Source organism: Apium graveolens, chromosome 9, assembly GCF_009905375.1.
Source record: "Apium graveolens cultivar Ventura chromosome 9, ASM990537v1, whole genome shotgun sequence".
Classification (NCBI taxonomy): Eukaryota; Viridiplantae; Streptophyta; class Magnoliopsida; order Apiales; family Apiaceae; genus Apium; species Apium graveolens.
The window spans coordinates 21,334,097-21,478,275 of NC_133655.1; the positions used below are offsets into that span (position 1 = coordinate 21,334,097).

Consider the following 144,179-nt stretch of genomic DNA (forward strand, 5'->3'; position numbering starts at 1 on the left):
TATATCCAACAAGGTTAAAACCAGATTCTTTAGGGTACCAAATACCTACATTTGGTGTTCCCTTAAGATATCTTAAGATTCGTTTAACAGCAATGAGATGAATATCTCTAGGATCCGCTTGGAACCTTGCACATAAACATGTAGCATACATAATATCTGGTCTACTTGCAGTAAGATAGAGTAACGAGCCAATCATACCTCTGTAGCTTGTGACATCTACCTTAATGGAGTTTTCACATGGTCCAAGCTTGACAGCTGTAGTTGATGGAGTCCTTGCTGATGCAGAATCCTCTAGATTATACTTTTTGAGGAGTTCCTTGAGATACTTGGATTGATAAATAAATGTTCCATCTAACCTTTGATTTACTTGTAATCCAAGAAAGAACTTCAGCTCTCCCATCATGCTCATTTCAAACTTGTTATGCATTAACTTAGCAAATCTCTTACAGAGATTATCATTAGTAGACCCAAATATTATATCATCCACATAGACTTGGACTAATATAGTATCATTCTTATGTTTTTTAGAAAAGAGAGTTTTGTCTATGACACCTCTAATAAAGCTATTTTCAATAAGAAATTCAGAGAGAGTGTCATACCATTTTCTTGGAGACTGTTTTAGCCCATAGATAGCCTTGAAAAGAAAGAAGACAAAATCCAAATGATATGGATCTTCAAAAACAGGAGGTTGCTCTACATATACCTCTTCATCCAGCTTTCCATTCAGAAAGGCGCTCTTGACATCCATTTGATAAACTTTAAAGTTTGAGAATGCTGTGAATGCCAGAAATATCCTGATGGCCTCAAGTCTAGCCACTGGAGCATAGGTTTCATCATAATCAATGCCTTCAGCTTGAGAATACCCTTTTGCTACCAGTCTTGCCTTGTTTCTTGTAACTACACCATCTTCATCTAGTTTATTCCTGAATACCCACCTAGTACCAACAGCTTTCTTGTGTGTAGGTCTAGGTACCAGTTTCCAGACTTGTTGACTTTCAAACTGATTGAGTTCATCTTGCATAGCAATCACCCAATCTGGATCAGTTAGTGCTTCTTCAATCTTCTTAGGTTCCATCTCAGAAAGAAATCCTGAGAACAGACACTCATTTTGAGTAGCACGTCTAGTTCTGACTCCAACATCTGGATCACCAATAATCAACTCAAAAGGGTGAGCTTTATTCCAGACTGTCTGTCTTGGAAGATTTGATCTTGATGATTCGCCTTGAAATTCATTGTGATGTTGTGTCCTACTAGATGATCCTTCAGCATCTCCCCCTGAGTTGTTGCCATGTTGACTTGAAGATTCTCCATCAGTAGCAGTGGTATCTCCATTGTTGCCAAAGTTTCCATCACTATTACCTTGAGTATCATTAAGATTAACAGGTTCTTCACCAGCAACAACCTCAGGTTCTTGACCATGTTCTGATTCTGAATCTGACATATCATCAAACTTCAGTTTCTCAGAAGGATCTTCAGTTTGGATACTAGGGAGTTTAGTGTCATCAAATGTAACATTGACACTTTTAGTTACTTTGTGTTGATCAATGATATACACTCTGTATGATCTTCTTCCATATCCCACAAAAATACCCTCATATGCCTTTGCCTCGAATTTACCACGACGCTCATCTCCATCCTTGAGCACGAAGCATCTAGCACCAAATACATGAAAGTATTTGATAGAAGGTTTTTGTTCATTTAAAATCTCATAAGGAGTTTTCATGAAGTCTTTGTTGATTAGAGTTCGATTCTGAGTATAACATGCAGTATTGACAGCTTCAGCCCAAAAGTACATTGGAAGACCTGATTCACTCAACATCGTTCTTGCAGCTTCAATCAATGTACGATTCTTCCTTTCTACCACTCCATTTTGCTTAGGGGTTCTAGGAGCTGAAAATTGTCTGGTAATCCCTTTGTCTGTACATAATCCATTGAGAAGTGAATTCTTGAATTCTGTTCCATTATCTGACCTTATTGCTCTAACAGGGACGTTAGAATCTAACTCAATCATTTTGATATGATCAATCACAACTTGTGGTGTTTCATCCTTAGAGTGAAGAAATAAAACCCACGTATACTTGGAATAGTCATCAACTATCACAAGACAGTAACACTTCTTTGACATCGAAAGGACATTAACTGGTCCAAATAAATCCATGTGCAATAATTGCAGAACACCAGTTATGGAAGATGTGTCAGTGCCTCTGTGACTTGCTTTCTTTGACTTTCCTTTCTGACAAGCCTCACATAGTCCTTCTGGAGAGAATTCCAGCTGAGGCAGACCTCTTACCAATTCTCTTTTTACAAGAGAATTCATTGTTTTGAAATTGAGATGAGAAAGTCTCTTGTGCCATAGCCAACTCTCATCTGACGATGCCTTTGCATAGAAACAATTGACTTCAGGATTGCTTCCAGAGTTCATGTCAGCTACGAACAGATTTCCTTTCTGAATTCCCATTAAGGAGGGTTTTTCACTTTTCTTGTGCAGAATCTGACACTTCAGCTTGTCGAATAAAACATTGTAGCCGTTGTCACAGAACTGACTAATGCTAAGCAGATTATGTTTAAGTCCTTGCACAACATACACATTTTCAATGATAACATTTCTAGCTAGCAAACAGCCATATCCCTCCGTTAAACCTTTGCTGTTATCTCCAAAGGTAACCACTGGGCCAGCTTTCTCAACCATATTTGATAGCAGGGCTCTATCTCCGGTCATATGTCTTGACGATCCGCTGTCAAGAATCCACACTACCGGTTGTACCTGTTTAATGCCCTGCAATACAAATGGATTAGACCTTCTTCGGAACCCAAGCTTGGCTGGGTCCAGCATACTTGTAAAATTGGCCTTTATCAGGCAAAACAACATTCTTAATTTTAATATTCTCAACGTTCTCAATGACTGAACATTTGACCTTGTGAACAGCCTTGACAAATTTCTGTTTAGGCTTAGGCACAAATGTCTCCTTTCTAGCTTTAGGAGGACTAGCAGTCTTAGACCTATCATTCTTTCTATTATTCACATGCTGACGAGGAGTAGTCTTATCATTAGAAACATGCTTACCATTAAAATAAGCAAACATCAGATTAAAAGCACAAGACATACAATCAGGAACACCACATGCTTTATGAGAAGGATTAACAATAGGCAACTTATGCATGGTAGACATGGCATTTGTGTTATCCAACTCATGTGTGTCTGAGTTAGTCTCAGTTGCTTTCACAACCTTGACTGGAACTTTTGACACACTTGACTTGGAGACAGCTTTCTCATTAGCATTATCTTCAGCACGGATTTCTTCTTGAATAATAAAAGAGGTCTCATCAAATGGTTCAGCAATTGATTCTTTATAGAGGGGTTCATCAACACCCTTAAGCACATGTGGTACTTCCCTGCCTTTAGCACAGACATGAGGAGGGGAGTTTATGCCTAATTTTCCAATAGCAGCATTGTAATCATAACCTATACCAGATGTTTGATTAACAGCTTGCTTATTGTAAAACTCTTTGGACTTCGAACAAGAATTAAAGTAAGCTTTAACCTTAGCCTCAAGACCGGTGATCTTGTCTTTGAGAATAGTTTCAAGTTGTCTATAACAGTCAACTCTATTCTCTAGAAAAGATACTTGTTCTTTTAATTTATCTTGATTAATGTGCACAAGTCTTAATTCATTGACCTCTTTCTCAAGGTCTTTGATTTGTTGATTTAACAATTCATTATCACGACGAGCACAATCTAAGGAACCTCCTAGATGATAAACTAATTCAGTATCAGTAAATTTTACCTCTTTTCTTGACGATGAGGTGTTTGCATCACTAGCCATAAGAGCAAGATTCCCAACTTCTTCATCTTCACTGTCAGTATCATCCCAGCTTCTTCCCTTTGCCAGGTAAGCCCTTTCAGATTTACTCTTTTGATTAGAATCGTAAGAGTTCTTCCTTGCTTATTTTGGCTTCCTGCATTCTGTGGCAAAGTGTCCCAACTCATTGCAGTTGAAGCATCGAATGGTGCTTCGATCAACCATCCCTGTTTTATACCCACCACTGCTGGTGTTAGAGGATGAAGATCCACCTTTCTGGAATCTGTTGTAGTTGGACTTGTACTTGAACTTGGGATTCCTTTTGAATCTGACATTTGAGAATCTCTTGACAATCAGGGCCATTGACTCATCCTCCAATTGCTCTAGTTCTTCCAAGAAATAATAATCATCTCCTGATTGATTTGTAGTAGGAGGATCAAATTCTGCTACTATCACATTATCTTCAACCTTGGAAGACTGTACCATTCTTTCTGACTGTTGAGATTGTTGTTGATATTGTGGTTGTTGTTGTTCTTCATCAGCTACTAGAGCAGTAGACGTGCTGACCACTCTTCCTTTCCCGTAAACTTCCTTCTGCTGAATCTGCTCCAACTCATAAGTCTTTAACACACCATAGAGCCTTTCCAAAGAAATCTCACTCAGATCTCTTGCTTCTCTTATGGCAGTGATTCTATGTTCGAGATGAGTTGGCAGTGTTAAAAGGAACTTTTTGTTGACCTCCCTGATGGAATAGTATTTACCATTAATGTTCAGGTTGTTGATCAATGCATTGTACCTCTCAAACACTTCAGTGATTCCTTCTCCTGGATTGGATTTAAAGTATTCATACTCAGAGGTTAGGATTTCTAGCTTGTTCTCCCTAACTTCCTCTGTGCCTTCATTAATAATCTCAATAGTTTCCCAGATATGTTTGGAATCTTTACAATTCATCACATGTCTATTCATCAAGGGATTAAGGGAATCTACTAAAATTAATTGAAGGCTAGCATCCAGGGAGGCTTCTTCTATTTCAGCAGGAGAGAAATCCTCAGGATCTTTCACATAAGTTCTCGCTTTGGTGATCACCACATCATTTTATATTACCTCTGGTTCAATAACCATAGGAATTTTTGGACCCTTCTTTAACACTTGCAAATATTTGGGATTAGCCACTTGTAAAAACAGTAGCATCTTCTTCTTCCACATAACATAATTTTCTTTATCGAAAAGTGGAATTTTAACGGTTCCAACTTTTTGTGTAGTCATTATGAATTTTTTGAGTGAATAAAAAAAAAATTCAAGAAGTGAAAGAAACACAAAAGTCTAGGATCTAGATTTGTACGTTAATCAGAAGACTCTGATACCAATTGTTAGGTCCCAATTTATTTGTAGAAGGGGGGGTTGAATGCAAACAATACCGTTTAATCGAATAAAATGCGGAATAAAAATGTGAAACAAAATTCAAGTTAAATAAAACTTTTATTAAACTTGAAAGGTGTTACAACTACGGTATCGGTTACAAGGGATTAATCTCAAATCAATTATTACAAATCTAGAATAAATTCGACATGAACTTTTTCTATTTTTGCAATTAAAAGATCAAATGCTAAATGCGATTTGAGATTAAGTTCTAGGGATTTTAATCCGCTAGATTGATACACAAGAACAAGATAAAGATTTCTAGTTGATTGGATTTAACTTTACAATCTAGAAATTTAATCTTGAAGAAAGCAGATGAAAAATGAAATGTTGTGACTTTGTTTTCTGCTGCTTTTTACTCTTGACTTGTGTGTTCTGTATGTTGATATCTTTTGAATGTCTTCTGCTGCTTTTATTTAATCCAACAGTCGAGTAGAATGTATTGGCATGACAATCTCTTTGAGCTGGCAAGACAATCAGAATGAACTAGCAAGACTTTCGGTATGACTATCAATTGTCATACCGATTGTCATAGTAGTTCAAAATCAGATTGTCTTACTGAATTAAAAATAGATTTTAATGTAATAAAAAATCTGTTAAGACAATCCTTTTGAGTTAGCATGACTTTCGGTATGACTATTGATTGTCATACCGATTATCATACTAATACAATCAGTTGTCTTTATGAATTAATAACAGATTTTAAATCAATCAAAAACCTGAAAAACCTTAATATTAATTCTGAATTAATTAATCAATTAATTCAATTAATAAGATAAATTAATCTTTGCAGATAGAATTTATTCTCTTAATTAAATTATATGACGTAATTAATTAATAGAGAATTAATACTAATCTTGAGCAGCATCCATTCTTCTGAATATCTTCTGAAAATCACTGAAATATATGAATCAATTCCACCACTTCACCGTTAACACTCGATGTACTGTCTGGTTCATGAGTGACTAACTTCCGTGATGTTTCTTCACGTCTTGACTTTGATTTTCTTCAGACTAAATCCTTGTAATTAATTGATACCCTGACGAGATCTCTGTCACTTGATTAAATCCATAATCTTGATTTATATCACTGAGGCTTGATCAATTTCTTGAGCTTCTTCCAGTGAATTAAGTCTTCAAGTCTGTAGATGAATAATGTTTCTTAACCCTTTGACAGATGTTACTTTGTGAGATCTCTCTGACGATAGATCCACTATTTACTTATTACATTCTTATTTGAGTTGAGTTAAATCCTCGAATAAACGAATAGGCTATGACATATGCCTTTCACACAATTTCAACTCCAATTCACAACCCAATCAACCTCCATCTAAACTACATTACAACGGCCCCAAATCAACTCAATATTAACATTTATACTTATGCCTAAGCTTGAATTTAACTATACTACATTCTTTTAACCAAAACAACAAGATTTACCATTCCATTTCAATACCACTTCAACCCAAACTCTAAACCACAAACATTAAGCTACAATATCACCATAATAATCAAAATCATCTTATTAAACATAGGAATCTAGGGTTTGGAGATGATATACCTTCCTTGAAGTGGTGGGAGTAGCTAGGAAGCCTTAAGAAGCTTTGAGAAGTCTTAGGAATGCTTGGATCTTAAAGGAAAACAAGAAAAATTCAAGTTAAAAACCTTGAAAACACTATTCATTGTCTTCTTCATTGATTTAATGAAGAAGATTGAGAAAGAATTGATGGCTTAAACTCATGATATAGCCCTAACTATGCATAAGGATGATTAGGGAATTAACTCACCAATTTAGGAAGCCTTGATCTTGGATTTTGAATTTTCTTGCCTTTGGAATAGTAAAAAGCCGAGAGCTAAAGAAGAAAATAATGCCTTGGTTTCTTTTTGTTTTGATGAAGAATGAATTATTTGGCTTGGTTGATTTGGTTTTGTTTTGTTTTTGGTTAATTACCAATTTAACCTTGATTTTGTGTGGTTAATAATCCACCACATCTCCTTCCTTCCCATGTCATGCCTATGTCATGTTGTGATGTCATCTTTCCCTCCTTGTCCTCTTCTCATTGGTTGGGTGACATCACTCTCTCTAATCCCTTTGATTAACTTCCTAATTGTTTGCCTAATGACCGCTGATCTGTTATACGGTTCGCTTAACTTTCATTTTCGTTTATCGTTTGAAGGATCATACCCGGGATCTTATTACTTAGGCTCCCTTAACCTTTCTCAATACATTATATTCCTTTTTATGATCCTCTATTATAATCCTTTAATTTAAATCCTTTTTATCCTGTTACCTTATACTCAATTCTCTCCGTATCTAGTGTATTTCCGGGAAAAACCAAAGTGTTCGGAATTGGATTCTGACGATCTTTACATACACTCATATACCATATAGAGTACTAATAAAATCTCAGAATATCCATAACAGAACCCCTACATAGTGTGGCATGAAAAGTTTTCTCATTCAGCTAAAACACTATTCACAAGGGTTACAAAAAGTTCAAAATTTTGGGGGTTATTACAGTCTTCCCTCCTTAAAAGGATTCCGTCCCGGAATCAAATAGAAAATAAATAGGGATAATCTCTTAGCATTGCACTTTCTAACTCTCGAGTAAATTTTCCCACATTGTGGTCCTACCACCAAACTCCGCCTAGTTTGATAACCCTTCTCCTAAGAACTTGTTCCTTTTCACTCTATAACCCTTCCTGGTTGCTCCATATAGGTTACATCTGGTTGCATGTCTATGCGCTCATATGCCCCTATTTATCTGGCATCCGAATTACACTTCCTTAACATTGATACGTGAAACACGTTATGACTTGCTACATGTTCTGGGGTAAGGCTAGCTCATATGCTAACTTCCCAATACTTCTTAATATATCCAAGGGTCCAACAATTGGTGGACTTAGCTTTCCTTTCTTTCCGAATCTCATTAATTCTTTTCAAGGGAATACTTTTAACAATACAAGGTTCCCTCCTTCCTATTCTTTGTCCTTTCATGTCAAATCGACATACTTCTTATGTCCTTCCTGGCTACTACCAGTCGTCCTCTGATTAGATCTATTATATCCCTGGTCCTTTGGACTACTGCGGGTCCGAGCATCTTGCGCTCTACAACTTCATCCTAATATAAGGGAGATCGACATTGTCTTTCCTCAAGGATCTCATAAGGCGATACCTCAATACTGACATATGATCTATTGTCGTAAGAAAACTCAACCCGTGTTAAGTGATCATTCCAATTTCTTTCAAGTCTATTGCACAGACTCTCATTATAGCTTTTAGCATTAGAGCTTTTGCTTCTCACTACCCATCCTTTTCCAGTTCGTAGTCGCTACTACCTTCCGTTCCTAATATTATACTAGTTATACTTTTGCTCGTTAGCGTTCTATAACCTTTTAATAACCATGTCAACCTTAGTATCACGAATGTGTTTCCATTCCGAATACTACCACAACTTTATTACTCCTTTTTCAGCTGTTTCTATTTCCCAAAGTCTGATCAATCATATAGAAGTAAAGGAATTTGTTGAGAGATCACTATGATCATGAACACTTGTTATATCGCATAGTTAGTACAGAAGGTGGCCAGCCTTTAGTACTTGACAAGCAATTAAACAATAGATGGTATCCTACTAGGCTTCTATCACACAGATAGATAGTCATTCGACAATACCTCCCCTTCTGGAAGGGTTGTTCTTCTCAGCTTACATGAAATGAAAAGAAGAGAAAAGAACGAACTGAAGAGAATTGTATATATGAAAAAAAAATATACTGCCACAAAATATCTGGCTTGGAACCTACCTCTGAATTATAGAGGTTTGTCATAGGAGAACAAATCATATACGTATATATTTCAACATCAAGTATTATCGCCTCGCATTTCACATGCTTAAATATTTTTGCTATTCCGTCCATCATTCTATGGACCCATGCTCTTCCTCGAGCTTATACACAATCACCTTTGAAACTCCTTTGATATCGAAAATCGAACCTGGGATCTCATTCTAGACATCATCGTTACTTGAATTCTATGCTTGCACTGTAACCTTCCTCGTATAATAATACGACTCTCTTTTGATAAGAAAGAATAAATATTCAATAGGTAGATACTCTACTTAATTAGTCTATCAATGATAACTTATACACTACCACGACCCGCTTAGTGGTACTCAATCTCAACATCCATTCCAATACAACTCTCACGGTTGTAACCAGCTCATTACTCGCAGAATCATTGCTGCATTACTATGGTCCACTACTGACCTACTGTCGTCATTCACGTTCCATGAAATCTTAATATCTAACCATACGGAGTCCATACATGTCGTATCAAATCCTTCTAAGGAGTTAACATAACCACCAATCACAATTCATGAAGAACACTCCAAACTCTGACGTACTTTCATGACATGAAGTAGATAAAATTGCAGAAGAGTTTCAATCAAAGTAACGATAGCAGGTTAATACCATTCTTAATCATATGCCTTCGATAGAAGACTTAACTCAAAGGTTCGTTTAGTCCTTTTGAAACATGGTCCAGGCTCATTCTCAAGATAGTACCTTCTAAGATAGATAGCCCGCTCATGGCGCTTACACGAATTAAACCTTTACCAACTACTATTACGGTTGGGTATTGCACAGTCATCAGAAGGAATGTCAATCTTCCAAACCATAATACAACCTTCATAGCTTTAACCATCATCACTGTATTCCTTTGGCACAAGCGCCTATAATTATCCTCTTACCTTTAAAGTGTCGGCCACCTCTTTGGCCTTTCCTGATAGTAAAATTTCCTTACAGTCAATGTCATTTTAACCACCTCCAAATAAATTTTCTACCTCATTTCAATCACAGCTTATGTGAAGATGTTTTCCTTAAAATCTGATGAGTAAAAAAAAATCACCATTTTTCCATAAGTTATTGCCTCAGTCTTTAGAGGTTAGTCACTGTCATGACTGAGTCTCAATCATAATTAGAACATCTTTTATCTTAAGTACTAATTGCCCTGAACAATTTCGACCATTACTGGTTCGATCCATACCTTCTCGTGGTTTAACACGTGCCCCACTTGGCATCATTATAATTACGTCATATTTCCTTTATCAACATTTCTATTCTTGAGAATTTTGAATATTACCTTTCTCCTTGTAAAACTCTTAAGGTTATCCTTAAATCCTTTATCAGGTACACCCTAGGCACAGGGCATATCAAGATACCATTTATTAATACCAGAATCATAGTCTATATACTTCTGAAAAATTTCTCCACTGATCCTTAAAGGTCGTTATTACCTTAATCCTTTCCAATTCATACTGTCAAAACTCATGATGTCCCTATTAAGGGTGAAATGCCAACCTTTATGCATTCCCCTAGGATTCGTTTTAAGTTACCGATGTTTTGTCCTTAATTCTACCTAAAAAAAAGTACATGCATCCTTCCATGGATAAATCAAGTCATATATCCCTGATAAGGGTGTCTTATTCAATCATTCCCACCTCGATAGTATATGCCTAATTTTCACAATAACATCTGTATTCAAGATGAGGTTAATCAATATGGCCTCCAAAAGATAACAATGGTTATCCGCTTTTCTTGCCTAATTTGGTAACGATAACAAGGATGTTCTGGAAGATATTGGTCGTGTTCAACGCGAACTTCTTCTTAATAATTCCTTATTTACCTTTGTTGTTTACCTCAACAGTCATCTCAATATTGGGATATCTTTCATACCTGGCGTCTCCCTTTCTGGGTATCATGCCACCGGTCTTACACTTTACATTCTTGAAGGTCCTTCCTTCATCCAATTTTCCTAATTTCTTACTTTCTTGTCTCTTCAGTCTATCTGCGTCTCATTATTTATCCTTCGAATTATCTCAAGGTTTCCTCGAATCCTCCCAACTTACAGGGGATAAAATATATGTATCTCTTATGCCCTCAACCATCAATTTTAACTCATGGTGAATCACCCTCATCCTGACGATTACATACTTTTCTATTTCTATTGCTACGAATCTTTAGGGTTTCCTCATACCCAACTTCCTTATCATTCCTCAAACTCTATTGCCTTTATATTCCTTTCCACTTTAGTTTCTTTTTTTTTATTTTCCTTTCTCTTATCATTATTTCATGAACCAACCCAACATAAGCATCGATTTCAAACATCCCGTCATTCTGGATTCGTGTCCTCAGAACGAATCTTGACAACTTTTACAACTTAGATTCATAATTCATCATACTCGTCTACCTTTGTTCTGTCTCTAAAGCTTTTACTCTATCTCTATAACCTTGGGAAGTACTTTCCTGAAAACAATTGACTGAACTTAAATCAGTTTATTATAATCTCTTGCTCCGTGCCTTCCTTGGTCTTTCACCAGCGGGTTGTCTCTCTCTTAGGAGGGTAAGTGATAAAAACAGTCTTTTGTGATTCGTCAATCATTTAGAATCTCAAATGATTCCTATATTTCCTTTAGTCAGGCTCTTGCCTCGACTAGGTCAGCTTGTTCCTTGGAACTCTGAGAGCTTAGCGACTTAGAGGTCCTGAAAGAATTTTACACCACATTGTTTCCTCAAGGTGGTGGTTGGGAATAAAATATAAGTTCTGTTTAGACAGGTCCATGAATTTCCGTATAGGAGTACCGTCTCGGGTCTCCTTATCTCGCTCGACTTTTGCTTTCTTAGTCTAAATATTTCTTCCTACTCCCCATAATTGGGGTCATCTTTTAATTTAAAATCTTCATTTTCCACTTTATTATATTTCGGGTTCTTTATATCTTAATTGCGACCTCCCTGATTATCACATTCAAGGTTTGCCCCTAAGTGTTAATAGAGCAATTAACAATGTGATTTTATCACAAACAAACTGATCTGAACTGAAATTAACGAATATATACATAACCATTTGTTCGAGGGTATAACAACTGAACATATTAAAGAGAATTACATCATTTGAACTTATCGCTCCTATCCCAAAAGTACTACCATAGATAGTCATCTCGTCATTAAAACTAATCATTCATAACTTAGGCTAATCCTCCAAAAGCGGTGCTACATCAAATTCTTGTCAGATTGCTCAGACTCTGCACACTATTATGGATCAAGAAATGCGGGCACGCATGACATCCCTAACCTGCTCCATTAAAGCGGTGATGAGGTCTAGGATAGTTGCAAGTAGAGCTGGATCAATCTGACCCTCAAGATGGCCTCTAGCTGTAACACGGGTGGTAGCCTCAATCCTTTCCATGCTATGAGCTAATCCTGCCGGAAGTATCCCACCCTCAATCCTCGGTGCAGTAAGTCGATCCAACAGATCACTCCTAACATTACGGGCCTCAGACAGGCCACCCAAAGTCATATGATAATTGGCGATAAGAGAAGCCTGAGTGGTAGCATCTAGCAGTCCATGGGGTACAGGTGGCGCAGACCCAGGAGATCCAAATGGATAACCAAGCACGATATCAGGTGACAATGGTGCAGGAGATAAAGGTGGCATTTCCTCAGTATGTGCTGGGCTCTGTACAAGGGAGGGAACAGGAATTGGTGGAACCTCATGGATGTCTACAGAAACCTCTGGAAGAGGGTCTGATACTGGTATAATTAGGGTCGTGGAAGGCCCCACTCCTTCTGCCCTCATTAACCTTTGTGCCCTTGGTAACTCTTCATCCTCTAGTGCCACCCTCGTGGCCATTCTTGCTCTAGTAGTCGCCCTGACTACGGTCATTAATTCCTCAGCGGTCCTCTCTTCATTCTCATCAGGATCCTCCATGAGATCCTCCTCAGCCACAATCCTTTCCGGAATAACATCCTCAACCGCAACATTCTCAATATGAATCTCATCCGGTCCCTCATTAGGGTACTCCATCGGATTCACAATTTGATCTCCAACTTGTAATAAAACATCCTCATGCTGATGCTCCTGAACCTCAGGGTTCGGTGCCCCGCTGCCCTATACGAGAACGAACTATGTTACTATCATGATATTGATAAGGGTTCCCGTAAGGGTTTTAACTGTCAGTACTACGTTAGGTAGCCCGACTATGAACTTGGCAAGAGTTCTTATTATCTTAGTGAACTTATTATCTTAACGTCACATCATCTCTGAGGTTTATAACGCTTAGCTCTGATACTATTTCTGTAACACCCCCAAATCCGGGGTCGGGGATCCGGGTTGTCACGAGTTCCATTTCCCTTAACAACACCCAATCTTAATAAATAATCAACTACTCTGTACTGTGACCCCACCATTAAACACACACACCACAAGTTATAGCCTCAGAGATGAATATCCAAAAAAATAATCACAAGTCGTTTTATTCCACAATTATATGCCAATGCACCTTAAACAGGTTTCTGAATAAATTTACATTTCTTTGCCATTATTACAATTCATAATATACATAAGTCTGGTACATTATTAGTTGAAAACTTAGCCTATTGGTAATTTCTACCTCAGCTACAACGACCTCAACGCTTCCAGAAAGCTGCGGAACGTTTCCTATCCGCTTGCGAATTGGGAGCTTGGTCCTGTTCATCTTATCTATCTGATGTTGTGTGATGAAAGAAGAATCAAGGGTGAGCAGCAAGCCCACCAAAATAATATGTATAATGATTAACAATATATGAGCCTTCTCATAGTACTCATGAAAGTCTTGGTCAAAAGAAATGAACCAAGTTTGATATCTTAATGCGATGAAGTCGCAAAATATTCAGTATATATACATATATACTTTTCAAAATCTTGGAAGTCCTCTTCCATGCATAATATACACAGAGTTCCAGTTTATAACTGTATAAAAATATCGTTGCAAGGTGATCTCATATATCTAACCTTGTCTCAACGTTTTTCTGAAAATCTTTGTCATGCATAAGATAATCATTTACTAGATATAAGTTTAAAAGATGAAGTTACAAGATACTCCAATATACTTATATCTTTTCCAAATACTACTTGAACTACCATTGTTCAAGTTATAATTAGTTTCAAAAGTTCATCATACTGATGAGACTACAAGATAAGACTTGAATAGATTCAATCTTTGAAATATTTTGAAGAAAATGAAGTTATGATATACTTCATTAACTCCCGATATATATATACACCTATATATATACATACATTTTCTGAAAACCTATGTCATGTAAAGTATGAACAGAATCGCAATATCCAATAAATTTGGAAAGAAAACAAATTTTGGCATAAACCTGATATCTTGCTGATCAGGCAAAGATACCAATAAGTAACCTTTTCTACTAGTAGATGGACGAATTCCCCACTGGTCATCACCCTGGTCACAATAGGACCTTATGCTGGACTGCCACTCAGCCACTTATGCATTTGATGGACTCCCACTGAGCCACTTACACTATCATGGACGCCCGCTGAGCCCATGTTGCGTATGCCGACTCAAATAGATGGACTTACTTTCCGAACGTTGGGTAAGTAATCAATTCATTTACCAAAACTGCAACCTTGTTGCGAATATAAAATACACCATAGAGCCGGATCCCCTAGATTTTTGAGCGAGTATTCAAGTCCCCTTAAAATGGAAGATCTTGAATTTGAAAACAAGTTTTGGGATCCGCTCTACCCTTTTTAAATTCATTTTGATGACTCGAAAACATTTTTAAGAATATTTGGAGTAATACTGATTTATTAAAATAAATCAGTCCCGATATGAAAGAAATATATGAATATTATTATTTAAATAATATTCCCATAAAGAATAATTGAGGTAGAAGTTGGAAAACTTATACATGAAATGAATAGCAAATAATCAAAGATATACTTATACGAAAGTAATATCTTTATTTGAATATCAAAAGTAAGTTTGATTATCGAACATTATTCTTAAATAAAATAAAGAATATTATTAAATAATAAGCGGAGTCATAATACCTCGAATGAATATTATAAATAATATTCATTAAATAAAATAAAGGAGTCAATACATCCTCAAATGACTATCCAATTAATAATCATTAAATAATATAAACTGAGTCATAAGCCCTCGAATGAATATTCGAAATAATATTCAATAATAAAATAAAGGAGTCATAAGTCCTCGGATGAATATTCGAAATAATATTCAATAATAAAATAAAGGAGTCATAAGTCCTCGGATGAATATTCGAAATAATATTCAATGAATAATATAAAGTTATCGAATAACCCTTATTCGATTAATAGTTTTGAAAACTATAACCATATATATATATAATTATATATATATATACATATATACAAAATCTACTCGGGATCCTCGACTCCCGGTTTTAGAAAATGTTTTCACCTTTTGGGTCCTTATAATAAGGGTATATGCAAAATACTGCTATCCTCTAGCATAGGTATTATCAACTGAACCAACAGATATATATGGCAAGAATACGAAACAGGCATGCATATGTACCATATAACATGCTACAATATATCGCAACATTTGCTAATTAACCAACATGCATCTACCGCAAGATAATGCATATACATATATACATCACAACAACAGTATAACGGGTAGAAAACTTGCCTGAGCGACTTGGGGTGATAAAAGGCTCGGGACGAGTCTGGTAACCTATAAACAACAAGTAAGTTGGAGTTAAACCAAAGTCACTTGTAAATCTATACTTTAACTAACTTAGACTCTAACGCTTGTTTTGCGCTTACTGATTCTCTTAAGTCACTCGAGTACCCTCGGCTCCACCATTTTTAATAAATTAACCATTACGAGTTTTAAGGCGATTCTTTCGCGAGTGGCTTACCAACTGCCTAACACACTTACCATAATTGTTTCATACATTAATTAACCCTTTTTGGTCTTTAACCTATGTTTCAAAGTAAGGCGAGGGGAAAAGTTTCGTTCGCGAAACGCCGTTACCTGAAACGGTCGTTTCTCCTAAACCGTGCATCGGAATCGAACGAACTACATATCAAAACGAAGCTCGTAACATGAGCTATCTAAACATGGCAATGGTCAAAATCTAGCAGGGGGTTCTCGGGTCCTAATGTTATGAACAAAAGCAGTCTAAAGTAAATCGGACATTACGACGACTATTTTTACGCGATTTCCCAATTTAAACCAATTCAAACAACCACAATTTCAACTCCAATTCACAACCCAATCAAACTCCATCTAAACTACATTACAACGGCCCCAAATCAACTCAATATTAACATTTATACTTATGCCTAAGCTTGAATTAACTATACTACATTCTTTTAACCAAAACAACAAGATTTACCATTCCATTTCAATACCACTTCAACCCAAACTCTAAACCACAAACATTAAGCTACAATATCACCATAATAATCAAAATCATCTTATTAAACATAGGAATCTAGGGTTTGAAGATGATATACCTTTCTTGAAGTGGTGGGAGTAGCTAGGAAGCCTTAAGAAGCTTTGAGAAGTCTTAGGAATGCTTGGATCTTAAAGGAAAACAAGAAAAATTCAAGTTAAAAACCTTGAAAACACTATTCATTGTCTTCTTCATTGATTTAATGAAGAAGATTGAGAAAGAATTGATGGCTTAAACTCATGATATAGCCCTAACTATGCATAAGGATGATTAGGGAATTAACTCACCAATTTAGGAAGCCTTGATCTTGGATTTTGAATTTTCTTGCCTTTGGAATAGTAAAAAGCCGAGAGCTAAAGAAGAAAATAATGCCTTGGTTTCTTTTTGTTTTGATGAAGAATGAATTATTTGGCTTGGTTGATTTGGTTTTGTTTTGTTTTTGGTTAATTACCAATTTAACCTTGATTTTGTGTGGTTAATAATCCACCACATCTCCTTCCTTCCCATGTCATGCCTATGTCATGTTGTGATGTCATCTTTCCCTCCTTGTCCTCTTCTCATTGGTTGGGTGACATCACTCTCTCTAATCCCTTTGATTAACTTCCTAATTGTTTGCCTAATGACCGCTGATCTGTTATACGGTTCGCTTAACTTTCGTTTTCGTTTATCGTTTGAAGGATCATACCCGGGATCTTATTACTTAGGCTCCCTTAACCTTTCTCAATACATTATATTCCTTTTTATGATCCTCTATTATAATCCTTTAATTTAAATCATTTTTATCCTGTTACCTTATACTCAATTCTCTCCGTATCTAGTGTATTTCCGGGAAAAACCAAAGTGTTCGGAATTGGATTCTGACGATCTTTACATACACTCATATACCATATAGAGTACTAATAAAATCTCAGAATATCCATAACAGAACCCCTACATAGTGTGGCATGAAAAGTTTTCTCATTCAGCTAAAACACTATTCACAAGGGTTACAAAAAGTTCAAAATTTTGGGGGTTATTACAAAGATCGTAGTAAGTAATGAGCCCACTGGAGGCAAGAAGCGAAAAACTGATCTGGAATATATCGCTAAGGACAAGTATCCTAGAACCGAGCAAAATCCTGATTCAACTTCCAAGAAGGGAGGACCTGAGCAAAAGTTCACCGAATACGCTAAGCTGAATGCTCCTAGAAGCCAGATCTTGATGGAAACCGAGAAAGATCGAGATATTCGTTGGCCTAAGCCCCTGAAGGCTGATCCTGCCAAGCTAGACAAAAGAAAATATTGCAGATTTCACAAAGATGTTGGTCACGACACCGATGAGTGTAGGCAGCTGAAAGATGAAATTGAGTTCTCCATTCGAAAAGGAAGATTGAACAAATACACTGGAGAAGGAGGGGACAGGAATAATAATGGAAGGAAGAACTTTGAGGATCGTAGTAGGGACCAAGACGATCAGGGGCGAAACCCCCAACCTAGAGGACCAGTTATAAACACCATTTATGGAGGGCCGAGACCTCGAGGGCCTGTGATAAACACGATCTTTGGGGGTCCAACTGCTGCTGGATTGTCCAAAAATTCCAGAAAGGCATATACTAGAGAGGTTATGCATATTGTTGGAGAAGCCCCAAAGAGGGCCAGAACAGAAGTAACATTGGCTTTTGATGATTCTGACCTAGAGGGTGTGAAGTTTCCTCATGACTACCCGCTGGTCATAACACCGGTAATAAAAAATAGCCCGGTCATGAGGGTCCTTATGGATAATGGTGCTTCTGTGGATATTTTGCTCCATGATACTTTTCTAAGGATGGGATATAACGACTCCCAGTTGACACCAACCGATATGCCAATATATGGATTTGCCGGAGTGGAATGTCCTGTGGAAGGGATAATCAAGTTGCCAACCACCATAGGTCAGGAACCAAGGCAGACAACGCAGATGTTGGACTTTGTGGTGGTAAAGGCTAGTTCCACTTATAATGCTATCATGGGGAGGATAGGGATACACGCCTTCAAGGCAGTCCCTTCTTCCTACCATTCAGCTATGAAGTTTCCCACCCGGAATGGGATTGGAGAGGAGAGAGGAGATCAAAAAATGGCTAGAAGCTGTTACGTGGCCTCTTTGAGGGCAGATGGAGTCGGGGGGCAGGTTCTTCCTATTGAAGATATGGATGTCCGAGAAAATGATGAGAAGAGAGGAAAGCCGGCAGAAGACTTGGTTTCAATTCCTTTAGACCCCGAGAATCCTGAGAGGATGACCTTCAGTGGAGCCACATTAGGGGAGCCCCTTAGAGGGAAGTTGGTAAAATTTTTGCAAGAAAATAGTGATGTGTTCGCATGTTCAGCAGCTGATATGCCAGGCATAGACCCGGAGCTGATTACTCACAAGCTAAACGTGGATCCAAGCAGGAAGACAATGAAACAAAAGAAAAGAAACTTTGCCCCGGAAAGACAAGAGGCTATAAAACAGGAAGTAGAAAAGCTCTTAGAGGATGGTTTCATTGAGGAGATTCAATTTCCGGAATGGTTAGCAAACCCTGTAATGGTGAAGAAGGCTAATGGAAAATGGAGGATGTGTATAGACTTCACTGACTTGAATGATGCATGCCCTAAAGACTGTTTCCCGTTGCCAAGGATTGATACTTTGATTGATGCCACTGCTGGGCATGAGATGCTGAGTTTCATGGATGGATTTAGCGGATACAATCAGATTAAGATGCACAAGGATGACGTTCCAAAGATATCATTCATCACTGACTTTGGTGTTTATTGTTATCTTTTTGGTCTTAAGAATGCAGGAGCCACCTATCAAAGGTTGGTAAATAAAATTTTTAAGGATCTTATTGGTAAGACTATGGAAGTCTATGTTGATGACATGTTAGTCAAAAGTCTAATAAAGACTGATCATATAACCCATTTGAGGGAAGTTTTTGAGGTCCTGAGGTACCACAAGATGATGTTGAATCCTACAAAGTGTGCTTTCGGAGTAGGATCTGGAAAATTCTTGGGATTGATGGTCTCAAAGAGAGGAATTGAGGCTAATCCCGATAAAATAAAGGCAATCCTGGACATGGAACCACCAAAAACTGTCAAAGATATTCAGAAGCTCACAGGAAGGGTTGTTGCGCTGGGACGATTCATCTCCAAGTCAGGAGACAAGTGTCTGTCATTCTTTAAGTCACTAAAGAATATTAAGGACTTTGTATGGAGCGAAGAAAACCAGAAGGCTTTCGAAGAACTGAAGCAATATATGGCGCAGGCCCCATTGTTGGCCAAGCCAGTTTTGAGTGAAGTTTTATTCTTGTACTTGGCTGTTTCGGAGAGTGCCATGAGCGCGGTGTTGGTTAAGGAGGAACTGAAAGTCCAGAAACCCGTATACTATGTCAGCAAAATTCTGTATGGTGCTGAATTGAATTATTCAACTATTGAGAAATTTGCTCTAGCCTTGGTAATGGCTTCGAGAAAGCTGCGTCCTTACTTTCAGGCTCATCAGATTGAGGTGCTAACAAATCAGCCACTTTAAAATATCATTCACAGTCCCCAAGGCAAGTGGGAGATTGATTAAGTGGGCAATAGAGCTGGGAGAGTTCGATCTCAAGTATAAGCCGCGAACGGCAATAAAAGCCCAGGTGCTAGCTGACTTCGTGGTAGAGTGTACCATACCCAACCAAGAAGTCGGGGGCAGGAAGATACCATACCACAAGACAAGGGAGTCGATAATGGGGACAAAGAGAATGATGATAAGGAGAAAGAATATTGGGTTCTCTATTTTGATGAAGCATCAAAAACAAATTCCAGTGGAGCAGGATTGGTTTTGCAAAGCCCTGATGGGTTCTTAATTGAGTATGCTATGAAGCTAGACTTCCCAACCACAAATAATGAAGCAGAATATGAAGCCCTGATAGCTGGCCTTGGCCTAGCTGGAACACTTAGAATAAAAAACTTAAAGGTCCGTGGAGACTCGAAGCTGATCATATCCCAGGTAAAGGGAGAATTTGAGGCAAGGGATGATACGATGGCTAAGTATGTCCGCCTAGTAAGGGCTATGATGACCCAATTTAATGAATGCCATGTTGAGCACATTTCAAGGGAAGAAAATGCTAAGGCAGATGCGTTATCAAAGTTTGCTTCATCCGAGATAGAAGAAAGTTCAGGAAGTGTGTACTTCCGTGTTTTGAAGACACGAAGCATAGATGTTAAGCTTGTGGCTCCTATAGGCCTGGGGACGTCATGGATTGATCCCATTAAGGCTCACATTCAAACCGGTTGGTTGCCAAGCGATGCAACTGAAGCACAAAAGTTAACTGTTCAGGCACTAAGGTACTCCTTAATAGATGGGATTCTGTACAAAAGATCTTTCGTGGTTCCTTATTTAAGGTGTCTCAGGCCCGATGAGGCACACTTGGCTCTTGAAGAAGTGCATGAAGGTATTTGTGGGCAACACTTGGGGGGCAGGGGTTTGGCTCATAAGATAACTCGTTTAGGCTTTTACTGGCCAGAAATGATGGCTAATGCCAAAGAATATGTGAAGAAGTGTGACCGCTGTCAGAAGCATGCACCTGTTGTTAGACAACCTCCCGAGATATTGACCTCTATCAACTCACCCATCCCCTTTGCTATGTGGGGAATGGATATTCTGGGGCCTTTCCCCATGGCCACGACACAAAGAAAGTTTCTGATTGTAGCCATTGATTATTTCACCAAGTGGATTGAAGCCAAACCCTTGGCCAAGATCACAACTAAGCAGGTTGCACAATTCCTGTGGGAAAATATTATGTGCCGATATGGAATTCCCCGTATCCTAGTCAGCGATATGGTTCACCTCTGTTGCCCACCCGCAAGCCAATGGGCAAACAGAGGTAGCAAATCGAATAATCCTGGATGGACTGAAGAAGAGGATCGAGAAGTCAAGGAATAATTGGGTGGATGAGATACTCCCAATATTATGGGACTATAGGACTACCTGTAGAGTCACGACCGGAGCAACTCCCTTCATGTTGGCATATGGGGCAGAAGCAGTAGTTCCCGTGGAGATATCACATTCCTCTCCAAGGATTCAGGCTTTCAATGCTGAGGAAAATGAGGAAGGACAAAGGTTGGCTCTGGACTTAATCGATGAAGTACGAGATAGGGCACATGCAAAGATAGTAGAGTATCAGAAGAAGGCTGCATTCTACTACAACCTAAGGGTTAAAGAAAGGTTCTTTAAACAAGGTGACCTAGTCTTGAGGAAGATCGAAGCTTCTGGGGTAGGACAGAAAGGGAAGCTTGCCCCGAATTGGGAAGGGCCGTACAGAGTCAAGAACGTTCAAGGTAGAGGAACCTACAAGCTAGTGACTATGGATGGTTTTGAAGTCTCGAGAACTTGGCATGCACAAAACCTGAAGGTTTACTATGTGTAGGGCAATTGGATACGATTCTCACTTGTCAAGATGACAAGTAGGTTGAAAAACACCTTGAAGCTTTACTTGCGTAGGATTTTATATTCCAATAGAATTTACATTGTCGAGTCATTATTGTTAAGGGTCAAACCCATACTATGTAAGGTTTTGGGAAATTAGACCTCATATTAATAAGTTTGAATTTTTTTCAACCTATGGATGTTTAAGTTGTGATAATATCTTGCGTGGTATTATTGAAAAAAGTCTTGCTTTGATCATTGAAAAAAGGAAGACTTCAAGGATTCTTTTATAAGAGTGCATGTTGCACAATTCGAAGTGTCAATTAGTAGTAAATGCATATTAAGTATTAGAAAGACAAAAGAGAAAGATGCGAAAGGAAAGTAGCATATAAAATAACCCCGAAGGGTAATAAGTTCTGATACAAACAAACATAAGTTAAGGATAAAATTATAAAATGGAAAAACTACTCCTCCATGCGGGAGCCTTCATTCTCTTGCTCCTTATCAGCACCTTCAGCATCCTTCGCAGGAGAAGCGGGAGGAGAAGCAGTGTTAGGATCCAAGATGCGATCATCTGGCTGAGGAGAGTTGAAGAGGGCATCTATGTTGTCCTTCGACTTAGCCTGCTCAGGACTTATAAAGTCCTTAGGGTCGACTAAGCCCGGATGCCTCTCAGAAACCGCCTTTACGGCCGCATCCCATCCCTGAGTAAACTGTAGGGAATAAAGACCCTCATCATGAATCTCCATGAGATTCTTAAACTTGTCAGAATCCATGTAGTCATCGATGAGTTTTTCCTTATCGCTCCTAAGTTTCACCAGCTCGGAATGAGCCTTAGCCAGCTCCTCCTTCGTGTCCAGCTTCTTCTCCAGAACCTTGGCTCTCTCCTCCCATTTCTTCATCTCCTTCTCAAACTCATCAGAGTTACCCTTCCAGGACCTAGCCTGATGGAGGGCCGCCTGAAAATAGGTGTTACTCTGCACAGAAATATGAGTTAACACAAGTTCATAGAAACACGAGAAAGTTGGAATTCAAAGAAAAAAGAAAGTAGAAAGTTACCGCAGCTTGGGCCTGAGAACCCAGAAGCTCAATAGTCTCGATATCACTCCCCGTAACAATGTCAGTGAAATCATGGGGAGTGATGGAATGGTACGACCAATCCTTAGCATGTTTGGTGGATCCAACCACCGTATCGCTCCTCCTGAAGCCCCAATTAGGCCTGAAGGAATGTGCCTTAAGTGGAGGATCCACATCGTCCACCAGCTCGACCACCGGGACATGGGGCTTAAGGAAAGCAGGAGCATCAGGCTTGCTCTTGGGGTCCCTGTTTAGCTTGGCCCTCTTCTGGCGGCTAGACTCCCCTTCCTTGGGCCTGTTGACGTTATTAATGGCCTCGCAAGCTGAAAGAAAAAATGGAAGGAATATTAAATTACAGAAGATAAGAAGTTACAATTAAAGGGAAGGAAAAATAGCTACACAGTTATAAATTTACCCTTATCACTGGCCTGAGAGAGACCAAATTTCTTCAAGGAAAACTCCTCTAAGAGGGTCCAGGTGTCTGTTTACCCATCATCTGAAATTAAGGCTTGGTAGGCCACCTCCTCCTCATCAGATAACCTGATGCTACCTGGACTCCCATCTGACACTTTGCAAAAGGGCCTACGGAAGAGTGTGGCCCAATCACCCCCAGCCCAGGTCAGCTTAACAAACTCATCCCTCCATTTGGGGTTGTTCTCAACTATAGAATTACTATCAAAGATATGGGGGATTTTGGGCCGTTGACGAATTAAAACCCAGCCCGGTTGACTCATGGAGCTATTATAGAATTGGAAAACTTTCCTAAAGACAGCTACAAAAAGAGGAAAACTGTTTCTAATACAAAGAACCATAAAATAGAGAATATTCCTCCATGTATTAGGAGGAAGTTGACAAGGGTTAATTTTTACATCTGCAAGTAGACGAGGAATAAATTCGTGAAATGGAAACCGAAGGCCCGCGTTCAAGGCTCCTCGATAAATAAATAAAGTATCCCCCTCCCAGTTACATGTCCTATCCCCTGGGGCAGCTGGGGTGATCCTAAGGTAAGGTGGAAGTTTATACAGAGTATTCAGGGATTCAATCTTATCCTCTAATTCATGAAAGGTGTTACCATGGTTATACGAATCTAACTCAGAAAGAGGGGGATATTCATCACCTCTAGAGTTTATCATATCAATTAAGGAAGTATACGGAGATTGAATTTGAATGTTTGTACCTCTAGAAAAACTTGAGAAAGGTGGAGCTGCGGTGGCTAAAGTCGCCGGAAATCGCCTTCTAAGGAGAGAACTCTAAGAGGATTTTGAAAGAAAGTTGAGAAGTGAGAAGTGAAATGAGGATTCTCACTTCACACTTCACTTATATAGACGAAAAGCTCGGAATACGAGGCATTTTTAGGCCCATATAGCCAGGCGCAACTTAAAAAGCCCATATACAAGAAGTATCAGGAATAATCTAGAAGCTCCAGTAGAAAATGAAGGGTCAAAAATCGACCAGAATCTTAAAATGATTCGATCAGAGTCCTGATCGACACAAAAAAGGATCCTGATCGATATCTCATTCGAACAAAAGGAAAGAAATCCACTAAGTTCGATCAGAGTCCTGATTGACACAAAAAAGGATCCTGATCGATATCTCATTCGAACAAAAGGAAAGAAATCCACTAAGTTCGATTAGAGTCCTGATCGACACAAAAGAGGATCCAGATCGATATCTCATTCGAACAAAAGGGAAGAAATCCACTGAATTCGATCAGAGTCCTGATCGACACAAAACCGAATCCAGATCGATATTTCATTCGATCAAAACGGTAGAAAGCCACCTAGTTCGATCAGAATCCTGATCGAAATCGATCAGGAATCCTGGTCGATTCTGCCTGTATCCTGGTCGAAGGCTCAATCGACTAGAATGTCACTTTGAAGGCTAGTTCGATCAGAATCCTGATCGATTTCGATCAAGAATCCTGGTCGATTCTGCCCATATCCTAGTCGAAGGTTCAATCGACTAGAATGTCACCTTGAAGGCTAGTTCGATCAGAATCCTGATCAAAATCGATCAGGAATCCTGGTCGATTTTGCCTAGATCCTGATCGAAGATTTAGTCGACCAGAGTGTTATTTTCTGAGCTAGTTCGATCAGGATCCTAATCGAAATCGATTAGGAATCCTGATCGATTTGGTATACATCTTGATCGATTTTAAGCCAGAAAATTGAAGAAAATCCAGAAAATAAGGATAAATCCCAGAAATTAAGGGAAAAATCCAGAAAATTAGGGAAAAATCACGGAATCAAGGGAAAAATTTCTGCAAATTAAGATAATTCCTGAATGAAAGGAATAAAAGTAAATCGTTGTAAACGTGTAGGTCGCTCCACACTTTACGCAAAACGATACCCAGTAAGGGAATGAATGAACTTAACTTTCACGAAATCTTATACGGTTTCTCAAAAGTTGGGGGGCAAATGATAGGAATAAATAAATCCTGATTACATAATTAAATATTACAGTTTGGGCTGCAAGGCCCAATAAGAAGATGTATGACATTCAGACCAGAAAGGTTAACATGTTGATCAGGCCTGATGGACCAGATCAGGCCTGATGGAACAAAGAAGGCCCAAAAACCCTGATTATTTATTAATTTCATAATTAATAAATAAGGGAGAAAAACAGCTATTAAGATAAGTCCTAGTGGGGATATAAATCCTTGTAGATTGGCCTCCAAGGAATCTCATGGGATACGGAATCGGTTTCCTACTATCTAGGACTCCAAAGTCCGTTCTAATTATGAGACTTGCCTACCAAGTCTCCTATACCAAGTCCAATTCAAGGACTCCCACATCTATATAAGGGGCCTCACCCCACAACCAAGAACTACATTTTTTGACTTGATCCTTGGCAATCAGCAAGGTACGTAGGCATCTTGTTAAGGCAGATTGAGTCACGAAACACAAGAGCAGTCAAATCGAGCCTTGAAGCTCGCGTTCCTTAGTACTAAATACCGCAATTATATATATATTAGTTTTTAATCCATAACAATTATAATATCTTACATATATATGTAAAATGATAAATTTATTCGCGGGTTATTAATTTTTAAAAAATATGTTATTTGTAAAAGTTTAACCCGAGTTTAAACATTTATATATATACCTCATCTGAAATAATGCACTTAGTATGTATGCATTTGTGTTGTTAGCCATTCACTTCATCTGAAATGATAAATGTACTATTGTATTTATTAAATTAAATACATCATCATATGAACTAGCCTCAAGTATAGCAATTAATCTGTACACCTCCGTAATACCATGCAATTTACTCGTACTAATTTTAAATTATGCAATTAATATGTGTGTATGTGTGCCGCGTGAGCGAAGTACATTTAATATTATTATTATTGGGATTTGCAAATTAACATTTTTCCTGTTATGTTCTTTTTTTACATTTATTAATTCATTTTCATATTATATATTATAATATAGGATATTATAAAATTTATTATGAATCTATAACAAGATAAAAATTAATATAAATATATTATTATATTATATTTCTATATAATGATTGATTAGTCGAGTTATGACCTTAAAAATGTTTAGATTAATAGTCACAACTTATAAATATAGCATCTTAGATTGATTATTTAAATATTAATTAGAATTTTAAGTATAAAAATATGGATTTTTCAAAAAGAAAGAATTGTAATGATATATTTACATAACTACTATTATTTACAAAGTTAATTTTAAAAAATAATGTAAAATATAAGATCAAGTATTATATATAAATTGGTCACTTAATTATTTATTACATGTCTATTGAATTTAGAAAGGTTATTTAAAAAATCAATATATATTTTAGAGTGTTTAATAATTAATATCGTGTTATAAAATTATGAACCCATTTCTTTAAACTCTGGCAAAGAATTGAATGTGGAGTTTGTGGATAAGAATATGTGTTTGAGATCAATTTAATTTCATGTCCTAAAGGTTGATAATGGTGTCAATTCATCTCATTTTTCTCATGTTAAAATATAAAGAATGTTGTGAAGATTTTCACACAATATTCAATGATATTATCTATCGTGAAGTTATATATAAAAATTTATATGACAAAATAATACCATAAATATATGTGAGTTAATTTTAAAATATGTACCTGGTAGTAAGAACATGTATTGGGACGGAATAATAATACTCAATATTTTTTATAGGACAAATTTACACCTAAGTGTGACCAAGTCGTGAAAGATTAATAAAATTTTATTTCCGTGGCAAAAAAAAAAGTGTGACCAAGTCCATTATCTGTATGATTATACTAGATAATGTATGTGATTTATCGAGATATTCGAAATTGTGTATACTTTCATTGATAAATAACAGGATGGTTGAACTTGAACGTCTACCTATGGACTATGGTGTATTGGTACGGTGTAATAAGAAAAAAAAATATTATGAACTAAAAATGATTACTTAAATTTGGATTTTTCTTTCATTGGGTTATAAATTAGGTCGATTAAATCAATTTTAGATGATGAATTATTATATTGACAATGATATGACATCCATCTCGACACAAATATCTTAAAAATTAACATTATGTTGCTACAAGTTAACTTAAAATTTGGGTTAAATATTAATAAGGTGACTTATTGCGTTCATTTGACTCAAGTAGGTGATTGACTACAAAACGGACTCGTTGCAGTCATTGATTACGTTAATTAATCAATCTGCCAGCGTTAACTAGGCATTTCTTGAAGAGAACCCTCTTCTTATATAGAGAACCATAGAGAACCCTTAATTTTATTATAGAATTTCATCAAATTCGTTGCTAATGTAGAATAATAATTATATTTAAATATAATAAAACGTTTAACAATTAAATTTGAAAAAAATAAATGATTTTAAATTTAATTATATTGTGGAATAATTTTGGATAAGTGTGATTAGACAGTGATTCTACTACAGAACCACTTTAAACTATTTTACTCAAATTTTAATAATATCTTAAATAAAAAAATTGTGCAACTTCATTTTTTATTTGGTAATTAAAATTTGTAACTGTATATGATGAAAAATGAAATAAATTATGTATTTTATATTTTTTAAATAATGATTCTCTACGAACCTCTATCTAAGGGAGCCCTCCATGGATCGCCACCCGCGTTAACTATTTTAACGGGCAAATTTGTGACCTGACCGTAGAACGACTGATTGGGTGAGGTGGAGCTGATGTTGGTGGCAACGGATATATTACAACATGTGGGTTATATAGAAGCTCAAACATATAATGAAATTTTAGGGTTCTTGAGAGAAAAGAGGCATAACTATACAATCTCATATTATTCCTCTAATTTCTTATAGACGTAGCTTTATTACATATTGAAGATCAAAAGGCCCATGGCAACAGGCTCTAGAAGATCATCACAAGTATCGACGAGTGAGTATCTTTGTTATTGTGGGAGAAGGGCCAAAATGTATACTTCTTAGTCATTGAATAATCCTGGGAGAATATTTTACACTTGTTTCCAACCACGGGTAAGAAATATGTACAAGTTAAATCTGTGGAAATTATATTCGAATTTTCAGATTATTATCAAATGTTTAAAAGTGCAGGAGATAAGATGTAACTATTTTCAACGGTATGATGCTGAAACTGAAGGAAGGTATGGTGGTGTTATCACCCACTGGAATAATAAGATAATTTTTCAAGATGAAAAGATTTCACTCCTTGAAGAAAGAATTGCAATGCTAGAAGAGAAACTAGCCTCAAGTGAAGAGAAGAGAAGTTTGGAGCAAAACCAGGATTTGGCATAAAGAGCTTCCCATATCCCAAACCAATAAGCTTTTCCTTGAAGTTAGGATTGATTTCTACATCCATCCAGTGTGGCCTGTATTCTGCCTCGTCTTCACTCTGACTTTCCTCCTCAGTGGCTTTTTCCTTTGTTTTTGTGGCTTTCTGCTTCCCTTTGACATTGGAGAGTTGAGTGCCTTGAGCAACTGCACAATGGTTGATTTTGCTCCGTCCTGGGAAGATGATTCTCTAATAACAATGTCAGGCATTACCCTCCTTCTCACTGCAATTTTCTTGTCCTATTAAGTGGCCTGAAAGTAGGGACCTCTCTACTGACAGAGATTTGCTCTTTAAATGGCTCTGCACTCTTTTTTGGTCCCTCATTTTCATTTTCAGCAACCGTTTTATTTTCAGCAACAATTGGCATTTGTAGATCTAGAAATCTAGGTTTTTTATGGCCAACCTTCCTACAGTTACTGCAGTGCATCTTCTTACCAGATGTCATCTTCTGCAACCCTTGTGCAGTCACAGTCACTCCCTCGCTTCTGGTGCCACTTCCTCCCTCCTAGTCTTCCATCCTTATGAGCTTTTTTGGCTCCCCCTTAACTTGTTTGGCATGTCAGGTGGCAACATAGGTGCCTAATCAGTCATCTCCCAGAAGCCCTCACCCCTCAGTGCAGGTAATGAAAATGAGTAGGCCTGTATGATTCTCATTCTTTCTTTCTTTGCCTTCACCTACTTGTTAGCAGAGATGCAACCTTACTCTATGTTTGTTTTCTCTATCAAGTGGTTGATGCTATCTTTCATTTGTACAACTTCCAGATATTGGGAATCATTGACCAGCCAATTCTACGCAAAAGATGGGTTGGGGTGCAAGGAAGACCAACTACCATCAATGGTCTACCCATACACACCCGTCCCTGTGAGTGGCTTGCGCAAGCAACTCTGTGAGTATTCATCTGCCCAATCACAATTCCATTGATTATCCTCTCCTTGTTTTTATAATTCCTTTGCTTTGTCTTTTTCCTTTTAAGTTTTTTTTAGTTCTGACTTCAACCTTTCGAAATCGTTACTCGTCAGATATGCATCCAACCCATTGCATTTTGGAGACAATGAGCGAGAGGCCTTTAACCGTGTCACCCAAAAGGTATGCTTTTAACGTTTCATCTAATCACTACTTATTACCACTGCTGCTGTTTTCTGCTGTTCCTTTCCTTTATGATATCATGACTTCTGCAACGACAAATTGGGTTCCATACTTCAAGTAGGTGTACAAATTTGTACTTGATAGCCTGATTGTACTTCTTGAGGACCTCTCCCTGCATTCTTCGTGGTATATCTCACAAGTTCTTTGGTGCCCTAGTTAAGAGTCCTTTATTATGTTTCTCATGATATAGATAATATTTTACTCATTTTTTTGTGAAAGATCAGTATGAGGAACATGAACCAAGTTTCACCACTCCGACCCTTTCCCTTTAACCTGCCAGACCAAAACTATTCCAGTCTCTAGCAGCACTTCAGTAATTAGAGTACCACCATACCCCCCCCCCCAAAAAAAAACAATATGGCGGGGAAATCCTTCTTTGACCCCCTTGGAAATCAGAACCTAATGTTATGAGTTAATGACTTGTAGATGAGAAATATAAAGTGGAAGACTTTTTATTTATCGAGTACGGCTAATTGCAAGTATTTAAACAAAATTCTGTTTTATATATTGGGATTCCAGTATCCACACTTTCAAAGGTTTTTATAAAATAACATACCAACATTTATAGTTTTTGTAACACTGAAAAATATTGATCTTTGAGCAAGTGAATACAGCCCTGTTTGGCAATTAGTTGTTGCCCTGTTTGGCAATTAGCTGTTAGCTGTAGCGGTTTGAAATAACTGTTTTGACTAGTTGATTGCGTGAGCCGTTTTCACTAGTTGATTGAAATTAGTTGGTTCGAATAAAATTGTTTGCTAAATAGTTGTTTCAATTAGCTTTTTATATTATATACTTGAAAAAGCTCCTAGGAGGAGTTTTTTAAAATTAGTTTTTTGGAACAAAAAACTATTTCAAAAAGTTAACTACCAAACACTAATATTAGAGGTTTTATTTTGGTCAAACCTCTAACTTGACTCAAAAAGTCAATTTTATGCCAAAAAGCTAACTTCCAAACAGGGCACATGGAACCCAATGTCCGCTATTTTCTTCATGCTGTTTAATGTTCATTTATCTTGGTCTGAGAAAAGATTTCCGTGAAACTGTTAATATTTTCTTATGATGTGGGTGGTTCTCTCCTGCAGGTTGAAGAACCAAATCACGGTGCAGAGTGTTTTACCTATGGACTCTTAGCTTCAGGGTTTGTCGATGTCATTGTCCAGTCTTTCCTGGAGGCAAGTAATATTCTCTATTTATCAATGTTTAAAAAAGTCGAAGGCTTGCCAAGACAATATGAATCCTGGTGTGTGCCTTGTGGCGCCTCAGGAAGTTGGTGTGCCTTACTGAAGTGAGGCTCAACCATGAAAACTAAAGAAGAATTAAAAAAAGAAAAGGTTGCTATAGATATTTTGCATTATGGGAGCCTTTTGTTGTGACTTGTGAGGCTAGGTGCTACCACTTTTTTGCACCTTAAGTTGGCTTCAGGGGGCAGCACTTCTTTCAGGGGGCAGCACTTGGGCCCCTAAAACTTTCTGTTTGGTGCACTGCTCATTATGTATTCCTCTCTCCCTATCTCTTAGTATATATTTGTGTGTTGGTGAGTTGGTGTATGTAATACTTATCATGTTAACATTTTACTTTCTGCAGCCATATGATTTTCTTGCTTTCATACCAATCATAGAAGGAGCTGGAGGCGTTATAACAGACTGGGCTGGTCAGAAACTTCAGTGGGAAGCTTCTCCAATGTCCATTGGTATTTTTAGATTTTGTGTTCTTTCTTGCCTTTAAAAAGCTCTTGTTTTTCTTTTGTTGAAATTGAAATGGCTCTGCTAATCTGATGGTTTTGCAGGTCCAACTTATTATCGTATAATTGCGGCTGGAGATGACCAGGATGCACTGGAATACCTGAAGGATGTCCCGAGTATAACTGAGTTGTGTTTAAATAGTATAAATATTAATGCCTTTGTCAAATAGGCGTGTCGTCATAGAGTTTGGTTGTGTATATACTAAATTTTTTTAGCTTAAAGGTACATTTAGTTCAAAAATTTAAAGCATCGTTGAGGTATTTCTTTTTTTTTTCCTTGTGAATCATAAACCCTTTTTTCAACATTTTTTTTTCTCACTTCAAACTTTATATATTTAAATTATTTTCAAACTCAAATTTATTCTTTGTAGGTATCATATGAAAAAACAAGTCATTTTTTTAATAGTTCATTAATTCATTATTAAAAAAATCATATATAGATCAAATTAAAGGCTACTTCACTAAATTCTATATTTCGTATTTCATACGATAGAGCATCGATTTTCATATATTTAAAAATTAATATTTACATTTGAAATAGTAGGATATGTAAATCTTAAATTTTAATTGTGGTACGAAGTGAAACTAACATTTTATGTAGTTAAATCGTAAGGTCTGTAATTTAAATAAAATCTGGTTTTTGGTACCTCGCCACACTTTCGAAGTGCCTTTCCGTTGGCATTTTGCCCCAGGCCCATGCTGAAATTTCCCCAGTAAGATTAGTTGAATTATGGTACGTGCGGCCTAAGTAACATTCGACATAGTTTTGAAATTTAAATATTTTTCAGTCCTAAATTATACTATTAATTTGTTGTGCCCCTCTTTTTTTTGCTGATTAATTATCTGCATGTCTTTGTTTTACAAATCTTAATTTATGCTATATATATTTTTTTTAAATAAAAGGATTTAATGCTGAAGCCGCCTAAATCGGTAAAATAGTAAAAAAGGGTTTTAGAGAAAGGGTTTTAGAAGAAAAGGATTTAACAAGCAATAATCATAAACCTAAGTTTCCAGTTAATTCATCGTTTCATAAATAATCTATACAAATTACTTAGAAATGGCACAAATCAGCGCATATCTTCAGCGCATGAGGTTCAGGGTTTTGTTCATTTCTAAACTCTCCTGCCCTGCATTTCCACGTATGTCATCTTTCTTGTTTGTGCATGGTTTGTTGGTTCTTTGTTATGTGTTTCTTATTAAACGAGATTGGATATTACAGACTTATTTATTTACTTGCTGTATGGCGCAGTGTTTCGAAATTTCGGTCACGTTAAGGTTTGGATGAACAGAATCCATTCTCCTGCAATTCAGATTGCAGCTCCTTCAACCTCCAGTTTTAGACTCTATTTTCGAACAATTCTTCAAATACCCAATTCTATCCACATTTCAGGTTTGGTTTCTCTCGAAATATCGTTGCCTGTATATTGTGAAACATGTAATTGCTCCATATTACAATGCTACGACTAATTGTTTTATTTGAAATGATTGGGAGTACAAATTATATTGAAACGATTATTTTTCATGTACCACTGTCATTTCCATAACAGTGAATTATCTATATTAACCAGGCCTGTGCTCAAATCTAAATCTATGTATAGCGTGTCTTTGCATCTTTGCACAATTTGTAGTTTAAGACGGTTTAGAATAGGTATTATGTATTCTACATCGACTGATAAAACGCACTTTTAATTATAATTACCTGATTTATTTGTAGTGAGAAATGCATTAGTTTATATTGATGGAGTACAAAAAGGCAAACGGAACTGGAGAACCAAGCAAATTTTTTACTGAGCTTGTATTGAATAGTTTTATATAAATATTTCATCCAAATAGGCTAAAGAGCTTGTATGTTTTCAAAATATCTCATATAAACAGAATGAGGTGCCTTTTCTATCTTTTAGAGTAAAGAGCATCTTGTCTTTCAGGATTAAGATGCTAAGGGTGCGTGTATATATAAGTTAGTATCTTATACTCATTCTGTGTTTGTATTTATTTCATCATTTTGACATATTGTTGCATCAAGTAATAATTCAGACTTGTTCTTTTGGGTTTTTTTTGCCCCTATATCATCCTATGATTTAAACTAGTTTGAAACACTGTTTATCTTTGTGTTTTACCTAATTCCAGTCTAATTTCAATCCATAATCCAGAATATTTTTCTTCCCTTCTTTCAACCACATTGTTTCATGGTTGCATTCTCTTAGGTAAAATTAGTAAGTGGAGCATCGTTGGTGGTTCAGTTGTAGTTGGACTGATCAGCATTTTTCCACGCATTTCATATTCTATGGAAGGTAGGCCTAAAGATTTATTTGTTCGGTTTGCATTCACATTACGTATATATACTAACAATTTGCCTAATTGTATTCCTTGTACTACGTATAATGTGAACAAGAAATGCCTAGTTACTCTAAAATTTTATAGTGCAGGGTTTCAGTTTTTGCTGGATAATCATACTAGCTTTTCTGGTAATTTCAAGTTCAAGGAAGATAAACTCTCTTTCCTGGCATTTGCAAAAAAGTTTATGCTGGCCCTCTTTGCTATTGCAACTGTGTTGACAAATATGGAGCACCCTGTCAAGCTTGCCGCTAAACTCATTGTTGCTCTTCTTAGCTCAAAACCTAGCCCTTCTTCAGTATACTTTGTCATTGAACAGGTGAGGAAGCAACACTACACTTGTTTCCAACGTTTGACAGTTGCACTTTCCATATTAAACAACTTAAAATTTATTAGTATTGCCGCATGCACTTGCATATGAAAGTTTGAAACTAACTGACATCATTATCATCAGTCTTACGTGTACTCTTTTAATCATAGGTTTAGACTAATAGCATCACAAGAAATAATATAATACTCATAACATATCAAATCAGTGCAGACTCAGGGAAATGAAAAACGATAGAAATACAATTAAAATTTTTAATGTTGCAACTCTGCAACCCCAGTTGTACTACTTAACATTGTCAATTCTGTTCCTTTTCAAAATTTAGCAGCTTTAAAAGATTCGGAATTTTTTGACATAAATTTCTCAATTCCCTATAGAAGTAGACTCAGTATTAATGTCTGATTAGTAACCCTTAGTATTGGGTGAAGATGCCTATTAAGAACATCTGCATGTAAATTTTGGGAACTGGAATGTTGAACGGATGTTTCATCTGGAGATAATGGGGGTAAGTATATATGTACATCAGTATCCGGGGTACTTAAACACTCTTGGGGCTTATCTCTCAATCTGTGGTACAAATTTTAGTTTTATCGTTTAACCAATTATTATCTACATGTTTCAGTGTCGACATCAATATATGCGGGAAAATCCCCTTTGGTACAAGATCAAGGTTAGTGTTTATGAACGTGCTAATACTTATATACATTCTTCCTAATTGTTGATCCAAAATTAAATGTTTCAAATTATTAATGTTTAAGCTACCCTAAACGTTGGTATGTTTGATATCACATAATCACATGTTGAACAGTTGCTTGTTGAGCTAACTCCCCCCCCCCCCAACAAACACACAAATTTTGTTGATCCATCTTTAAAGAGAACTAAACTATTTAATTCTTTACAAATGTACTTGCTTATATAATGCTTGCTAATGCAATTTACGTTATATTTTAATCTGCAGCCATTATATGCGAAGCAAGTTAAAGTTCAAGACTATAAGTTACTGTTTGTGGCTAGAGTTGAACTGCATGACCAGAAATTCACTTTAATTGGAATTCTGGGTAATTGGTGGGTTATTCAAATGGCGCCATGTTTGGAGACATTATCTGTACCCAGGAACAAAGATTAAAACAATCTACAAAAATTGAGTTTACCTGTACATATATACATGCTAATTGATAGTCAAGATATTACTGCAGTGAACTTGTTCATATTGGAATTTATATGTGATATAGCTTCAATAGTTTGATGAATGAGCCACTATCTTTTCTAGTATGGTTCTGCTGCATCGAATCTGACTGTCAGGATATATTACTGGTGTTAATTAGCCGTTTGCTGGACTACGGAAACAATCTCTGCTTTCTTTAGCCCATATGTCAGTTCCGCATAAGCTTCCTTGTAAATCATCAAGGCAAGTTTCGTTGTAAGGTATGTACCATTACTTGAAAGTTTCAGATAGTCATTTAACATTGATCCTCATTATCTTGCACTTAATTTCTGATGGATAAATAGCATTAAAAAACACACATTTCTAAAATCCTTTAAAGAGATATATATAGATGATCTAAGCTAGGCTTGTAACAAACTAAAAACCAACATATATATTATTATGAATCTTGATCATCCTGTCAAATTGTTTCCTCTAGTCCAACTGATCTCATGCTAGGTAAACATTGAAGACAAATGAGTAGTACAGTTCAAAAACCAAGTTCAACTTTAAAAATTATATCGACTTCCATCATTCTTATGTTTCTTTTGTATTAGGATCTTAGACAAGCAGGTGGGTAATATTTAGTCGTGAAAACTTGCAGTCGGTTTGCTTTAAGAATTTGTTTGAGCCTGAAAACAGTAATAGTTGAGTCACTAGTTCCCCAACTTCCATCCATCCCTTGTTTCCCCTGATGATTCCTAGTAACCTGCATTTTACAAACTCATATTAGCTTCACAGCTTGCAAAAATGTAGGCAACTAGAGGCTGCAGGTGTCAGTTGAGCTGCAAGATACACCAGCGTGGCCTGAACGCGCGCAAGGCCAGACTGGAAGCATCTAATATATTGAAAAGTATGTAATATGACCAAAAAAATACTAGTACTAATTTATTCATATCCAAATTTAAATTATGTGTAAATCCCAGTTACTTGGGGATGAGAATAGTCATGCGCATGTCGGTCACAAAACACATCATACACTCTACATTATAACTATTTGAACGTGTTATTAGATACAATTCCAACAACAAATTATGTGGTTGTAGTTCGTATGTATATATGTGTCAAGAGCTCCTCTTTTTATTTGTAGTTTAAAATGTCTTGTTTTGTGCATCAAAGTTTGTGGCTATGTTACAGCAGAGACCCGCTTTCTCTTTTGGCTTGTTGCAATCAACAGGAGATTTTAAGAGCTTGGTCAAATTTCGAAACGTGGAATTTTAAAACATACCAGAAATGCTCGAATTTGTCCATACATCAATGACAAAGATTGAATTATAGATTTATAATCAGATGTTCAGTCTTTTTCTTTTAAATCAACTGTTAAGTAGAGGTCAAAACAATTCTAATATCATGTTAAGTTATCGGTAATAATAACACTTTAATGGATTAAGAAAAGTGCTTACTGTGTATATTACACTTATGTGCTAATGATAGAATTGCTGGCAATTCTAAGAATGTACAAACTCTATCATTTTTTACGTTTATTGTGCAGTAGGAGGATCTTTAGGCAATTAGCTGATAGCAGTCATCCGGAGGGATTGACGGGCCACAGAACATCCCGCCCCATTGAGGAAAGTAGATCAATGTAATTGGTAGCGTAGAAAAGATCATTAGGAGCCCCATTAGGGAGATGCCTGTTTGTGTTGGAAATTTGTTTGAGCCTGAAAACAGTAATAGTTGAGTAACCACGGCTCCTACTGTTCCACCGCTCCCTGTCATCCCTGATATAACTCCCAGTGACCTGCATTTCACAATCTCGGGTTAGCATCAAAAGTTCCATGTTTTAGATCAAGGATAAGCTACTATAATTTGCCACTTACTTTTTTTAATTGATACTTAGACTGTGAATTCCTTTCCATATTCTTTTAGTAAAGCCTTGCAGCCATATAGAACTAATCACCATAGAAACACGTCTTAAAACCTCTTTTCTATACGTTCGGCTGCTACAGAAGTGGGAACTAAACCTCGCGATGCAGTAAAAATTGGATATGCTAGCTGTTCTACTTTACAGAAATCGGAAAAAATGACTCCAACCCCAACCATAATTCTGGTCAGAAAAAAAAAATGGTTGAGTGACTCGTGTGCTTGTGTGATATATGTGTATCCTAAAATCAGGGACATAGGGCCGAAGGCGAAAATGGAGTAATGGGTGAGATCATCTAGATAATGCATATCAAGTTGTCTACGTAACACCTCATATAATATACTCTATGTCCAATGTTTACCAAAATAAAAAAGAAAAAAGAAAAAAGGAAAGCATCTTAACAACAAACCTGTTGGAAACAAAAGGGACCACTCCAAACGTAAGACCAGAAGCAGCTTGCACAAACAAAGAGAACCCAAACATAGTGAGTATAGAACCCCAGAGTGAGCCAACTCTTCCAAGCGCAACACATAACAGACCAGCCACCAATTGTACTAACCACAAACTCCACAGCCTCCCTCTCATCCCAAACAGCCTCCCCATTAAATCCGAAAGCACCCCTCCAGCTGGTCTCGACACAATATTGGCCAATCCAAAGCTAGCTGCTACAGCCCCTGCGGTTTCAAGATCTAAGTTAAATCTGTCATAAAAGTATTGTGCAATGATATTATCTGTAGTCATCTCCACACCGAAACAGAAGGCATATACTAAGGCTAGAATCCATCCTCGATAATTCAACAGACCGTGAAGGAGTCCTTTGAACACGCTCTCTTTTTCATCGTTTGTTTTACGGGAACTAAATTGTTTATAGTTCCCCTCTGGTAGGTCCTGGCCCAACGTCAGGACCATAATTGCAGTTCCAGCTTGGAGTGTTGCGGGCACAATAAACGCAACACGCCACGCTAGAAAAGATGAAATGTTTAAGGACGTGATTATTGCGACAATTAGAGGCATAATAAGTTGTGCTAAGCCAGAACCGACATTAGCCCATCCTGCAACAAGTCCATTGGCAACTCCTACAGTACATCCAGAGAACATAGAGCTCATCCAAAACTGGCTAGAAACAAAATTGGCTAACGAGAACCCGATAAGAAAACGAAGCAAAATAAATGATAGAGGTGAGGATACAAGGCACATGGACAACACAACCGGTGCAGTGACAAGAGACACCGTGGCAGACGCGACACGAGGTCCGAAAATGTCACAGGCAGGGCCCATGGCAAGGCGCGAGAAGATGGAGCCAGTGAAAGAAGCGATGCCAGCATGGCCAATATGAGCTTGTGTAAGATTGAGTTCATCACGTATTATAGGGAGGAGAGGTGGAATAGAGAAAGTTGAGAAGAAACATGCGAAGAGCGAGAGCCATGCAAGATGAAAAGCTCTCATGTGAGGCGTTGAAAATGATAGTAATTTCAGTTCAGTGGCTTTGTTATCGGAGTCTACTGGTACTGAGAACACGAGTTCTGGCTCTGTTTTGTTTGGAGTTTCCATGGTCAGAAATTGTGATAAATATTTGTTTTACAGAACTTTATTTTTTGTACATATAGAGAAAAATGCAGGGAATAATAATTTACGTATATACTTACAAATGACAGGACCTTTAACTAGAAACGGTCCCACTTCTTGAATCTACCGGTCCCACTAAATTTTGGGGCGTTTTGAGGCAGGTGATTTGTTAATTTTGATTTGAGGTCGGCGATTTGTTCACGGAAGAATACTTTAAAACAAGAAGGGAAAAATGGGGGTAAGATACAAATATTTTGTAATTTATAGTGTCCAACGTAATTCAATTTATAATATTTTAATCGAATATTGGAGTTTTTTTTAATAATTAAGCTGATATGTTTTACAAATAAATATCTATTCTTAGAAATATTGGGATGATCAAAAATTGAATTTGGAATTTGAGATAACAAAAAATAGGCTCTTACCATCTCATCGGATCAAATATTTGAATATTTTTTTTAGAATAGTTAATCTTATTTATCTTATAAATGAATATGTGAAAATTGAATTCAAAACTCAAAAAAGAAGAAGAAGATAAACTCTCCACTTCACCTATTTAATTATGCTCGGATGCTTGAGTTTAAAAATGTTAAAAAAATAATATAAATAAATATAAGAGTTGTACATTGGATATAAATGTGTAATTAGAACCAATTTAATGGACCTAAAATGATAATTTAGAAGGAAAATAAGCCAGTTAGCATAGACGTAGCAAGTTTTTCAACGAATACCATCAAAAATAAGAAAACGTACGATTCTAAAATACCTGGGACCAGTTCCAACACTCAACATCCTTTCCGATGTTAAGCAATGTTTGAAACTTGAGAGAAATATCCGGCGATCATTATTTTGTAGGGGTCGAAGATTTTGACATTATTTGCTGGTGTCCCAGCTACAAGGCTTTTATTCGAGAAAAGGCCATCTCATGCCTCTCTGTGCAACCCCCCCCCCCCCCGCCCCCGGTTTAGGTTGATAGTGCTCTTTTGATAAATGTTGAAAATATTTGTTGAATCAATATTGTTTTTAAGTTTTTTTTACTAATGAGATGGGTTGATACAATTATAGCATTGATTTTTTCTCGAGGGCTGTTTAATTCTTGACAGTTTTGTCTTTTTATCGTAATTTTGAATTAAAAAACAGTTCTGGAAATTTCTATCACTATTTTCCATCCGAGAAGTAAATAGATTCGAAACATATAAAATGAGCTTAATAAGTCATCAAATTTGGTGCTTTTTGGATTGCCCTGGATTTTTTTTAAGCTAGCTAAAACCTTGAGAATAGAAGGAACAGTAATTAAGCTACAATTCATATAGATTACAAACCAAACATTTCATCCAATAATTGCCTTTCTTACAACATTGGAGATGGTCAATAATAAGATGGTACTCTATGGAGTATACCGAATGCAAACCAGAACATCATTTAACTCAAGTAACAACAAGATCTCCTCTGCTGTTTCATAGAACTTCTTCACCTAGGAGTCCGCGTGGTGCCCTGAGTTTTTTTCCGTCAACTATTACCTTCCCGGGGTTTCAATCACATCTCTTTGCAAACCTGATCATGCAGCTACTGAAAACGTCATTAGCAGATTGATTGCCTGAGGATTTGGAGAAGATGGGAAGCAGCTAGCGACACTGAGCATGCATGTTCCAAGAGATAAACTACTAAACTTGATTTGGTATCTACTCAAAATATCGCATTTGACCACCATTGGGTAATCAAGATCCTTTCGGTGTCTAGAAATCTTGAATGTGTAGAGATAAACGCAGACATCATCATAGGCAGTAAGGGTGAAGATGCCGCCATGAATATCCTCGAAATAGCCAGACAGGTTTCCCTTTGATTCAAAGGAGCGCTCGAGACATATCGTATTGACGGAGAAAGCTCGTGCTCGGCTCGTGTTCGGCTCGGTTCAACTCGACTCGATTGTGTTCGATAAATGTTCATGTTCGGCTCGTTACTTAACGAGCACAAGCTCGAATTTCTTAAAAACGCTCGGCTCGGCTCGATTTGTCAGAAAAAGATTAAAACTTGGTTCGATTCGCTCATAACTCGACTCAGCTCGGTTCGTGAACAATTCTACTCAAATGCACCTTCGTAATAGCAAGAACTAACATCGAAAACATATAGCCTTTTATCGAGCTCAAACACTAGATACTTAACCTTGCTGCGTTGGATCAAAGCAAACTTTGGATCGACAAAACCCTCAGGTTGTATCATATATACATCATGTTCAAGGCTCCCATATAAGAAAGTAATTTTGACATCCATTTGTCAAATCTCATAGTTAAAGTAAGCAACTATTGCTAACAAAATCCTGATGGACTTGACCATGGTAACTAGTGAAAAAGTCTCATCTTAGTCTATACCATGAATTTGTTTGAAACCTTTTGCCACTAGTCGCACCTTATGGGTCTGTACTTTACCATCCATGTCAGTTTTCTTCTTGAAAACCCACTTGCACCCTATAGGTTTTACCCCTTCGAGTGGATCAACTAAAGTCAGTACTTTATTTTGATACATGGATTCCATCTCGGATTTCATGGCCTCTAGCCATCTCTTGGAGTCTGAACTGTTCATAGCATCTTGGTAGGTGAGAGGCTTATCATTATCCGTAATCATCACATCACCATCTTGAGTCAAAAGATATTCATAATTTCTCTCGGGCTCATAGTGAATCCTACTAGATCTACGAATAACTTGTGTTTCTTAGATAGGATTACTTTCAACATTTTGATGTACATCCTGATCTTATTCCAACTCTGGTTCAATGTTATCATGTGGTTCTCAATCTTCATCGAGATATATTATCCTCCCACTGATTTTCTTAGAAAGTAGTTCTCCCTCAAGAAATACAGCGGCCCGAGCAACAAACACTTTGTTCTCAGAAGGATTATAAAAATATACCCTAGTCTCACTTGGATATCCCACAAAATAGCATCTATCTAATTTTGGTCCAAGCTTGTCAGAGGCTAAACGTTTTAGAAACGCTTCACGTCCCCAAATTTTCATAAATGACATGCTATGACATTCATCAGTCCATATCTCATACGGAGTATTTTGAACCGCTTTAATCGGAACTTGGTTAAGTGTAAATGCAGCCGTTTCTGGAGGATAACCCTAGAAACTGAATGAAAGATCCGCTTGACTCATCATCGATCGCACTATATCCAACAAGGTACGATTTCTCCTCTCAGAATCTCTATTCCATTGAGGTGTTTCAGAAGGAGCAAGTTATGATACAATATCACACTCCTTCAAGAAACTCTTGAATTTGAGGCTTAAGTATTCTCCTTCACGATCGGATCGTAAAACTTTTATACTTTTCCCTTATTTGCTTTTCTACTTCGGCCTTATATTTTTTGAACATTTCAAAATAATCGGATTTGTTCTTCATAAAAACCATATATCCATATCTACTGAAAACATCAATAAATGTTATGAAGTAGTATAAGCCACCCCTTGCCATCATACGTATTCGACCACATACATCATTATGTATAAGTCCTAATCATTCGGTGGCCCTTTCACCTGATCAGGTAAAAGAAGCTTTAGTCATTTTGCCAATGAGACAAAGTTCGCATCTTCCGTATGATTCAAAATCAAACTTATCCTTGTATTCATCTATATGTAACTCATAAATGCGTTTCTCATTAATATGGCTTAACGACAATGGTAGAGGTAATGTTTGATTTGAGTCATCTTAGAACATATAAATTGTTAACTAATTGTGCAACATTATAGGCCTTATCATTAAAATAGAATAAACAACTATTGTTTATTTAATTAAAATCAAAACCTTTCTTGTCCTGACAATAAATTGACTTAATGTATCCGCTAAAGGCAGACACGTAATAACAATTTATCAAGTTCTCAATCTCGCCTTATGGGCAAAATTAAGTATTGAGTTCCTTCAACTAGAGCAACAACTTTTGCTCCAATTCTAACCCTATACCTGAAACTTGACCATTACTAGTCTTCTTCTTTAGATCTTCCAAATAAGCTCGACAATTTAACTTCCAATCATCCAGTTATTTCCACAGAAATGACAATCATCTCCTTTAGCAACACCACTATTAAGATTTAAAAACCCTTTGGGATTGGACTTTGGTTTGGCACCGAATAAGATCAAATCTTCACCATGCTTGTCCACTTTCCTTTCCCATTTGTATTCCATGTGTACATCATCAATATGGACGTAATTCATGCCTTTACCGTGTTATTTTTAGCAGCAGTTCTAAACATGCTTAACAACTCAGTGAGTGTTCTGTCTATCTCATTCCTTTTGTTCTTAACAAACTAAGAATAGAAGTTGTTCAAAGATTGTTTGATCAAATCAAGCCGAGTCTCTAGACTATTCTTGAAACCCAAAATATCAAGGTATATATACCTTTCATCTTTAGAACATGTGGTCCAACCGGATATCATTCTCTCATTAATGCAAAAGTATGGTGCCTTATTATTGTCAAATCTTTCTAACGAGCCTATCCTTCAAACATCCTTTGAAGGTGCTCAATCATATCATAAGCATCACTATGCTTTTGTTGCTTCTAAAGCTCAGCACTCATAATTACAAGCATGAGACATGAAACATCAGTTGCATCATCAATTTGCTTCTGGTAAGCATTTTGTTCAGCACATGTTTCATTCTCAGCTAGAAGAAATAAGGGAGGGGTTTGAGTGACATCCTTGAACCTGAGGACAATCCTCAAGTTCTCGTGTCAATTGTGGAAATTATTTAATGTCAGCTTGTCCTTCTCAAGGACTATTACATAGAGAAGTTATTTGTGTTATTTGTCATTTGATATCTACAATATTAAAGTGCATAAAATGACTTAGTCTACAGATGATCATTAAATTATGTTCAAGTGATTATTCATATATATATACACAATATATATCTCCCACTATTTTTATCAAATCAATAGCCCTAACTATTAATTCAGAAAATATCTTCTATATCCTTTCTAGTGAGCCAAGATCCATATTTCACCATGTGTTTGGTCAGTTTTGACTTTTCTCTTAAAATATGATTATTTAGGTAGACAACATTTGTCAATTATATCAACTATATAACTCTTGGATAGCTGAAGGGTTTTTAGCACATAAATGCAACGAAAACGTAAATTTAAATCTTAAAAAAAAACGAAACCCTCTGCAGGATCCATGCGAAAAATAATATTTAATTCGTAGTTCAGTATGTTTACCTTAAAAAGCTTTACGTTAATGGAAAGTTGGAGGTCTTTAATAGCGATCCAAGAACGATGAACGGAAATCCCTAGCAGCTGCTCCTCAAGTGTGAAGCACTCCACCGGTATCCATCAAGAGTACAATGTGATGGAGGAAGAAGAGGTTGAGAGAATTAGTTGTCTCCCTCTTGTTCTACTTTAGAATTAGGGTTAATTATTTGGGTTTTAGGCAAATAGGGTTTATAATAGTATATTTATAGGCAAAATTTTCAGCTGAAAATTTTCCATAAAATATTATTATTATTAACCCTTTAATTGATTATTTTTATTAACCAATTAACTAATAATTAAAATACCTTTTAATCATTAATCCCTTTTCTAAACACTTTAGAAAAATAGTTCTCTCACTTGATTTAATTTCTAAAATTAAATTCTTAATTAATAATATTAAGAATTAATTAAATCTCATTTAATCAATTATTAAATCTGCTAATTAATTATTTATTTCATAAATAAATAATTACCAGCCATTATTAATTAATTCCTCCACCATTAAATCATTCTCTTTTATGGTGTGACCCTGTAGGTTCAATATTAACCCGGTAGTAGAAATAACTAATAATAAAACTATTTTATCATTATTTATATAAATTCTCTAATTCATTAAATATGATTAATTAATAAATTAATCATATTTATTCTACATCGTGAGGGATACTTCTCAGCATATCGCGACTATCCGGATAATACGAATTCACTGCTTAGAATACCAAGAACCTATTCAGTGAGTAGTTACCGTACAATCAATTCCTTCTACCCTGCAATGTCACGATTAAATATAAGGCATGGAACTTGTGTCAAGCCTATCTTATTTAATCATTTGCTTTCCCATTCACTATGATTAGTTCTATTTAATGTAAATTAGAAACTCCTTTCTAATTTCATTCACTCTGGCCAGAGATTCCTCAACTAGCATAAGTGGATCAGCATTGAACATTCTCTTCCTTCACTGGAAGGGGAAGATCCTTTATTGATCATACACTATCTTCGTGTACAAATTCCTATACCCAGTAGAGCCCTTATAATTGTCCCTGGAGACTAAGAACCAAACCAAAGCATAGTTCAGTGTACACAAGATGACTATCATGACCTCAAGTCTAGGGATACTTGTACAATTATCACTATGTGAACAACTGTTGACACGTGAGTGAACTCCATCAGTTGTTCAGCTGTGTGAGTCATGTTCAGTGAACTTATTCTATAATAAGCACCTACATACTAGCTATAGTGTCACCACACAAATGTCTATGATAACAGACATCCTTCATAATGAAGCAAACATAGTATGTACCGATCTTTGCGGATTAATAATTACCAGTTAGTAATCCTACGACCAGGAAATATTTAAGTTTAGAGTTATCATCTTTTAGGTCTCATTATTATGATCTCATCATAATCCATAAAAAGCTTTACTCTAAACTATGGTATATCTTATTTAAACACTTAAATAGATAAAGCCCGCAATAAAACCAAAACAAGTCTTTTATTAATATCAATGAAATAAAAATAGATTATATAAAAGTTATTCCTAAATTATCATACATGATTGGACTTAGGACACATCTATTTCAATAGCTTGGTGGAACAATATTTGTTCATATTTATCTAATAAATTTTGCCAAACTCTATGCCTCTAAGTTCACAATCCTATTGTGATAACTTAGTTAAGTCAAACTCAATAGTCAAAAAGTATCAGTATACTTCAACACATCTCCCACGATAGATAGGAGTACTTCGCTTTGACGAACCCACTTCTGGTCGATCTAGGGGTTAACGCATTGGACTTATTAGAAGGCATTCGATCAACTTAATATTAACTTTAGGGTTTTGTTAACTTTAAAACGATCATGATCCCATCATAAAGAGATTCCCAATTTTTCCTTGAATAAAATACTTCAAATCAATATTCGTCAATGGTTTGATTTCCAGGTAGTGAGGGAGTCACAATGGACTCGCTTTTGACAAAATCGCCCCATGTCAGAAATAAAGATGAGAATCTCATAATCGTTTGTTCATTTTAAAATCTTGGGTCGTTACAGATTTTATCTTGTTTAGAAAATATGGCATGAGTGTCGTATCTAATACATACATCCTTAATCTAATTAAGCATGCATCTTTATCAACTACTCTACACATACATTCATCATATGCTCATATATATGTAAAGTGCAATAAATAAACGTGGTTGGTTATGGCTTTATCCTATGTGATCTTCATCAAGCTAATGACAAAGATCTAGGTCAATCTAAGGTAAAAAATAAATACAGGCTAACTATTACATGTCCTCTTATGTATTTCTTCCTTGGATGGCCTCCATGTGAGATTACCCTTGATCTTCAAATCTTCATGTCTTCATGTACTAAGAATGAAATATTATAACTAATCTAATTACTTACAATAAGAACTCGAGTTACATTCGAGATTTAATAATTACAAGATCAAACGACATGCAAGCCGTATTTAAAAAAACCAAAACCATTAACCTAAGGTCATAAGCCATAACCATCCACCATACTCAATTAACACATAAGAACATGTTAAAACACATAATCTTAACATATCATACCCATCATGATCTAATCATAAAAACCAAATATAGCAAAAATTAGAAATTTTAAAATTAAATCTAATAACATTAAATTGCAGATTACAGGGTCTAAACGACGTTAAACGCCTTACAGATCAGTCGATGATAGTTTTAGCTATCAGTTTTGTTCAGATGCTCGATTCCATATGAAATAGCATATTCGTTCGCCAAAATTGGACACCAGACCCAGATTTCAGCTAATCCGCTGCATTCGATTCAGAATCGTATCAAATACGATTCATATAATAAGAACAAACACAAAACATGTATATATCAGTATATATACAGATTATATAATCATCATATGATTATACAACTCTCATGAATATCATATATTCAAAACATATACATACATACGCATATATAAAAATAACATGTAAAACATACAAAATCGCATACATAACAGTCATGGAATATTGTATACATGTTATGATCGTAAATCAGTAAACACATAAACGAATTAAACACTTTCCGCAAGTAGCTCTAATGCCATTGATGGGTTTTGAGCACATAAACGCGACGGAAACAGTAATTAAAAACGTAAAAAAAACAGAATTTTCGAAACCCACCGCAGGATCCATGCGAAAAATATATATTTAATTTGTAGATCAAATTGTTTACCTTAAGAAGCTTTACCAATTGGTTGACTAATGGAGATCCAAAGCTTGTTCAATCACCACGCATCCCGCTCTCGCGATCTACGCTCTATCGGTATCCACACGAATGCTTGAACTCAAGGATTGGATGTGTACTAGCACAAACCCGTTTCTTCTTGCTCTCTCCATCTTCTCTCTTATTGGCTAGGGTTTTAGTAAAAGTCTTTTTTCACACAAAAAATCAGCCACACAGGAGATATTATATAGAGAGTAGAAAAACGAATTATAACTCTTAACTAATTCGGAGTTATTATTAATTCGAAAATTCCTATTTGTATTATAATTAAGTCTCACTTAATTATTTAACAAATAAATTTCATAATTAATATTAGTAAATTCGAATATCAATATTTATCTAATTAATTAAGTCATACTTAATTAATATTACAAATAATTCGAATTACTTTAAAAAAATTTAAATCCAATTTAAATTAAATAATCCTTCAAGCATTCTTAGTGTGTGACCCTATAGATTATTATTACGTTGGCAATGAATTTTAAATCTAATTTAAAATCGTAAACAATGGGCGGCATCTAGTAATACATCATTGCTACCCAAATAATAATAATTGAATCGGTGATCGATTAAACCTTTTGTGAGTAATGTACAATGTAATATAATCTCTTTAACCAAATATTATAGATTAAACTAGAGGCATGTAATGTGTCATCATCATCATAGTTTAATCCAAGTTTCCTTGATCAATGAGTAGACTATCATATCAAATCAACATTTGAGTGTGGCCACACATTTCATAGTCTAGCTCACACAAGAGGCCAATAATATCACTCCTAAAATCAGAGGGTTAAATCCCATCTAGATCATTCATATTTCTCATACGATTCATAATATACCCAATGTCCACTTTTATCATTACTCGGTCAAGGATAACTTTTAATGGAATTAATGTATATTAATTCTCGTACAGAAATATAATGACTTCAGGTCTAAGGACCATTACATCATTATCTTTGTGAGAATTACTTATGACACAACAGACATGTAGAATCTCACATTGGGTCTGTCCAACACCATGTACATATACATATGCCTGTGTTTTTTACTTTAGTATCATCATACCTATGATCAATGAGATGTGATTATCAGTCAACAAACACACCAGTCTTAATACATTATTATTGTCCTTAATAATAATACTCGACTAGGGACCTTTAGGAATATCGATACTATTATCAAAATCTCATTTCTACGTCACGTACTTAGAGATATAGAATTGCATATCATATTCCAAGGATATTTATTAATCTAACATTTATATCGCAGTAAATTAAGAATTAATAAATTATAAAGGGAATAATCGATAGAACATAAACATTAATAATCTTAATGTCTTAAACTAAAATATCATAGTGTTGTCTCTAGGGCACAAACACTAACACTCAAGGCCCTCTATGAACTAAAGCAAGCACCTAGAGCTTGGTATGAAACACTATCATAATTTTTGCTTAAATATGGATTCACTAGAGGTACAATTGACAAGACTCTCTTCTACATGCAGCATGGTGATGATATGATCCTAGTTCAAATCTATGTGGATGATATCATTTATGGTTCTACTAATGAAAAGTTATATCAAAGATTCTCAAAGCTCATGCAGAGTGAATATGAAATGAGTATGATGGGAGAATTAAGTTATTTTCTTGGACTCCAAATCAGCCAAAGGAGTGATGGGATCTTCATCATCCAAACTAAGTATGTCAATGATTTATTGAAGAAGTTTAGTAAGGTTGATTGTTCACCTACATCTACACCTATGTCTATAGCTACTAAGTTGGATGAAGATAAGAAAGGAAAAAGTGTAGACATTTCAGGTTATAGGGGAATGTTTGGATATTTGTTGTATTTAACTGCTAGTAGACCTGACATTATGTTTGCAACATGTCTGTGTGCAAGATTTCAAGTCAATCCAAAGGAATCACATTTGATGGCTGTGAAGAGAATCTTCAGATACCTCAAAGGGACTCCAATTATGATATCCTAAGGGAACAAGATTTGAAGTTGTTGGATACAAAGATGCAGATTTTGATGGATGCAGGGTTGACAGAAAGAGCACTAGTGGAAGTTGTCAGTTTCTTGGACAAAGACTTGTATCATGGTATAGTAAGAAACAACAATTTGTATCAACTTTCACAACTGAGGTTGAATACATAGCTACTGGAAGTTTGTGTGCTCAAGTGCTTTGGATTAGAAATCAGCTAATGGATTATGGCCTAGTGTTACAAAAAATTCCAATTATGTGTGACAATACTAGTGCTATATCTATTGTGGCTAATCCGGTTAATCATTCTAGAACAAAGCACATTGATGTAAGGTACCATTTTATTAGAGAACATGTTGCAAATGGTACCATTGAGCTTATTTTTGTTCCAACTGAAAAACAATTAGCTGACATTTTTACTAAACCTTTGGATGAACCAACTTTCACTAGACTTGTAGGTGAAATTGGAATGCTAATTTCTTCATCTTAAAGGCAAGAACTCAGTTAATGTTTAGCAGGAGATTAATTTCTAGTAAATCAAAATTAATTTGATTTAATTAGAAATTAACTGAATATGAGTTATAAATATTTCAGAAATCTATGTATATTTATTTTTCAAAATTCAAAATATATCTTGGAATTTTTCAATTCTAAGAAAACTGTCTAAATGTTGATTTGCATTTTCAATGTGCAAAATTAGTACAAGGCAGAATTAAAAAGATCAAAAGTATATAGAGAATTGAGTTCTCGATGAGTCTAATTGACTTCTCGACAAGCCATTTTAAGACTTTTCTGGTGAGTTCTTGATAAGTCATTTTTCTGACTTCTCGAAGGACTTCTCGACAAGCTTTATTATGACTTATCGATAAGTCATTATAGAGATCTCTATAAGTGTTAACTCACAGAGTTCTCTACAAGTATAAATTTTAGACTTATCAATAACTCAGAACTGAGATAATTTAATTTAATAAATTATTTTGGTAAAATACTTTTGACAAAATCAGTCTGATCTTATTTTGATTTATTCAAATAAAAATTGGAAACAATTCAGTCCATTCTGGACAAACTGGGTATTTATTGGACATCTCGACAAGTCATTTTCTAGTTCTCGATAAGAGTCAGGAAAATGACATATCGCTATGTATCTATTCTCTCAATATGACTTCTCGATAAGCAAATTCCAAACGTCCATTTTTAGTTCTCGATAAGTCATTTACCTTTTACAATAAATACCCAGACATCTCAACATACACCTCTTTACGCCTTCGAGATCTCTAAGTGGCCTAATTTTTCAATTCTCAACCGCTCTCTCCCGTTTCAAACTCTTTCTCTCTAGTTTTTCTTACCCACTCAAATTTACTCCTCTAAAATGGCATTAAATAATGTTAGAGCTGCAATCCCCAAGGATGGAACCAACTATCTCGCTTTTACAGATGCTAATCAAGCCCTTGACAGTTATAAGGGGTTTGTTAAATTTTTGTCTGAGTCTTATCTTGCAGGAGCTCTAACTGCCAATCCAATCCTTTACTTGGATTTTCTGCATGAATTCCGGACAACAGCAGTAGTGAAGACAGTTGTGCATGACAACTCTGTATCTATTTTGGTGAAATGCTCTATTGGAGGCCAACATGTGGAGTTTAATGAGCAAGATGTGAATCAAGCTTTGGGCATTCCAACTGGAAACTTGGTGGAGATTCCAACACATGATGAGCTAGCTGAGATCATGGAATTCATTAACTACAATGAAAGAATCAACCTGGCTAGCCTGAACAAGAAGTACCTAAGGAAGAAATTGTTTATCTTGTTTGATTCCATTGTGAGGGCTTTCACTTGCAGAAAAACAGGATATGACAACATATCAAGTGTGGTCCAGAAGCTGGTGTTCTCCATAGCTCACAACAGACACTTGAATGTTGGTTTATTGATCCTGAAAGAACTTAGCACCAGGCTCACAATGCCCCTAGCTACAAAAGGTAAGGAAATCTTCTTTCCCGTGTTTATAATGTCTACTTTAAATCATAAAGTTCCAGACATTCATTTACTTAATGGTATAGATAGGACAAAAATATGTAACTATAAGCAAATGTCCAAAATTTTATTTGGCTAACTTACTACACAGAACAAGGTAATTGTAAGTCTCAAAATCACTTCATTTATGTTGGAAAGATTTAGGACTTACCCTTACCCCATGACTGACATGAGGTCTATAGTTACATCTAGTGCAGTAATGGTTCTTGTACCTGTAGAAGAACAAACACAGGAACACCAATAGGGACCTTCCCATACTGAGACCCCCTCTTCTTTACCATTAGAAGCTAGGAAACCAATCACTTCATCCTCTCAAAAGGGTGAAGTGAGTAAAAATAAGAGAAAGCAGGCACCACTAATTGTAATCAATAAGAGTGGTGAGGACCAAGCAGAACAAGAGTCACCATTGGTCAAGCAAACAAAGAAGTCAAAACAAACTGAGCTAACCGCTCAAGCCACCTATGTACCCTTCCAACAAGATGCAGTTATAAAATAGGGACTTAAACAGACTCTAGAGGCAACCTCTCAACAGGATGTTTCTATTGAAAAGAGCACTCTCCCTAGTGCACCTTGTAAAGAGTCTGCACAACACTTAAATAAATTCAAGTGTATGAAAGAAGAAATAAGGATGACACACACAAAGAGAGCACGTCTTTTTGAAGCTCCCTTTTCCACTCAAGGGGGCTTCCAAAACTCAACTCTGAAATCCAATATCTAATTTCTCAAATTTCTTCTTTATTTAATTAAACTCTTGAATCTGATTCTCAATAGCTGTCAACATCAAGTGACATGGTTCAAGAAATTGTTCTCACCACCCCGGAACTAAATTTAGTTGGTGAGAGGCTACATGTTGAGGTAGACCTTGATGACACCAACACAAACACAAGGGTTTCATCAGTTTGCACTGAAGACCCTGTGGTAGTTTCCAATGCACCTTCATGTGCAAATCAGCCTTCACAGGTTGTAAGTTTTGAGGGTAGTACTCCTGATGGGGAGCTATCTAAATCCTCTCCAATTTATTTGGAGGTTCCTCTTGCAGGATCAACTCCCCTCAAAACCTTAGCTAATAATGTACTCACAATTGAAGCTAGGAGTTCAATTATCAATAATCCTGTTATTGGGGAGGCAAGTTTAGCACATTCAAGTGTAAGCTCACTGCAAAATGAGCAAGGGTTTGAGACTAGAGTACATGACAGTATCCTAGTTAACTCCCCTCCAATTTCAATGGAGGTTCCCACCATAAGTGGAGAATAACAAACTATCATAACCACAGTTCAACCTGTGAGTCAAACTGTGACATCTGTCACATGTGGTTCTATTGAAGATCTACCCTCCACTTCACAACCTACATATATTCCTTCAACATCCAACCCTACACAACAACCCTCTCACCCCATCCAACAATGGTTATAAAATGTTCAATCCCAACCAAATACAATTGATGATCTTCTGGTTGATTAACTCTCAGGCCTTGCAAACATCACACAGCATCTGCTCACTACAGATATAACAAATCAAGACTATCAGACAATTCTGCTCACTTAGGCCCCATTTGTTTGGCCAGGAATGATTCTGAATGTACGGTAATCTGACCGATTCTTACAATCAGTTTGTTTGTTTCAAAAAAATTCACATTTGAACCATTCATAGGTCGCTTAACTATCCATATGGAAAATTGTATCCGAATGGTTCATGTGCTCTCAATCCTGCCCTCCCTTTAATCTTTCTTTTCAATTTTTTATATTTTAGTAATGATTATTATTTTGTCATTCATTCTTATATTTTGTTGCACTAAAATTTATATATATACTCCCTTTATCCCTCCCATTTATTTACACTTTTTCGGATTTACTTTCCAATTGTTTAAATTTCAATTTTTTTAAAAAAATAGTAAAGTTTTTATAATTTTTAAAATAAATACATTTACTACTTCTCTCCACTATACCAACTTTATACATATAATATTAATCGGTCTCATTACTTTACTCGTATTTTTAACCTTCCTCCACTATTTTATCCTTTATCTTAAACTTCGTGCCCAACCCAAATATAAACATTTGGGAAGGACGGAAGGAGTAATAAAAAATAGTTTTAATATTAATAGACAAAAATTCCATAAATTAAATTCTTTAATTTAATAAAGATTATTCACTTATTTAAAAAAATTATATTATCAAATATCTTGATATATGTTATTCTAATATACTTATTATCCGTAACAAATTAAAATTATTTTTTATATATTGATAAGAGAAAAATTCCTACTTGGTGGAGTCTACTTAGGTGATTTATATTATGTGAGAACGTAACTAGGAGCATAAAACTCTATTGATAATTTAAAATTTTAATTACATCCCACCTTCAATGATATATAGATTCTTAAATCTTGTACTTTTTTTATACTTAATTTAATAATTAATTGCAAAATTTAATCATTCAGAAATCATAAAAGAAAATGTATACCAAATAATCTTATTCATTCAACATTCAAATTTTTGATTCATTCATATCATTCAGATATATTAATAATTCAGATATAAATGATTCAGATTTGCCAAATGACCCCTTACAATGAAGATGTTGAAAAGCAAAAGCAGAAGATAGTGAATGAAACTGAGCAGGATGGCAATGTGGATGCTTGACTGTCTAAGGAATTCACCTTGGAGATGGATAAGGTCTTGGCAAGGTTCATACAGGAATATGTCACCATATTGGGGAGTAATGCCAAGATCCTCACTCCACAGGAAGTGTATGATGCAGTCAATAAAGTCTACAAGGCTCAAATCAAGGATTTTCACCTCTTTGGTAAAGCACTACAAGTGACTTTGACTAGTCATCAAAATAAAATCAAAAAATTGGTGAGGGAGAAGATGGATGAGATTATCCCTTCACAAGTTAAAATCAAATAAAAATTCAAGACATTTACAGAATAGATGGCAATATTTGTTCTAACTATAGTGGATGCAAATATCAAAAATCTAAGGCAATCTTTTGTGGCTCTGCATGAGGTGGTTCAACAGCACATTGCAAATTCAAATGACACCAGACTCAAGTTGAATAAACTTCATCAAAGCAGATATAAGCCTTCAGTTCTTTTGATGGAAGGCATAAAGGAAGCTGTACAAGCCACTTTTGGCATTTCTCTCACTCCGAGCTCTCAACAACCCATCTCAACATCAACCAATTTGCAAATCCAGGCTCTTCAATCTCAAGTCTCTACCTTACAGTCAGCCAATAATTCTCTAACAACTCAAGTATCACAACTCACAACCATGATTCAAAGTCAATAGGCTGATATTTAAACCTTGGTGGACTCCCATAAGCATCTACAAATGCATAATTTAGTCTCATTGGGAGCCATCATGGGTGCACTCAACATTCCACTGCCTGCACTGTTGGGAACCACAGACTTAGGGTGTTACTACGTTTTACGATAAAGATTACGAAAAGAGGATTATCTTGTTAATGGTTGATTCCACGCTCTTCTATTGTATTCCCAAATTCCCTTGAGCGAAGTGTGGCCTCCGTCTTCTCAAGTTATCCTCTTTTCTTGCTCCTTGGTGGCTACAATATGTTTTCACACCATTGTCAAGCAAGAAGAGAATAAGAATATATATAGGCTACAATAGGGACCATGGATAATTAGGTTGGACCTTCTAATTACATCTTGAGCCTAGCCCAATGTAATTAAATATTAATTCAATCCACTAAAGAATTAATATTTGCACTACCTTTCCTAATACCGTAATTTAATTAATTCGGTTCCAATATTATTTGCTTATTAAATTCCCCATGTTTAAAATATCATATGCCCATTAATTAAATAAATTACTGATAATTTATTTAATTAATATCTTTTATCCTTAATCATCCACTCAACCTTTATTTAATTATGCCAGAATAAATTCCACCTGCAGGGTTTCATATAATTAAATCTTTTTGAGCTTTCAAGGGGACATCATTACCCCGAATATTATCAGGACATGGATTCCTTCAATAAATAATATCCACCATGTATATAATTCCATCACCCAAAATATAATGATATAATTCAAAAGAATTATTTCATATATAAATCAAAGCATGTAAATAATATACACGTGTCAATTACTATTTTCGGATTAAGAACCTAAGCATTAATAATAGCATAGAATCTTAGTTCTCCTTCTTAATCAGTATTAAGGGAACAATTCTAAATTTGATCCTGTTCAATATACACAAAGTATACTAACATTATTTATTAGTCAATATAAACTAATCTAAATAGTACTACAGCCATACCAGTGGATTGTCCAACACCACCTGTGCTGTGAACCTTATTATATTATATAACCGTATTTAACAATCTAATATTCTGTATCCCATTTGATACTAGATTGTTCACAATATATAATATTAGACAACATGTAAACATTCAAATTATTCTCAATTAAACTGGCCAGAAATAAATGTATATACTTCAAATAAATATTTTCAGTATACACTAACAATCTCCCACTTATACTCAAAATATTCTATGTGTATATCAGTGTTTATTTATTCAACTATTACATAAAAATCTATGTGTCCAACCATACAGCCTCCTTGGCAGCCTAAGAGGCCGCCACGTACTCGGCCTCCATGTGGAGTCTGCAATGCATTTCTGCTTTACACTCCTCCATATAACGGCTCCACCTCCCAAAGTAAAAACATATCCTGAGGTTGATTTCCTCTTATCCCTATCTGATTGGAAATCTGAATCAGTATATCCCAAAGGAAATAGATCTGAGGCCTTGTAAATTAACATATACTCCTTAGTCCTTCTCAGGTACTTGAGTATAGTTTTTACTGCACTCCAATGTTCCTGACCTGGGTTCGACTGATATCTACTAACCATGCCTACAGCAAAGCAGATGTCAGGCCTCGTACATAACATAACATACATTAAGCTTCCACATGCTGAAGCATAAGGAACTGCTTTCATGCTCTCTATATCCTTAGGTGTCGAAGAACACTGCTTCTTAGATAGAGCAACTCCATGCTTAAAAGGTAGAAAACCTTTCTTGGAGTTCTGCATGTTAAAACGAGCTAATACTTCATCAATGTAGGGCTCTTGAGATAAAGCCAACATCCTTTTCTTGCGATCCCTTATAACTTTGATCCCAAGGATGTATGCCGCTTCACCTAAGTCCTTCATGTCAAATTGTTTGAACAACCATGCCTTTACTGATGACAGCATCTCAACATTGTTTCCAATGAGTAAAATGTCATCTACATATAGTACTAGAAAAACCACTGCATTACCTTCACTTCTCTTATACACGCACGATTCACTTGGACTTTGATCAAATCCATATGACTGGACTGCCTGATCAAAATGAATATTCCAGTCTCTAGAAGCTTGTTTAAGTCCATAAATAGACCTCTTAAGCTTACATACCAGATGCTCTTGGCCTTCCTTAATGAATCCTTTTGGTTGCTGCATATAGATGGTTTCTTCAAGACTTCCATTAAGAAAAGTTGTCTTGACATCCATTTGCCAAATCTCATAATCGAGATGAGCTGCTATAGATAAAAGAATACGGATTGACTTAAGCATGACTACCGGTGAAAAGGTTTCCTCATAATCGATACCTTCTTTCTGAGTATACTCTTTCGCAACAAGTCTTGCTTTCCAGGCTTTCACCTTTTTATCTAATCCCCTCTTTTTCTTGTAGATCCACTTACATCCAATAGGTTTTATACCTTTGGGTGGTTCCACGAGCTCCCAGACCTGATTAGAATACATTGATTCTATCTCAGATTCCATCGCCTTTTGCCAAAGATCTGCATCTTTGTCTTGTACTGCCTCTTCGTATGTACGGGGATCATCATCATGTTCACCAGAGACCAAGTCTGAAGACTCTCCCAAAAACATGAATCTATCAGGCTGTTGAACAACCCTCCCACTACGACGAGGCACTGGTGCGGTATTAGTGACAGGTTGTACATTATGTTGTGGTTGTTCTACTTGTACTACAACTTCATGGGTATTATTTGTCCCTCCCACTAGTTCCTCTAAAATGACACTACTCATGGGTTTGTGATTCATTATATATTCCTCCTCTAAGAATCTTGCATTGGTGCTAACAATGACATCCCGATTCTTCGAACTATAAAATAAATATCCTTTCGTTCCCATGGGATAGCCTACAAACAACCTTACTTCTGTATGAGATTCTAACTTAGTCGCGTTCTTGTTCAGCACATGTGCTGGACAACCCCATATTCGAATATATCTTAGACTCGGTTTATCCCCGGTCCACAATTCTAAGGGGGTTTTAGGAACCGACTTAGAAGGTACTAAGTTCAGAAGATAAGCTGTTGTCTCTAAGGCATGTCCCCAAAATGACTTGGGTAAATCCGAATAACTCATCATCGATCTAACACTCTCTAAAAGAGTCCGGTTCCTTCTCTCTGCTACACCGTTCTGCTGGGGTGTGCCTGGTGCAGTTAACTGGGATTATATTCCATTTTCTGACAAATATTCCCTAAATTCTCCAAGCAAGTATTCGCCACCATGATCTGATCGTAGTGACTTGATACTTTTATTAAGTCGCTTCTCCGTTTTAGCTTTGTACTCTTTGAACTTATCAAAGCACTCAGACTTACGGTGCAACAAATAAACGTACCCATATCTAGAATAATCATCAATGAAAGTGACGAAATATTCATAACCACCTCTTGCTTGGATATTCATGGGTCCACATAAATCAGAGTGAACCAATTCTAACAGTTGTTTGGCTCTATTCCCTTTTGCCTTGAAAGGCCTATTAGTCATTTTACCTTCCAAGCAGGATTCACAAACTGGAAATGGCTCCACTGCCAATGAGCTTAAAGGCCCGTCTACTACCAGTCTTTGAATCCTCCTCAAGTTAATATGACATAATCTCAAGTGCCAAAGATATGTTTGGTTCAAACTAGAAGGTTCATTTCTTTTAGTAGAGTTAGAAGATGTGTTGTTCAATTCCCTAAATTGTAGTTGCAGTGCAGGTTGACTAGGATTAATTATATACAAATTGTCTTGTAATGTACCAGAACATATAATTCGTTTATTCATCATAATAGAAACATTACGATCCAAACAAATATTATAACCATCCAAAGCAAGTTTAGAAACCGAAATTAAATTCCTTCTAAAAGAAGGTACATAAAGACAATTGTTCAAAACCAAAATCCTATCAGAACCAAAAGATAAATGAATAACTCCTACTGCAACTACTGCTACTTTCGTAGCATCTCCCATGAACACGTATATCTCACCATCTCTAAGCATTCTGGATAGTTGGAACCCCTGCATAGAATTACAAACATGATCAGTGGCTCCTGTATCTACACACCAAGTGCTCGTAGATATAGCCGCTATAAATGTTTCTGTAACTAGAGAAAGAGACATACCAGTATTGTTTGTCTTCTTAGGAAGAGGACAATCCTGTTTGCATCTGAAGCACTTTCCCTTAGGCTTTTTCACACCACCCTGAACTCCCACTGCCTTCACAATTTTCTGTGTCTGAGCCTTTTTCTTCTTCTTAATACCTTTCGGCTTAGAGGAAGAACCTTTCTCAGCCACATTCACTTGAACACTCTGCCGAAATAATCCTTCAGCTGCCTGAAGTTCTGTCAGCAGTTTCGCGAGACTATACTGCCTCTTGTTCATGTTGTAATTCAAGCGGAACTGCTCAAAACTCTTGGACAAGCTCATAAGGATAATGTCAATCTGGGTTTCCCCGTCAAGTTCAGCACCAAGGATCTCTATCTCATTCAGATGCGACATCATCTTGAGAACATGATCCCTTACAGGTGTGCCTTCAGCCATCTGAGTGTTCATTAAAGCCTTCATGGCTACTTGCCTAGCAGCCCTATACTGATCTCCAAAAAGTTCCTTGAGATTAAAGAGCATATCCGAAGCAGTGGCCATAGACTGATGCTGATGCTGACAAACACCCGACATTGCTGCTAGAATGTAACATCGCGACATCTCATCAGCCTTAATCCACCGTTTATAATACTCTTTCTCATCTTCAGGAGCATCAGCAGCAGGCTGTTCAGGCTTGGGTTCATAAGTGCAAAACTTGTACTCCTCAGCAGTCAACACAATGTCCAAATTTCGTTTCCATTCAATATAGTTAGGTCCGGTAAGTTTGTTATCCTTAAGTATGGTGAATAGTGGATTAAAGCCCATTTTATCCTGAGAATCATGCATAAAAACATCACATAAATAAGGGTGCATTAATTATTAAGATCTAAATTATTAAAATTTAATGCACTAACATCTAAACACCATAAGCTTCTGGTACGCCACGATGTGTGACATGTATACCACCTAATTTTGTTTAAATGTTACTTCGGTCCTATTACTAAACAATATGCCACGTTGGGGTGGACTATATTATTTTTCATAGCTAAGTGTATACCATCATCAAATCTTAAATTATTCGAAATCTATGGAACTTGGTACGCCACGATGGGTGGCGTGTATACCTTCCAATATTCGTAATTTTGCCTTGAATAGAATACTTCAATTCAATATTCATCAATGGTTTGATTTCCAGGTAGTGGAGGAGTCACATCTGTCTCGCTTAAAACCCACAGCCTTACAAGTTCGATGAACCCGTTTTTGACAAAATCGCCCCAAATCAGAATAAAGAAAATCCGTATTTATTCCTTTCAAAATTTATTAATTTAAGAAGTTTGTTCTAGTAATTTCTATAACATTCTAGACACCACAAATTACATGCCACGATGGGTGACGTATATATAATTTATATTCGTCTTTATGTTAAATTACCTACAACCAATAATGGAGACCATGGGATTTAATTTCATATTAATTCCCTCTCCCACTTAGAATTTTTTATTAAAATTGAGGAATTTTAAAATTAAATGGGGCCCTATGTTGTTATAATTATGTCTAAACATGCATTCAAAATACACACATAATTTTAGCAACATATAATATTTAATTAAAGCAATAAATAAAATTTATGTCCATGTCGTCCTAATTAAGTTAAACATGCAATTTTAAAAGAATTACACACATAATTAACGACACACATAATCAATAAATTAAATCAATAATTAAAATTTAATGGAAAAAATTAAAATAAATTTTCCACTATTATGGCCCTTGAAAAAAAATCCAGCTCTCAAAAAAAATCTGCCCCAAGCGCGCCCCGACGCCCCCAGCAGCCCCAGCACCCCAGCAGCCCCATGTAATCGCACAGCGGAACAAAAAAAACTACCGGAATTGATTTCCGATCGCACATAACTATTACAAAATACCCGGAACAATTACAAAAAAATAGATCTAATACAAAACTAATTTTGTAAAATCTATTCTAACACGATCAACCCTCGTGTAAATTACAACCACGATTAAACCACGTGGAAACCAAAACAAAAATTAACCACGATTAAACCACGTGGGATCCAAACACATAATTAAAATATACATGGCCATAATAGTGGATTAACAACCTGCATCAAAACCAATACAAGCAAAACACTATATACACGCATATATAATTACGACATGGACATTATATCATAAAACGTAGAACCCATTACCAGGCTCTTGATACCAATTGTTGGGAACCACGGACTTAGGGTGTTGCTACGTTTTACGATAAAAATTACGAAAAGAGGATTACCTTGTTAATGGTTGATTCCACGCTCTTCTATTGTATTCCCAAATTTCCTTGAGCGAAGTGTGGCCTCTGTCTTCTCAAGTTATCCTCTCTTCTTGCTCCTTGGTGGCTACAATATGTTTTCACACCATTGCCAAGCAAGAAGAGAATAAGAATATATATAGGCTACAATAGGGACTATGGATAATTAGGTTGGGCCTTCTAATTACATCTTGAGCCTAGCCCAATGTAATTAAATATTAATTCAATCCACTAAAGAATTAATATTTGCACTGCCTTTCCTAATACCGTAATTTAATTAATTCGGTTTCAATATTATTTGCTTATTAAATTCCCCATGTTTAAAATATCATATGTCCATTAATTAAATAAATTACTGATAATTTATTTAATTAATATCTTTTATCCTTGATCATCCACTCAACCTTTATTTAATTGTGCCAAAATAAATTCCACCTGCAGGGTTTCACATAATTAAATCTTTTTGAGCTTTCAAGGGGACATCATTACCCCGAATATTATCAGGACATGGATTCCTTCAATAAATATTATCCACCATGTATATAATTCCATCACCCAAAATATAATGATATAATTCAAAAGAATTAGTTCATATATAAATCAAAGCATGTAAATAATATACACGTGTCAATTATTATTTCCGGATTAAGAACCTAAGCATTAATAATAACATAGAATCTTAGTTCTCCTTCTTAATCAGTATTAAGGGAACAATTCTAAATTTGATCATGTTCAATATACACAAAGTATACTAGCATTATTTATTAGTCAATATAAACTAATCTAAATAATACTACAGCCATACTAGTGGATTGTCCAACACCACCTGTGTTGTGAACCTTATTATATTATATAACCGTATTTAACAATCTGATATTCTGTATCCCATTTGATACTAGATTGTTCACAATATATAATATTAGACAACATGTAAATATTCAAATGATTCTTAATTAAACTGGCCAGAAATAAATGTATATACTTCAAATAAATATTTTCAGTATACACTAACATGCACTTCCTGAAGTTATGAGGCCTAAAATCCGTACACCTCTCATCTTGCCTGCTAACAAGACTAAGGGGGAGATAGATGTTAGGTTATTAAGATCATCTACCCAAGCTGTTCAAAAAGATAAATCCATAGAAGTTGAGGTTGGAATGGAGAGGCTTATAAAAGCAGCTGAGGGACCTAGTCTAAGCAGGGAATTTGATGAATTGCTCAAGGTTCTCAGGGCTTCTCTAAACAACAACTTCTTCACATACAAGAATGCTTTGGACAAGACAATAAATTTTATAAGGGTGATCTTGGTGACAAGGGATAATTTTCAGGAGAAAAGAATTGTGGTCAACATAAATGACTCGGGGGTAGACAGGTATATACCGGTGTCCCTTAACTATCTCATAACAAGAAGGGAATCTGAGTTGGACATTTTGATAAATAAAGTCAATAGAGTGATTCAAGAAGACACTCTCTTGCTAACTGAATTAAAGAAGGCTCAACTAGTTGCTTTTCCAAAAGCATATTTACATCCAAGCAAGGGAGTGGTACACATATGTCCAACCACCAAACATTGCAAACACTTCCAAATTCCTAAGCAATGTGTCATGGCAAACAAAAAACTGATTATGACTTTGGAGACAGACTTGAAGACTAAGCAGTACAAGACTGTTGAAGATGAAGAAATGATCAAGCTGTTGGGGAGATATTTGAGAGATCCTGAAGCCAATTTGCCCAAAACTCAAATCAATAAGGATGACTTGGATGATGATGAGCAGAAGAAAGATGATCAAAAACTTTCTGGCTCAAATCCAAGTCAATCCTCCAAGACAACTGGCAGCAAAGAAGATGAGAAGAAAAGAGATGCCAAGAAAAAGGGAAATGATGTGAAGAAGGGTGATGAGATAAAAAGAAAGAAGAATGAGGATGATTCAAGAACCAAGAAAAATGTACAATCAATTCAAATTCAACTTGCTCAACCCTCTAAGCCATCAAACTCAAACACTTCACTACCTTTAACCTCTAAGCCTAAGTTTTTGTACAAACACACTGTAAACACCATACTAAAAATACCAATCACTTTCAGCCAAACTTCTCTAAAGAAAATCTCAAACCTACCTTCTATTAAGCCACCAATCAAAGTTCACAACAAATCTCTTGGAAGAAAACCAAACATCCCTTAGTAAATACATAACTGTAAACCTTTTTTATTTATTATAATAATATAAAAAAAATAAAAGATGCTGCAAGTAGCTGGCCACCAACTTGGGCTCTGACCACGTCCACTTTTTGCTCCAATACGGTATACAAAATGGGGATCCAAGTATATGTGCACTTGGGCCTGCATTGTTTAAAAGCCCAAGATTTTAATTAAAATCCTCTCGAGCAAAATAATTTAAAATTACGATCACTATTTACTTATGAAATTTCCCTCCAATTTAACTATATTAATTTAAAATAGTATTAGGAGACACTTCGTCAGTTAAATATATTTAATAAATCGGGTACCGGCATCAGCATCAACATCACATCTAGAGATGTACAAAAAGCCAATCGGATCAGGCTTTATCTGGACTTTAAAAAATCCGGTTTTTTTTTAAAACGGATCGGGCCGGGCTTTTATAAAAATCGGGCCGGGCCGGGCTTCCTAAGAAATATAAGGCCTGTTTTAGGCCCGCGGGCCGGGCCGGATCGGGTTTTATCCGGGCATTTAATTATATACTAAAAAAAAAATTTAATATTTTATAACTCGAATTATGAGTAATTTAAATATCATAAAAAATAATATCTTGATATATCAGATAGTGTAGTTTAGACACCGAAATAAATAATTATTTTTAATATAATATATAAATAATCATATGTAGCTTAATTACTTCTAATATTATAACATATTATTTTAAAATCATAAAAAATATTGTATATTTTCAAATTTTATATAAAAAATTCGGTTTTTTTATCGGGATTTTCAAAAAACCCGGGATTTTATCCGGGCCAAACCGGGACTTCACCTAGGTTTTTTTCGATCTGAGCTTTTATCTCGTCTTTTTTAAATCCGGGTTTTTCGGGTTTCGGGCCGGGCCGGGCCGAACCAGTCCGGACTTTTTTCCAGATTGGGCTTTTCAGGCTTTTTTCCGGATTGGATCGAATCGGATTTCTGAATTCAGATTTTTTGAACATCTCTAATCACACTTACTTAATCCATAACTCTAAATTTTTGCTTAATAAATTTACTTTTCTAAACAGGATCTGAATTTCTGATAGCGAGGCAACTTAAAACTTAAAACGGGAGTGGGTAACTTTTTAGCAAAGCAATACCTCATTTCCTCCCCTCCCGCCAAGAGTGAAGCTAATTGCTGCTCCACTACTACAAATTCCACTTGTGTTCACGCCTCTCTCTCTCTCTCTCTCTCTCTCTCTCTCTCTCTCTCTCTCTCGCTTGCTCTCCCTCTGCCTGCTACTCACCACAAGCGATCGCACCAGGTCTCTCTCTCTATATACATATTCTTTCGGTTACATATTCTGTATACCGACAAATTAAACTCCAGCTAGTAAGCATATTGCTCCGATTTTCGTTATCGGTGCAATTTTTGGCATAATCCTGATTTACGTAAGTATATGTGCGTTTTTGTGCGTCGTCTTAAGAGCAAATCAGTTGATAATCATAAAATTGTGAGAGATTTGTATAAATTGCATTAGAGATGATGTCGCCGCGTTGTTTTTCTAGTGTTTGCTGCATCGCAAGTTTTGAATCACCGTGGAGATCATATGATTGTATTCGACTAGTTTCGATTATTACCGAATATTAACATTCTTCTTTCGAGTTGTGCTGATTAAATCGTGATTTTGTAGGTAATTAGCTGTAGGCATTTGAATTTTTGAATTGCTATTTTTGATCAGCTCATTTTCAGTTGCTGTTAGTCTCTTTTGTGATTTCGTAAAAGTGTATTGTTCCGCGAGTTATATTTTGTTTGTTTGATGATTTTATTTATTAAATCGATTTGTAGCTCTTTGATGTTCTGTGCGAACTGCTAAGATATGTTCTAAATGTTGTGTGTGCGTGCGGCCCTAACTGCTCATTCTAATCTCTAGCCTCCTCAAATAATTTTACTGTTTTTACCTGTTTTTAATGAGGATTGATCGAATTGCTTGTAGACTGTTGTGCATTTTATTAATTAATTAAGTTTGACATGTTTGTTGTATGGACAGATCGAGGATATATTTCACTTTTGCTTCAACACTAGAAGTGATCATAATGGATACTTATGGACTGAAGTCAGTCTCAGATTTACCTGCTCCTTTCCGTTCAACTTTCAGTTTTAGGTGTGTATTAGTTTTTTCCTTAATCTTACCCTTTCACAAGTACAATCGCAATTTTTATTCTCTAAACATAATATATATTTGTAAAGTTAGAACTGTCATTCCTTTTGGCAAATGGAATTCATTAAAATATAGTTTTAACACAAGTGGAAGAAATAAGTAATATTTTCACTAGTTAATTTCAATCCTCTAAACAAATTCTTTGAGGATATCACCATCGTTCCTTCTACATTACTCGTGATACAATATAAAAGTGGTGGAACTTCAACACTTATGCAGATTCTCTCAATTCTGTAGTATGTCCTGGTGTACGGATATGAATAAGTTAGTATACGCTGCAAGTTATATGGCTGCTGATTAGTTTTGCAACTCTGCAAATTCTTTTGTTCGTAATTTGTTTGTATATATCTATGCATGCAGATACTTTAATTCACTCCAGAGTGAATGCTTTTCTACTTGTTTTCTTTCCGACGTGAACATGGTTATATCAGCACCAACTGGAAGTGGAAAAACAGTGCTATTTGAGCTGTGCATCTTGAGACTTCTTTCAAAGTTCATCTCTACAGAGGGGAACTTTATTCATGTAAAGGGGACTCTAAAAACAGTATGGTTCTTACCTAATTTGCCTATGTATGTGTTTCTTCAGTAGTACCCATGTCAGTTTTTTCAGCTTCTTTTACTAAAAATGTTTTCAAACCATAAGCACAATAACAAGGGATACCTTGGCTGTCCTTCACAAAAGATGCTCCATATATCAGATAAGATAACTTACATGTGTTCCTCTTTTAACATCTTATGTTCCATTGTCAATACTTTCACATACAGTCTGAGATCTTACATTATTTACATATTGACGACTCCAGTTCTTCACATAGATTTTTTTACAATATTTTCTCTTGTTAATTCATGAAATTTGTACTTTGTTGATCCATCTTTATTTTCTTAAAGATATATATAGCCCCGTCAAAGGCTTTAGTCCAAGAGAAGCTTCGGGATTGGGATCGTAAGCTTGGTTCTTGGGGAATTAATTGCTTGGAACTAACAGGTGACAATGATTTCTACAACATCAAGACTATACAAGAAGCTGACATAATTCTGACCACTCCTGAGGTTAATGTAGATAAATTTATGCAAAAATATTCTCAGTTTCTAACTAATAATTTGAATATTGGACATCGGCTAAATCGCGGTATCTCGTTTTTCAGAAGTTTGATGCAGTAACTCGGTATCGCATAAAAGATGGTGGTCTCGGTTTCTTCAGTGATATAGCACTGGTACTCATTGATGAAGTTCATCTACTGAATGATCCCCGTGGAGCAGCTTTAGAGGCAATTGTCAGCAGATTGAAAATGATCTCTTGTAATCCTGAAATGAAATCTAGTGCGTTAGCGCATGTCCGTTTTCTTTCTGTTTCTGCCACTATTCCAAATATTGAGGATGTTGGTAAAGTACAGTTCTGTGACATTGGTATTCATTTATCCGTTTTCATTTCTATAGTATGGTAATAACATTAACGTTTACAAACTATGAATGGACTTTTGCAGCTGAATGGCTGATGGTTCCAGTCCAGGGAATCAAAAGGTACTATGGGATGCAAATCACTTTATAAATGTTCTTGTCTATACGATTGCACATGCTCTGCTATCCTTGAGCACTAACAAAGCTTTCTCCTAATGTAATAATTATCCTCGCCTTAATTTACTTGTGCTGGAGAGAAGCGGTGGGGGGGGGGGTATTGAGTGTAATGCAAAACCAAATATGATATATAAGATGCAAAGACAGTAAGATTCATAACAATATGACTTAAGCTAGTGATTCCAAAATAGGTTTCTTTGTCCAATACTTTTCTTCTCAGTAATTTTTTTACCCCAAATGAATATGTCTATATATGTTTGACTGTGTATTTGAATGGCCTTTTTTCTACTGTTGCAGGTTTGGAGAAGAAATGAGACCTGTAAAACTGACGACCAAAGTTTTTGGTATATCAGAGTTTGATAATTTTACATTTATACCGATTCATTGAACTAAAGAAATTTCCCAGTTAGAAATAAATAGTGTAAACAGTGGTATTTTAATCTGGGGCTCCATTTTATGAAACATGTTACTTAGTACATTATCTCCTGCTTTGGATGATATCTAATCACTGCATTGTTGTTCACTACTGCTTGCAGGCTATACCCCAGCAAAGAATGATTTTTTATTTGAAAAGGTATATATTGACCCTTTCTGTTTTTTTACATGCCATAAACACATAAAAGTTCTGGATAGTTTGTCCTTGAAAATCAATTGTAAAGGATACTTCGGCCTAAAATTATGAAGCTAAATTGCTAGTGCTTTCAAAACTCCATTCTTGTTTCCTGATGATCTCTTTTTTCCAATATTCAGCGCCTTCAGAACTATATATTCGGTAAGTAGGAACACTAATTTTGATTTTTATCTATATATAGATTCCTACGTAAAAGTTATACTTTTTTCCAAAAATGGATGAACAAAAAACCAATTTTCCAGATCTACTCATGCAATATTCCAGAGGGAAGTCTACACTGGTGTTTTGTTCAACTAGAAAAGGAGCACAAGAAGCAGCGCAACGGCTTGCTCAGATGGCAATGACTTTTGGTCATTCTAATCCTTTCATCAAAGACAGGGAACAACTGGAAAGGCTGAGGGAAGTTTCACTATCCTGCACCGACAAACAGATGCAGTCATATATCCTCTATGGTGGTGAGTGATGATCTGTACTTCTATGAACTATTTGTAACTTTGAACAAATGACTGCTTGCTTAAAAACCACAGAAGTTGTTGCTCTGAGCACTTCCCAATATTGTTTTGCAGTCGCATATCACAATGGCGGACTTGCAGCAAAGGATCGTAGCCTTGTTGAAAGTCTTTTTCTTAGTGGGGATATTCAAGTTTTGTGCACTACAAATACTCTTGCCCATGGAATTAATCTTCCAGCACATACAGTGATAATTAAATCTACACAACACTTGTATGATAAATGATTTCCTAAAAAAAATTGTAATATTCATGTTCTTGACGTAAGCCTTTCAACTAATAGTTTTTTTTCCAGCAACAAGGAAAAAGGCCTCTACTTAGAATATGATCGATCAATGGTACTGCAGGTGTGCTTATTGTTCTCATGATTATTCTGAATTTATTTTCGGAACATTATATTGAACCTAATGGCAGTTACTTAAGGATAATACATATGTGCTTCAGGAATACAAATAGAACCATTGTTCATTAATATTAAGGTGATTTTTTTAATGTTTTCTAAGTAAAACTATACTACTGTTTTTTCCAGATGTGTGGAAGGGCAGGTCGTCCACCATTTGACGATACAGGATTGGTCATTATTATGACAAGAAGAGAAACAGTATGTAATATCTCTTTCAAAAGATAATAAACAAGAACCTATGCACGTGTGTACTGGTTTATATACTATATTCCGCATGCGCATGGACATTTGTGTATCCAGGATAGTATAATATGCCTTTGTTACCTGCACTGGGTTGGAAGTGCCAACATGGATACATGTCCCGGTGTGGGACTAGGCAGTATTTTGAAAGTTTTGCATGTTTTCCAATACCCATACCCGTGTCCAAGTGTCGAGTGTCCGCCATGGGAACTCGAAAGAAAATGAAGAGTACGGGTAAGTGGTAACAGAGGAATATGCAGAATGCTGGAGTTGCAGACATAAATGTAAACTCAATTATATTAACATTTCTTTAGGGGGGTGTTTCCAGAATCCAGATTATTTATATATACTTTAAAGTCTACGCAGATTAATCATGTTATGGTCTTACCGCACACATAAATGTTGTTGTCACTTGCCTATAATGTATTTGGCTGCTTTGAAGGTTATAGTCATCCACTTCAGTTTAGGAATATAGAAAAATTGTTAGATCAGCAAGTTCAGGAAATATGCATTATGCGCTGAAGCTGAACTAGATAGGTTTATGATGTCATTTCGATTCTGTGATCATGCTTGTTATTTTGAACCTGTTTTACTTATGGAGAGGATTTGGCCAACATCAAGAAATTTTGATTTGTTTCAAATTTTGAAATATCTATTTGCTGAAATCTTGCCATTTGCCATCATTTTAACCTTAGGTACACCTATATGAGAACCTACTGAATGGATGTGAAACGGTAGAATCTCAGTATGTCTGCTAACATAAAGCTTAAGTTATAATTTTAATTTTTTGCGGTGGTAAGAAAGTTGCAAGTTTTTTATTCTCGTGTGTAACTGAGTGGCCTATATGGTTGCTATCTGCAGATTGCTCTCGTGCATTACGGAACATCTAACCGCAGAGATAGTCCAACTGACAGTATCAGATATAACAAGAGCGATAGAATGGATGAAATGTTCATACTTATATGTGAGGATGAAAAAGGCAAGTCAAGTGAGCCATTGAGCCTTAAAAAAAATATATGAGATGTTTTCTAAGAGTTTTTTGCATCATTAGTGTCCTGAAAACTATGCAATACAAAAAGGGATGCCTATACACCGTATTGAGAAGCATGTACAAGGTATATTACAGATTCATTTATGAAGTTTCTATTTTTTTTTATGTTTATTTGTATGTTCTCAACACTTCTGTTCTTTCAGAGATTTGTGTTCAGAAAATTAACGAGTTGTCACAGTATCAAATGATTTGGACTGATGAAGACGGTTTCCTCTTGAAACCCCTTGGTATGAGTAAGCCATGAGAATTTCACGAATGGAAAGAAGATCAGTGAATTCGATATTAACCATAGTGTTTCTCTTCAACAGAGCCAGGAAAATTGATGACCAAGTATTATCTAAAATTTGACACCATGAAACACATTATGATGGCTCCTTCAAGCTGCAGCATTGAAGATGCACTTCGTATTGTTTGCCGGGCGGAGGAAATTGCATGTATGATCTTGAATCCTGCTGTGAACTTTGTACATAAATTGTTGACCGACTTCTTGATTTTCTAAAAATATAGGGATCCAGCTCAGACGCAATGAAAAGAAGATCCTGAATGATATAAATACTGATAAAGAAGGCCGACTTCGCTTTCACGTCCTTGCTGATAAGGGAAAAAGGAAAAAACGTATTCAGACCAGAGAAGAGAAAATATTTGTTTTAGTTAATGACTGCTTGACTGGGGATCCATTGGTCCATGAATTATCCATGAGTCAGGTCTTGTTGCTTGTGTTTATCACATAATATATGCTCATTCTGTCCCCCCTCTTCATACTGATGTTCAGATTGGCATTGTTATAGGACATGAACTCTGTATGCTCCAATGGCTGTAGAATTGCAAAGTGCATGAAAGAGTATTTCTTTTACAAAAAGAACTACAAAGGAGCATTTAATTCAACCCTTCTAGCCAAATGCTTACATCAAAAACTTTGGGATGAGAGTCCATACTTGCTGAAACAGTTACCTGGCATTGGGATGGTGACTGCAAAGGTTAGGTCCTGAACATGCATTTAGTGTAGTAATAATAGGATAGGACTTCTCACTCCTGCAACTTATTATGTTGCTTCTCAGGCACTGCATTCCATGGGAGTTGGGTCATTTGAGACCCTTTCAGAAGCTGACCCGAGGAAGATAGAGATAGTCACTGGTAGGAAGTACCCATTTGGGAACCATATTAAGGAATCATTGTCATCACTACCTGCAAAAGTCGAGATGAAGATGGAGGAGACAGTATGCCCGAGGCAAGGGAAATCCAAGCTAGTGATAACATTGACTAGAGTATTACAGTCGCTACAGTTCACAAAGAGACATTATGCTGATATGGTATGTGGTCACAGTATTAGCTTCTTATAAAAAGCATTTTAAACTATTCAGATGTATTATTTTTTTTCTGTTGTAAATGTGTTTGCTGTCACAGGTTGTTGGTGTTGAAGAAGATAACTTGATCATCTTTCATGAGAAAATAAGGTATTGATGGCTTCGTTATATGGATGATATCTAGTACTAGTAAGGAGTTTCTGCAATACTATTTTTATTTAATTTTCTAAACGATTGATGAATTATGCTAAATTTCCAACCCAAAAAAATGTATAATCTCTTACATTTATTTTCTTTGATGCTTTACACTGGGAGTCAAGAGCGGTTGAGTAATTTTGTATTTAGTTTTCAGCATTAGTTGTTTCGCTTGGTTGTCAAGTTCCATTTCCATTTCAGCTGTTAGCTTAGAGATCTAGTGGTTTAATTTATTAGCATTTTTTTGTAAGTCTCTCCACTGTTGTTGATGATTTTATCACTGAGTTTATGATATGTAACTCCTGACTATTGCTAATTTAATGACTCTTCAATTTGTCTGTGGCAGAGTGGACGACTTTCCGAGGTATGGCAAAGTAAAATTGTACTTCATTCTATATTATAATCAAATGATTCTTATGAATAAATTTTATATTATTGTTTGTTTATTAGCTTTTAACTTTATTGACAGCCCATATAGTGCAACAATTTTACTGTCAAGCCCTCGGCAAGGAAAACATACTGTCAAGGCAGATCTGATATTTGAGGATTTCAGTAAGCTCTCTTAATTGTTCTGGATTAATAGATTCTTTAATAACTAGGTTTATTAGTAACTGGATTACTTGCGCTGATGTACACGCAGTTGGTATTGATCTTCATCAGAAGGTTATATTAATGAAAGAGAGTAGCTCAAGTGTGCTACATAAACATGGAACAAAGCACGTTTCGTCATTTGCTCATCCCAAGGATTTGTACACTATTAAGGATGCCGACAAGTGTACACTCACTGCTCCAACAGAACAGAAGAAGGCCCCCAGAGCAGATACAGATTATATGTCAGTGTCAATTCTAATTGGTTTTTAGCATTTCTATTTCCTACTATCTTAGTTGTTATATGAACCGCGCATCTAATTTGAAAAACTTTCCATAACCAGCCCGAGTTTCAACCTTCTAGATGAGGATTTGGAAGAAAGCAAGATGCCCAGTTTTAAGCTTGTTGATGAAGATACAGATGAAGGTCAAATTTGTGGCACAATTTTTATGCATTTGGTCATATTCTCCTGTGTTTCTTGTATAGTACTGATGCATGGCATAAATGCAGGTTCACCTCTTATGTTGGTTGAAGACGATGACTGCAAAATTATAAATGAAAGAACTGTATTTGATCACATCCGAAAGAAGGCCAAGAACTTGCCTGTTCTGGCCACATCAAATGTTGACTCCCAGTTTTCTCCTTCATTAGAGACCTTGATGCTTATTAGAAAGCGCAATCGTGAGAGACAGCTAGAACTTGATAGTGCCATACAAGTACCGGATGACGTGGATGTTGAGAGTAATTCCCATTTGAATTTAGTGAGTCTTGCAGAACCAAAGAAAGCAGAACAAAATACACAGTTTGATAAAGATATGATACCAAACTGCCACATTAACACTGTGTCTGCCGCTAACAGTGCAGGTGAATTAATTGATCATGACACTTCTATTCCAGTTGATACATGTCTATGAAATCATAATCTCCTTTTATTTTGTTTCAAGGTATGCTTGATCTTGCACCTGAAGAGAGCACATCCAAAACTCTGGTCGGGGAAAGAATATTTGAACACATACGAAAAAAGGCTACCAATTATCCAGTTCTTGAGACGCCTTTTAAAATTCCTTCTCCTGAAAGTTTTCTACCAAAGAAGGAACTCCAAAGCCCAGGAAACTCCATAGGAAGTAATATGAAGCAATGTTATTCCACGGTTCTGCCGAAAAGGCAAAGGTGTTTTTCTCAAACAATGGGTGAAATCAGGGAGGCAGAGTCCTGCCTTGGGTTCAAGAGTGTGTTCTCATTTCTTTAATTGCTTCTTTTCCTTTGTCATCGTAGATTTTGACACCTACTTTTACGTTGTACTATTGTATGCAACAATCTGTTAAAAAAAACTGCAGCAACCTTCATTTTGCTCTAGTATTTTAAGCATGCGGTGCATTTCGGCCTTTCAGATAGACTCATTTCATAACGGCGTATAATGTATTGTTTTATTATATAATAAAACAGAAGTTCGTCTACCGTTTTACATTTTTATTTAAAAAAATAAAACTCAAACGGAGAACCGTCTACCATTTTATGTTTTTTATATTTACATTTCAAGGTGCAAAATGTCAGGTGAACTAACGTTTTGTGTTTATGTTTTTTTTCTCATTTGAGCACTTTTGGTGTATTATTTAGAGTCAGGAAACATCACTTAATATTACGTTTTCGATATTTTTTTTAATTTAATATTTTTAAAATTTAAGATTAATATCGAAATTTAACAATATTTAACATTTAGGATTCATCGATACACTTTTGCATTTTTAGAAATATTAAAAAAATATATTATATTGATTTAGGGTTTAAGGTTTAGGGTTTAGGGTCCTAGAGTTTAAACCCTAATTTAAGCTAGGCTCTAAACCCTAGTAACCAAAAATGTAAATTTTAAATTAAACAATTTTAAATTTAAAAGTATAACTTAATTTTAATAATTTTTAATATTTTAGGGTTTATCAATCCCCTTTTGGGTTTTGAAAATAATTTAAATAATTTTTTAATATTTTAGAAATTAACAATTTTTTATTTGAGGTTAAAAATATTTTTTATCAAAAAAATTATAGGTGTAAAACGCTAGATAAAATAATGTTTTTGGGTCAAAATGTTACATAATGTAGTGTTTGGAACCAAAACTCAACTTAAACTCACGATTTGCCACCTTTTTAAAAAAAAGCAAGTCAAACGTTCTTTGAAGTAACTTTTTGTAATATTTTTAAATTATTAAAAAAACAAAAAAAACGTATACGAAGTATCGTTTTACGGGTAAAAAAATAAACGCCCGAGATATTATAAAAGTTCTTTTGTGTGAAGTGATATTTTGGACCGTAATGCCTATTTGGGATTCCATTTTTCTCGCCATTATGGGCTAAAACCTATTCCAAGAGAACTTGAATCGTTTGACAAACTTTGGAAATGATCAATACTGAAATGGCAAAAAACATAAAGTTAAGAATGTGAAAACAATCTGCGATTAATACAAATAATCAAACAAGTGTGTGTGTGAGTAAACGAAATCAAACGGAGGAAGAAAAGATATAAACAGAAGAGAGATCCTCGAGTCCAGTTGAAACTGTCTCCTTAAAGCTATTTCGCCTCTCACCGTATGTGCGAGTCGATAGCCTCCCAGGATAAAACGAGGTAGCGGCGGCGTTACGGATAACGAGCACCTTCGGCGAGCTTGAACGGGCACGAAACTATCACCGAGAGAGAGAGATTTGTGTTTAGAGACGAATATGTTTTTGGTGTGTCTAACCCTAACGCCTTAGAGGTGTTTATATAGGTGTAGATAGACTTGTGCGCTACTCTTTTCCATAATTAAATATCATTAATTATGGAATCGGTGTAATACTTGCAAGCTACTCTATTCCATAAATAATCTGAAACAGAATCAGATTGAATATATCAAGACATACACCATATCAATTAATCTGAAACAAAATCAAATTAATTTATGCCATAATATTTGAGCCAAATTCTAATGGAAAATAATAATTTCCATTATTAAGAGAATATCATCATATCTCACACATCTTTTAGTCATAATGCTCAAAAATATGACTTACCAATATGGGACTTATACCCATATTTTCCAACAATCCCCCACATGGGTGAGATTGGTAATCTTAGTAGCACACACCAGAAAGACAGACAGACAGACACGGAGTTTGACTTGGTGATAGTTTCTTCGATCAGATATAGCATACGATAGGTAGATAATGCTCCTTGAACCTTCGCTCGAGTAAGCATACCGACTTTACTGGTAGACAGTAGACGTGCTTGTCCTTGAACTGTTCGACCGTTTATGTAAACGATGATATACTTATCACTATATCGTTTCTGACTCGTTCAGCTCTCATGAGTATGTCCATTTTGGCCATGGAACATCGTCCTGGTTCTGCAGAAGTTTCTAAAGAATTGTGCCTCGCAATTCTCCTTTGAAGCGGCCCCACTTCTCTCCCACATAGGTGATCTTTATCTTATAGAGTAACCCGCGTTTACTCAACTGAATTCCATGCGTTCACTCCTGAGCTCCACGTATTCATCAAAGATCATTAAAGGCTCAAAGCTTAACCTCGTACCTTACGGGTCTCACTGTTTCCTCATCATAGGAACAGGCCAGGGGTTACCCCCACAGTGATTTGGTCATCATGATTTAGTTGTCCCATTGAACCAAGTTCTTGGGATCTCCAGTCAGCAATGGTTGGGTGTCCACCATGATGCCGTTAAGCAATAGGCTTAAGGCCCATCCCTCTCGATGATTTCTCAACCACTTCTCTTGATAACCCTTTGGTTAGTGGATCCGCGATATTATCCTTTGACGGTATATAGTCAATAGTGATAATTCCGGTTGAGATCAATTGTCTAATGGAACTGTGTCGTCGTCGTATATGACGAGACTTTCCATTATACATCGTGCTCTGTGCTCTGCCAATAGCGGATTGACTATCACAGTGAATCCCTATTGCAGTTACAGGCTTTGGCCATCTTGGAATATCCTCCAGAAACTGACGTAGATATTCAGCCTCTTCGGCGCATTTATCTAGTGCCACAAACTCAGCTTCCATCGTGGAATGAGTTATCACCGTTTGTTTTGAGGATTTCCATGATATTGCCGCTCCAGCTAATGTAAACACATAGCCACTCGTAGACTTAAGTGCTTTCTTGCTAGATATCCAATTTGCGTCAGTATATCCTTCTAATACTGCTGGGTATCTGCCATAGTGCAGTCCATAGTCTCGAGTTCCCCTCAAGTACCTTAGTACCCTTATAATCGCTTTCCAGTGATCAGCTCCCGGATTACTCGTAAACCTACTCAACTTGCTAATTGAGTATGCAATGTCTGGTCTTGTACAACTCATGAGGTACATCAGACTACCAATTATCCTCGAGTATTCCAATTGGGAAACAGCTACACCTTTGTTCTTGGATAGGTGCAAAGTCATATCTACAGGTGTCCTAGCTTTCTCAAAGTCATCCTTAAGAAACTTCTCAAGGATCTTGTCAACATAATGTGGTTGACTTAATGCGAGACCCTCTGATGTTCTAGAAATTTGAATTCCCAGAATTACATTTGCTAGTCCCATATCTTTCATGTCGAACCTTGATTTCAACATGTCCTTTGTAGATTTGATAACTTTATCATTGCTTCCAGCAATAAGTAGATCATCTACATATAGTGTCATCATGACATAGCCATTGTCATTCTCCTTGACATAGCTGTTCTCGTTATCCTTGTAATAGGCACAGCTATCACATTCATTGATTTTGAAACCATTGGCCAGCACGACCTCATCAAATTTTTCATGCCATTTCATAGGCGCTTGTTTCAAACCATACAATGATTTCACCAATCTACACACTTTCCTTTCTTGTCCTGGGACAACAAACCCTTCAGGTTGTTCCATATAGATTTCTTCATCTATGTCTCCATTTAGGAAAGCTGTTTTCACATCCATTTGATGTACAGTTAGATTACGCATTGCAGCAATAGCAAACATCATCCTTATGGACGTTATTCTCGTTACAGGAGAATATGTATCAAAGTAATCAAGGCCTTTTTGTTGCTTGTATCCTTTAATTACAAGTCTGGCCTTATACTTATCAATAGTGCCATCAGTTTTCAACTTCTTCTTGAAAACCCACTTGCTACCTAATGGTTTGCAACCAGTTGGCAAGTCCACTAATTCCCAAGTATGATTTTGCATAATTGAATCAACTTCATTCTTGATGGCCTCTTTCCACATAGGTCCATCAGGTGAGGTAACCGCCTCCTTATAAGTTTTTGGGTCACCTTCTTCGAGCAAATAGGTCATAAAATCAGACCCATAGGATTTCTCCGTTCGTTGTCTTTTGCTCCTTCTCACTACCCCCACATTTTCGTCTTCACTTTCGTCACTCTCATTATCGTCATCTACAGACTCATGAGATCGTTTAGACGTCGTAGGTTGTTGGTTTCCTGGATTACAGGGAAACATCGTCTCAAAAAATGAGGCATTTCTTGATTCCATAATGGTATTCTTTTGAATATCAGGAATCTTGGATTCATGAACAAGAAACCGATATGCAGTGCTGTGTGGAGGATATCCGATGAAGACACAATTCACAGTCTTAGGACCTATCTTCACCTTCTTCGGTGTAGGGATCAGTACCTTTGCAAGGCACCCCCACACTTTCAGGTGTTGGTAACTTGGTTTCTTTTTCTTCCACATTTCATAAGGACTTACATCCTTATTCTTGCGCATCGTAATATTTAAAATATTATTTGCGCTTAAGATGGCTTCTCCCCACATCGATTGTGGGAGCCCAGAGCTTAACAACATCGCATTCATCATCTCTTTCAGAGTGCGATTCTTCCTTTCAGCCACACCATTTGACTGAGGGGAGTATGGTGCAGTGACCTCATGGATTATACCATGTTGTGAACAGAATTCCCCAAACGGTTCAACATATTCACCTCCACGATCACTTCGTATCGTTTTGATTTTCTCAGTTTGTTGTGTCTCAACTTCTTCCTTATAGATTTTAAATTTATCTATAGCTTCGTCTTTGCTTTTCAACAAATATACATAGCAGTATTTTGTACAATCATCAATGAATGTAATAAAATACTTGTTTCCTCCTCTTGTTGGAGCGAATTTTAAATCACATATGTCGCTATGTATTAGGTCTAGCACTTTGGTGTTCCTTTCCACACGTTTAAATGATGATCTCGTTAATTTTGCCTCAACACAAGTCTCACACTTATGTTTTGGATCGATAGTAAGTTTAGGTATGTATTCTTTTGTACTTAAACGTCGTAAAGTGTCATAATTTACATGTCCTAATCTAGCATGCCATAAATTAGGAGACTCAAGCAAGTAAGCAGAAGAATTCTTCATTTCATTATCGTCCTTAACGGACATTACATTGAGCTTAAAAAGCCCATCAGTTAAATAACCCTTGCCTACAAACATACCACTCTTAGACAAAATAACTTTATCTGACTCTATTACAATGCGAAAGCCATGCTTATTCAACAGAGAACCAGACACAAGGTTCTTGCGAATATCAGGCACATAAAGTACATTCTTCAAAGTCAGATTCTTCCCAGAGGTCATCTTCAGGATCACCGTGCCTTCACCCTCAATGGTAGAAGTTGCTGAATTCCCCATGTAGAGTTTCTCACCAGCATCGGAAGCTTTGAGGCTAGAGAAAACCGCCTTGTCTGAGCAAACATGCCTAGTAGCACCAGTATCAATCCACCATTCACGTGGATTAGAACCGACCAGGTTCACTTCAGAGACCGTAGCACAGAGGTCTATGTCACCCATCTCCTTGGAGATATTCTCTACCATGTTTGCTTCTTTCTTCTTGTTGGGCTTCTTGGGCTTCTTGCAGTCAGAAGACCTATGACCAACTTTATCACAGTTGTAGCACTTTCCTTGAAATTTCGACTTCGAAATCCCTCCCTTGGGTGCCAGCTTTGCCCCTTTACCAGAATTAGCCTTCTTGGGCTTGGAGCTTTGAGCATGCTCCACCATGTTTGCCTTCTCAGTGGCAACGTTAACTTTCTTCTCGGACCCTCTGTTGTCTTCTTCAATACGAAGTCTAACAATAAGATCCTCCATAGACATCTCCTTTCGCTTGTGCTTAAGGTAGTTCTTGAAATCTTTCCATCCAGGTGGAAGCTTTTCAATAACAGCAGCAACTTGGAAAGACTCACTTATGACCATTCCCTCAGCATGAATGTCATGAATGATCACCTGCAGTTCCTGCACCTGACTGACCACAGTCTTAGAGTCTGCCATCTTATAATCAAGAAAGCGGCCAACAATCCACTTCTTTTCCCCAGCGTCCTCGGTTTTATACTTATGGTCAAGTGACTCCCATAAGACCTTAGATGTTGGCTTTGCGCTGTATACGTTATACAACGAGTCAGACAAACAATTTAACACATAGTTCCGACAGATGTAGTCGGAGTGCTTCCAAGCATCAGCAGCATACACAGTCTGCATGTTACTCTCAGCAGTGAGCAACGGTGGTTCTTCCTTAAGGAAGCGATCCATATGCAACGTGGTCAGATAAAAGTGCATCTTTTGTTGCCAACGTTTGAAGTTCGTTCCGTTGAACTTCTCAGGTTTTTCAGCATGTGCAGCAGGCACAGTTGGCATAACAGGTGCAGCAGGCACCACGGGTGGAACAGATGGTACGTGCGTCTGTACTACAGGTGTATGCACACCAGTAGGCACCGCAGGTATGATCGGAGGAGTGAATCCTGCCGATATCTGTCCAAGAGGAACACTAAACTGTCCAATGACAGTGTGTCCCACAGGCACATGTCCCGAAGGCACATGTCCCGAAGGCACATGTCCAACAGGCGTTTGACCCCCATCAGATCGTACGATCCGTGCGTTAGGGTTAATCGGCTGCTGGTGAACCCCATCAGATCCAGTGATCTGTGCGTTGGGATCAGCCGTCATGTTCATCGAATCGTTCACAGTTTGGTTCTCCATCGATCTGTTACTCAACAAAACAAGCAGATACAGATGTATCAGTCACAGATGTATATAAAATAAATAGCTTTAAGATTGTGAAAACAATCTGCGATTAATACAAATAATCAAACAAGTGTGTGTGTGAGTAAACGAAATCAAACGGAGGAAGAAAAGATATAAACAGAAGAGAGATCCTCGAGTCCAGTTGAAACTGTCTCCTTAAAGCTATTTCGCCTCTCACCGTATGTGCGAGTCGATAGCCTCCCAGGATAAAACGAGGTAGCGGCGGCGTTACGGATAACGAGCACCTTCGGCGAGCTTGAATGGGCACGAAACTATCACCGAGAGAGAGAGATTTGTGTTTAGAGACGAATATGTTTTTGGTGTGTCTAACCCTAACGCCTTAGAGGTGTTTATATAGGTGTAGATAGACTTGTGCGCTACTCTTTTCCATAATTAAATATCATTAATTATGGAATCGGTGTAATACTTGCAAGCTACTCTATTCCATAAATAATCTGAAACAGAATCAGATTGAATATATCAAGACATACACCATATCAATTAATCTGAAACAAAATCAAATTAATTTATGCCATAATATTTGAGCCAAATTCTAATGGAAAATAATAATTTCCATTATTAAGAGAATATCATCATATCTCACACATCTTTTAGTCATAATGCTCAAAAATATGACTTACCAATATGGGACTTATACCCATATTTTCCAACAAAGAATAAGTAGTTTCTTCTTATCATTCTTTTATCAGTTAGGTAATCCCTTAAATATTAAGGGTGAGCAACGGATCAGAATCGGACCGAACCGAATCGGACCTGAAAGAACTGAGAACTTAAACAGAAATATTTTAAGAGCCGAACCGGACCCGTTTATATGTAAGAACCGAACCAGAACCGAACCGTAAATTTCGGTTCGGTTCGGTTCTGAACCGAAAGAACCGAATTTATATTTTATTTAATATTTATTTATTTTGCATATTATTTAATATTCTAACTTCTTAAATTTTGACTAGTTTTGATTATTTATTAAGGCTAACTTAGTAAAAGAAGATTTTTATTATTGGTGGATCATTTTGAATTCGATTACTTTTAAATATTTAAGAAGAAAAATATTTATAAAAATATTCAAAACTCCATATATATTTAAAGAAACTAGTAATACAATAAAAATCATATTTCTATTAAAATGTATTATAATATTATAATAAGAAAATATAAAACATAATATATACATATATATATATTCTATTTATTCATTTATATACGGTTCGGTTCTTACGGTTCTAGTATGTTAAGAACCAAACCGATAACCGAAATTTTTAGAAAAACAAGAACCGAATCGGACCCGAATTACTTAAGAACCGAACAGGGGCGGACCCAGGACGATAAAATCACCGGGGCTAAATTTTATTTTAACTGCAGTTTACCTTAGTGGTAGTCTTATAAGTCGGAGCGGATCCAAAAATTATACCTAGGGGATTACCGCCCATATTTTATGAATACACTCTTATATTTTTGAATTTTTGAGAGTTTTTTTGTTCATTTTTAAAAAATTAATGATAAAAAAAAAATAAAATTTTATTTTACAGAGAATATGTTCCTGTTTCCCTTACTAGGTCCTCCCGGCCTACACTGAAAGTTTTTCACAGAACAATTTATCCGAGCATTACAGGACCTTAATTAACCGAACTTGCTCAATCTAGCAGCGCAATCAATACGGTTTTGACTTCTTTTTACGTGGGAGCATCAAGGAAATCCAGAGGTACTAACAATCAATACATATGTAGGTAAAATTTTAATAATGAAAAAGATTGAGCTTTTTGATGAGACAATCATAATTTAGATAGGAAGATAGGAACTATAATTGTTTATATTGTTTCTTTATATAAATATTTATTATTATTTAGAGGTAAATTTTAACTATTTTTAAAAAATATTTACTAATTAAGAAAAATATTTATTTTATTGAAAAACTTATTATGAAAAGTAGTCAAAAGACGGCAATAATTAAATGTGTCTATGAACTAATTAATCCTAACTTATTCATTTATTGTTACAATTTTTTTTAAAGATGGATTTATTTTTAAAAAAAAGAAATAGAATAGTACGAAATCCAACAAAGCAAATAATTACTGTACAAATAAAAGATTCAAAACAAAAATAACAGGGCTGATAGTTTGCCAAGTTTAAATAGTAATTTTGAGTAAAAAAATATTTTGACCTGGGCTAGGCTAGGACCCACCCTAGTCCCTCCGATGGTCCGCCCATGAACCGAACCGGAACCGCAATTTTTGATCGGTTCGGTTTGGTTCTCGGTTTTGAACCGGAAATGCTCACTCCTATTTAATATATTTGTTTAGTACTTCCTCTGTCTCATTCAATTCTATACAACTTTTTTGGATGTCCCATTTAATTCTATACATTTCAAACTTATCAAAAATAGTAAAAATTTAATAATATAAAAATTAACTACATCCACTACTTACTTCCACTATACTCACTTTATCCATTAAATATTAATTGGTCCTACCACTTTACCCAACTTTATACTTTCTTCTCACTAAATTATACTCTCTCCGCCCCAAAAAATGTTTCCCATTTGTGTTGGACACATTTGTCAATGCACATTTTTTATTGTTAATATTTTTAATTTTGTATTAGTATTAAATATAAAAATTTCATTGTATTAAAGTACTCATAAATAGGACGGAGGGAGTACTTTTTACTTCTCCCTCGTCCCACTATCTTACCAAAACTATCAAAAATAATATTATTTTACTATTATATCTTGTCCTCCATGCCCAAACTATTTGTATACAAATGAGTGGGACGGAGAGAGTACTCCTTTTATACAGTAGTATGGGGTGTTTGACTTTTACTCACAACTCCATGTGCTTGGAATGTATATATAAAATAATTATTTTTTAATTAAAAATATATATTATATTTTATATTCATATATTAAAAATATTAATTAATGATTTAAGGCTGGATCAATAATATAATTGTATTATCGTCAAGATAAATATTGTATATTATAAAATTTTATCCCTAAGTCATTATTCTTATTTTTAAATTTTATCTTTTTTATTTTATATTCTTTAAAAATATTAATTGACGTAATTTGTAATTTATATTTAATTTTATTTCGAAAAAAAATTATAAATTATAAGTTATAATTTATTAAATACATAATTAAAATATAAGTAACATATACCTAAATTTATCCAAACATCAAAATAGTTTATAAGTTACTATCTTTATATTACTTATATAACATATATTTAACAAAATCTCAAAGGGGCCCTTAATTTTAAGAAATGATATTTGGAGCAGGGCTAGTGACATGGTAAACTGTAATCCCCAGTATAATTTATAAGTTTGACAATCAATGATTTTTTTTTGACAGTTCAATCAATGACTTTTTAAGTAGCTATTTTCTTGGTCTTTCAATTAAATATAATTATATAGATATTAATGTATAGTGCATGGTATCAACGGATAAACTGATTAAAATATAATAAAAACTGATTTTTACATTGTGTTCTCCGAGTTCAGGAAAAAAAAGAATGGAAAATGAGTTACTCCAAAAGTATCAAAGGGATCTGCCAACTTGGAAATAAATTAAAAAAAATGAATTTTATTTTGTTTTGTTTTCTTTCAAAAATATCTCAGTTTAAAAATTGTGGGGTGTACAAGTGGTTAGCTAGTATAATTTTAAATTATGATTCGTAATTAGGGATTTTTTTTGATGCATGAATTCTCACGATGCCCCCTAAATTTTTCTACAAAAAGGATATCCTATTATCAAAAGTTGAGTATTTAAATCCTATCTATTTGAATGAAAAAATTTCAATCCATTTAAAATTTTTAAGTAAATTAAAGCTCGTCTTAAATATAGAGTATAATATACAGCTTACTTAATCATTTCTTTTGTATGTAATTTCAAATTATTTTTAATTTTATAATCCAAAAATGCATTGTTTTTTTTCCGAAAAAAACAAAAAAACACGCGTAAACAAACGAGCCATAACACGACCTCCTGTGTTGTGAGACGGGTTGTTTTGAGAGAGTTGTAAAAGGACAGCTGGCAGCAGTACCAGTACTGTAGTAATTTTTCTTCTTCTTCTCTGCTTTTGACATCTCTCTCGTCTCACTCTCTCTCGGTCTCAGTCTCTCTGATCATTAGCTAGTAATCTCAGGTATTCAATATGTTTGAGAAACCGGCCTAAAACTTTGTATATGTTTTTAACTTAATATATAAACGTCGTTGTCTGGTTCTAACAAGTTGATTTTATTTGTTTTTTTTTTTTGCCTTAGAAAACGTGGTGAAATGGAATATTCAGTTTCCAGTATTGCTTTATATTATTATTTATTGAAGCCTATGTCTTGCTCAGCTTGTGGATGTTGCTCTTTTTCAACTTCATTTTTGTGTCTTTTTTTTTTAATTAAAAAAAATTAGCATTATACCTGTTTCATTTCAGGGAAATTATAATACAAACTGAAAGAAAGATGTTAGAACTTGTTCATGGGATTAATGTACGGATCCTTGTAAACTGACATACCGTTTGCAGTTGGCAATTAGCATATGCATTTTATGAAACATATTTTGAGGCCTCCAAAAACCCTGATAATTGGAGATTTAGATAAGCGGTTCTGATAAAAAAATTATGGTTTTTGTAGTGCTGTAGAAATCAAGTAATAACCCTATTATCTGGAAATTTAAATATGCGGGTTTGCCTTAGGCCTGTGTAGAGAACATCTGCTTTTTGGGATGCCTGAAATTTAATATATGAACATATGATTAGTTACCGCTATTTTGATGTAGTTGTTGCCTAAAGTTTTGGTGTTGCACTGTTGATGGATGTTTTAGAACAGAATGGGTGGTGCTCAAAAGATTGGACATTCTGATTGGGATAACACTTAGCTTCATGGCTGGAGGACTTTGGAAGATGCATCACTGGAATAATCAGAGGAGAAGCAGGGAGTTCTATAATATGCTTCACAAAGGTGTTATAAGTGTTGTGGTGGAGGATGAGTAGGCTTTATATCTATGCATCTGCAAGGCTGGCTTTAAATAAATTTTTAGAATACGGGCCTATGTTAGCTTTGGGGCTTCCTGTGTGTTTGTAAATTGTAATGTACTTGACAATTTGGTTTTATGTTCCAAATGGGAAGTGAGTTGGCCTCCTGAACTTGAGTATACAGATTTACATTATGGGCTGTTAGCCATTGTTTGGGTTTCGCTAAGAGTTTAGTCTCTTGATGCCGTAGGAACATCACAATTATACCGAAGTTGTCAGAGTAACTTCAATACATTAGCTAATTGAAAACGGTATTATTAACCAATTCTCCCGTCTGAATGGTAAATGGTAATAATTGGGCCGCGGGGAGCATTGTCGTTGTCAACTCAAACTTAATCTCAAATAGATTGAATCAAAGAAATCTGGATAAATTTAATTTATACTTGAACTCTGAACTGTAGATTAAGAAAAACATCAGGACTGACGAACATAGCTAGTTAGCTACCACATCTAACTTCTTCCAAACACGATATCATCCCTAAAATATAACCATGCGAATGGTCGTACACTAACATAGATAAAACTTATTTAATTTTCTCTCTACACCAAAAAATTAAGATATACAAATACCCAATCTGTCACTGGGTGTATCCATATCTGTTCTACCCAAGTTATCCGCGTGATTGCTTCGTACGGGGAAATTTAACATTAATCAGTTTCAGTTATGGACATTACAGGGATCCCCTTGCCAGAAAAGCTACAACATTTTGCTTGCACCACTTCCCCAACTTCAAAGTCCCTTCTCCCACCCTTCTGCATGGAAACATAATATAGAGTAATAATTAAAAAAAAGTGTTATTATTGCCACCAAAAGGTTACTATAAATCTATCTATATTGTATCTCAACCATTTGTAGGAACAAATGCAGACTTTTTTTTTAAAGCAAGACAAAAAATGTTAAGCAGCAGGACCACGAAGCAGCCTCGTACAGAAGAGATCAACGGATGAACACATTGCAGTGAAAATCAATGCCATGATAGCCAACACATATTTCAAAGCTGAGTTGAAATTATTATATTATGTTGTTTACCTAAAAGCTGAATTGAAATTATTAGATAATGTTATGTACCTCAAATTTAAACATTCCACGAAGTCCACCGCCCAAGTCCAGGACTAATCCGTGGGCCCGTATTTGATGAACCTTGGCTGACACCTCGCTTCCGATCTTTAGATTTTTTGCATTGGTAGGAGCCTCAGCTGGGGCTTCTTTATGATTTAGACCATCCCTGGATGCAGGGGTGTTACCTTTGTCAATTTCATTACTTCTGAAGCTGAAACCTGTCTTAAATTCACTTGATTTTTTTGATGAAAATAAATCAAAAGCAGAGATTGGAGAATCAGGGCCATTCTTTTGAGGTGAGACTACTTTTGACTTGTTATCAGATCTTTTATTATTCGAGGTCTTGGTCTTGCTATTAGAATTCCTAACTAAACCAGCGGATTCTTCCACCTCATCGCACTCAGAAGCACTACGAATTAAAATTTCTGATGATGAAGAAGAGGCGATGTCACTATTTTCGTTGTGCAATGGCCTATCCTCCGTTGACAATTCTTGTTTATCCTGTTCAGTACTTCTTATATCATTAACTGGTGGCCAAACTTTAGGTGCTTCTGTCGTCGAAGAAACAAAGTCAGCGGCCATATTACTTGTCCTTTGCGGTTGAGTAGCTTTTAGTGATAACTTAATATTGCCACGTACATCTGAGCCTATGCACCTTAAAGTTACTTGCTGCCCGATGGATATCACATCTGAGATCTTGGATACCTGATGAGCAAGGACTAAAATAAATACATACCAAGTATATATTGTTTATATACTTTCAGCAGTGATGCAACATCCAATTTCTTGGGGATGATAGAGTTTTTAGTATTAGATATTTAGAAGTATACTACTCGAAGAGCTTTAAACATGCAATCACTTTGTTCCAGACGGTAAACATCAATATTATACGTGACCAAAAAAACATCATTGTAACAGCTTCACTAACAGAGAAGCTGCGAGAATCAAGTAAATTAAGACAATAAAACAAAGTTAAACATCAAATTATACATGACCAAAAACATCAGTCACAGCTAGAGCAGGGAATTTCATATACTACACGCAATACAGGTTTGGGTTGACCTTTTCGGTACATGAACACGAAAGTACACGGATGAATTTAGTGTCGGTTTTTGGTTTACCCTTGAGTGTTGGGTACATGACACGAAACGAAAGTACACGAAATAATTAAATATATAAATAAATTTCATTAAAATTATATGAAGATACATTTTGAAATAACATTTTACATATAGTTTTTAACAAAAGATAGATACAAAATAGATTCAGATTTAAATTTCACAAGACTTTACCACATTTGATTCTTTATAACTTTTTGACTTAAGACTCGATTACTAAAAACTTAATATTTAAATTTATTTTTAATATTAATATAAAATTAAACGAAACACGACACGAAACGTACACGAAATAAAGGTGTGAAATAAAGGTACACGAACACGAAACGAATTCTTAACGGGTCGGGTTTGTACACGACATGAAAGTACATGAAACAAACCAATTGCCAGCTCTAAGCTTAACTAACAGAGACGCAGCGGGAATCAAGTAAATTAAGATAATAAAGCAAAGTTACATATAAAAAAGGGAAGCATAAATACATAACCAAGTTGTCAAAATTAGCTTAAAAATCCTGCATACCGGATCATGCGATAACTCAGAAATGTGTAAGAGGCCTTGTTGCCCGCCATTGAACTCCACGAAAGCACCATATTCCTTTATCGACATTACGATACCCTTGTAAGTACCTCCAATTTCAATCTCACGGCCAACTATGAAGTCAATCTGGAGAGTAAAAATAAAAGGACTTCAATTTTTCTGTCTATATTATATTTATATACATAGTAATCACTTCAATATGGCATAGCTCCTTCATTTCTTTCTACCGTTGTAAATACAATGTATCTACCATTTTATTGTGAAGTATTCACTATACTATATACTTATTATTGCGAGATCCATGATCTAATAACCTAAGCATAGACCTGCCACTGATCACCACAGAACCATAAGATGCCTCAACCTTATTGGTTACATAAAAAGATTGAGATAATAAAATTATCAAGTTGTGATGCCAGCTTTTTTATTTTCTCCAATAGAACATCGCACTATCATTCAAAAACTGAAGAATCATATTCTTTTGCAAAATAGAACTGCTTTAGTATAAAGAGAAAAAATAACATCACAAATCAGTTTGGTTAATCAAATTCAAATTTTATACCAACAGAACCAAATAAACTTAAAAAAATGATTTCAAATACCTTCTCCTGTACTTTCTCCATTGCAGACTGATTTTTTGCAACTACAGTAAGTGTTCCATCACTCACTGACATCCGTGCACCTATTTTAGAGAAATCAATATACTTATTCATGGACAACTAGATGAGATTTACAGAGATAAACTAAATAGACTAATAATGTGAATTCAACAGAGGGAAGTTAATAACAATGTGCACATTATGGATGAGTATATATAGGCATATATATTAGACATTATACAGATGTATTTTGATTGGTTTTAATAATAATTACATTCATGTAAAGATTAATTTATTGATTAAAAATAGATTTTATTAACTTTCGTTTGTTGATTTTAAGACTTTTCTTATGGGTATGATGGTTCATTGGTACAACTTTATGGATTTTACCACTCAAAAAACGAAAATAAGCTAAGTCAAATTATATATGAGAATAATGTTTAAAATATATATATGTACACAATTACATGTATAATTCACCTAGTGTACGCCTAGGCACCACCTAATTTGCCTACCATATTTAAATCAAGGTGGTTCGGACACCTTTTCATTTTTTACCGCCTTTCTGCCTGGGCAACGCCTTGACAACTATGTGATGAGCACTATTATATAGAAATATCGTACTTTGTTGTTCTTTGGAAGTAACAAACAAGTAAATATTTCCAATATATCTGAAATGTTTACCATGTAGCTTTAACAAACAAAAGGTACCAAACGCATATAGCGGAGTGGTATAGAGGCAGCCAAAACGAATCATATTAATGTCCCTAAGAATTATTGGTTTTTACAATATCCATGACAATATTTTTTGATATAAGTAAATGCTGGCAAAATTTAAATGTGCCTATGAACAACGAAGGGGAAAAATTATAGCAGGAAACGGTAGAAACGGTAGAGCAACTCCAACCCAACACTACAACACTATTATAGTGTAAGTTATAGTGTCAAAACTCATTCCAGCCGAACACTATAATGGTGTCAAAATGACACCAAATGAATACCGTAAAAAGTACATTTGGTGTAATTCTCACACCAAATTTGGCGTCTTTCAAGATTTCCACTATGCCCTCGTATTAGTTAGCAAATTCACAAGTATTATTCCCTTCATGTCCCATTTCTATCTTATTATATCCCAACAAGATACAATTTTGGAAAAGTGAGAATACAATCTCTTCTTTTAGACATTTATGTGAAATATAGTGTAAATGGGTTGGAATTGATTTCATGTGTAGTGCAATTTCCACACAAAAATAGTGTGGAATTTATTTCATGAATAGTGCAATTTTCACACTAAAATAGTCTAAAAGCTAACTATTTTAGTGTTGTGGGTTGGAGATGGTCTTAAAGATATCTCACTGACCCATTCAAAATGCACTCAAAATTTGAAAAAATAAAATTGTATAATTCGATATTTCTGTTATGACAGCTGAGAAAATTTTAAGAACACATCCAGCTCAATCGGCCACGATATTACGGATTTCCAATTTGAACATACCTGTTTCCTCTTCAATTTTTCTCTTCAAGACACCAAGCGGACCAATCAAGCGTCGGATGGCATCATTGTTGTACTTTAGGATAACTGCAAGGAAGGTTGTTTATTTTTAAAACAAGTAATTAATTATGAACAATATCTTAAATGGTTTATTATCCCCAGACGTGAGGTGTCTGTGCTCTTTGTCCTTTTCATAGTAGGACCCCATTTTCTTACCAAATAGATGTATAGAATAAGAGAGTTCAAAGCAGTAGAGTATCTGAAAGAACAGAAAGCTGGTTCAAGTGGAAATGGACACACGAACCTAATCGAGGAGAGTTCCTGTCATCCTGAGAACGTGGTGCATTTATTTCTCGCTCCATGTGATCAAGAATTTGTAGTCGACCTTTACGTGCTGGTTCTAAACTCTCACAAATTATATCGAGTGGAATTCCAGCAGGCTTTATATCTAACTGAATTGATGTTATTCCATGACGTGTTCCTGAAACTTTAAAGTCCATATCCCCAAGATGATCTTCCAATCCCTAGAGAAATTGATGGAGAAAATGAAAGTTAAAACAGGAATATGAAAAGGACTTAAGTATTTGACCTAAAATTTAATCACCTATCAAAAAAGGGTGTTTGAATATATCACGTTTAACAAAATAAAATATAATACAATCAAGTAAGAATTAGAAAGTTATTTTTGCATGAGTTTTAGTATAAATGTGAACTCACAGCTCGTGAAAGGAGCTCACCAGAATATCAGTTAGTATACGGTAATCTTTTATACTGCCAGTAGATGGATCAACGTCAGTAACAAGGCCCACTGAGACCCCTGCTACGTGTTCTCGTAACGGAATTCCGGCATCCATTAACGCCATACTACCTATAATAATAGCCAATAATAACAATAAGCTATTCTAGGAAAATTAACATATGAAAAGCTAATGTAATTTAATAGACAAACAAAACAAAAGTTATCACAAGGATAATCAACTGAAATATGACCTTAACTTAACCCCTTTTTTTCTCTAGTAAAAATTACATATAAAAAGTTACTTTGATTTAAGAGGAAGCTTGATAAACAAATAAAAAAATCTGCAGAATCGTCAGCATAAGTAATATGACTCATACTAACTTCCCAATTTAATGTCACAATTTATAAGGAGAAAACAGTTCCAACATTTAAATATAATGATGATATACAACAATGGATACAACAGTGCAATGAATGCACAAAAAATAGAGTAATGCAGTAGTTATGAATATTATATAATAGTAAGATATTATTTGGTCATAACATATCAGTTACACTAGATTAGTATACCTCCACACACAGATGCCATTGAAGTAGAACCATCAGAAGCCATGACCTCTGAATTGATACGAACCGCATAAGGAAAATCATCTTCAGGAGGTAAAACAGCAAGCAGAGCCTTCTCGGCAAGAGTGCCTACAAAAATTGAAAATCCATAGTATTCAGGGTATCTTTTGCTAACTGGACATGTATCAAGTTCTGAAACATATAATCTAACCTTTGTTAAATGATACATATAACTTTGGATGTTATACAGTTTAGTACACCACATATCATGCTTTAGGACATGTCATGTGGCATATATAATATCCCAACATGAAGGTTCCTTTAGGTGTCTATATGTGGATCTCCTTACACGGTCAAACAGCAGAGCAGTATTGAAATTCATAAATTACTGACCAGTCTAGACAAGAAAGTGGGGAGCTGTAACAATTCTATATCTCTTAAATTGTGAATTCATCATAAAATCGAACCTAGAGGCGATAGTTGCGTTCATGCACATGCTGGATGAACCATGACCTCGCAACCTACGCTGTGGTTCAACAAGGGGAGAAGCAGCATACCTAGAGGTCATAGAGTTGTGAAGATTTTACCCACCATTACCCTCTATTCATGTACAGGTTCAAAGACAATACTCGTTGCCAAAAATTGTAGGAATGTTTTGGCCCCTGGTTATAGAGCCCAGGTCTTTAGGTTTAAGGTTTTTTCTCTTCCCTAAGAAAAACAAAGTGCAAAAATATTTTAAATGGAATACTTTGCTTGTAGACCAGTAGCTTAAATGTCCTTATGATAATTTGTTCCCAATTTCACTCCAATTACAAAAATCTTATTGTAGGATATTTGTTGGCTCTATTCTCGAAAAATTATAAGCAGAAGATAACAAAAAGTATTAACATGTATACTAAAAGGTTATTGATTATAAAAACCCGTAATTTTTCTAATAAACATGTTATTTGGCTTACCATGTCCGACCTCACGCCTATTCAAACCACCTCGTTTACCAACTTCATTGATACAGAATGGGGGGAAACTATAATGTAGCATAAATCGCTTGGTAGATGGGCCGACCAGGGATTCCAAACGTTGTGCATCTCCGGGTGCTCCAAGGGTAACAGTACAAAGAACCTGTTAACATTCAGAGGTATGAACGCAGTGAATTTAAAGAATGTTTCTAATTAGATTTTTAAGTAATAAAAAAATGGAAAATATATCTATATAGGCAGAGACCTGAGTATCACCACGAGAAAAGAGTGATGATCCATGTAGTACAGGTAAATTACCAGCTTCACAATACACGGGCCTAACTTCATCCAGGCCCCTTCCATCCAGTCTACACCCCTCATCAATAATTCTTTTGCGGATAACCTGGAATATACGAGACATGTAGTTTAATTGAAGGCATGAACAAATCTAGAATTCGTAATATTTGCCCATCTCTCTAAATTTTGCTTAGCCTCACAATGATGTTCTAGATGCTAAACCAGATTTTTAATCAGATCATGTCGTACAGAAATTTATTAATGGGAACACTTTGACAAATCGTAGGGAACACAAACTTTCAGGATACAATATAATATTCTAGACCAAGTGGACTAAATCATAATTATAAGAAATTTGCATGTCAATATATTTCAACAAAAAACTGTCTTCACCGGAAATTCAGAAGCTCTGATGATTAATTGAAGTGTTGAACTACCATGAGAAAAACTGAAACTGATGAGTTTGTCCTGATAAATTTTACACACAAACAACAACATACCTCTTTCCTGACTTTATCAACCGTCTTAGGTAATACTTTCAGACTTTCTTCATCACATTCTTCTTCTAGAGCCGTTCTGATATCTCGAGTAATGTTTTCTAAGGCTTCTCCTCGTTCAAACTGATTTAAATATGAAGGAAATCTTACTCAAAAGGAAAGAGAGGATCAAAAGTAGCAATTTGCCTTTTATAAGATTAGTAGGTTTAAACAAACGAGCAATTAAAGACCACATTTTAAATTTGCATTTACCTTCCCATATGCAGGATCTGTAAAAATAGTTTTGATAGGTTCTTCGGCCAAAGTCCTAATTTTTTCATAAGTTTCCTTTGATATCAAAGACAACTTATATTCCTTCTTTCCTTTGCCAGCTTTCCCTGCCAGTCTGACTTGAGGGTCAATATATTTTACTGCCTGCATCATCAAATTTGTGTAACGTAGACTTTAGCCTAGATATTTAATTTGTAAAAGAAGGCTAACGAGGACAAGGAACTCACCTCAACATGGGCAAGCTTGAGTGCATCTTTCAGATCTCTTTCCGTGATCTCCCGAGCTTGAACATCTATCATCAAAGCTTTGTCTTTCGTGCAGGCGTATACCAAGTTGAGATCACTTATAGTAAGCTGTGTAACATCCAATACAAAGTAATACAGGGCCATACTTAAGAATATTTGACATGCATAAGGGCTCAAGAAACTTTTTTAAGTATTACAATTTACAACACGGTAGCGAAAGAGAGTTTGACAACTCCATAAAACACAAACAATATACAAGGTGAATAATTGACAATATCCAAATATAAAATCTGAAAGTTAGTCATTTCGGATTTGTGACGCTGATGAGAACAATTAATAATTTCTTTTTTCATGTAGCAAATTGCAAAATTCAGGAATATTCCTTGGAACAATAATATAAGAAAGTCGTTACTTTTAGCTTACATAACAATCAGTTCTAACAGTTTTCACTTTATATATCATTTAAAACATATTCACAAACACAATGCGGGACTAACCTCGTCCATGCTTGGATTCACGATTAATTTCCCACAAATCCTTCCCATACGAATCATACCAATTGGACCATTCCAAGGTATATCTGAAAGCATAAGAGCAGCTGATGTGGCATTAGCTGCCATCACGTCTGGATCTTGCTTACCATCAGACGAAAGAACATTTGCTGATACCTGTGAAAATCAGACCAAAATTTTATAAATTAGTAAATGATGAAAAGACATTTTATAAATTATCCACTGTCTACCAACATACCTGAACCTCATGGAAGAATCCAGCAGGGAAAAGTGGTCGTATGGGCCTATCAATAAGCCGACCACATAATAACTCACGTTCTTTAGGAGCACCCTCCCTCCGCATAAATGTATTAGGAATCACACCTTGAGCAAACTGTTTTTCTTGATAATCAACCTTTACATAACAACACATATCCAATTAAAAAACGCATAGTAATTAGTAACCCAATATATATACACTAACCGCAAGCCTACACTTCATCAAACCCCCAAAATCCTTAAAATGAAAACGAACAACAAAAAAGCTTGCCAAATAACACTCGTCATTTTAATATTGCAACAAAAAAACACAACTCAATTAACCTACAACGACACTTCCACTAAAAATTTATTCTTTAAACTTTTACATACATTCCTATCAAGCTCCGTTACCCTCTATACCAACAAAAAATCAGCATATTTTTGAACAACAAGCCCGAAATTGCCAAATCTATAGAACTAAACTAATCAAAACAAAAAATTAAAAACATTTATCAAACATGATAAGCGGAAACAAGAGAGTAACATACAGTGAGAGGTAAAAAATCTTTAACCGAATCGCCTTTGGCAGAAGTAACAGCGGACAAAACCTTAGTCTCATCCATCCCCATAACCACCGCACCATTTGCAAACCGAGCAATTTTCCCCGTTTCAAGCACTATCTTTCTAAAACCTATCTCGAACTCTTCTGTAAAAGTTTCTAGAAACTTCGTCCCAGAAACTGGAAACTCTAATTCCGATTGTGTAGAGGATTGTGAAAGGGCAAAAGTGGAAGAGTGAATGTTGCGAAGAGTAGAAGATCTCCATTTGAGAATGTAAGGATGAGAGAAGAGATGGTGATTTCTTCTGATAGCTAATGACGCCATTAAAATGATTTTTTGATTTGGGTGTGTGAGTGAGGGTTTAGGGTTTATGTTGGGTTTTAGAAATCAGTAGCCAGCAGGCAGCAGCTAGTAGCCTAGTTCTGTATGGTGTATGTGCATTTTGGTAATTTCAAAATTTATTTTAATTTTGCTCGAGTTATTAACTGTCTTTATTCTTAAATACATGGGACTTTTGTAAACGTTACGCAAGCTTGTTATCTGACAATTTTTTAAACGTAAATTGCTACATAAAATGAAAGTAATTGGTATATCGTATTCTGAGATAGTGAACTCTTAATTATATTAACGAACAAATAAAAAATAATAAAGATGGGCCAAAAAACATAATAGTCAATTTCAAAGAAAACTACAAGAACTTGATCAAAATCTCAAATCAATACGAGGATTAATCGGTATTTTAAAAGAAAATTAGATGAAACAATTGCTTCATTAAAATCTAAAATCAATGAGGATTATCCTCGTCAATAAGATTTATGCGTTAAGTAAATGCTGATTATAAAAAATCCAATAGTGCATAATGTCAATGCATAAATTGTACCGTGATAACAAACAGAATGTTGATGATCACGTTGAGGATTAATAAAGTGCTATAATAATATGAAGTAGACTAATTAAAAGATGCAACATGAAGGATTAACTATCATGAATTAGTGCTTAAAGGAATGGTTGGTATAATCAAAGAGAGACCGCTTCATCAGCAAAAGCTCAAGAAAGCTAAGTCAATACCAATATCAGTCCCAGACTCAGACTTTCATGTTTTTGATAAGGATATATCAGAAGAGTGCATCCATCCAAAGCAGATATGGGCATTGTATGATGAAGAAGATGGTATGCCTCGATTGTACTGTTTGATCCGAGAAGCCATATCGCTACAACCATTCAAGGTCCATTTCAGCTACTTGAGCTCCAAAACTGATACTGAATTTGGATTAGTGAATTGGCTCGATTTAGGGTTTACTAAATCTTGTGGACATTTCAGAGTAATGAACATATGCATTCTTGATCAAGTTAGTATTTTTTGCTCATCATTTGAGTCGGGAGAAGGCTGGTAGCGGGGGATATGTTAGGATTTATCGAAAAAAAGGGAGACATATGAGCAGTATATTGGAACTAGTCAACAAAATTGGACAACACAACTCCAAATGAGGTAAGACATGAGTATGAGATGGTGGAAGTTCTTGATGATTACTCTGAGTAGCTTGGAATCAAATTTTTGTGGAACATGAGGCCTAAGATTACTAACTATATACTAAAAAAATGGTTGTTATAAAATATATCATGCACAGATATATGAGGAGAATTGAACCTTGACATGATTACAATTTTACAAACTATACATTGTACTAAAATATGTAGTTAGTCTTCAAAATATTCTATATTTTGCAAATTTAAGGAAGAGTGGCACAATATTAAATTGTTTACGTTATAAATTATGCCCATACAGTGCTACTAAGAAAGAATAAGGTGCTTTTAACATTGGAATACTTATTTGTTAATTACTTCTCTTATCGGATATGATTAATAATAAAACTAATAACACATGTAAATTGAAATGCAATAAGTCAGTTGTACGATGCTCCTAATATAGGCCTTGAAAATTCACAACATATGTTCAAAAATACAAAAAATCATAGCATGTCCTTGCATTGTACTTTAAAACACATGCAATGTAGGAGAATATCTAAGATACTTAATCAATGAAACTACTTAGGAGAATCCTGTACAGAATGGGTTGAGTAGTAAAATGCTCACACTTAGTGTTCCGTAAATGAGACATATTCAAACTTTTGCTGTATATTTCACCCTCAACATGAAAGTTAGGCTCAACAGTCCTATCGCAAAGGGATAGCCATAATTCTTCTCCATAAGGATGACCTTCTAACTGGTACATTGGGCCTAAATTTCGTGCATTTGGGCAAAACTTATATACAGGCAAAAGATAGTTTCTGTCGGTAATGTAAGCATAGATCTCTTCAAACAACCTAAAAATTTCGATCAGCTTTGACCTCATGTCAGTTTTATTGAGCAATTCAAACATATCCTGACAAGTCTGACTTCTTTCAAGGCCTCTAAATATAGCTTTAAAGAAAACATAACCGAACAAATATGAGAAATGATTACCTGATATATGAGCCAACACTGCGAGATGGTGATCAACATTTTGCCTCAGAAACATATTCTGAACTGAGTTGTAGAACATCGCTTGATCTACATTGTTATGAACTGCAAAAGCTATAAAATCATGAAAACGATCACGTGTAACCTCAAATAGATTCTGATGAAACTGATACAGTGCCTCCCAATTCATCTTGTCCAACACTTCTTTGATTCTCGGTGAGGTTTGCCTATTTAGCCAAGTCATTAACAGTCTTGCAAAACTGTTGAAATCATTTGTCTGGATAATAATGTAAGAAAATATCAAACTGATAATGTTCGATTGAAGATTTTTCATTGTTTTGGTTATTCTCAGAAATGACAGTTGTATGAAATAGATAATATGATAGAGTAAAAACATTGTGAAGATGTGTCTAAATGAGATAATGAAAAGGTTATTTTAAATTAGTTATAATTAAACTTAATGAACTTATCATCAAATTGAATCCATGCATGTGTAACAGTGAGGCCAAATAGACTCTTCACTTTCTAGAGTTATGTTTTAAGTAAAAGATCTTATATTTAGATTTTTCAGTTGATGATATAAGAATGTTCATCATACTTTAGTGTGTAATATGTGCCATAATAATTACACTTTAATACATCAGTCTTTTGCATGACACTATTTTTCTTGGGAGATGCAATATATATATAATGCTTTAACTCTAATGTCCCCGCAAATGTTATGTTGTGTTTAACAATACATGTTTGTTTAATTGTACAAAGAGTTAAATCTCAATATTAATATAATTTATAACTTTTAAAAAATGGGTTTATTATATCTAACTTCGGTCAATATAAAATTAAGTAATATTGGTTTAATCATATATGTCAACAAAAAATATGTTAGGAAAAAATATAAAGTCTGTCATACAATGATAACATTTTCTTTTAATTAATATTAATTAGTAACAAATTATCCCTTTAATATCATTTTAAGCAATAATATAAACAAACTACTGATAAATGATCTTCTATATTTAAAAAATTTACCAATATTTTATATATAATTTAAAATACATTTGATCGAAAATGATAATAGTTTATCCACGGTGAATTTAATTAGAATATAGTAAAGGTCATATAATATTTAAAGGTAATTAATGCATTAAAAACTTAAATTTTGTACCATCCTTAATTTATATATTAACATTTTTTCCCAAAATTGTAACTTTAAATTTATATATAAATTCATAAATGTAATTTAGAAGTAATCGGGTGGAATTTAAGATAGAACAATAACATACGTTTATAACTAAACATTATATTCTTTAAGAAAAATATAAGAATTATATTTTAATTTTAAAAAATTATAAATATAATGCTTTGATATTGAATTTATATCAAAGTTGAAAAACGTAAAACTCTTGTTATCTAAGTGGTTTAAGGTTGGGCTACATCTGATATATCGTGAAACATAAAAGTAACTTTAAAATCTAATTGTTTTATAATTAGGAAATATATAATAACGTTTTGAAGCAGAGAAGAAACCGTCAAACATCCTATATGTTTACCAAGTTGATTGATTATGCAAACTACACAATACCAACAAAGTTCATCGATGAAGGTATGACATTTTTATACCGAGAAGGAAGTTATTCGGTTATGTTCTTATTTAGATCGAGTCTATAAGACTTTCTTGCATATGATACATTATTATATTAAGTTTATTTTACTTTGTAACTACTCACTCTTCCATGTTCATATTTAATTTGTACTCACATTTAACATGCACGTTTTTCATATAATCTTTCGTATATTCAATGTCAATCAATGTTTCTGAAATCATTGCTATGAATTACTTGTATTAATATAATTAGCAGTCCAATTTAGGTTATGAGTTTAGATTTTGAAATTAGGCTTTGCAAATTGGGGTTATAGGTTTAGATTTTAAATATAATATTTGCAAAACTTGAACTTAGTCACCGTAACACAAATCTAAGCAATTTATATTTTCCAAACTAAGACTTTGTTAATATTAAGGATTTAAAACTTTAAAATCAATTAGAAAAAGAAATTGCATTGACACTAATGGGTGATTTGAATTTTTCCGCATAGGGAATGTTGTTTGGTTTGCGAGAGCTTGCGCATTATGCAAAACTTAACGAAGAAGACATTCTACTTTTCACATATTTGGGTGGTGGTGAGTTTACGATTAATGTTTTTGACAATGCAAAGATAGAGAAAGAAGTCGAGGAGGTTGCAATTGTTAGAGGTAAGATGCTAATTTTATATCATAAATTGAATTTAGATGATGAAATGTATTATATATACAATAGGACATGCATGTATGAAAACTCAAATGTATACTCTGTTTTATATGCAGAGATTAGTGACGAAGATAACATCCACAATGTTGCAAGTGTGGCAAACATGAATGTTGCAGAACAACATGTTATTGTTCAAATAAATGAACCAATGTCTAACGTTGTTCAATTCAGTAGAGTTATGAGAAGATCCCATGTGAATAAATCAGGTCATGGAGTGGTACGTCTCTCTTGAATGAATAATAATTTAAATCTACTAATTTTGCAATAGTAATTATCTAACATTACTTCGTAATGCAGTATATTCCTAGATATATTCTCCTGAAGTACATGAATGGGCTGCTGGAGAAGAGATAGTTTTAAGGACGCAAAATGGAGACTCTCTTGTGGGACTCTCAGTTGAAAAATGAAAAGCAAGATGCTCTACATGCTGGAAGAGGTTTGCAGAGGACAAAAATAGGAAAAAGGAAAAAGGAAAAGCAAGATGTTTTGCAGTGACACATGTCCCTAGTTTATAAATGTGAAATATACTATCATTAATATATTTTTAAAAATTATATATATTAACTTTAAAATAGTAATTTAATTAAAATAAATATCATATAACCGAGCATCTGCCCGATAACTAATCTACACTATACAAAAAGAGAGTACACTTGGACACGTGTCACTGTCTCATTAAATTGGACACATGTCATTCTCTCCTTAAAAGTTGGTGCTTACATGGCAAAATCCGCTACCTTCAAAAAAATCCCACTAAATCTCCCTCATCCTTACTTAATTAGCTTTTTTTTCCTCCACTAATTATCTTCATTATTCATTTTCATATGGATCATATCTCCATAATTTTTTTTATCTCACTTTTCCTTCTATCACTGTAAATTATTTTTTCTGACTAATATAACTTACAACCTTATAACCTGAATATATGTTCTAAGAAATCCTTGAAGTGAATCCTTCAAGTGAGCCAAAGTCGAATCCATGATCCGTAATAATATTGGATAAACTAATAAACACTTAAAATATTCAATCATACTCATCATTGTAAATCTTCACTTAATATATTTGAATAAAATATTGAATATTTCTATGAAGATATATATATATATATATATTATTAATATCAAATTATAAATAATATAATTTAGTATATAATTATGTAAATTTTATTTCATAAATATGTAATATACCATCATTAATATATTTTAAAAAATATATATATTAACTTTAAAATAGTAATTTAAGTATCATTTTAAGCTATATTTTTAATTATCCACTACAAATCTATTTTGAGAGAATTTCAATTGAAACTATCATTTTAAGCTATAATATTTCACACATCTAGCTTTCCATAAAGATCAGCTCTTTTAAATTCAAAACCATCTCCATGCATCCACTGAATCACATTTACTTTCCCAGAGCCATTATTTTCTCAGACTGCAGTTTTCACAAAGCCAATCTCCTTCTGTAATTTTATCCATAATTTCTTTCAAGCAATATCTGATAACATTTTAGTTTAATAATAATCATGTTAAACAATTTTTAACTTCTAAATTGAAGAGTATTTTTTGAGTCTACCCCATCCCCAACTAATGCATTTTAAACTACTTCAGTGACTTACTTGTGTGCTCGGCACTTTCACTGAATGTGCAATATATAACAAATCAACCTTTGCGATACACATCTCCAAATATATCACAAACTTTTACCTATTAATCAGACAATATAGTACATAAGTACCAAAAACTTGTATTGTTCTAAAAACTCTTCCTCATTAAAAAGAAGAATCAGCTGATTAAACTTTCATCTATGTCGAACATTAAAAGCATGGGTTTTAATAGTAATTAACTAACAACAATAACAATTATATTAGTTAAAAATCTTCTTATCTATTTTCCGTAATTGTAAACCACATTCTCAAGTTCGAATTTTATATTAGTCCAAAAGTTTCTGCAACTTGATGATTGCTATATCAGAATTTTAAATAATACCGCTACTCAAGAATTGAATGTCTTTCTCCATTACTAATCACAGAACATTAGACAAGTAGATTTTGGTAAAAAATGAATATGGGTATTGCGACTATCCATTTTGTTATATTATTTCCTTCCGAAACCAACCATCCAAATAAAAATATAAACAAATTTTAGAAAAGCAGCGCATGATACCATTACTAAGTACTGGGACCTACAGAAAATATAAATATGCAGTCTTCCATATAGGCATAGTTAATTCTCCTCTTTTTATATATTGGAGAAACAAAAAGTTTTTAATTTTTATCAAATCTTTTGCACATAATCTACGTACACAATTTGAATCATTATGTTCTTGTAACTCGAATAGATTATTTAGATGGTTTACTCCTTTCAATATATTATTTATATTTTTTACTTGAGAATGAACAATATGTACATTCTAAAAATAAATTATAGTGTGGAGTTCTCAAACATGTTTACTAAGTTCCCAGTTAATGTTGCAAGAAGCAAGTTATCACATCACCAAAATACAATCCAAAAATTAACTACACCAATCAAAAGCAAAACCGTGATTCTATTGGAGTCGGAACTTAAAAGACTTGACCTCGTATACACCAAATTGATCTTATTTCATACATTTATAATTATGCTTATATAAAATCATTAATTTTTAAATCTACTTATCTAACTGGGATTAATAAAATAAAGTCTACTAATTTTCAAAGGACTGGGGATAAACTGCATCAGCTCTAGTTTCCTATTGGTTTCTGCACTCTATAATTGTAAGTGTAGCTTATGTAACATCAATATGTAGTTCATGTGAAAAGGGGAACTTATATTAAATAAATAATAATAGAATAAGTTACCTTGTTGTATACTTGTCCAACTTCTACAGGAACATGTTAACTTGCGCTTGAACTAGTTCTAATCCGAGTAATGGTAAATTATGCATGGGAATTGTGTTGACAAAGAACTAATGCTTGTTTTGTGTAGCCATTGTTTTCGTTTCCAGTAACATCTGGGTCTGATGGACTAATCTCAAAGACTGCGGATTCAGTTTTCTATTTATACATCTGTCCGCCATCACTATTCTTCTAATTAAAATCATGCTTGTTTGATGTATTTTATGTCATGTACAGCTGACGCTTGCCTTTGCGTTTTAATGACCAATCATGTATTCCAAAACTTAAACTGGAAGATGCAAACACTCTAAACTATCTAACGTACTTGAAAATAATTATATAAACTTCTATGGCGAGACTTGCAAGCACTTTTTATAGTAGAAGCATTATTACCTCCCTATAAGATGGTGCTAGAGCGAAACATACATGACACCTACAAATCTATTAGTCCCTAACAATGCAACAAGAATTACAGAAGGGGGGCTGAATGGAATTCTTGAAACTTTTTCTTGGTTTAAAAATGTTCTAACTTAATAATATATAAGTGTTTGATTTGCAAAGTACGAAATAAGAAGTTAGTAAATCAAAACACAAGTAATTAAAAACACAAGTCTTTAAAAACTTTCTGGTAGATTTGAATGTATCCACCAGAGATATATATTATATCAAGAGAACTCTGTGTAGCAAGATTAGCTCACAGCTTCTTACAAATATGAACAACTAAGTTTACAGAGAAATGCTAAGAATACAAATTACAAATATTTCTCTGAGATAATGTTCTTAGTCTTGTTCTTGTTGTTCTATTTGCTACATCTTGGTTTATATATCACCAAGATTACAAAGTAATAAGACAAGATAATAAAACAAAACCTATTAAGTCTAATATTATGCTGTTTCATTACTCTATTTCAGCATCTTTGAATATCTTCATAATAGCATGGAAATGTCAATGCTTCTTTGTTCTCTAAAACCCAGTTAAATAGGCTTCCACATTCCTTTTGCATACACTCGACGCATGTGACTATGTTGCCACTGTCAACAGATGTTTGAATTGATTATCCGTAGGGTACATGATCATCCGTCGGGTTGCCTTGTTGATCATCTGTCGAGTGGCATTGTTGTTTATCCGTTGGGTAGCTATCTGGCACTTGACTTCATTTTTATTTATGCAGAATTACAAGACATCATCTATGTACAATTAATCAACCAATTATGCATATCTAATTAAAGTCAACATGACTTGAGTGCTACTACAGAATTTAAACAAGGTGTATGCAGAAATATGCTACAGACTCATTATTACACAAGCTACTCACTCGATGGATAATTAATCATCATCCGTCGGGACTATATTGAGTCATCCGTCGGGACTATATTCCTTATCCGTCGAGTGCTACATTTTTCACTAAGTAAAATCTACTAAGGTGGTTTCTTAATGAAATCATCAAGTTCACAACATATCCACAACAATCTCCCCCAATTTATGTCTACTGGAATTGTAGCCATAAATTAAGAGAAACTTGATGATAACAAAACACCCTAAAAAATACAACTTTAAAAGTAAGAAGATAAAACTATAAAGTGCTTCAAATAACAAAATGTACAAAGATTAGCTCACAGTCATTTTCAAGGTGCTCCTCTAGCCTGAGCAGATTAATCTAATTCCTTGAAGATTTGGATCTCTTTCCAAGCTTTCTGTTATTTTCTTCTATTTGAATTTGGAGCTGTCTGTGGAATTCCAGTTCATCAGATTCTGAGAGATTTAGCTTTTCTTGCATTTCCAAAAGAATCTCATTGCTAGAGATGCTCAATTGGTCTTCTAATTTGAAAAATCTTCTAACTCTTTTATCATCCATGAACTCCATCAGCCATTAGGGCCTTGCACTCTATTCCCTGTGTAAGGAATAGTTATAGTCTTTGGGAGTGCATCTTTAGCTCTAATACTCCTCAGTTCTTCAATCTTCTTTAGAACAAGTCTTCGTGCAGTTACATTAAATCCAAAGTTCTTCTTGAATGATGAATAAACCTTTATCAGCATAGATTAGCTTTCTTGAAGGATCCTGTGAAGTGGCCATTGAATCTCCTTTCCTCCCTTGTACTTGAAAACTAACCTTTCAGGTAGATTCCTGTAGGCATCGATCCCTCTCACTTCTTCCAGTTCATCTAGATAGAGGTTTAGATCAGAGAATTTCTTGATATCACATAAGTACATGTAATCTCCCTTGTTGAGTTTGGATTAAGATTTGGTTAGAGATTTGGATTTGAGAGGTGACAACTTCACTTTCTTGACTACTCTTGAATTTATTCTCTTTGGCTTGTTAAGGATTGGCAAATTGAAGTCAGGAATTGGTAGACTTTCCCAGTCTATTGGTTCATCCTTAGGCACAATAGGTTCACCATGAATGTTCCTGTAAGGATCCACCACCTTAATGTCTTCAAATACCAATGAGGGTTTTGATGCTTGAGTTGTAGTTGGAATGGATTCCTTGGGAAACTGATCCTCCAATTCCTTACCAACAAAGTTCAATTTCCTTTTGGTTCTTTTGGCCAATTCCTTGTATCCGTGATATTTCTTCTGTTGTGGTTCAACTTGCTTCTTTGGATCTTGGGATTTAGTGATTTCAGATGGCTGAGCAGGAATTTGTTGTGTTGGTTTTATAGCTTGTAGCTTGGCCAAGATAGCATCTTGCTCTTTCTTTTGTTTAACCTTTTTAGCATCTAGAGCAGCTTGCTTCTTTTCTTGCTTCAATCTTGCTTTTTCTTATCTCTTTGCTTCAACAAATTGAGGATGTCCAGCCACCACACAAATTTCTTTACCATTCCTGAAAACTTTAGCAATTCTCCTTTTCAAAGCTGAATCAGCTGGATCCTTGTAGAAGGCAATGGATCTTGACAACAGTTTCTTCTCATCAGGCTTTGGTGTCTTATACACTGTATCCAAAAGGTTCTTTAGTGATGATTTTGGATAGTTCACCCTTGGCTTCAAAAGTACTTCAGCCTTTGGAGATATTATGCAGGATGGTTGTCCTCTTTCCAGATAGTTCATGCTCATTTCATTCACAGAGATTTGCCTGACTTGAGAGTGATGAATGGCTGACTTTTTTGGCTTCTTTACTAGCCCAATCTTCTTTTGAATATTCTCATCAATTTGCTCCCAGTTGATTGGATTCAACTGCTCCTTTTCAGCTGCTTTCAAAGTAGTTGCTGCTTCCTTTATCAAATCAATAATGTCCTTAGCTGGTGGCTTTGAGATAGTAATTGTAGGCACAATTACTTTGCTAACTTGAATGTTGAGCTCTTTTTTCTCCCCCTCACTCCTAGAACTCTCTTTCTCCCCCTTTTTGTTATCATCAAGCTGAGTAGAGGAGGAGGTTTGTACAGCCACCAGTTTCTGAAGCAAGTCTGTTTGTTGAGCTTGGTGCAGATGAATTGTTGTAAGAGATGCTTCCATAGCAAACATTCTTTTGTCCAAGGCATCAATTTTGGTGGCAAGATCTGAGTTTTTCTTGAGCTGTCTCTTGATGTCTGTAATTGTTGTCCCTGGAAGTCTAGCTTCCAATCTCTCAGAAAAGTCTTTCTTGAGTTCACGAATTTCCTGTTTGAGAGTGGAGACATTGAGAGTTTATTGATAGCCTTGAATTTGATGTAGTTGGAGAGAAGCAAGATGTGCTTGCAGAAGCTTCTTGGTGCTAACATTTATGGATGATTGAAGTGCAGACTGTGTTTGACTGATTAGCTGGATGAGAGTAGATTTGAAGTGATGTTCATCACATTTCTTGGAGAATGCCCATGATGGCATGCTTGACCTTGAACTAGGGCCAGCTTATCCCCCTAAATTCAATAGCTCATCTCCACTTTCTGCATCCTCACCTTCAAAAAAATCTTCTGAACCACCAGTCTTATAATCAACATCACCAGCTGTAGAGGGCAAAGTTGTGATGACATCCTTAGCTCTTAGCATTGACTGTGTGGTGTGCACCAAGTTGAGCATCCTTTCGGCATTGTCATTGCCCTTCTCAGCTAGAAGTTGATATGCTGGAACAGGGTGAGTAAATGTCTCAGCATCAAGGGAGGTAGAATCTATAACAGCTTGAGGTTGCTGAGATAGTCCCACCCTGTCTGCATCCTGGATATTCATTAACTCACTTGTAATGACATCCCCCCTTATATCTCATGTACCTGCATTTCTCTAATTATCTCTTTTTGTTGCATCAAGGTCTCACCTTGGCTCACCACCCTCACATCCTCATCTTCACCATCTAAGGTGGGACTCCTCACACTCTCTTTTGCCAATCCCGAAGAACTGGATTGCATATTTTCACTCTTTTCCTCTCTTTTTTCCTGGGAGCAACCCAGAATCTCACTCATAAAACTCTCTTCCCTCAATCCTAGGAGTGATTGTACTACCACTAAGTCTTCTGCACTTGAGATAATTGATGTAATTTGAAGCTGTGCAGAGACACTCGACAGATAGGGGATATCCGTCGGGTTAGCAGTTTGACTATCCGACGGATAACTACTGTTAAGCTTATCCGTCGGAATACAATCACTACTCGACGGATGAATAATATCAATCGAGAGAGTGGGAATAAATAAGTTTGGAGTGGAAAATATTGTGGACTCTGTGCAGATTGATGAGAATTTTGGCACAGATATCTCAACAGTTCCTGAAAGAATTGGCAAGTGAGCCAACAAATCATCCAAAAGATGATGCTCACTTATACTAGATTTTGGCTTTCCCAACAGAGTTAAAGAAGGGGAATCAGGAATTGATGTGTTGATCATATCCACATCCAGAGAGTTTGTGGTAGAATTTGGTGTTTGAGGTGCTTCTATAACTAAAGATTTTGGCTGTGACTCCACATTTATTGGAGCCACATCAAATTGACTTTGAAAAGGTGCAGTGACTGTGTCTTCAGCACCAGTTTGCACAGTGTGTGAACCCTGTGTATCTCCAAGGGTTTTTGTTTTCTTCTTTCTAGTATAGGTTTGGGGTGAGCTTGTGTCCCTTACCCTTTTGGCATGTGCTCTTGGCTGAGAGCTTTGTTCAATAGTCACATCCTTTTGGGAGGATGTAACTAGCAATGAGCTTATGTCGTTATTAAGCACTGCAGTCTATTGGGAAACTGCAGTGTGGCTAGGTTGGGAAACACTCACCTCTCCAACCTTATCCTTAGGGTTTCTTTTATGTTCACCCTGTCCCTCACCTACCTTACCCACCTTCACACTCCCCTCTTTAGATTTGGTGGATTTTGCAACTGGCATCTTTTGAGAGATACCAGAGGGGGCTTTCTTTGACTTGGATTTATAAATTTTTGATGGTTTGGTAGCTTGGGTAGACAACTGTTGGGTCATTGACACAGTTGCCAGAGCTACACTAAAAGGCAAAGAAATTTATGAGGCTAGAAGAGTAGGGATTGTTGAACTTACCTCACTTACTTGAAATGCCTCAATAACAGAAAAATAGAAGAGTGGCACCTCTTTGTGATGGTTTGCCCTGTTCAAATATGCAATAATCCTTCTCTCTTGAACCCAACAATCTAATTTGTTGGTTGGGTTCTCAAGCACAATATCCTCAGAGAGGTGGTTAGCAATCATCATTAAAAATCTAGAATAATAAACATTTTTACCCCTTTTATTTAACTCCACTAACTTAAACCCCTACTCAAACAAAACAAGATCTCTAAAGTTAAAGAACTTATCAGTAACCAGCATGTTAAGTATAGAGATATTGACAGAATCAAAATTACTGATTTTACCAGAGAATACCTTTGTAACTACATCACATAGATAAATCCATTCCTTCCTAAGACCCAACCTCCTAATTTCACTTAACTTAGAAGTAGAGAGTGCATAGCCCATGGAGTTAAGCATGTTAACAATTTCAGTGTATGTGTGGTGAAGTTACAGTATTATCAGGAATTTTGAAACATGCTTTAACATTATCACTATTAAAACAGAATTCCTTACCTTTAATAGTGAATGTGATAGTCTTATCAGTTGAGTTGTATGTTGCAGTCGTCCACATCTCTTCAACAACTTCACAGTATATGGTGGGTGATTCCAGCATGGCATAGTTAAGTTTGCAGTTCTTCACAAAGTCCATCATTTTGTGGTAGTCACCAGACTGTTGAATCCCCTTATTCACAAGAGCAGTGAAGTTGTTCTTCTCATAAATAAATCCAGTTTGAGATATTATCTTGACGACAGGTGCCATTGTTAGAGAGTAAACTTGCAGAGAGAGAGAGAGTAAGTGCTTTGGAGAAAGAAAGAAATTAGAGCAGATGATTTGAGAATGATAAAAGAAAAGTAATGAGAATGATAAAAGAAAAGTAATGAAAATGAATTAAGCTTTTATACTATCTCAAAAATAACTGTCAAAAATAATAAAGTAAAATAAAGTAACCAATAAGAATTGCCCAAAATAGCCATTTAAAAATAAACTGTAAAAATTCCATCAATTATCTGTCGTGTTATGCTTACAAACTGTAAGTATACTCGATGGATAATGTTCAGAGAATCAACGACTAAGAATAAGATAATTCGACGGATGAGGATAAATCAGTTATCCGTCGAGTCATAAAATATTCCAGAAAAGTAATTGATTTTATTAACAAATAGTATACCGACGGATGATCAAACTCGATGGATAGTGATCATCCGTCGAGATGTGAATTTTGACAGCCAAAATTTCATCTATGACTGAAAAATCAATTAAATTTCTGGCTGCATTACAACTTGCAAACAATCTATAAAGATTCAAGAGTAATTTAGCATACCTAACTCACTTACCAATCTTGAAAAGGTGGATTCATCCAATGGCTTGGTAAATATATTTGCAAGCTGCTTTTCACTTGGAACAAAATATAGTTCCACAGTACCATTCATTACATGTTCCCTTATGAAGTGGTACTTGATGTCTATGTGCTTTGTCCTTGAATGTTGTACTGGATTTTCAGTGATGGCAATTGCACTTGTGTTATCACATAAAATGGGAATCCTTTCAACTTGCAAACCATAGTCTAGCAATTGGTTTTTCATCCACAAAATATGTGCACAGCAACTGCCAGCAGCAATATATTCAGCTTCAGCTGTAGAAGTAGAAACTAAATTTTGTTTTTTACTGAACCAGGACACAAGCTTGTTTCCTAGAAATTGACAAGTTCCAGTTGTACTTTTTCTATCAATTCTACAACCTGCATAATCTGCATCTGAATAACCAGTTAGATCAAAACCAGAATCTCTAGGGTACCAAATGCCAAGTTTTGGTGTTCCCTTGAGATATCTAAAAATTCTCTTAATAGCTACTAAGTGATATTCTCTAGGATCAGCCTGGAATCTAGCACACAAACATGTAGCAAACATTATATCTGACCTACTAGCTGTTAAGTACAGAAGTGAGCCAACCATGCCCCCTTGAAATATCCACAGACTTTTCAGTAGTGTTTAATTCAAGCTTAGTTGCAGTGGCCATGGGAGTTTTTGCAGATGTGCAATCCATTAGATCAACTTCTTTAAAAGATCATAAATGTATTTAGTTTGACTAATGAATATTCCATCACTAACTTGCTTAACTTGCAAACCAAGAAAGTAAGTTAGTTCTCCCATCATACTCATTTCATACTTACTTTGTATCAATTTGGCAAACTTTTTGCAAAGTTTTTCATCTGTAGAGCCAAAAATAATGTCATCTACATAAATTTGAACAAGTATACTAGAGCCATTAACATTTCTAAAGAAAAGAGTTTTGTCTATAGTACCTCTAGTGAAGTGATTCTCTAAAAAAAAATTTGACAAAGTATCATACCAGGCTCTAGGTGCTTTGTGCTTGCTTTAATCCATAAAGTGCTTTCAAAAGATAGTAAACATTTTCTGGAAAGTTTGGATCTTCAAAATCAGGAGGCTGACTGACATAGACTTCCTCCTCCAAATCTCCATTCAGAAAGGCACTTTTGACATCCATTTGATAGACTTTAAAATTGGCATGGGCTGCATAGGCTAAGAAGATACTGATGGCTTCAAGTTTTACAACAGGATCAAATGTTTCATCAAAATCTATTCCTTCTTGTTGACGATAGCCCTTAGCAACCAATCTAGCTTTGTTCCTGACTACTATGCCATTTTCATCCATCTTGTTTCTGAATACCCATTTGGTGTCTATTGGATTCTTTCCTTTAGGCTTGGGCACCAGCTTCCATACCTTATTCCTCTCAAATTGGTTTAGCTCCTCCTGCATAACTAAAATCCAATCAGGATCCAACAAAGCTTCTTCTACCTTCTTTGGTTCTTCCTTAGAAAGAAAGTTGTTGTATAGACATTCTTCTTGAGTTGCTCTTCTTGTTTGAACTCTAGAAGATACACCACCAATGATGAGCTCAAATGGATGATCCTTTGTCTATTTCCTTTGTTGAGGTAGATTAGCTCTAGATGAAGAGGCCTCATTGTTGTCTTGATGTGTGATTGAGTTTAGATTATTTGAAACTCCCCCTGAGTTAATTGTTCTTTGATTTGAGAAAGGGGAACTTTCTATAAGTGATCTAATCTGACTTCCAGCTTCTTTTGATGACCCGACGGATGGTGAATTTTGAGTACCGACGGATGAAGCTGGTTGTCTCCCGACGGATAAAGCAGATTGTCGCCTGACGGGTGAAGCATTTTGCAACTCGATAGATGTTGAATTTTGTGCTTCATCGGTAGTGGATTTTTCTGCATTATCTTTTGATACCGTTTCTTGATCACTTTCATCACTAACCATCTCCACATTGTCAAATTTGAGGCTCTCATGGCAATCTCCAGCTAGCATTCCTTCAATCTTTTAATCATCAAACACAACATGTATTGATTCCACTACAATGTTGGTTTTCCGATTGTAGACTCTATATGCTTTACCAACAACATATCCAACAAAAATTCCTTCATATGCTTTAGCATCAAACTTCCCATCCTGATCAGTTTGATTTCTCAAGATATAACATTTGCAGCCAAAGACATGAAGAAAATTTAGAGTTGGCTTCTTGTTCTTGAACAATTGATAGGGAGTCATGCATTTTTCTTGATTAACTAGAGAAATATTCTGAGTGTAGCATGCAGTATTTACAGCTTCAGCTCAGAAGTATGTTGGTAACTTAGACTCTTCAAGCATTGTCCTTGTAGCTTCAATAAGTGATATGTTCTTCCTTTCTACTACTCCATTTTGTTGTGGAGTTCTTGCTGCTGAAAACTCATGCAAAATCCCATTTTCTTCACAAAATGCTCCCATGACAGAATTCTTGAACTCAGTTCCATTGTCACTCCTAATTCTTCTAACTTTGAAATCGGGATAATTATTGACTTGCCTTATGTGATTGATGATAATTTCACTAGCCTCATCTTTAGACTTTAGGAAATATGTCCAAGAGAACTTTGAGAAATCATCTACAATTACTAGGCAAAATCTTTTCCTTGAGATGGACAACACATTGACTGGTCCAAATAAATCAATATGTAGCAGTTGCAAAGGTTCTTCAATTGTTGAATCAAGCTTCTTTCTGAATGATGCTTTGATCTGCTTTCCTTTTTGGCAGGCATCACACAATCCAACTTTAGAAAACTCCACTTGAGGAATACCTCTAACCAGTTCTTTCTTTACAAGTTCATTCATGGTCTTGAAGTTTAAATGGGATAGCTTCTTGTGCCATAACCAACTTTCATCCTGACTTGCTTTGCTGAGAAGACAAGTAACATATTCTGCATTTGATGGGTTGAAGTCAGCTAGGTACACATTTCCTTTTCTCACTCCAGTGAGAACAACTTTGTTGCTCCTTTTGTTTGACACAACACAGGCTTCAGAGTTGAAGGTTACTGAATTGCCTTTGTCACAAAGCTGGCTGATACTCAACAAATTGTGCTTGAGACTATCCACTAAGGCAAACTCCTCAATGATGACATTGTCTTTTGAAATCAAGCCATATCCCACAGTATAACCCTTGTTGTCATCTCCAAAAGTAATACTTGGGCCAGCTCTCTCTCCTTGAACTCTGTGAGCAGGGTAGAATCACCAGTCATGTGCCACTATCGAAGTACCATAGATAATTTCTGTTTCTCTGATTACTTGAAGAACTTGTCTCTGTTTCATCAGACTTGGCCATTAGGGCTAGATTGACATAGCTGACATCCTCATCCTCATCCAGACCATCTGCTGCCCAATCATTTTCTTGTGTAATGAAATCCCTTTCCTTTTGTTTGAGCAACTCAAAGTATTTCTATTAATAATCCACAGGCTCAAACTTCTTTTTGCTGGAATCTGACTTTCTACACTCACTGGCAAAGTGCCCTGCTAAGACACATTTGAAACATTTGAATTTTGATTTATCCACCATGTTTCTATTTGGCTTAGCTGCTCCAAAGTTCTTCTTGAACTTAAGCTTGGAAAATCTTCTGGAAATAAATGCTAGATGTTCATCAATATCCTCCATATCATCTTGGCTCAAAGAATCTTTATTTTCTGCTACCAGCCCCTTGCCCTTGTTTTCACAGACCTTTGAAGTTGATTCAACAGCTTCCATCTTCATCTCCTTCTCTTTTTCTAACTCAGCAACTAGTGCAATAAATCCTCCTTTCTTCTTTCCTCTCTCCATCATCTCATCTTGCTCTATTTCAAGCTCATAGGTTTTCAGGATGCCATACAGTCTCTCCAAAGTAAACTCCGTGTAATCTTGAGAGTTTCTCAATGAGACTGTCATAGGTTTCCATTCATTTGGAAGAGATCTAAGGAACTTAAGATTGGAGTCTTTTGTCTGATATACCTTTCCATGCAACTTCAGAGTATTTAGTAGTTTTTGAAATCTACTAAAAATGTCAGTGAGAGACCCACTATCTTCACTATGAAAGTGCTCATATTGCTGAATTAGCAGCTACATCTTATTTTCCCTGACTTGTTCAGTGCCATCACAGATAATCTGTATTGTATCCCAAACTTCCTTGGCAGTTTTGCAATTGATGATGTTGTCAAACATGTCACCATCAACTCCATTGAACAGAATATTCATGGCCTTCTTATCCTTCCTGACTTGTTCAATATCAGGATCTGACCATTCATGCCTTGGCTTGGGAACTGATGGCTCATTTCCAGTTGCAGCTCTCATTGGTACATGAGGGCCTCTCTCTATGCAATCTACATAAGCCCCATCTTGAGAAAGTAAGTGAAGATGCATTTTTACCTTCCAGTGATGGTAATTATCTTTGTCCAGAAAAGGAATCTTGACTCTTACATCCTTCTTGTTCATCTTGTTGTTTGTTGTGATCTTTAAACTCTTTGTTCTTCAAGAGCCTGATCTGATACCAATTGTTAGTCCCTAACAATGCAACAAGAATTATAGAAGGGGGGTTGAATGGAATTCTTGAAACTTTTTCTTGGTTTAAAAATGTTCTAACTTAATAATATATAAGTGTTTGATTTGCAAAGTGCGGAATAGGAAGTTGGTAAAATCAAAACACAAGTAATTAAAAACACAAGTTTTTAAAAACTTTCTAGTGGATTTGAATGTATCCACCAGAGATATATATTATATCAAGAGAACTCTGTGTAGCAAGATTAGCTCACAGTTGCTTACAAATATGAACAACTAAGTTTACAGAAAAATGCTAAGAATATAGCTTACAAATGTTTCTCTGAGATAATGTTCTTAGTCTTGTTCTTATTGTTCTATTTGCTACTTCTTGATTTATATATCACCGAGATTACAAAGTAATAAGACAGGATAATAAAACAAAACCTATCAAGTCTAATACTATGTTGCTTCATTACTCTATTCCAGCATCTTTGAATATTTTCATAATAGCATGAAAATGGCAATGCTTCTTTGTTCTCTAAAACCCAGTTGAATAGGCTTCTGCATTCCTTTTGCATACACTCGACGCATGTGACTATGTTGTCACTGTCAACAGATATTTGAATTGATTATCCGTCGGGTACATGATCATCCGTCGCGTTGTCTTGTTGATCATCCGTCGAGTGGCATTGTTGTTTATCCGTCGGGTAGCTATCTGGCACTTGACTTCATTTCATTTATGCAGAATTACAAGACATCATCTATGTACATTTAATCAACCTATTCTGCATATCTAATTAAAGTCAACATGACTTGAGTGCTACTACAGAATCTAAACAAGGTGTATGCAGAAATGTGCTACAAACTCATTATTACACAAGCTACTCACTCGATGGATAATTAGTCATCATCCGTCGGGACTATATTCCTTATCCATCGAGTGCTACATTTTTCACTAAGTAAAATCTACTAAGGTGTTTTCTTAATGAAATCATCAAGTTCACAACATATCCACAACAAAATCTTGTTATCCAATTCAAATTTTTGAACATTACATCTTCATGTGTATGAAGTACTTTAATTACAATACTAAATCTATGTTTGATTCAAATATGTATCATATAGTATCAAAACCCTACGCCTAAACATGACAGAGTCGTGGTTTTGAAACATGCATGGTACATAAAAATCAAAAAATAATATGGCAAAGTATATGGAAATAAAACCATAAAGCATTATACATGAAGATTGCATGATATATAACCACCAACCTTAAACAAAGCAATTTATTTATCAATTACATGGAAAATAATTATAATTATAAAGTAAAATTTATTATTAACTTAATATCATACTAGATATCTAATTTTTTTAGAATAACGTATAATTAATACACTGGTAACTGTGAGCACAAAGCTTGTACCTGTTGAAAATAGACATGAAGATAATGTTGTTTCACGCCTTTTTGTTTCTAATCTGTTCAACATTCTCAACTTTGATATATTGCTGCTTATAGTGCTATCATCTCAGTCCTCCTGCAAGATGGCAGTATCGAGTAATCTCAGATAAGATAGAATGGTGAAGCTAACGGGAACAATGATTGATTTATTACACAAATGGTTAATTCTATGTACATCATTTAATTATCTATAAAAAAAGAACATGTGTGAGAATGCAGTTTAATTCTATGTACAACATGGTTAATCAGTATCATGAATTATGCCGAGGAGGTGGCGCAGCTGCAACACAGAGGGTTTGAAGATACCTGCAATGATTGGTTTACTACGCAACTTACTTTTCAGAAGAACGAAGAGAGCAAGAAGAAAAACAACATCACTTGCCAGGGTTTTCCAGAGGTGTGAGAATGCATCATTACAAATTAATGGGTTAGGTAGTGGTTATCCATTTTCTGGGAACTCAACTGCAAAAAATGATTCAAGTTTTACCCGGGATGTTTCCATGCCTCTATCAATCTTTGTTCCAATTGTATAGCAGTGACTTCTAATCTTTGTTGGCCTTTCAGATTCCTTAGAACCCCAAATATAGTTTTCAATATCCTTAATTCTTTGATTGAAATGTTAATACAAGAACAAAAATACAGGATTACCATAAGAATTGTGTTCGGGAAACAGGAGACGTGGTCCTGTTGTAAATTGTACATCTATGTTGTGTAAGGGTTAGTATTGCAGCTTAATAAAATTATCTACAGTTGGGAAATTGCTTCATGTAGCAGAAACACTGCTTATAGTCCAATACTTGCGTACACCAACATTAGCTTCTACCTGCAATCGTAAGCTAATGTTAATTGCGCACACCAACATTAGCTTCTACCTGCAATCGTCATCCTCTAAACTTCATAAATAAAACTACAGCTAATCTTGCAAGCAATCAAAAAAGGTAGTCTCTAGCTGAAAACAATTACACCGATATAAACCTATATTAATTCATGCGGCCGCACAACCAATAGCAGTTGCAAGAGCCTTTCTTAAGCATATTTTATTTCACTCAAGGAAAGCAACTCTGGAGATCTGTAGATATTGTCATTTTTATGGCATAATATACAATTATTTTATGCACGTTTAATGTATCTTATTTAAAACCAATCTATTATTTGAACAAATAATATGATCTGGACAGTGAAAATTAAAATAAAATAATCATTGATATCGTTAATATATTTTATTTAAAACCAATCTATCATTTTTACAGATTAATACTGATGCTCTTATCTTGATATCGTTGTTCAATATTTTAAAATGTATACCTGACTTAGTTAACACCCATGTCCAAAACCTATGATTCTTGCATACAACATTATACAACCTATATCATTAAAAAAGAAAATACAAAAACCATCGTTACATATAAATGAAGAGGAGAAACACGTATATAAACAAACAAATTACACACATATATAAGCATGGATATATATATATATATATATATATATATATATCGATAACATAAATTCACATACATATTAAAATATAATTGATAAGATAAACATTAGTGTAATTGTAATGGACTGCCAATAGACATACATTTTTTGCTATCCATGTCTACAAACGGAAGCATCCATGTATACTAAAAAAGCCGTCATATCAATATGTTTTATTAAAAATGGGAGCCTAAAATCAAACTTTTACTGGAAATTTCGTCAAACATGTAAAGCTCACAAATAAAATTAATATAATTATCAAATATTTAAGATTTTTTACCTGATTTGTTTGAACCCACAATAAATTTTTGATTCCAAATAATTGTTCTCACCGTAATCATACTTATACAATTGACAAAACATGAAAAATATAATCAAATACAGATAATAAAAAAATATGATATATTTATCAACTATGCATACTAATCGAATCAAACATCATAAGATTACAAAAAAATCACACACACATATATATCCACATAAATACATATACATGCTCTAAAGTATAAATTCATTGACATATAATAACGAAGAAAAAAAGATGAGGATGAAATTACATATTCAATTTTAAAACAAATGCGATTAATTAAAAATATAAAAAATATAAATTTGTTAAGGATTTGAAGGTTGAAGAAGAGATTGATTATGATTTTTGAATTTGATTCAAATCGATGATGATGATGTATACAATATGAAGAAGATAATGATTATCAAGGAAAGTAGTAATGATTTTTGAATTTGAATTACTGGAAGAATGAATTGTGGATCTATAATTGATTTGATATAATAACAAATCTATTTTAATAATATTTTAAATCTTTTCAATATTGAAAAGTGATTTTTTAATAATTATAAATATCATTTAAGATGTGGATAGTGCATGGATCTTGGTATATTTGTATAGAAATTAGTTGATTTATGAATATGAGTCGACCTCGACCCACATGTCAAATTTCAAAAATATGGGTCAAAATATTTACAAAAATGCCATTTTTAGTACTAATTTGAGGGGGACTAGTTCTCATTAAGATATAATAGATGTTGATAAAATATAATCATATTAGAATATAAAGTACATTTCAATATTTTTTTATATTTTAATTTAAAAGTATATTATATAGCCACTTTAAAAGATAGATTCCAAGCATTTACACAACAAAGAACTATTCCATTTATTGATGAAGTTTAAAAATAATAATCTAGCATATATTTACCCATTTAATATCATTTTATTACAAGCAAATAAAATTTAATTGACTTATGTACAAGGATGCATGGTATTTTTAAATATTTACATCATCATTTTTACAATTATGTATCTCATTGTATAGTTCATATACAATTTTTAATTTATTAGAGCATTTTCAAGGGCAAAAACTCTTAGAAAAAATATTCTAAAAAATATATATGGCGCAAATTATACATAATTTATATAATTTTGAGAACTCCAATCATGCGATACCTTTAACTAAAATTATAGCCAATCTGATTATATTGGCTAAATTTGTCGAAACTCTTCATAAGTATAACAAATTTGTAAACACAAATTTAGCATTATAAGAGCATCTACAACGGGAGTAACCATATATGTTAGCTATACGAGGAAAATATAGATATTATCTAAAATTTACTGAACATGTAAGGAATTGTGCTTCAGCGGTATTAGCTATAATGATTAGCTATATTTACAAATCTGTTATTTTTAAATTTCAACGGTTATTTTTAGTGAAAAAAGTTACTAGAGAAATCCAAAGTAAATTTAAATACTTTTTTATTTAATTTAAGTGAAAATAAAAAATATATTTTAAAAAGACATATTTGATGATATTATTGTAATATTTTAAACATGATGAAATATGGTTAACAAATATTAATTTTATATTTTATAAAACATTTAACTAAATTTAATTTATCATATTGTTTTATTAGTATTTTATAAAATTTTATATTAAAATAAATATATAAGTAAATAATAAATTTGGTTAACAATGATTTTTTTTTACAGTTTTTTATAAATATTTTTACAGTTAACATTAAGTAAAATTAAATAATAAATAAATATATAATAATTATTAAAAAATAATAAATACATATACACATCGCAAGAATAGCGGGAGATGACGTGGAATTGATATAGCTAATAGGTAGATGATCAACAAATTTGGAAGACCAAACCCTGATAGCTATAATTTTAGCTAATCAAAAGACCCCGTTGGAGTGAATAAAATTTTAGGTAATAGGTATATTGGTTGACACCTGACAATTTTAGCTAATGGTTGGAGTTGCTCTAACCAACCCTTACCAGGGCACATCACCTTACAGGTCTAACAAATTTTAAACACAAATTTAATATTATAACCAACCCTTACCATAACACATCACCTTACAGGTCTAACAAATTTTACGTAATCATTATTTTCTATTATTTCAGCCAACCATTTTAGCTAACACCGTTCGAGATGCTCTTAAAAGTCTGTTTCATTATACCTGAAAACAAACAAAGTGGAATTTTTTTAAAATGAGACGACCCGATTTCAATAATCGAATAAAAAATGATGTTCAAGATTGGCTCGTTAATAAACGAACTGAACCGGGCCAAATCCAAATTTGCTCCCGAACAATTGAGCAGAGCCAAATTCAAGTCAGGTCGAGTTGTACACTAATTTTCGCATACATTTTTTACTCGATTAACCTTAAACTTTAATTTTTAGTTTATAAGTTACTCCGAGATCAAATACCACTCTCCGTCTTATAATTATATACGCACACATACTATGCAACTATTTTTTAATCAATATTATTTTTTTAAGTCGAGTTTTAAAACATATTTAATTTTAGTTTAAAGTATAAAGACATTTATAAGAATTAGAAATCATACATAACCTTTTAAATTGTCAATATTGAAATATTTTTTTATTTAGATGTTTTACTTTGATTTTTTTTTTGTAAATTACATGTTATTTAATGATTTATATGAAAATGTAAGGAATTGGAGTTGAATAGATCGTTATAACAATGTTGATAGTTTACTTACGAAAAAAAACTAATTATTTAATTTAGAAATATAAAAAAAAATATAAAATAAATAAATTATTAATAAATAACAAGAAAAGTTGTACTGAAAAAATATATTTAAGTGATTAGTATTGATTTATTATTTGTAATATATATATACACACACACTTTCTCCGAACCAAGTTCAAACCGATTCTGAGCGAAACGAGCTGAGTCTGAACCGAACAGAACAAAAATTTGGCTCATTTACTGATTCGAACTTATATTCATGTTCAAAATCGGTTCATTTAAGAAAACGAATCGAATGAAGTTAAATTAAACGACCCAATCTCAAATTTTATCTACGAATGATTATGTTCATTTGTTGCGTTGTGCATCACGTTAGTACTATGGGTTGTAACCAAATGTGATTAAGGTATCATTTCTATAATATAAGTGATTAAGGGGTCATTTGGTAAATCTGAATCAAAATATCCGGATCATTCAAATTTCTGAATCATCTGAATTATGAAGATATCTGGATTCAGAATGAGTAAGATTGTTTGATAAATAAATTTCATAAAAATCTGAATGATATTAATTCTATAAAAATAATGTTTTAGATTAATAATTTTTTCTCAAAAAATATATTAAAATTTACTTATTCAATTCATATATAAATATAATTATATATGTAATGTAATTAAAATTGTAAAAATCATTAAACTATTAAGAAAGAAAGCATGATTAAATATTTTAACCAACATATATTGACTATGATAATATAATATTTAAATAATATAAGAAACACCGCAAAACTTAAAGAGATATTAAATTTGTTATTCAATTAATAACATGTAATTATATGCCAATATTATATGTATTGTGAATAGTGAATACTAATTTGTAGAGTACAGGTCACTATTAATTTTTATTATTTAAAATATTAATTTATTTTTTTAATATTTTTTTGATTCATTATTTTATTGTTTTATTAAATCTATATATTTAATTGTTTAAATATAAATGAAATGCTTAATAAAAAATTGACTATCCAATACTCCTACCGATATGACAGTGGAGCGAGCAATAGTATTCGGGAATACCTTCAATCAAATCCGGCCAAGGGCATTTTTAGAAAATAAATATTAAAATCCCTAAAAACCAAAAACGTTTTCAAAATTATTTTTACAAACTGTTATGCCCAGAAATTAATACAAACATTATCTAGGTAGAAATCAGATAGAGCAGTCAAAAGTAACATATGAATGCTTGAAATCAATGAAAAGATGAAAGAAGTTTCCTTCTTGAAAGGGGAAAAAGGCGCACCCTGATTTGTAAGGGAAGGCTCGTCCTGTGGATATGAAGGAATAACTGAATATCTGCATGCAATGGATGAGGGCGCACCCTCATTGTTTGAGGAAGGCGCGCCTTGTTATTAAGAAAAGGGTGATGAATTCCCTGTTAGCTCCCCACTTATGGAAAATCTTAGGGCGCGCCCTAGGTAAGGAAGATGTCTTGGAAGGAACTTTAACATGAACACTTGGAAGAGCTCTTTAGAGGATTCGAAAAAGATGGAGATTATTATTACTAATCTATTTGATACAGGTACTCTATTGAAGAACTCCTTCCTGTAACGCAATCACAGGAAGGCGGTGTCCGTGGTCGGAGACCTCCAGCGGTATGTTTGGACGGAAGGCCTCCTCCAGTAGTCAATGAGTGTCCTCATTTGGGATGTGGGGTAAACTTTGGTGTGTGCTTTGGGGACTCTGTCTCTGTAGTCAATGGGTGTCCTCGTTGGGAGACTTCGGAGTATCCTGTACTTTGCACCCAAAAGCTTGGGATCACTTGTCTTGTAATCAGGTAGTGGCTCCTTATCCGGGAGACAAGGATGCGTCCCATATTTGGGGTAAATCATGGCTATACCTGCATCCACGGACTAGAGAAATAGCTGGTAGCGGAGGATTATCCTTGGCCATGGAGATACCTTATCCGTGAAGTCTCGAAGCCACGGACAAGCCTTGGGCCTTTGGCATCATCGGCGGATATTCCGAAAGCTAGTAGAAGACGGTTTCCTACTGGGCCTCGGGACAAGATATATAAGCCCATTAGGTTTCTTGGTCCCCAAGAACTACGATGGCTTAATTCCCTATATATAGGGATATGTGGGCAAATTGCAAGGGGTCAGAAGCGAGAGCACAAACGAGCCACCACTAACCCTAAGCAATCTCAACCACCAATAATCACCACCACCAAACACTCTTCATACTTCCCTACAAACACTGTTCATAGAATCTGACAATTACTGTTCACATTTTTCCGACGAAGAACCACCGTCATAAATCTTGATTCCGGTTACGAACCTCAAAATTTGTTGCTCCCAAATTCCTTTGTCAAAAAATTTTGAGGTTAATCAAGATCTGCATCTAGGAGGAAAGATGTCTCGATATCACGACAAAAGTTTATATGATGGAAGTTCTGAGGAGGAGTCTAATCATGAATATGATCACCATGAGCCTTATGTTCCACCTATGACTGATCACCTCACCCCGGATGTTGGGGGTCAGCCACCTTTACTGATCAATAACGCTGATTTGCTAGAACAACTATATCCCATGGGAGATGCTCTAAACGGGCTCGACTCAAGGTTAAGCATCGTGGAGCGGTGCAAGACCAGAAGGGTCCTTCGCCATAATCGCTCTGCCCATGCACTAGGGAAGGCCCTCACGACTCACAGCGATGCATTGGCCGGCCGCGGTCAAACTGAAGGCGGGCGTATACCAATAACCCTGCGACCTCTGAACTATTCCAATGATGTAACCCAGATCATTTAACTTGTGGATGAAGATGTTGATGGTCGAGAAGTACCTCGTGCAGATAACTGGGTAGTCACTCACCCGCACCGGTCCGGGCGTAGTCTTGAGGAATGCCGACAAGCGGAGTCCATGCCGGAGAATGAGCAATGAGGCTTCGCAGCTTTAAAGGATCGCTTGGGGATCCGCTTGGGTGACAATGATCAAAGGATGTTGCTGCTGGAATAGGAAAAAGAGGCCGATCACGGAGATGTGATGCCCCATGGTACAACGCGTGTGACCCTGAATTCCCGTGAGAATCAGGAGCGACACCGCGATCATGAAAGAGCTCCTCCCCGCGGATCGATGGACCGGTATGGTCGAGCATATGGAAGTGACTGTTGGAGAAGACCCCAATGGAGGGGGAGAGGTGGGGGTCGAGGTAGATACTTAGATGGATACCGTTGTGACAACTATCGTGGCCACAGGGATACTCGCAGGTATAATCGAGCAGAAAGTGATAACTATGCTGATTATGATGGTCATAGGGATGTGATAAACTATGATCATGAGATGGCTCAGGACCGCGGCCGAGGTCAAGGAGAAAATCTGGAGAGAAATCAAGGATGAAACCGAGAAGTGATTGTGATACTTGCGGACATCCAAAACACCAACCAACAACAAGCTCCTTCGAGTGGAGATCAGGTAGCAGTACCTCCACCTCAGCCCCAAGGTCCGCAACCTCACATGCAAACTATCCCGGGTGTGGGAACTTTCAATATGGATGATCTGAAGAGGCTTCTCAACCACTTGGAAGGAAGAGTAACAGCCACAGCTGAAATTCCTTTTCCATTCTCTGTTGCGGTGAGAGAGGCTCAGTTGCCGACTAGATATCGTAACGCTACTAGCGATCTCCGTTTCCATGGAAGTTTAGATCCTGTGGAACTCTTGGGCTGATTCAATATAGAGATGGATGTGTATCAAGTTCCAGACTTGGCTCGATGCCGACTCTTGGCGACAACTTTCAGGGAGAGCGCCCAACAATGGTTTCGAAAGCTCGGGCCGAGGGTGATCACTTCCTGGGATCAAATGAAGACTTTGTTCCTGGCCAAGTTCCAAGCCACTGTGAGATATGCTCCATTTGTTACAACTCTTGCCAACGTCATACAAAGGGAGAACGAAAGCTTGACGTCCTACTTTAAAAGGTTCAACGCTGAGTCCACCAGCGTAAGAGGTGCTTCGGACGAAGCTTTGAAAAGTTTTTTGATAGCAGGACTAAGGGTTGGCTCGGATTTCTGGAAACATTTACAGGGAAAAGACCCGGTTACTCTGGCAGATGTCTTTGCTTTGGAAGAATCATTCAAGGCCATAGAACAATCTCTGGCAGAGGTACAACCGACTTCGCAGACAAGTCAAAGAGGCAGAGCAAGGAAGAAAGACAAGTCTCCGAGCCCAAGATACCGAATAATTAGCCGAATCCCGAATCGGGTAAATGTTACGACCACAAGGACGGAGTGGAGCCCTCCCTCAAGCTATGACAACATAACAAGTAGATACACACCTTTGAATGCTTCGATTGAACACATCTTTTTGAGATAAACAAGAACATGGGGTTGTTTAGAAAACCCGAGACTCTGTCATCTTGGAAAAGATAAGAATAAATATTGTAAATATCACGAGTCATCCAGACACAACACACATGAGTGTTGGCAGCTAAAGGATGAAATAAAAGCTCTTATCAAGGAAGGTTATCTTGGAGAACGGGTGGTGAAGGAAGTAAGGAGGCATAAAGATGGTGCAGATAGAGTAAAGGAATAAGGAGGACGTACCCCTCGGGGGTCTAACAACGAAACTCTGGAAGAAAATAAGTTTGTCAAGGATGGCAGCATCCCAGCAATCTATGAGGAGATCCTGGGATGGAATGTAGTAATAGAGTCTTGGCAAGGTATGCAAGGGAAGCCCGGTTCAGACCTCTAACTGACATTCACAGGGTGGAAACTCGGCCACCCAAAGTATTTAAGGGCGAGTCCATGGACATCACCTTCAGGGAAGCAGATGCCCGGTGGGTGCACCACCCCCACAATGATGTCTTGGTTATTTCTGTCCAAATCGGAACTAAGAACGTCTATAGAGCCTTCGTGGATAATGGAAGCTCGACAAACATCCTCTACTATAGCACCTTTAAGAAGATGGGGTTACCTGATCGGGATATGTCAGAAGAAGACTCTTGGGTCTATGGTTTATTTGGTGAAGGAGTTAAAGTCATGGGATCAATTCGATTATCGTGTACCTTGAGGGAGATTCCGTTGTCCGTGACAAAGATGCTCGAGTTCAAGGTTCTAAATCAGGAGTCATCCCATAATGTGCTGTTAGGATGACCTTTTCTTAGGGAAATGAGGGTCATCACTTCGATCCACCATCTTACCATCAAGTTTTCAACCCCGAATGGATTCGACAGCATAAAGGGCTCTCAATATGACTCTCGGGAATGTTATAGGAAAGCTATGAGGGGCTTTAGAAGAAAGGATGTCAGAAATGAAGATGCATCAGATGATGAACGAGAGAGAAGTATTGAACAACCGATCGAGGAAATTCGGGTCCATTACAATGTTGAGCAAGAAAATGAATGCCCCTCTGAATTGCCTCCGGCGACGTTGTTCTAAGAAGACGCTATCAGGATTGAAATGTTGGAAGAAGAAGATCCCCCAAATTACATAATCCAAGCAAATTTCAATGGGGAACGACTCCAAGGAAGAATTGATGTCCTACAGAGTCTTGGACAAGATATGTATAAGGTAGATGCCCCTCTCTAAGGGCGCACCCTTATCTTCAAGAACTCCGAAAGAAGTTGATGCCCCTGTAGGTCAGGGCGCGCCTTTGACTATCCCACATCTGAAAGAAGTTGATTCCCCTGTGATACATGGCGCGCCTTCTGTGACAAAAGAAGTTGATGCTCCTCCCGAGAGGATGTTTCTTCTCCGTAAAATGAAGAGGATCATAAAAAGCTTGACTTAGATCCACGGATACCAATGCCAATAGAAAAAATGGGGCCAGCGGAACACACAATTAAAATCCATGTTGATAAAAGGGATCCAAGCAAAGTTTTGAGAAATGGATCTCCGTTGGCTCCAAGATTGAAAGAAGGGCTTTCCATATTTCTTTTGGCCAATCTTAATGTATTTTCGTGGAGCCATTCTGATATGGTGGGGATTGACCCAAAAGTCACATGCCATCGATTGAACATCGATCCCAAGCATAAGGGGATCCGGCAAAAGCGCAGGGCCATAAGTGGGGAAAGGGTTGTACCCTTAGCAGATGAAGTAGATAGGCTCTTGGATGTCAGACTAATTAGAGAATCTTTTTACCCATATTGGTTGGCGAATCCGGTGTTAGTGAAAAAGCCTAACGGAAAGTGGAAGACATGTATGGATTTTACCGATATGAACAAGGCGTGTCCAAAGGATAGCTTCCCTTTTCCAAGAATTGACCAGTTGGTCGATGCTACAGCAGGACATGCCCTACTGAGTTTCATGGACGCATACTCTGGCTATAACCAAATCCCCATATATGAACCCGACCAAGAGCACACTTCTTTTATTACTGATAGGGGACTCTACTGCTACATTGGGATGCCGTTTGGTTTAATTAATATTGGGGCAACTTATCAAAGGCTGGTGAACAAAATGTTTAAAAGAGAGACCAGGAAGACAATGAAGGTGTACGTGGATGATATGCTTGTAAAATCCAAAAAAGCGGAGGATCACATAGCGGACTTGGCTGAAATGTTCTATATTTTGAGAAAATATAGAATGAAGCTGAATCCCCAGAAATGTGTATTTGGTGTGGAATTAGGGAAATTCTTAGGGTTCATGGTTAACCACCGAGGAATTGAGGCAAACCCGGAGAAAATCAAAGCTCTGTTGGATATGAAATCCCCCACCAGCGTTAAGCAAGTGCAAAGTCTGACGGGAAGGATTGCAGCTTTGAATCGATTTATTTCAAAGTCTTCAGATAGATGCAAGGAATTATTTAAGGCAATTAAAGGGATGGGGAAGGATTTTGTGTGGACCTCAAATTATGAAGAGGCTTTTCTGAAAATCAAGGAGTAGCTGGGAAATCCTTCTATGTTAGCCAAGCCAGACGATGGAGAAATGTTGATTCTGTACTTGGCGGTCTCAGAATACTCTATCAGCACGACATTGGTAAAAGAGGAAGGGGGTCACCAGTCGTCGGTGTACTATGTGAGCAAGAGGTTTCTAGATACAGAGACCATATACACCAGCATGGAAAAGTTAGTGTACGCCCTTGTCCTTGCGGCACAGAAGCTAAGGCTATACTTTCAGGCTCATCGGATAGAGGTCCGCATCGCTTACCCCCTCAGGCACATTTTACATAAGTCGGAGTCGTCTGGAAGGATACTAAAGTGGGCAGTAGAGTTGGGGCAGTTCGATCTAGAATATTGCCCTCGCACAGTAATCAAGGGGCAGGCATTGGCTGATTTCATACTTGAGTTCGATTATGAAATAGATAATAAGGATATAGTGTTGGCAGAACCTTCCTCACAAGGGAATCCCCCATCAACATGAGAGAAGAGTTCCCACACCCTTGGTGGATCTTGCATGTCGATGGGGCTGTGAATAACAATGGAGCATGAGCCGGGATTGTTTTGGTTACTCTGGAAGGACATCGTCTGATGAGTGCCATTCACTTTAAGTTTTACGTCACTAACAATGATGCTGAGTATGAAGCACTAATCAATGGCCTAAAGATAGCTCTGGAAGTGAGGATTATGAATTTGATCGTTCAGAGTGACTTAGAGTTAGTAGTAAACCAAGTTAACGGAGGTTTCCAGGCACGAGGACCCCAGACAGAGTTATATATGAGATGTGTGCAACATCTACTGGAAAAGTTTGGAAGTGCCAGGCTAGAAGGTGTACCGAGGGAAGAAAATAGCAATGCAGATGCCTTGGCAAAGATGGGATTACAAATAGACGGCGTTCTAGTTGGACAAATTCCTTTGGGGATCCAAGAAATTCTGAGTATTCCGAAGGTGGGTGTGTTCCAGACACAGGAGATCCCACATGAGAGCTAGATGACCCCCATTCATAACTATATTCGAACGGGAATTTTACCAGAAGACAAGCTACAGGCTTAACGCCTTAGCTACCATGGTGCGAAGTACGTTGAGTATGATGGAGTGTTGTATAAGAGAGGGTTTAATCAACCGCTATTACGATGTGTGGATCTGGAAGAAGGAAATTATATTCTTAGGGAAGTGCATGAAGGTATTTGTGGTAATCACCCGGGGGTGGTTCATTGGCATTGAAAGTCCTCAGACAAGGATATTGTATAAGAGAGGGTTTAATCAACCGCTATTACGATGTGTGGATCCGGAAGAAGGAAATTATATTCTTAGGGAAGTGAATGAAGGTATTTGTGGTAATCACTCGGGGGGTGGTTCATTGGCATTGAAAGTCCTCAGACAAGGATATTATTAGCCAGTCGTGAAAGAAGATGCCTTCAAGTTTGTTAGGGCATGTGATCGTTGCCAACTATTCTCTAATTATTCCAATTCCCCAGCAACATCTATCACTTCGCTGACAAGTCCTTGGCCTTTTGCCATGTGGGGGATTGATCTCATTGGAGAATTTCCCAAGGCCAAGGGGGGTGTGAAGTATGTTGTGGTGGTTGTTGATTATTTTATAAAATGGGCGGAAGCTATGCCACTGTCCACGATCACGACGAAGAAAATCAAAAAAATTGTCTTCAACTCCATAGTCAGCATGTTCGGTATTCCATATAAACTCATATAAGATAATGGAAAGCAGTTTGACAGTAAAGAGTTAAGGAAGCTTTATGAAGACTTGAACATCAAGAAATGTTTTGCTGCAGTCTACCACCCGTAAAGCAATGGCCAGACAGAAGCCATAAACAAGATTATCAAACACACTTTAAAGGCTAATATGGAAGAAAAAAAGGGAGATTGGCCAGAGGAGATGCCCATGGTCTCGTGGTCTTACAACACAACTTCGAGATCGGCCACAGGAGAATCCTCTTTTTTGCTAACTTACGGGTATGAGGCTATGGTCCCCGTAGAGGTAGGAGCTGGATTTCTGCGAAAGGATTCACTTATTGAGAAAGATGTATAAATTAATCAAAGGCTCCACTTGGATTTGCTGGACGAAGCCAGAATGAGCTCTCAGTTGAAGCTTGCTGCATATCAACAGAGAATTGCGAGGTATAACAATAAGAAGGTGAAGTTTGTTCCCTAGAAGGTGGGAGATCTTGTGTTGTGAAAAGTCATACCGGATACTAAAATAGCTCAACATGGGGTGCTTGGAGCTAACTGGGAAGGATCATACAAGGTCAAGGCTATACTTTTGAAGGGAACCTATCGCTTAGAAGATTTGGATGGCAATCTTATTCTCCGGGCTTGGAATTCAGAGCACTTGCGGAAGTATTATCAGTAGGGTGTGGCTTTGGCCCCCTTGTTTCTATGATAGATTTCTATGTAATAGACTAGTAACAAATAAATTCCTCCTAGCCTAGGGGGGGTAGTATACATGACTACGAACCTTGGAAATAGCTGAAGGATAATTTTCAAATAATTTTCCCACAGAGCATAGTAGTCATGGGACTGGTGTAATTTTCACACTAGAGCGCATTATCAATAAAAGGAAAAAGTTGCTTCAAAATTGCTTTGTTTACTTTGCATACATACCGTAAGAGAAAGTTAGGGCGCACCCTAATAGAAAAGTCCCTTAATGTTAAAGGAAAATCTATTTACACTATAATTATGTCCAAGATGTGATACGACAGTTGAATTCCATATACATGAAGGGACGCGCCCTCTAAATTAGGAATTGTATAATCTCCCAATTAAAATCTGCTAAGATCATAGGCGCGCCCTATGGAGAAGTATGCCAAGGTGCGCCACGATTGACTTGTCTTGGAAAAATACGGTTTTACAAAAAGAAAATGTACAACAATAATGGGGCTTATTTTTAATGGGGTTTTGAAAAGATACATCCAGATATCAAGACGCGCCTTGGTTAAAATAAAAAATATGGATAGCGCAGGGCGCCCTAAAAGGTAGAGGTGTCTTGGCATATTTCTATTAAAAAATCTCTATGTAAGAATGATAAAAAAAGATTACTTTATATTTTGTGATGTTAGCACGCGCCCTAAGAAACTATTTTCTAAAACTTAGGGCGCGCCTTAACCATAAAGGTGTCCCATCTGTTTGATACTTGGAAACTTTTACTGGCAAAAATCACCTATATATATGCTTAACAAAAGAAATGAAGTGGGGTAAACCCACATAGTTAATATGATGCAAAGTAAAAAGTAGCAAAAATATAGTCATACAACTTTGCACAGCATCAAAAGAGGGCTGGCTCCTCAAAGTATTAAAGAACTTAGTTCAGATATCGTTTAAACATAATAATAAATCAGGGCGCGCCCTGTGACGGCCTCAACCCCGGAGTCAGGAGTTAACATCATCCACAACACAACAACTAGCATAATATAATTCATTTCACTGATAAAAAATAATCACGACCCTTCTTGCCAAGATCTTTTCCAAGTTTAAGTATGACTTAGGTTATAATTTACCACAAAACTAATTCATTACAACCACCTTGACAATACTACCTTAATACAGCAACTCAAAATACCATTTCTAGTCTGACACAACTACCTCAGAGGAGCCTGACACGGAAGAAACGGGAACTCTGCCCTGACAACCATGGAAAAATCTCCTAGGTATCTGCAATACATATATAAAACATTTTTGCAAGGGTGAACCATCAATTGCTCAGCAGTACCACTATATGAATAATAATCAAAACTAATTTATGAAAAACAATTCTAGGAACAGAAATCATAACTCGTTTATAAAACAAGTGAACATGTGAAAACCGATGAAATTGATGAAAACTGGATTATCAATAGCTAGCATGCTCTATAAAACATTTCATTAATTATGCCGTATAAATACCAGAGTTCAATTTTAGCATGCTACTTTCATTTTCAAATCTTTCGTCCCATCACAGGACCCATAAAACCATTTGTCTCGTTACGGGGACCCAAAACCATTTGTTCCGTTACGGGAACCATAAAACCCGTCTCATCATAGGACTCATAAAACCACTTGTTCCTCCCCAGGAACCTCAAAATCACTTGCTAAGATATAAAAGTATTGGATGATCCCTGGTGAGACAGCTCATCAGGCTATCTCCATAGGATAACTCTATCTTGGTTATCCTATGAAAACTTGTTCCGGAACTCAGAGACTAGCTAGGTCCCTGTCACACTGGGCTGGTGGTTATAATAGGGCGCGCAACCACTTCGCCTCTTACGCTATCTTCCAAGCCGTGACGGGCCCCTGCGCACACTCGTCCAATTATCTGATCATTTTTATCCAGTTTTCCAAATCACTTACATATCTCTTGTCAAAACAATTATATCACAGCACACTTTCCAAAACATTTTCATTTTATTCAAAATTTAGAGATAGGCATTTTCAGAATTTACTTTTCCCCCAAAATACAAGTTAACAAAACCATTTGAACACAGGGGATACGTAACTTAAAACGTTATGTTCCACTACGAGAATAAAATATTATCTATTCATATATAATGAACTATAAAAGAATGGTCAGGGTACTTGCCTTGCAGAGCTTTACAAATATTATCGATTGACCTTGAGTCGACACAAACGCTCATGCTTTATCTTCTAACCACTAGATCACCCTGGATTCGACTTCAACACTCAGGTCCTTCGATTGGAACCTTACTGAGCTCGTCGACTGTCCACTAGGCTTTCTTTAGACCAACTCCAACTCTTGGGCCTTCCGACTAGAACCTACAGATTCGAAATACCCTAATTTAGACATTCGATTACACCTGACATATCCTCGCTAATAATCTACCCGTACGTTAACAAAACCTAACTCGTAATACACACATTATTGTAATACACGAATCAGTTAGGGTTCATGTTCTCGAGAAACGGTTCGGCGTTCGTTTTCAGAAAATACGTATACTCGTCATTGTACGAAATTAGGGTTATTGGTTTTGGCAAAACATTTCACCACAACATACAATCAGGTTTCGTATAAAACATATATTTATATATTTATATATATTCGCTTAACGTCTCGATAATTATTGGATACGCTCCCGTATTTACAAAATTTGATTTCTCAGAAATCAGGCAGCACTTCCTTTATTTATCGGACTACCCCGTCGAAGCAATTCGACGTCAAATCTCAATCAAAACTATCACAACAATAATCCAATCACAATCCAATTCCACAAATCCCAACCTCCGATTCAAACCAATCAATTAATATTATTACTCGTATTTTATACTTTTATTCGTATTTTTTATATAATTTATTCGTAGGACTCAGAATTAATTCATCACGGTCCACCGTCGGCTCGCCGAGGCTCATCGCCGACAGCGGTAAAATTTGCGGGTTCCCGATTAAATTCGGGTTTCCAACGTAAATTTCACTGATTAGCAAAAATATTTTCCCTACATGAAAAATAATTTATTTCACCGACATTAATCATTTATTTTCCTGCGAAATTAATAAAATTCGAATTAGGATTATTCCGAACCACATCAACACAACAAACAATTCAATCACAGGAATTCACACGCGCATCCACGCGTCACTACCCACGCACGCACCTAAACACAACACAAACACACACACATGAATTCACACACAACACACACAATATTACACACAGCGAATACAGATACATACGGGAAAAAGTAGAAAAGAACAACAAGAAGCTAGACCCGGTGATAACAACTGGAAACAAATCGGAAAAATAAGGAACCAAGGCGGCGATTTTTCTTTTACCGGAATAAACAGGCGCAACAGGGGCGAGACAAATAACATAAGGCGATAAGAAAAGAAAGGAACAGGAAGCAGAGGGACAAGCTCAGAAAATGGATAGAAACAAAATGAGAGGGTGACAATAAAGAAAGAGGAAGAGATTAGAAAATGTGAGATTGTGAGATGAGTGTCCCCACGAGTGTTTGTGTGTTTTGCTTTATTATATTTTTTTTTCACCAGCCAACAACAAGTGTTACCCCAAGTTACAGAAATGTGCCACGTAGCAATTATCTTAATATTATCCCCTGAGTGGCCCGGTTTCGCCCCGCTATTCGCGTTTAATCGAACGACTTACGGATAAATATTAATCCGAAAATTTCCAAATTAGTTTTAAAATATCATAAATACTTTGAAGTTATTAAAAATAATTTTTTCAGAAGTTTTAGAGCATTTTCGAAACGTCACTTGTACCCGCATTTCACAATTAACGAACCGAGCTGCACTTAAAACAAATTTAGAAAATCATGAAAATAGTTTTAAAATGTTATAAATATCCCGAAGTTAATAAAAACGTAAATTTTGTAATTTTAAAATGATTTCTGAAATGTAATTTATACCCGCTATTATCAACTAAACGAATCAACGCGCGGGTAAAATTAATCCAAAAAATTCCCAAAATAGTTTTAAAATTCTCGGAATATTCCAAACTTAAATATATATGAGTTTCATAATTTTTAAATAATTCTGGAATTAAATACGAATTTTACAAATAAATAAAATCAGAAAATCATACAAAGCTAAATAATTGATAAAATATTGATTTCTAAATTTTATAAAATCCCAAAAATAATTATTGTAATTATAAAATCATAAAAACAATTTTAGATACATTTCAAATATTTATGCAAATAAATTTGTATTAAATCCACCTTTAAAAGTGAAAACAATTCAGTACACTCAATAATTAATTACGCGAACAACCCGACACACCATAAATCACACATAACTATTAATAAAACAACACATAGCTGATAGAAGCTATACACATATTTTATTTACTTAATTATTTAATAATTACACTTTTAAATGATATAAAAGTATACGAGTCATTACATCCTTCCCCCTTTAAAAAGATTCTGTCCTCAGAATCTGACTTAAACTAAACAAGTGAGAATATTTGTCAAGCATATTTGACTCTAAATCCAAAGTAGACTCTTCTAATCGAGGATTTATTCAAAGCATACTCACTATTGACATGAACTCATTCCTAAGGACTCGCTCTTAACGATCTAGGATTTGGATCGATCATCCTACACAGAACAATTTGGATAAGAGCCCATTGGCTCTGAATCAACGACTTGGTTCGAATCAGGAACATGTCGTTTTGATATTGACACGTGGAACACACTATATATTTATACTGCAACTGTGACGGTAACATCAACGCATGGGCAATTTTACCTATATTGCTCCATATCTCGAACGGTTCAATATATTTAGGACTCTACTTGTTCCTTCTTTTTGAACTCAACCAATCTCTTTCAAGGTGAAACTTTTGTCAATACCAACGATCCTATTTATATATCCACACTTTCCGATGCAGGTCTGCCTTCTTTCTTTGTTTAACCCGAGTTACTTAACTTCCTTTCCAAATCAACACCACTGCATCTTTGGTGAGCTGAATTAACTCAGGACCTAACAACATCTCTACTCCCACTTTCTCTCAATAGAGTGAGGATCCACACTTATGTCCATACAGTGCTTCACAAAGTAGCATTCCCCTACTAGCATGATAACTATTAACATAGAAAAACTCAATCAATGGTAGGTGATTACCTCAGTTTCCTTTTAGATCCAAAATATACACTCTCAACATATCTTATATTATCTGAATCGTCTTTTCACTTTGACCCTTCGTCTACGGATGATAGGCGTTGCTCATTTTTAACTTAGTTTCTAAATATTTGAACACCTACTACTCCTTTCCATCAATTAAGGCTGGAAAGTAATCTCGTATCTTCACTTCTTTTTACCTTCAAATATTTGAACTTCGCATTCCACTTTTTTTCTAATTCTTTTATTAACTCGTCAGTGATTTTAATCACATTCAATCCTTTCCTCCTGCACAGGGCATCTGTTACCACACCGGCTTTGCTTAAATGGTTGTTAATGGAATAATCAGAATCATTTGTTACTCTCAGCCAAAATTCATACTTGAAAACTTAACATATAGTTGCTTCCCTTCCGATCTTCGTAGGGAAATCCTTGGGCGTTCCACATGAACATCCTTGCTCTTTGAATAGTTGAGGATGTTATCAATAAATACAACCATGCTTATCCAAGCACTCCTTATACACCATGTTCCCAGACTGATACACTTGTTACTCCAAATAACATTACCAGAAATTGTAATGCCCATATTTCATTCTAACCGCAGTCCTCGATACGTCCTCAGGCCAAATCTTAAGTCAACCCTCGAAGAATAACACGCTCCTTAAATTAGGTCACAAAAGTAATCAGTTTTAGATAGGGGTAACTTATTCTTATTCGTCATTTTGTTAGTCTCTCGATAAACAGTACATAATCTCATAATTTCATTCCTTTTCTCTCATGGCATCACTGGTGCGCCCCACGGAGATATATCTGGTATGATTGCCTCCCTTCCGATAATTTCTGTAATTACTTCATTCCCACTGTCCGCTGGAGAAACTCCAGGGCATTCATTCATTACTCGAACTTTTCCAGCTTAAATACTTTCTTCTTCGCATCTCTACATATGGTGGATCTACCTTATATCCTTAGCTTACTACTCCTTTTCTCGCATGCTTGGAAGAACCTCTTGTCTTGCTTCTGCCCCTAGAAACTTACCTTACTATTGGCTTCCATACACTTTACCATTCGTTTCTTCTGAAAATCAACTTTTTCCTTATGACATGACAACCAATCCGTTACTAAAATCACATCGAACTCTTCTAGCTCAAAGGGTGTCAAATTAGTTGAAAAGAATACTCAAGGATTCTAACTGACAGCTAAAACAGAAGTAATTCACTGAAAGTCCATCTTAATTGACCACTTTTATGGTTTAAAGGCTCGGCTAAGTCTTCTAATATCAAATTCATTTTACTCACACATTTCTTTGGTATAAAAGGCTTAGACGTTTCTAAATCAAATAAAACTTTAACAGGTATGGAGTTGAGAGAAAATGCACCGACAACTACGCCCGAGTCCTATGCGTTCGATTTTTTGGTCACCCTGAAAGTTCTGCATCTAGAGCTGGATGTTGGTCCTTGGGATGTAGTACCTTGAGTAATCATTCCACAATTTCTTGCAATATGCCCAACCTTCCCACAATGGTAACAAGTAACTCATGGATTTCCTGGATTGCATTCTGACGCATAATAACCCTTATGACCACAGTTGAAACATTAAACATTCTTTGGTTTCGGATCTGAAAATCACATCAGAAATCGACTTAATCTACTTGGAACCGACTTCTATCTAACTGACCATTAGTTGGCAAAATAAACCAACTCTCTCTTTTAATTGATCAACTGGAATATCAACAGAAACATCAATAACACACAAAAGTATATGTTATATCTCTAAAAGTAAGGTATCTTTCCAAAAATTTGGGCAGCATCTCCTCTGTATTATTGACTATCAGTCGGACTCAAACAGACACCAACAATCAACCAACAACCATATCAATCCATCACTATCAAATAAACCACCAACAAGTATACTAACCAACTGCCACCACTCAACTCCACGATTCACACTACTGTGACACATAACATACTAATAACCATATGTATCACTAACCGACATAACAAAACGGGGTTGGCTATATTATCCACAACTACCAAAAAGCAACATCGCAAACCAGATCAGACTTAAGGAATTCTAAATCCTGCTGGACATACTAGTCCAAATTTCAACCAACCATTCTTTTAAAGGCAGTTCCCTATCATTTGCCATTGACTCGCCCACCACTAAATTAACTTTTCTAATACGACAACCTTCTCCAATGGATCCCAAATTCTTTATGCTGCCATTATTCCAAAATAACAACCAGATATAGACTTTTACTTATCCTGACGGTCAACTCTTTGTTTACTTTCCATAACTAGCACGGTCTAACTACAGAGGTTACCGAAGAAATTCATTGTCGTAGAATGCCAAATAAATTTTCAAAATCAAGGTAATCCATTCTGAAAGAAAAGTGAAGAAGATGTGGATATGACTGGGAGCAACCATACAAGTACGTAAGATGGACAGTCTTAGTACCATACAGTTTACAACACATAATTCGGTGGCGTCCCACCAGACCCATTGCCACACAGATAAATAGTCAAATCATATGTATTGTTTGCCCCAATCAACCAATAGAACCTCCGAGGGGAAAAAATATAAGGGTTCAAGGTATAAACCACAGTACTGATCCACATTTACTATGAGACTCGGCTGTCATGGCAGCCGCTGACTATTACCATTTCATCTGAACTTTCACGGTTAGACTCGCTTCCTCGAGAAGGAAACTAGAAACCTCTACCAGACATTGTCAGTGATACCTATATACAAGGAAGAATTACTACAAGCTAGGGCAGTTCCACCCAATCCTCAATAGACATCAGGGTTACACCTCTGAAACCCTTAACTGAACTCATAGACTCGCTCCTCTGATTGAGTGTTGGCTCACACATATATATATATATACCTTCTTGCACTCTTTTGACTCTATTCCTAACCTAAATCAGGGACTTAAACCTGTAGCTCTGATACCAATTGTGACGGCCTCAACCCCGGGGTCAGGAGTTGACGTCATCCACAACACAACAACTAACATAATCTAATTCATTTCATTGATAAAACTTAATCACGACCCCTCTTACCAAGATATTTTCCAGGTTTAAGTATGACTTAGGTTATAATTTACCAAAAAACTAATTCATTACAACCACCTTGACAATACTACCTTAATACAGCAACTCAACAGACCATTTATGGTCTGACACAACTACCTCGGAGGAGCCTGACACGGAAGAAACCGAAACTTTGCCCTGACTACCATGGAAAAATCTCCTAGGTATCTGCAATACATATATAAAACATTTTTGCAAGGGTGAGCAATCAATTGCTCAACAATACCACTATATGAATAATAATAAAAAACAATTTATGAAAAATAATTGTAAGAACAGAAATCATAACTATAACGACCCGTATATTTTATTTATTATTTAAATGTATAATTATGGAATAAATAATTAAATAAAATGATTGTGTGGGTTCAGTCAGTGGATTATTACTCTGTCACTATGTGTATGTGATTACTAGTGTATGGAATTGAATTGTGTGGTTAATTAATGAATTGTATGATTTTGTATCATTGTTAAAAATGGTGTTATTGCAGTTTTACTTCCATAAATACTTGGATTGTCTCTAAAATTGTTTTTATGACTTTATACTTTCAATATTTATTTTTGGAACTTTATAAAATTTAGAAATCAATATTTTATTAATTATTTAGCTCTGTATAATTTTCTGATTACATTTAATTGTAAAATCTGTATTTAATTCCTGAATTCTTCAAAAATCATGAAACTCATATTTATTTAAGTTTGGAATATTCCGAGAATTTTAAAATTATTTTAGGAATTTTCAGGATTAATTTCACTCGCGCGTTAATTCGTTTACTCGATAAAAGCGGGTATAAGTGGCATTTTAGAAATTATTTTAAAATTACGAAATTTATGATTTTATAAACTTCGGGATATTTGTGACAGTTTAAGACTATTTTCGTAATTTTCTGAATTTGTTTTAGGTGCAGCTCGGACCGTTAATCATTAAATGCGGATATAAGTTGCGCTCCAAAAATGGTCTAAAAAAAGTTATGAAAATTTTATGTCTTATATAATTAATTATTTTATGCTTTTTAAAATTATTTCGGAATTTTTTCGATAAACCGTTACCCAAGCGTTACTACATTATTTCATTAAATTCAGTCCAGAATTAAGACCGGGGGGAGAGGACACGTGTTAATTCACTTGATACATGTCCAAAACCCCTGCATTTTCAGTTTATACAACTTATGTTTTACAAAATTTAATTAATCAAAAATTACTCTCTCTCTCTCCTGCTCTTCATCTCTCTCATCTCTCGTCTCTCTCACAATCTCTCTTAATCTCGCTCAATTCATCTCTCTGAAGTCTCTCTCTCTCTCCTCTCTATTCCCTCTTCTCATTTTCCTGTTCTTGTTGCATTTCAGCCGCCCCTGTTTCCACTGCCGTCGCCCAATTCCGGTTGGTTCCGGTTGCTTAGTCCTGTTTTTGCTTGATTTTATATGTATATCTGTGTAATCATTTAAGGGATTGTGGGCTTGATGTGTTATGTGCCGCCGTGTTTCCGGTTGCCGTCGGTTTCTTTCCGGTGAGGCGGCCGGTGGGTGTGCTGTGTGTGTTTGCGTGCGTGTCTTGTGTGTGTACCGTGTGCGCGCGTGTGTTGTGTATGCTTGCGGTGTTGTGTGCGTTGCGTGTATGTGTCTGGTGAGAGTTGCTGTGTTGTTGGGTTTGACTACTACTGTGTTCCTGTGATTATTTTGACCTTTTACTTTGGAGGTTCGAACTATTGTGTGATTTTTGTGGAGAGATTTCGAATGAAACATTCTTGATTTGCGAAATTAAATTTCTGATTATTCCAAAATTTAATCGGTGAAGGTTCGCATTGGAAACCCGATTGTACGGGTACCCGCGAATTTTTGCCGCCGTCGGCGATGAGCTTCGGCGAGCCGACGGTGGACCGTGATGATCGTTATCTGAGTCCTAAAATTTTAAAATATTAATTTAGTTCACACAGTATTTTCGAGATGTAAATAATCGGTTGATAATAATTAATTGGGTTGAATTATGGTTGAAATTTGTGGAATTTTGGATTGTGTGATTGATTGGATGTTTTGGGATTTGGCGTCGAGTAGTTCGACGGGTAGGCCGATAATCAGAGGAGGTGCTGCCCTAATTTTTAGAAATTAAATTCGAAAATGCGGGACATACCCTGTAAATATCGGAACGTTGGGCGAGTATAAATAGGTGTATATATATATTTTGTGCGGAACCTGATTGTATGTTGTGGTGAATGTTTTGTCAAAATCCAGTAACCCTAATTTCGTAAAATGACGGGTATACGTATTTTCTGAAAATGAACACCAAACCGATTTCACGAAAATGTGAACCTAAACTGTTGGATGTGTTATTGTATTGTAATAATGTATATATAATTATGAGTCGGGTTTGAATATTGTTGGTTAGAATTGGTATCGAGGATATGTCAAGCATACCTAGACGTCTAACATAGGGTATTTCGGCTCTGTAGGTTCTAGTCGAAGGACTCAAGACTTGAAGTCGAACTAAAGATAACCCAGTGATCAGTCGACAAGCGCAACGAGGTTCCTAAGCGAAGGACCTGAACGTTGAAGTCGGATCCAAGATAGTCTGATAGTAAGGCGATAAAGCCGAGTGTCCAAGTTAGTCCAAGGTCGATCGGTAGTATTGGTAGAGCTTTGCAAGGCAAGTACCCCTGGCCATTCTTTTATGGTTCAATATATATGAATGAAATGTTGTTTTATTTTTGAACAGAAACAGAAACGTTTTCAGTTACGTATTCCCTGTGTTTAAAAATGTTGTTTAAAATTATATTTTGGGGAAAAGTAACTTCTGAAAATACCTATCTCTAAAGTGTGATTAAAAATGGAAAAGAGGTTTTGAATAGTGTGCTGTGACAGAATTGATTTTAACAAGAGATAGGTAAAAGTGATTTTGAAACTGGATAAAACAAATCAGATATTGGATAACGTTGTGTAAGTGGCTAATTCGGTTGCGCGCATTACATAACCGATTAGTCCTGCATAGATAATCAGAGACCTAGTTAGTCTCTGCGGATCCGGTGATTTTGTGTGAAAGCCTGATCAGCTTTCCTAGACATTTTTGTGTGATAGCCCGGCCAACTATCCTAGATAATTTGTGCGGAGGCCTGATCAGCCGTCCCTAGATAACATCCAATATATATCTGATTGTGATTTTGTGATTCCAGTAATGGAACAAATGGCTTTGGGTCCCCGTAACGGGACATATGGTTTTATGGTTCCTGTAATGGAATGGAAGGTTTGAAAATGGAGATAGCATGCTAAAATTGAACTATGGTTTTTATGCACAGCACACGACAGTTGATTTTATTTTACAGAGCATGCTAGTTTTGTTATCCAGTTTATACCTGTTTTACATGTTTCTAACGAGTTATGAATTATGTTCTTATAACTGCTTTACTTTAAACTGTTTTATTTGTTATTCATATAGTGGTGCTGCTGAGCAAGCAATTGCTCACCCTTGCAGAATATTTTATATGTATTACAGATGCCTAGGAGATTCTTGCACGGTAGTCAGGGCAAAGTTCCAGCTCCTTTCGTGTCAGGCTCCTCTGAGATAGTTGTGTTCAGACCAGATGAGGTCTGTTGAGTTGCTATATTGAATTAGTGGTCAGGATTGTGTAAGGTAATTTTGGGTTGTGTTAGTTGAGTAACCTAAGTCATACTTAAATTTGGAAAAGATCTTGGCAAAGGGGTCGTAGTTATATCCTGTTATTGATTTGTTTATCTTATGGTTGTGGTTGATGACGTCAATTCCTGACCCCGGGATTGAGACCGTCACAATAACTCGTTTATAAAACAAGTGAACATGTGAAAACTGATGAAAATGATGAAAACTGGATTATCAATAGCTAGCATGCTCTATAAAACATTTCAGTAATTGTGTTGTGTAAATACCAAAGTTCAATTTTTGCATTCAACTTTCATTTTCAAATCTTTCGTCCCGTCGCAGGACCCATAAAACCATTTGCCTCGTTACGGGGACCCAAAACCATTTATTCCGTTACAGGAACCATAAAACTCGTCCCATCACAGGACCTATAAAACCAATTATTCCTCCCCGGGAACCTCAAAGTCACTTGCTCAGATATAAACGTATTGGATGATCCTTGTTAGACAGCTGATCAGGCTATCTCCATTGGATAACTCTATCTTGGTTATCCTATGAAAACTTGTTCCGAAACTCAGAGACTAGTTAGGTCCCTGTCACGCTGGGCTGGTGGTTATAATAGGGTGCGCAACCACTTCGCCTTTTACGCTATCTTCCAGTCCGTTACGGGCCCCCTACGCACACTCATCCAATTATCTGATCATTTTTATCCAGTTTTCCAAATCACTTACCCATCTCTTGTCAAAACAATTATATCACAGCACACTTTCCAAAATATTTTGATTTTATTCAAAATTTAGAGATAGGAATTTTCAGAAGTTACTTTCCCCCCAAAACACAAGTTAACAAAACCATTTGAACACAGGGGATACATTGTAATGCCCTCCAGACCCGGGGTATAAGTCTGGGGGTTACTAGCTAATTACCAAACCTGTACAATCTGATTAACAATTAATAAAGAAATGAAATTAAACCCCTTTAACACTAACCAGGATCTTTTTAGGTTGAAGTATGAAAACAAGAACCACTAACTACTTTTATTACAACCCAACATTCAAAGTCTCACAAACTCTCTTTATTACAAACCATTGTCTAATTCATTTTAAACTAAGTTCAACTTTTATTCAAACACACATACATACTATCTATCAACACTCCACCTGCTCGGGCAACTCAAAGCTTTCTTCCTGGATTGGGATCAACACCTTGGGTATAAGAGGATCCCGAGGCTTGACTCGCTTCTTTACCACTCGAGTCCTGATTGGTTTCATATTCCTTCTTAACTGAAAATAATAAGGTGAATAACAACAAAATGGGTGAGCCAAAAGTTGCTCAACAAGTCCACAAACATATAAACAATGTTAAAGCATTTTAAATGAATCCGCCATCCCAGGTATATCTGCCAAGATATAACCTCACGAGAATAGAAAGAAGGCCATTACTGGCGAGTACAAATAAACTAAACTGGACACAAGTTCGCATCTATATTCTGCTGATCAGTCAGAATATAATGCAGATCCATATCTCAATATATAGATCCAGTCGGGTACCCAGGCACTACGGCCCACGTCGAGGCACCAGTCATCCCGGTCCTCAGGATTAAGACACACTCAATCCCAAAATATCATTATCCAGTCCATCGCTTAGCAACCGGGACAATCGGTATGCTTTGATATATTCCAAACACTAGAATATATCAATCTCTATGTGTTACCAACAGAATATGAATCAAGAATCCAAAGAAACAGAGAAATCAAGAATTGAAATAAAATATGAACAAAGGAATATGGATTGTATATTAGTGATCAAGAACAATAATCAAGAGAATGTAAATGTGATAAATATTTGAATCAATATCACTATTCTGAAAGTAGAATAGAGGAAAAACTTGCCTTCTGCGCGATTTACTGCAATTGAATCACTTATATCTATCACCTTGGACTATTACCGACTCAACTGGCCTGTCTGGCTTAGCTTCTGTTGGCAAAACAGACTGGTTAAATCACTTCGTACTTCATTTGCATCTTGAATCGACTTCAAACCGATCCTAACATCTACCCATGCGCTTATGACAAACTCATGTATTACATATAAGCAAGTAAGACTCGATTAACCACGTAATACACATAAACACATAAGCACATAATCATTTTTATGGTTAAAATAATTTTTAAAACCAAAATCGACTCGCTGATCGCTCAACTGATCGTTATCTGACTCGTTTCCCATTTTTCCGGAATTTTTCGGACTCGTCTCGGCACGTAACTTGACTGATAATCAAACAAGTCACAAAATCAACTAACTTCTAAAAGAAATTAAGCTTTGATATTATTTTTAATGAAAATGATTCATTTTTCTGAGTTAACAAGCTTTCGTTTCACGCAAAACGGACTAACGGTTGAATTATTATTAATTAAATACTGATAATTCCATTTATTAATCATTATAAATAATTATTACTAATTTTTAAAACCCAAAAATAATTTTTAAATCATTATTTAAGAAAATCAGAATTAAAAAGAATTTTTCTATAATTTTTGAAATTAAAATGAATTTATTATGATTTATTGAAAATTATTTGATTAATTATCAAAATAATTAATTACTTTTAAATAATTAATAAGTAATAAATAAATAATACATAATTAAGAAAATAATTCAATATGATTTTTAGAAAATAATGCAGAATTATTTATAATATAAATCAATTAATTAAACAATTAATTAATCAATTTATAAAAATAATTAAATCTGATTTTTAAAATTAGTAAAAATAAAATAAAATTAAAAATCCAGAAATAGATGTCAGAAATCAAACATCTGACAATTCAGATCAAAACCGGGTAATCTGAACGGGTCAAACGGGTTAGATTCCGGGTCACCAAGAACACGCCGGAATTTTTCCAGATTCCGGTGAGTTCCCGGAGTCCGGCCAAGCTCCGATCAGCCCCAAATCAACACCGTTTGGTGCTGTTTTTGAGTGCTTTTCATTGCAAATCAACACAGCAATCCAACCACGGCCAAAACATCACAGAATAACTCCTGAATCAACTTCTCCGGCGAAATCGACATAAACTCCGGCCAAAAAATCGAATTTACAGAATCGTACATGAAATTGAACGTTTAATAGTGCAAATCAAAGCTAAGAACATATACAATCATAACCCTAACCTTTCAGGAACCACAGATTCACAGAAATCATCGAGTTGTATTTTGAAAATCTGACATAAACCCTAGAAATCGCGAATCACTATCCAGGCATAGTTTGTTCAATTAAACACCATGAATCGACTGTAAATCATCTAACAAAGCTATATTA

At 35.6% G+C, this 144,179-nt stretch overlaps 6 protein-coding genes across 11 annotated transcripts; 4 read left to right on the plus strand and 2 right to left on the minus strand.

Annotated features, from left to right (window-relative positions):
• Positions 1-28,159: 28,159 nt before the first annotated feature.
• LOC141684719 (uncharacterized) lies at positions 28,160-31,985 on the plus strand. Of its 3 annotated transcripts, none has more exons than XM_074489814.1 (8): positions 28,160-28,476; positions 28,555-29,280; positions 29,356-29,412; positions 29,555-29,679; positions 29,813-29,879; positions 31,022-31,431; positions 31,524-31,629; positions 31,726-31,985. In XM_074489814.1, exons 2-6 carry the CDS (start codon positions 29,231-29,233, stop codon positions 31,068-31,070), a joined length of 348 nt encoding a protein of 115 aa, XP_074345915.1. In that variant the 5' UTR covers positions 28,160-28,476; positions 28,555-29,230; the 3' UTR covers positions 31,071-31,431; positions 31,524-31,629; positions 31,726-31,985. The 3 variants fall into 3 exon arrangements, with proteins under 3 accessions (XP_074345915.1, XP_074345917.1, XP_074345914.1); XM_074489816.1 differs by having other exon boundaries at positions 31,022-31,111; XM_074489813.1 differs by having other exon boundaries at positions 31,022-31,629.
• A 1,805-nt stretch (positions 31,986-33,790) lies between these two features.
• On the plus strand, positions 33,791-37,334 carry LOC141684537 (uncharacterized). Its single transcript, XM_074489559.1, has 4 exons — positions 33,791-33,971; positions 34,107-34,333; positions 34,965-35,012; positions 35,301-37,334. Exons 1-4 carry the CDS (start codon positions 33,965-33,967, stop codon positions 35,466-35,468), a joined length of 450 nt encoding a protein of 149 aa, XP_074345660.1. The 5' UTR covers positions 33,791-33,964; the 3' UTR covers positions 35,469-37,334.
• On the minus strand, positions 36,912-39,017 carry LOC141684536 (high affinity nitrate transporter 2.7). The gene is made up of 2 exons (XM_074489558.1): positions 37,820-39,017; positions 36,912-37,287 (listed from the first exon to the last, which is right to left on the minus strand). Exons 1-2 carry the CDS (start codon positions 38,959-38,961, stop codon positions 37,050-37,052), a joined length of 1,380 nt encoding a protein of 459 aa, XP_074345659.1. The 5' UTR covers positions 38,962-39,017; the 3' UTR covers positions 36,912-37,049.
• Positions 39,018-64,486: 25,469 nt separating this feature from the next.
• LOC141682829 (DExH-box ATP-dependent RNA helicase DExH17) lies at positions 64,487-73,488 on the plus strand. Of its 3 annotated transcripts, none has more exons than XM_074487520.1 (28): positions 64,487-64,663; positions 65,390-65,503; positions 65,921-66,104; positions 66,449-66,610; positions 66,706-66,943; positions 67,045-67,081; positions 67,433-67,479; positions 67,672-67,709; positions 67,886-67,907; positions 68,009-68,221; positions 68,333-68,489; positions 68,571-68,622; positions 68,805-68,876; positions 69,614-69,663; positions 69,780-69,897; positions 69,970-70,033; positions 70,113-70,196; positions 70,278-70,403; positions 70,477-70,673; positions 70,758-70,946; positions 71,028-71,279; positions 71,374-71,423; positions 71,815-71,832; positions 71,938-72,020; positions 72,109-72,301; positions 72,401-72,483; positions 72,568-72,921; positions 73,002-73,488. In XM_074487520.1, the coding sequence occupies exons 2-28, from the start codon at positions 65,436-65,438 to the stop codon at positions 73,304-73,306; spliced, it is 3,456 nt and encodes a 1,151-aa protein (XP_074343621.1). In that variant the 5' UTR covers positions 64,487-64,663; positions 65,390-65,435; the 3' UTR covers positions 73,307-73,488. The 3 variants fall into 3 exon arrangements, with proteins under 3 accessions (XP_074343621.1, XP_074343622.1, XP_074343623.1); XM_074487521.1 differs by having other exon boundaries at positions 64,653-64,790; XM_074487522.1 differs by lacking the exons at positions 64,487-64,663; positions 65,390-65,503; positions 65,921-66,104; positions 66,449-66,610 and having other exon boundaries at positions 66,857-66,948; positions 73,002-73,487.
• An 11,270-nt stretch (positions 73,489-84,758) lies between these two features.
• Positions 84,759-85,226, plus strand: LOC141685099 (putative cytochrome c oxidase subunit 5C-4). Its single transcript, XM_074490225.1, has 2 exons — positions 84,759-84,764; positions 84,872-85,226. The coding sequence occupies exons 1-2, from the start codon at positions 84,759-84,761 to the stop codon at positions 85,070-85,072; spliced, it is 207 nt and encodes a 68-aa protein (XP_074346326.1). The 3' UTR covers positions 85,073-85,226.
• A 309-nt stretch (positions 85,227-85,535) lies between these two features.
• Positions 85,536-95,207, minus strand: LOC141687215 (polyribonucleotide nucleotidyltransferase 2, mitochondrial). 2 transcript variants are annotated; one of them, XM_074492416.1, is made up of 16 exons: positions 94,793-95,207; positions 94,243-94,398; positions 93,990-94,160; positions 93,475-93,600; positions 93,230-93,391; positions 92,981-93,100; positions 92,449-92,586; positions 92,184-92,346; positions 91,231-91,356; positions 90,659-90,789; positions 90,226-90,445; positions 89,925-90,008; positions 88,433-88,512; positions 87,813-87,956; positions 86,184-86,879; positions 85,536-85,864 (listed from the first exon to the last, which is right to left on the minus strand). In XM_074492416.1, the coding sequence occupies exons 1-16, from the start codon at positions 95,126-95,128 to the stop codon at positions 85,763-85,765; spliced, it is 2,955 nt and encodes a 984-aa protein (XP_074348517.1). In that variant the 5' UTR covers positions 95,129-95,207; the 3' UTR covers positions 85,536-85,762. The 2 variants fall into 2 exon arrangements, with proteins under 2 accessions (XP_074348517.1, XP_074348516.1); XM_074492415.1 differs by having other exon boundaries at positions 85,536-85,867.
• Between the last annotated feature and the right edge of the window lie 48,972 nt (positions 95,208-144,179).

What these genes read in the sequence shown, in the direction of transcription:
- LOC141684537 (XM_074489559.1), top strand. An exon ending in TATACTTTGTCATTGAACAG is followed by an intron (nt 34,334 to 34,964) that starts GTGAGGAAGCAA and finishes TACATGTTTCAG; the next exon opens with TGTCGACATCAATATATGCG. An exon ending in CCCTTTGGTACAAGATCAAG is followed by an intron (nt 35,013 to 35,300) that starts GTTAGTGTTTAT and finishes TTTAATCTGCAG; the next exon opens with CCATTATATGCGAAGCAAGT.
- LOC141682829 (XM_074487520.1), top strand. Translation starts at nt 65,436, where the DNA reads ATGGATACTTATGGACTGAAGTCAGTCTCAGATTTACCTGCTCCTTTC. An exon ending in TAAAGGGGACTCTAAAAACA is followed by an intron (nt 66,105 to 66,448) that starts GTATGGTTCTTA and finishes ATTTTCTTAAAG; the next exon opens with ATATATATAGCCCCGTCAAA. An exon ending in ACTGACGACCAAAGTTTTTG is followed by an intron (nt 67,480 to 67,671) that starts GTATATCAGAGT and finishes TACTGCTTGCAG; the next exon opens with GCTATACCCCAGCAAAGAAT.
- LOC141684536 (XM_074489558.1), bottom strand. Translation starts at nt 38,961, where the DNA reads ATGGAAACTCCAAACAAAACAGAGCCAGAACTCGTGTTCTCAGTACCA. An exon ending in GTCCCTTTTGTTTCCAACAG is followed by an intron (nt 37,288 to 37,819) that starts GTTTGTTGTTAA and finishes TGTGAAATGCAG; the next exon opens with GTCACTGGGAGTTATATCAG.
- LOC141684719 (XM_074489813.1), top strand. Translation starts at nt 29,231, where the DNA reads ATGTCATCTTCTGCAACCCTTGTGCAGTCACAGTCACTCCCTCGCTTC. An exon ending in CAGTCACTCCCTCGCTTCTG is followed by an intron (nt 29,281 to 29,355) that starts GTGCCACTTCCT and finishes TTGGCATGTCAG; the next exon opens with GTGGCAACATAGGTGCCTAA. An exon ending in TGGCTTGCGCAAGCAACTCT is followed by an intron (nt 29,680 to 29,812) that starts GTGAGTATTCAT and finishes GTTACTCGTCAG; the next exon opens with ATATGCATCCAACCCATTGC.
- LOC141687215 (XM_074492415.1), bottom strand. Translation starts at nt 95,128, where the DNA reads ATGGCGTCATTAGCTATCAGAAGAAATCACCATCTCTTCTCTCATCCT. An exon ending in GATTCTTCCATGAGGTTCAG is followed by an intron (nt 94,161 to 94,242) that starts GTATGTTGGTAG and finishes TGATTTTCACAG; the next exon opens with GTATCAGCAAATGTTCTTTC. An exon ending in AAAAATTGAAGAGGAAACAG is followed by an intron (nt 88,513 to 89,924) that starts GTATGTTCAAAT and finishes TCTCTAAAATAG; the next exon opens with GTGCACGGATGTCAGTGAGT.